Source organism: Molothrus aeneus, chromosome 3 (assembly GCF_037042795.1).
Source record: "Molothrus aeneus isolate 106 chromosome 3, BPBGC_Maene_1.0, whole genome shotgun sequence".
Lineage (NCBI taxonomy): Eukaryota > Metazoa > Chordata > Aves > Passeriformes > Icteridae > Molothrus > Molothrus aeneus.
Window position 1 is genome coordinate 56,253,891 of NC_089648.1, and position 124,768 is coordinate 56,378,658.

Below are 124,768 nucleotides of genomic sequence, written 5' to 3' on the forward strand. Positions count from 1 at the left end.
GGATATATTTCGTTCTCAAATGGTTAGGTCTTTCTCTACTAGAGAAAAGGCAGGAATAATGTTGCTGGAAAGCATGGGAAATCATGTGTCCAGGCAGGATCTGAATTTCTCTTGGCATTAGAGTCCCAATAGTAAATTCAGCCACACATGCCTGTATTGATTTATAAGGAGCAAATTCTATTTAATCTCATGGTAAGCATGATTATAAGATTCAGATATTAACTCTGTAAAATAGCTTAATTTTACTTCTTTATTAAAGAATTCCTTTTCTGCTGTCTCCTACAGAAAACTGTCTCCTACAGTTTTCTTCTTTTCTTTTTTTTTTTCTTCTATTTGGGAGTAGGACTTAATTTTAATTTCATTTAAACTTTAGATTTAAGAGGATACTCTGAACCTTAAACATTAGGTTTAAGAATCATATATAGCAATTTAGTGTTCTTCCTTACCAGCCATTTAACCTGACACTGCATGCACAAACTCACCCAGCGAGGGTGTCAGACTTTGCTCATCTGTGTGTTGTCCTGATTTCAACATCAGCTCACTCTGTATTTCCCAAGCAGCCTTTACCTTGGAAAAGTTGCACTGCAGCACCATTTCATGGCTTCTCTAGTATGTTAACTCTCTGGTGTTGCTTCCAAACAACCTACTGAATCAAATGTGCTAGTGACTCACCAGAGGCAGTCACTAGCACATTTGATGAATGAATGAATAGGATGAATATTGGATGGGGAGAACAGACTTGAATGTACACTGCTGGATCAATCTTCTGCAATTGGAGGGCAAAAGTTTACAGAATCATGACTTGCTTCTAAAAACTAATGAGGGTGTCCACTTCTACATCATCCTGCCTGCTTTAAGTAGAAGTTACACTCTACTGATGGTTTGGGATAAAGCTAGGAGTGCAGGAGTAAATATGTGAGAGAGTCAAGAACATGAGAACAACATGAGCTTATATTTTACTGATTATGTGAAAAATTTTAAGCTGATCCTGCTTGTGGTCTTATGCTGTTTTTCTCGTGTCAGGTAGTATAATACTATGCTATTTGGCTGTTTTCTGTGCTTGAATCTGTTTTAATGCAACTTGTGAACAAGAGCAAAGCAAGGGATATCTGCAGAGGCTTGGGATACCACTGATGTTAGACCAGGAAAACAAAGCAGATGGGCCAAGGAGAGGAGCCACTGGGAGCTGGACTCAGCTCAGGGAAACATTTGAAGGGTGACAGGGAGAATGGGTGGGATATAATGCAATTACATGTGGGATCAGGCTTATCAGGTTTTAGGAGCAGTTACTCATTGGGAAAGAATGGTAAAACAAAGGAGCAGAACACCAAGTAGGCTTTACTAGCAAGCAGGCTTTTGAGAGCTATTCAAGCCTGGTTTAGCTCACATTTTTAACAATCTTAACCTCATTTTCAATTCTAGCTCTAGATCCTAGTTTTCATCTCTCCTGCTCTATATCCCCTGACTCCCTGGCTACAAACAGCATCTGCTAACCAATCCCTGTGCCTCCATCCCATCAGATATTATCACATAGTGGGTCTTTTCCTTACTTCAATGCAAAATTGGTTTTCTGCTCAGCCCTGCCCTCTCCAGCATCTCTGGCACCTTCCCCAGTTTTCTGTATCTCCCATTTCCACTGAGGTAGTCACTAGGTCACTGTGTTATGGTGCACATCTGGTGGTAAAAGTCTAACAAAAAAAGCTGCATAAGTGGGTGAGTGCAGCTGTTTCTGCCGCATGGAGAGGTTTGAAAGCTGTGAGTCTTAACTGAGTTTGTAAAACTCATCAATAAACACTGTGTGTTAGACATTTTAATCAGATCAGCTTTTCCTACTGGTTTTCAAAACCAAAGAAACTAATTGTGGTAGCCAGAGGTTTGTTAACACACGTCCAGGATAGTTTGGGAAAACTTGCATGCATCAGGTCAGCAGACTCTTTTGCAAGCTTTCCTCATGTTAAAGGTCTATATATACTCCTTCAAAATCTATACTCCTTCCTTAGAGCTGTTGCCAGTTTAAGGCTTGGCTCTGGTTCTTCTCTCAATATCATTATCTCAAATTTGATTAAAATGCACCTACATTGGTGTGAATGCTCTGAAGAAAGCAAAGAACACTCATATTGCCATTTCATTCAAAGATGACAATGCAGATTTGAAGAAATCTTATTCTCTATCTAAATGGATCTGATCTTGGAAAACTGGGCTTGAGAATATTGTTAGCAATTGTTCCTGGTACAAAAACAGTCATTCTGTAAGTTTTCCACAAGAAAATGACAAAACAGAGGTGTCTTTCATCTGTCACACTGGCACTCCTCACTGTTGTCTTGTGACAAGGATGTGACTTGTCAAGGCATTATGTTTGACAGGATCCTTGTAAACTGTTGATTTATCCTTTTGTGCCTTTCCTTCTTTCCTCTTTCCCCTCACTGATGCACACAGTATCTAAATCTCTCTCCAGTTCTAATCTTGTGGTGTTTGTTCTCATTTATTTGATCACTGTGAGGATCACCCATAGGTGAAAGTTTATCAGATCTTATTTCAGAGTCAGGGTACATTGGTTAGCACAGTGGTTAAAATATAAACAACAGTAGGAGGCTTTTTAAATAGAAATTGACCCTTGAAATTGGGTTTACTGTAAGTTCAGAAAAATACCCCCACAAAAGTAATTGCAAACAATGTCAGAACACAGAGGACAATTTTTTTAATAAATTCCCTTAAACATAAATTCTCTAAATTTCAGAATCAGGAAACATCAGAAAACAGACACTGATCTGATATCACTGATATCACTTACTTGCTAAGAGGAAAGAATCAAAGGAAAGAATTTGTTATCTTTACATGTCTTCAAAGGAAGGGAAAATTTCAAAGGGCATGTCTAGAGTTATATTGCACATGCACAAGACTGGGATGAGCATGAAGTAAAGGAGTTCATGTAATTGCTCCAAAGAGTAATGCCAGGACACAGAGCCATGAGCAGCTGGGAAATAAGGAAGGTATTTTTACTTTCTTTTCAAATACCTACAGAAAAAGTAACAAAAGTGAGACTTACATAGCCCTGATGCACAGAGCCAGAGGGAACTTTGGGCAACAACCCCAGATGGATAATGTGGATGGCTTCTAACAGCAGATGCTGCTGACCGTAAGGTAGGGAGGAGTTCAGGAGAAGGAAAGGCAGCCATGTAAAAATAAATTCTGTCCTTGCTCTGCACATGAAAGAACACAGAGGGTAGAAGATCTGGTAGATAAACTCATCTCTGATTTCTGGCCATAGATGCTAATGGATCCCAGGTAAGGAAAATGACAATAAGGAGATACAGAGAGGATGTTTTTCCAGTAGTGAAAGCTTCTGTCTCTAAAATGTTCATTTGTTCTGGCTGCTGCCAAATGTAAGAAACCAACAGAATAAAGTCAGACAAATAAGAAGCTAGAAGTGAGCAAACTAAGTGTCACCTTTATAGTAGAAAGATCTAAAGAATTAATTAGTGAGGCTTCTGCATTGCTGAAAAAGTATCTGGAAATACAGGGATTGTGCAATTGCCTTTAACAGAGGTGTGGAGAGCATTAAAGCCATAGGGAATCTGACAGCCAGCACTTAGCACACAGTGTGCTACAAGTCTTTGCACATGAGGGACAACTGCATCATGTTGCTGTGAGACAAGAGGGTAAAATCAGTCTTCATCTCCTACACAGAGAACATCAGAGTAACCACAGCTAAGCTAAAGAATTATGGACAGCAGAGGGATTGTGCAGCTTTGAGCCCTGCTTGAGTATCCCTGCCTGTAACATCCAGCACTAGCAGTGCTTTGGGAGGTGGTTCAGCAAAACTGCTGTAGTGATCTGCTGTAGCCTGCTCCACATTCCTGTCAGGGGGAGCACATGTCCTGCACCCAAACTTGTCCTTCCTTGATTTTGTTATTCTACTGCTGTCACCACCCTGCCTAAAGAGTGCTACCCACTCTTTACATGTGGGGCTGCAAAACACAGACAAAGAAGCAGCACTTAATAGGGCCTGAAATGCAACCCATATGCCTGATTTTCCTTTTAGTTCTGTTCTTCTTGGAAGAGTCTGTAAGAAAGTGAGAATCTTTTTGTATTCAGGCTCCTCAAAGACTGGTGCACACCAGGTCATTGCTGCAGCTCTTTGTGTTTAGCAGTTCCTGTCTCTGCTGCTCCAAGTCACAGGACTCAGCTGTGAGCTGTGCTCTGGAGCCCATGCAGGGGGAGGGTTGTTGAACTCTTATCAGTCCTTCCTCTGACACCTAATGCTGCAACTCAACCCTTTCACCACTCTGTTCAAAATGTTTAGAGTCACTGGGGAGTCCTTGGATGAGGGTAAGGGCAATTTGGCAGCAGAATGTGAAAGAGAAAATGAAGAAAAGAAGCATAAAAATTATTCCACTTCTGGTTAGAAAAGCAGAGGACAGACTGCATGGAGAAATTTTGCGTTTTACCCAACAGTTGTTCAAGGGCTTCCAAAGACCCTTGAAATGCCTGCTATTTGTAAAGTGCTGTTCTGGTCTTTTTGTACACACTTGGGCAGTTTTATACCATGATCAGTGCTGCAGTGTTTTGCTAACTGATTCTAGTCAGCAATGAAATCAACTGTCTAGAAACGTCATTGAAATAAGATGAATGTTTATAGTTCTTTACTTTGACAGTTTCAGAAAAGAGGAATAAGCCACCTCCATTTCATTTTCCACACAAAGTTTATATTGAAATTTCCAAGTGCATTTTCTGCTTGTCACTTACATATAGGTTTATTTCCATGCTTATTCTTGGGCCATTAACTTGCATAAAGGCGGGATGTTCTAACCAGTCTAATCTTATTGAAAGTAAGTGTTAAAAGGGTAAGGCAGAAAATGCAGATAATGTTCCATTCAGGGCTGTTTAGAATGGGATCAGTTCAAGACACTTGAGTCACAGAGATTTTCAACCATATGTCAGCAAGGTGAGAATACTACCTCTAGGTTAATTTAATATTCTGACAAATTGCATTTGTGTGTGTGGGTATGCATATTGTGTGAATGTGTTTATGTGTGTGAACATAACCTACTATAACATCTTTGTTTACAAACAGTTAATAAAAGTGTTAATGGCAGTTCCAGTTTAATAGATTTTGTATAAAACTCCTCTATTCTTTCATCATTTTTATGTCCCTATGCAAAAAGATCTTGTCATTGGATTCCACAGCATGCATTTGCTGAAGACAACATTGGAAAAATTGATTGGTTCTTTTTTTCCTGACTCTCATGTAAACTCCCAAGTTGAGATCAGGAAATTTTGCATTAGAAATCATGGAAAATTTGCTGATCAGCTTTATTACTTGCTGGTATTACATTTTAATGCAAAGTAAATTTCTGAAAGATATGCCATTTACATGTCCTGTGTGTCCCAAAGACTGTCCCAATAGCATACCATATTCTATTTTTGGCATAGAAAAAATGTTTTGAGGTAACATTTCAGGTAACACATAGAAAGTGCAGAAATATGAGTCATCACAAACAGTGGGGTGGAAGGTGGATGAAAGTGGGATTAAAAAATTAAACAGATGATGCTGTCAGCAAATGGAATTATCTTAATAACTTTTTCTAAACTTGTTCTGAAAAAGTTTTAAAATTTTTAACTTTTTAAAAGTTTTTAACTTCTTGAAAAAAAAGCTTTTCTAGCACTCAGAAAATTTTGAAGTGTTGCAGTTATCTACAGGGTTAAGACCCAGGAAAATAAAAAAATCCAGTGGAACTAGATCTGAAAATGTGTTAGAATAAGGACGTACAGATCACCAAAGCAGACCCAGACAGATGAAATGAGAAGAACAGTACTTGTGTGTCAAGGATGCAGAGTCCCATCCAATGATAAAGTGCTGTAGGGTCCAAGTTCTTACATTCTATGACGATATATTGACACAGTCCTAGTAGTAATAACACTGTCCTACTATTCAACTGTAAATATGAGAAAATATTTATTATTTAGGCACATCAAAGACTGGAAAATGCACAAAATCTTGCCAGAAGTATCACCTAAAAAGGTGCCTGAATTAGGACAGATGACTGATAGTAAAATAAGGATTTCCCAGGCTGCTAGAGAACAGATAAAGCTGCAACTCAGCTGAAGAAAATAATGCAAGATATCCAGACTGTATTCTCACAAAAGCCAAAAAACTACCCCAAGTCACAGAACAACACAGAGAAAAGACTCAAATAACTGTGAAATCAAGTCAGAGAAGATTCACAGAATATTGCAAAGTGAAGGCCTGACAGTCTTTACCTCCTGAGAACATCCTATAGCAAGAGGATGGGCTGTTAATGAGTCACACAGATTTCTGGCAAGACACCTGATTTCCAAATGCGATGCTCAATAACATCAACATTGCTATTTTGACAGTCACCCCAAGTCTAACCAAAGAGCACTGAGAGGTACAGTGACAAAAGTGTCCAAGAAGGGTAGCATTTTTAAACCTTAAACTCAGGAACCTTTGGTTTACATGAAACAGCAGCAACATTTCAGTGACACGGGGGCTGTTGGGTTCCATGTCTGTCCTGCTGTGATCTGTGCCTTACAGGCAGACTGTGCAAAGCCTCTGCAGGCAGCAGCATCACCCAGGGGGACAGATCCCCAGCAGGCACAGCTCAGCATCTGCTAGCAAAAGACAGAATCAAATACCAGAAATTTCCATTAGACAGTGCCCACAGGACCTGCAGAATGTCTCACAGGAACCAAAAGAAACAGGAACAATTTTTGGGCCAGGCCATTTATTAAAGAGAATTGGTGCCAATGTTTTTTTAAAGAACAGCACTTCTGGCAGAACTTTCAAAGCCAACAGTGCATGGGGGACAGAAAGCAAGTGCCAGATGGCAGCAAGCCTTGTGTGTGCTCAACAGGTTCTGAAAGCATCCAAATTTACTGACCATGAAGCTCAAGAAAAGCCCTTGGGGCTGTAGTACAACAGGAGAACGAGGCAGAGACACACTGAGGACTATACCTGAGCAAGGGGAGCTGGTTTTGAGGTAATATTTCAGGTTTTTCTCTGATCTTATCCCACTGGTTGATTAGTGAGGGAACTAGCAACAGCAGGCTACAGAAGTGGCTGTAGGCTGAAACATGGTCCCCTGTACCAGCCTGTTCAGATGATCACACAGGAAAAAGTGAGGGAGAGCCACCACCATTTCCAGCATTCCTTGGTTAGAGTACAAGGGGTACTGTGAGAAACTCCACACTAAGGGCCACATGCTTGGAAAAGGCAGCCTGTTCTTATGGCCCTGGTGGGGATACAGAACTAAGGGCAGACTGAAGGGGAGAGCAGGAACTTGGAGAGGGCAACAATATTCAGGACTTGGAAGGAATCCAAGGAAATGTGCTGTCAAGGAAGACTCTTACAGAAGAACTATTCAAACAAAAAAAATTGATGAATGAGTCAGAATGGAAGCCATAAATCATTGATGAAAATTATTAAGGAGTAAGCAGAGAATCTGCAAATATTTTACTGCTTTTTAGCTGTAGCTTTTTTAAAAATCCCAAAATGAGTTTTTGTAGGGTTCTTTATAGCAATAATAAAATACCTAAATACTAGATATAGATACTTTCTATAAGATGTTCAACAGGAAGACTTAAAAATCTAGATGTCCTTGTTCAGATTTAGAGGTCCATTTCTATTGGACAGGGGTACATTTTTTTCATAGGTAGGTCAACACATATTCTGTTTAGAAGTGGTATGTTTTTAAATAATTCATAGTAAACTAGAACGACAGCAAAAAATTCTGGAATTAGTTTTGTTTACTGACTGGGAATCTAGGGGTCAGGTGTGTTTCTGCTGTTTTTTGTTGCTGCTGGAACATTCCCCACTCAATTTCCTTTGGTTACTGCAGTACTGCCTGAAGTATCCCAGACTTCCCTGACACTTGCAGTGGCAATCCTTTTCCACCATCCAGGCCTGATTCCATGGCTCTGGGAGGCTTGACTAACCTGTGGGTGCTCTTTCTCCATTTCCCTGCAGGAGAGTTAGCCTAGATTTACATCGATTTGAATTCTTTCAAACCTAAGGTGTTTTCCAGACAAGCAAGATTTTGTGAAACCAAGGTTGAATTTTCCCAAAATACAGTTTATTTAGATGTGGGATTCTGTCTCTGCTCCCCCTCCCACGCTGATTTTGTGACCAAGCTGCATGGCATAGCAGGGCTCTCTTTCCCACTGCTTAAATGCAAAAATGGTGTGTTGACTTTCCCATTCTAATATACCTCAGAAGAAACCTAGCCTGTAGCATTTTTTTTTTGGCTGTGATCACCAGAAGATAGGAAGTAGCTGTCACCATGTGGCAAGCTGAACAAAAAAAAGGAAAAATTGCAAGGTAAGAGAGAAGAAAAAGGTGAGAGAGAAGCCAATAATTACTGTCTATGTTAGAGAAAAACACTTCTTAATAATGCTGATGATTTACACTATTATTAGAGTGACTATTCTTATATTTATTTTCATAACATCAATTTTGTTGCTAAATGACACGGGAAAGGGAAGAAAGTACAGCAACCTCTGGAAGATTTATGGTGAAATTCAGAGACAGGAACAGGTTTTGTTCTTTTTTTCCCCCAATATTCTATGGATGAACATACAAAGAAGAATCCTTATCTTTGTTTTACAGGTGAAATATTAAAAAGGTGGGTCTGGCAAACGGGGTGGGAAGGGCAGCCCTTGCATACAGCTCAGCAAGGCCAAGTGTGCTGGTGGGAGCTGGGGCTGAATGAGGACAGACAGCAGCATCACTGCTGGGAGCTGCAGGGATGGGGAACTGCCTCCTGCTGCAGCAAAGGCCAGTCTAAGACAACTGGGCATTCTCAACCCTGAGCACAGGTGGAGTGAGAGATGGGCACCAGGACACCACTGGGTTGGTTTTTCATGCTAGACTGTGAACAAGATTTGTGAACACCATATTTGCAGCAGAACTATTAAAGTATTTTCCAAGTTAAAAAATGGGCACTTGCTTGCTGACAATAGTGATTCTCACTCAATACATCAGTGAAAGCAGGGAAAGAAATGAACCTTAATACAATACTGAAGAATAAAATATCCCAGAAATATAAACACTAATGTTTAAAAAGATAGGCTTGAAGACCTTGAAAAAAACATTTATAAGAACATGTAGAAGGACTACAAACTAAAGTCTCCAAATGGACTTGATTAAAAAACCAAGCCTTTAGAAGAAAGAAAAGATATCTGATGAACCACATCAACAATTACATTCTGAAACAAAACAAGTACATTTCAGAGAATAAGTACTTTTCTGAAAAAAAGATTGTGGGACTTAGTCTACAAATAAAGTATTGTTAACCACAGGATACAATAGGAATATTCAGGAGATGGGTTTCTCTCTATTAAAGCTTATTGTTTAGCTATTAAAAAGCACAAAAGGAAAATAATTTAATAAAAACATATGCAAAGATGTACTAACAGTACAAAGGGAACAACTGTATTTTGAAAAGTTAAAAAGCAACAATGCTGCACTGAGTTACAGACAAGTTCTAGCTCTAATATCCAACGCTTCCAAAACACTTCACAAAAATTAGATTTAATGACGTGCTGTTACACTGCCATCCTGTGGCAAATTACCTGAAGTTTCCTGAGAACACAAGGGTTTCCCAAATGATAACCTGCTATCAAAAAGCCTTAGCATTTTTGTTCTGAGGACAGGAAAACATCAGTAGAGATTTAGCTACACCTCTGGAGATGTTGCTCAAGAAACACTAATATGAAAACACAGTAAAATTTGTCTTCAGAGGGTTCATGACATCATTCACTGGACACACAATTTGAACCTGTGGCTTCTGAAACCTGGTTTTCTGACAGTGAAATAAAATGTGTTTACCTTCTTTTCCTCATGTTGCAAAGTAAATAGACATTCTAGTTCGTTAAACATATTGAAATACAAGGGACTGTTCATGTTACTCTCCTAATAACTTCAGCCAATTTAAAAGAAAAAAATACTTATTTAAAAATACTTAAAATTACTTATTAAAAATTTAGGAGTCTTGAATTCCAGTTAATACCAGATCCATAGGATTCTGCCACTTCATAATTCCAGCTTTGCTTCAAGTCTCTGCATTAATATGATAAGACTTGATTTCCTTAAAACATTTTACTGAAAACATGTTCAAGAAAGGAAGAAGAAACTAGATTTCTTTAAATGTTTTGCTGAATTTCAATGTAAGATTTTTTTTGCTTTTGGCCTACAAGTAAAAACTGTAGTAGACTGAGAAAAAACTTTTCTGTATTACAGAATTTTAGCTTTTGGAGAACTGCCACCCACAAGAAGTTGATAATACACAACAAAAATAAAATTTGTGGTCATAACTGGTCTTGTACTTATTCTGGAGAGAACTTTGAGAAGGTAAATGTGGCTCAAAAAAGTCAATGATAATAAGGAATATTCTTAAACTCTCTTCTGAGAGTGGACTGCTTACTTGCCCCCGTGAACTAAGGGCACCCTCTTCAGGATGAGGAGACAAGTCGAGGACAGAACTAACAATGAAATCTTTTCGGTTCAAAGACTTTCAGATCTCTGAGAAGCAGCCACAGAAATTCAGATTGCCAAATAAACACCTACAGGTATTTCTACTGCCAATATCCACACATTTGGGGCTTTCCAGTATAGTTAGTCCTCATGACTTGCATTCAAAGCACTAGAAATTCAGCATGCATGATGCAAGATCCTCAGGATGCAGAACATCTTGCACAGTTGTTCTCTAATTATTAAAGAAGTTGATTATTGAATTTAACCTTTTGACCCTTCTTTTTCTTATCAATATATGTAAAATTCTTCTCTCAGGTGCCCCAACTCAAGCTCCAACTTATGTCAAACAATCAGATTGTTTGCTCAGAATACCAAATACGAGAAACCTGGTTATTTTTTGCTATCAAGAGAAAATAACCCACTGATCTGTTAAACAATTAACTTCTGCCAAAATATCACTGCACCTTTAGCACTCTCTAAGTTAACCACCCCCAGATCTTGTTTCTATTTTGTGCACTCGAGTGACACCTCGAGGCTGTCCCTGCATGTGACAGATTTTACCTTCTGTTGAAAGTTAGGTTCTGACAAGAACCTTGATCCATTCTTCACCATCCTGGAATTCTTGTGAGATTTTCAGAATGCATCTGGTATCTACAAACTGTTCACCTGTAACCCGTAATATGCCACCTTAGCTCATGCCCCTTTCTACTTCCCACACATCCCAAATGTAAGATAATGGAAAGCTTTCTCTGTACAAGCACCTAAAACTGAAATATCAGGTGAACACAGGGAGCACATGCTTTTGAAGCCATTGAAAACTCCATACATAAATGTCCATATTTTTCAAAAGCCTTGCTTTTATCCTTCCAGCAGAATAGGAATTGCACACTTGTCTCTGCTTACAAACAGGATGTGTTGTGCTTGGAGTATGCTCTATTTTCTTTGGTTTGTTCCACAGGCCATCAGACAAAACTCATCCTGTTATTTTGGGGGCTGTACAGGTTCCCCTGCATTCTTTAGGTGCTGCTCCTGACTTGCATTGCTTTTGCAATAATGAGCAAAGTCCATTTTTTTTTTTTTTTAATGTCACTGTCAGGAAATGGAAAAAAAAATATTTGTGACACTGACACAGGAATACACATTGCAACATCTTTAGCTGTAATGGAAGTGTGATTAGAAGCCTCAGAAACTGCTTAATATCAGCAGGTCATGTTTTGCATTACACAAAGTGCATCAGAAGAACTGTAAGACATAGGACCTCGTAAGAAGTAACATGAGGTGAAAAAGTCTTTACATCAGCATGTCAACAGCTGATTTCCATCTGGAACATTCTTAACTCCAGAACAGTGATTTTTAACTAGTCCAGGATGAAAGGATCAAATTTAACATAGACTTATTTGTTTTATCAATCATTTATGAGTAAGAACTTCAGTATTGTCATCTGTCTCTACCCCCCCAAAACCCAACTAAACAAGTCAGCTAAAGAGGTCAGATTTATTCTCCCCTGACACGGAAAATGGCCCTGACCACTACTTGCTTATAGATCTCAGATGGCACAAATACCTAATGTGTGTCAAAGGTGTAATGGTCACAGAAATCTTAAAGACATTCTTTTGAAACAAGTGTTCCTGGAAACTTGGCACAAGCTTTTGGTAGTAATAGAAAGCCTGTCTCGTGCCAGGCTTATTTAGAAGGCTTTATAGCCCATCACTGCTGATCAATTTAGACAATATTGAATCTGCTTTCCATGTCAGGGACTAAAAATGACAGGTTTTGAGTTTGCCATAACTGAGCCTCTCAGCTGCAAGGAAGTTAGTTAGGAAGGAACATCTGGATTTCTGGTCCAATCTCTTGTTCAATGCAAGGCCAACCTGAAAGTGAGACCAGGTTGCTCAAGGCCATTATTTCATGGAGTCTGGGGTACTACGAAGGACAGAGAGATAAAAGAATGGAGATACACGAAGGACAAAGGGAAGCACAAGAATGCTGAGCAGTTGGGTTTTGTTTGTGTTATGCCAAGGCAACCCAGGACACCTGCCTAACTCAACCAGAAATATCCTCACCTATCAGCTGAGGGCATGCAAGCATTTGAGAAAGCAGAGGACAGGTGAGTACAAAAAGAGATAGTAGTGTCTGTCACTAACAACACATGAGGAACAGGGAAGCCAGGTTTCAGAAGGTACATTCTTTTGGAAGCCAGTGTAATTCATTGACAGAATTTTGAGGGATGCAATGCTTGGGATTATGTCACAAGCTCAAGTTCACAAGCATTTGCTCACCTCTAGTTTCTGCGAATTGCTGCCAACTGAAGGCTAATTTTACCCAACTGTACTTCTGAAACAAACTAACCACGTTCATCAAAAACCTTGCACTGATTTCTCAAACTTCCTAGCGTATGAGAGACCTTTGACATCTACAATTTGAATCAAATTTTACACAGAAGAAGTGAATTTACAGCTTTTCAAATATGACAAATATGCTTATTAGGTAATTATCCCTAAGAGGGAAAAAAAAATTCCTCCAAAACACTGCTTAAATCAACGACTAAGTCAGGCAACAAATAAGAGTTTCTCCATAGCTCGCTATTTGTGCTGCTATTTGCAGAAAGTTTGTGGGCATTCCAAGCCCTTGTCACTTGCCCTCCCGAGCCCAACAGAGCCCATTACCCAGGAATATATTCTTCCGCAAGCAACTTTTGTTAGTCTGAGCTCTGAGAGCCAATGTGTACTTTCGACACTCTTCTTTTACAGTGGACCCGTGGGAGGGCTCCCGTTTCTAACGCTTTTCACCGGTGTTTGTTTGTTTGTTTGTTTTGTGTTTATTTCCTTCCCCGGCGCTTCCCAGCGCCCGCCGTTTCCTTGGGAGCCGGGATTGTTTTGGGCGGAACCACCGGCGCGGCGCTGCGGAGGGGGGAGCGGGGCCGAGGAAGAGCCCACTGGCGGAGGAAAGGGGGGAGGCGGGGCGGCCGCAGCCGGGCCACGTCGCGGCCGCCACAGGAGCGGACGGGGCCGGGGTGAGCGATGGCCGGGGTGAGCGATGCCGCGCTCCGGGCCGGGGCCGCCGGGCGTATGGCGCCGCTGGTCGCAGTGCGCAGCCCCGGGGGCGGGTAGGGCTGGGTAACGCCTCCCCACCGCTGTTCCCTCCCCCGGCTTCCCTTCCCGCCCCGGGGCGGGGGGCTCAGCCTGGGGCTGGCCACGGCCGCAGCCGCTCGGGGGCCGCGCCAGGACCGCCGCCGTTGGCGCGCGCGGGCGGGGAGCGGGATCGGGGCTGGGCTGGGCAGCGGGAGCGCGAGCAGGGGCGGGAGCGCGGCCGGGCTGGGCGGCGGCCAGCGCGGGCCGGGGAGCGCGGGCGGGCTCGGCGCGCTCCGGCGGGGAGCGGGCGGCGTAGCCGGCGAGCGTGGCCGGAGTGGCCCCGGCGGGACTGTGCCGGGCCGGCGGGAGCGGCGGCCTAGGGCGGCCTGCGCGCTGCGGCTGTCTGGTGCCGGCGCGGCGGCACGGGGCAGTGCCGCGGGAAGCCCTAATCCCCAGATCGGCGTTGCTCCGCCCCCCCTCCTGCCCTTTTCACGGGCTTTGTAGTTCGCTGGGGTGACGTGCGTGGGCATTGCAGTGAACACGCTTCTCCATGTGCTTCTCCATGCCTGGCACCTTGGCTCCACAGCGGGGATGCCTCCCTCGCACGCGGAATGCCCATCTGGATGCGCATCACATCCGCGCTAAATAATTCCCACGGTTGGTCCAGTTTTGGTGTGTGGTGGGAATGTGCCTTGATATCTTTTAAATCTACCACTATTCTTCCGGGTACAGCAGAATGTCACATTGGAAATTAAAATAATGAGGCTGGTCTCTTGCTGAGAACACTTTTTCCTAATTAGCATCTAAGATAAAGCAGAAACTTAAAGCTTAATAAACAATAAAAGTTTTCTGTATTTCCTTACATAGAACTGAAGTCAGTAATTTTGCCTTCAGAGTCTGTTCGCAACTTTCTCTTGACTAAAGGTGCCAAATTTCTGGAGTAAAAACCCCAACCTCACAGTTCCTATGAAGCAAAAACTTTCTGATACATTACTACTAGAAAACCGAGGGTAACACCAGCTTTTTAAAACACTTTTAAACTCTTATTAGTATGGGTGTAAAGTTTTTACAGGCATATCTAAACTGGTAGAAAACTACTGCACTTTTATTAGTTTTTACATTGGTGTTTACCTCATCTGTCAGTTTTCTGGACTTAAATACTGAATTTTCATTAATAAAAGTAGATTGTTTTTTGATGTCAGATTTGTCAATAGTGAAGAGGAACAGATTCATCTCCATGTAATTTTGCTGTATAATTTTCTTTGACATGTCAGAGTAATGATCCCTACATGCTAGCTGAGTTAGAAGCCTACTAGTAAAACCCAAGATTTCCCTCTGTGATGCAAAAGATGAGAAGTAAAGGCCTGATGTTCTACTGGTTTTCAGCCACTGAAGTCTAGCTCACTTATTGTGACGAAAGAAAAACAAGGAATTTAGTTCAGGAAAATCCTAAGTGTGCAATTATATTTTGTCAGCTCAGTTTCCTAAATGGTTATAATTGGGTAGGAAATTTTTCAGTTCCCATTGCATAGTGCAAATTCTGTATGTTCTGCTTATTGTAGTATGGGTTTGATTTATATCTTTTATTAGTGGTCAGTAAAAGTAGGTTTTGTTTGTAGTGACCCTTGTGGCAGGTTTAGCATAAAATCCCTGTATTACAGATACAGAATACAGCAACTCAATGAATATTGTAAAATACTGTGAAAAGAGGAATAGTTTAATGTAGAATCTCTTTATAAATAAAAATAGAATGTTGGAGAAGAGCAAACTGGGTTATTTTCAGGAAAGTATAGTGATTGGAAGTTTAGGCTTTATGAATTTGTTTTGCTGTTTATTCCTGGTGGCTGGACTATGCCACTTTCAGGATATGTGTTTTTGTCAGTCTCCGATTGTCTTATGTTTATTAACATGGAAGAGATCCAATCTGATCAGACAAAAACGTGTTTTACAAAATTAATGGTAACTGAGCTTACTCAGTCTGGGGCATGGTGGTTGCTGAACTTTGATACACAGTTAAATCTCTCCTATTCTAAGGTGAGATTACACTAAGTAAACAGCCTTGTTCTTATCCTTGTTGATTAATGTTCTATATTTACACAAGCCTGATAGTTGCTTTAATGCAGCCTGTCAAAGACCATGAAGCTCTAAATTGGAAATGCCTATTGAACAATAGCACTGTCATTAGGGGATTTTATCTCTTAGTTTTATTGCCACAACAGGCTAGACACTGAATAAATAAACAATGATGCAGTCATTGGTGGATTTTTCTAATTCTTTGTTTTACAGAGAGTGCTTGTAGATGCAAGGCAACCCTAGGCTTTGGTAAGATGTTTATTCCATTATAAGAAAAAATTAACTGTAAAATTAGTATTTTAACCAACCTATTGGTTGGTTGGGTTTTTTGGTGGACTGATTTATTTAACCTTTGACCAGAAACTTAATTTCTGTATTTAGAATAGGTATGCACTTATTTAATTTTGTTTTTGTGTACTATATTGTCTCTCATATTTTTTGCTTGAATTTTAAGAGCCCTTCAGTATTTCATTTCTTGTTTCTATTTAGTTTTTGAGGGCTTCTTGAAATCATTCAGCTAATTATAAGATACTTTTTCCGTGTTTCTGTGGTTCTCAGTCATTGATTAAAGTGATAGAATCTGCTGTATTTTTTGAATTTATTTAGTCTTCTACTCTTCTAAAATAGGTGTTTTCTAGCCAATTGTGAATTGACTACTTGGAAAGCAGCACTTAGTAACTGTAGTACTTTTAAAATGCCCATTAGGTTTAACCAAGTATAAATTGCAAAAGCAGTTTTATTTTTTAATGGTGTTTTCTCTTTTAATGTATTGTAAGAAGCGTTATTTTAAAGAATTACTGGTTTAGTAGTGACAGTAAAGCTTTGCTGTAGGAGTCAGAAGATGTTTTAAATAGTGAAAATATTGCAACTTCATCGGTGTCATTTCAGGCATAGTTTGGATGAGTGTTAGGTGGCCTGGACCAAAATGGTGTGAGAATAATGCAACCAGACATCCTGGCAGTGTTTAATGCTGTTCCTTAATTTGTTAGGATCAGTGCAGTCTGGGTGTCAGGGAATGTGAGTTACTGATGTCTTGACAGGAGGTGTTTCCTAGGGAGAACTTGGAGCTGTTACTTGGTGGGCTGTGGGGGACACAGGTACCAGAGTTCTTGCATGGAAGCCTGAGGGGAACTTCCCACCTTCATAGGAACCTACATTTCATTAGTTCTGCTGTTTACAAAACAGCCCTTTGTATTAAACTTTTTTGTAGAGCAGTCTGAATTTCCTTGATGAAAAGATAAACCTGTGTGATATTTTTATTTGCCTTCAAGCTTTGTTTGGATTGCATTTGCAGGCTTTTTTCCACAACCAGGAGAGCCTAACAATTTTTTTTTTCTTTAGAGAAATGAGTTTCATGTAGTTGCTTGTCTGCTTTATAAAAATACAAATGCTTTATATAAACATAAATATTTACAGATTTGTAATAAAGTTAGATTTGCTGACAGATACTAACCTTTGCATTGAAAACTATCAGCCAGGTTCCTCAATGATACTGTCAGGAGAGGAATCTGATTAGAATGGCTTCAATATAAATGGTTTCATGGGTCATTATTATTTAAATAAACTGTTGGATTTTTTAGAAGGCTGGAGGACAACAGTCCTGAATTATTTGGCTACCACCCAGAAATAGCCAAATAGCTAATTAAATTACTGTAATGTTGTTTTTTATTTGCCCTCAAATAATAGGTATCAGAGCTGGGATTTGATAGCAGAAAATTTCTAATAATTCAGACAAGTAATTCAGACAAATACTTATTTCTAAATAAAACATAATCATCTCTAATACTAACTAGCACAGATTTAATTACTAATTTGAAGTCTATGGACCACTTATGCTAATGACAGTTGTTAAATACTTTAAATAGAATGGTGAATTCTGAGGAAGAAGCAGCTGTTATGTTGAGCCACTTCTAACTGAGGACTGAAAATGCGAGCAGGTAAGGATACTTTGTGTTTGGTTTCCTGTGTGTATTTTATAGTTAGAACTAGGTGCAAATGATAGAAGTTATTTCTGTCCCATATAAATCCTTAATGCTCCATTGTCACCTTTTAGAGTTCATGATTATAGCTGGTTTTCAAAGTGGTGTTATTTTCTTATTTTAAATTCAGGGGCTTTTACAAAAAGTTGTAATGACAGTGGTAAATATGCTGTAGCTGAATATTCAACAGCCATTTTCAATGGTGTTCCAGGCTGCATTTTGAATTCTTAGTTACAAATTAAGCATTACCTGAGGGGGGCTAGAACACCTAGTCCTTCAAGGGTTGAAATGCTGCTGATGGCAGGGTCATGATTCACAGAAAGGCAGGAGTGCCAGCTCCTGGCTCTTACAGGTCTGTCTCAGGATGGTGCTGCTCTGGTTTCCAGACCCAGTAAGAACCCAGAGCTGCTGCTTCTCCTGGAAGACAGTGTGTCACCTCTGCTCATAAACAGGGAGGGAGGGCAGAAATCTGTCCTCTGCTTTGGCTAGCCCAAGTTTTGTGCTGATTCTGTGTGTGCTCTTCAAAATGTGCTTTCTTCAGGAGACAGGGTAGATGGTGCTGACTTCAGCAACAAGTGAAAGACTGGTGTGTGTGTGTGTGTGTGTGTCTGTGCAAAGCTGCTGAATTAACCTTGCATGGGTTATGTTGCCAGTGGAAATTCTTAACAAAGTGAATTTCTTGGTGAACTTTCCCTGATAAATAATTCTCATCTTTTGCAATTTTAGAGTATGACTGTTCACCTTTTTTAGCAATGGTGATTAATGAGATAGCAAATTATACTCTTGATTTCTTTTTGCAGTTGAAAGTGAGGCGAAGGCGAAAACCAAAGTCCGCTTTGAGGAGATCTTCAGACGCCATGCTGGCCTAGCAGACACAGAGAAACCAAAGAAAAAGAAGTTTGACTCTCAAGAGAGTATTGTGGTGAGTTACAACACATGCAGGCTTTGGTAGCCTTCCTTAACAGAAAAAAGATCAGGAAAATATATTGCAGAAAGGAGATGTAAGCATTTAAAAAAAAAAAGAAGAGCAAAGTATGTTTCTGCATGTACCCATTGGTTTTGGTGTGGCTTTTATTTTCTTCTTTATGTACCAGAAAAGCATCCCTGTAACTTGGATGTATGCCAAAATGATGTAGACTATGATAGTGGTGAAAAGAAAGTGTCACATGCAGGCATGCACTTGTTTAATGTCCACCCATACTTGCTTTTCCATATTCCCTTCTCATAAAATTTTTCACAGTTTTTCCTAAATTTTTCATAAAATTTTTCAAATTCAGTACTGACTTTACTGGGAGTTAATTAGATGTTTGAGGGCTAGTAGAATTACATCTGTGAAAGTATTTAATTTTGAGAATACTACATCTGTGTAATATGGACATATCTAATACAGCTGTGAATTGAGAACTGATGAGAAAACATAATAATATTAGAGATAATAAGTAATTATTCCATTTTCTACTTTTTTAAATCTCAGTAATCAGTGAATTTCTGCATGTGCTGAGCTTTGTGTCTTGAGTGGTTCCTTGTTCACATGTTAACTTTTTTTGAAGATTTTGACCTCAGCTTGTGACTTGCAGCTTAGGAAGGATTCTATCACCCTGACTTTAGTTAGATGACATTTTTGTTTGTGGCATATCTGTCACTAAAGGAGCCTCAGAAATCCCTCTGTGTTATGGTTTATATTGTAGTCTTTTTCCTGAAGAGCAGGATAAAAGTTCAATATGAATTTGTTCTGTATATACCTGATTATTGACTCAGAAGATTTGGAATTTGGAAAGAATGTAAATTGTTTAGAAGACAAATGTTCTGTTTTTTTAATTTCCTCCTGATAGGTTTTAAATTTTTAGTCTTTTTTCTTACAATTGTGTCCATATCAGATTCTGGAAATGAATTTTCCTTCATTAATACTCATTTAAGACAAATGGGTGGTATTTCATGTAATATCATAAGTGTTAGATGTAGTTATATATGTTAAGTATATTCAGAATAGATACATTAAACTTCGGTTTTATTTGTATTTGGTCTTAGGTTGACAATTTGAAGTTGGATTTTGTATGGACTTCTAAAAAATTTATATTCCTTGATGTATATGCTATTTAGTCAATAGTCTATACAAAGCATCAACTTGATGTCTAAAAATAGTACAGAGAGTTAGAAGGTAGAGTTTTGTCCTTATTTACTGGCATATATGTAGATAAAAGACTAAGTTCTTTCTCAGTTAAGTTTACTTTTTTAAGAAATGTGAATTTTAAATTCTGTAATATATAAATATTTTTGAACACATAATTGTATGTCCATATGCTACTACATTTTACTTGTAAATAACTTAAGCTTGCTTTGGTTTTAGAATTGGTTTCCATTCCAGAAGTCTCTGATGTGAAACACTAGTGTTTTAGGGTTATGTAGAAACACTTAAACTCACAGTGACCAGAATCAAAACTCAGTGGTATGCAAGCAAATTAAAAAGCATTTTTAGGATCAGTGTGGAAGCTCAAATTTCTGGCTTTGTTGAAGCTATAAATATTACAAATTAAACCACTTAAAAATTAAGGATTTGAGGAGAGCTTGTATTGAAACATATTACTGACCACTTGGAGTATTTCCTTAAAGTGTGACAAAGTTGCAGGAGCTCAGGTTGGTATTTTCCATGCTGGTTGCATTCAAGTAGAAATTTCTGTAAAAGCTTCAGCAAATAAACAGTCATTTCTCTGTAAAAGTAAATGCGTGTGGGAGTGGAAGAGTAGATAGATGGGGGAGGTTGGCGGTTTTGTTCCCATTTTCTTCATATGATTTAACTGTGCAGAGTTTCACATATCTTGAAATAATTTTAAATTTGTCAGTGATGTTTGGCTTCATGTCATGCACTTGCCATAAATGGTCTCCCAGCTTTGATCAAAAAACAGATAATGGTTCAGAGCCTATTTCCACTTGAAGTGTTCCAGTCTGTTTCCTTCCTTCGTCTTTGCTCTAGCCTTTTCTAAAGATTAATAAGACTTTTTCCCTTATAGTCCACTGTTTCTTTGAAACCTGAGTTCTGGAACTGCAGGGGGGTGCTCTGGTTTTAGATGACAGAAGTGAGGATAAGGAGAGTGCCTGCCTGCTTGCCTGCTCTGCTTTGTGTGCCTGTTGCCTGGAGAGCCTGCCTGGACAGCAGGGAAGCAGTCTGCTTGGAGGAGGAAAGGTTGATGTCTGTAGGGCAGGATGAGTTTGAAGCCACAACTGATAGGAATGAAGAGCTTGTAATGGAGATAGAAATACACATCAGCTGTGGCCAGTGAAAGCTCTGCTTTGCTGTTCAGTAAATAGCTACAGGGGCAGTGGGTGTGAAATCTAAAGGCATTGTGGAATAAACAAGGAATTGAGACACAGTCAGAAAGTGAATTTGCTAATGTCCCTTCTAGGGTAGCCACCATATTTATTTTTTACCAATTGTGGCTCCTGTTACAACTTGTTAGAATGACGCAAGCCACAGATCAGGCAATGTCCGAGTACATTAATCTGTCTAAAGTCATCGTGAAAATGAATGGATTTATTTCATTCAGTCTAAATTCTGTGGTTGAGGAGAGGATGTTTAAAAACTTTCTACCAGATGAAAAGGTTAGATCACTGTATGGAGGCAAAAATTTCTTTCTTAGACTGTAATCTGATCAGATTACAATATTGGGATGGACAGGCATTGGTAACTTGGGTTTTGTGTTCAAGGCAGGGCTGCAGCAGATTTATCTGGCTTGTAGGCTGAAAGGCACTGAATAATTGTTGAGATTTCCACTGGATTTTACCCCTTTGTTTCTTGGTATAAAATAAAAGAATTTATAATGGTTGACTATATAACTGATCCACAAAATTTCTCAATGTTTTCTGTTAGAATTTGGTGAAAAAATTCCAAGCCCATCATCTTATCTGTAAATTAAAGTTCTTCTATCTTTGAGTGTCTGTATTTTATAGCCTTACACAAGCAATGGCAGTAAAATTGGTTTCCTAGTACATTTAGATTTTCTTAAACATCCCACCCAACAAGCTGTCATCACAAGTACATTCAGTAACAATCCTGCTGTAGGTTAATGGCCTTTTATAAGCAGTACATATCAGTGTGGGGGGATAGAATATAAGAAAATAAAGATAGTGTAGAAAGTAATTGCAGCTGGGCCAATCATCAAAGATTAGGAACAGGCCTGACTTCACCAGGCCACAGCTGTAACCAATGAGAAGAAGAGTGCTATAAAAGAGTGGGGTGGCTTGTTGAGAAGGGAACTGGAGTCATTGGCTGCTTTGTGAAGAAGAAAGAGTTAGTGTGCTGAGGAGCTGCCTTATGAGAAACACCAAGAAGGTATGAAACTTTTGTGATAAGGAGACAACAGTATGGAACCCGTGCAATATAATGACAACATATCAGCATTTCAGTGAGCTGGCAGTGTCTGTCCCAAATTTTTCAATGTGTGCCTGTGCTATTAAGGGCAGAAATTCAGGTACCTCTGTAAATCAGGTTACTCAAGTTTCAAAAACACATGAGAAACACTCTACGTTGCCAGCTTCCACTCACGTGTGTTCGAGAAGTCCTTGTGAAAAGGTGTGAGTCCTTTGAAAAGGCGTTGTCCCTGCTGACACCTGTGGGGCATGAATGGCAGTGATGTGACCTGTGATTGGCTATTTTTTAATTGTGGTGTGAGCCTTGAGTGTCAGCCCATGTGTGTGTGCCTTGGCTGGCATCCATCCCCTGCTCTTCTCAAGCCAGTAGTGCAAGCAAGGCTGTTTCCGGGGGGAGTGCTTCCTCTGCCCTGGTGTAATGTGGCCACCGAGATGTTGTGAGACAAAACCTTCTTATATGTTCTATATTTTAAGCTGAGAAAGCCAGGTTTGGGTCACCACTCTGGGGTTACTCCAGAGACAGGCCTGTCTTACTGAGCTGCTTTTCCAGCCTAACTCTTTTCTCTAATTCAGTTCGGTGTTTATGTATTGATGATTGCTCTTCGTTGATATCTCTCAGTCCTGTGTTTCAGAGAATCTATACTGGTATTCCCATCTCTGCCAGAATCCTAATCTGAAGGTTTTTATGAACCTCTTGGCTTTTACTCCATTGTTTTGTAACTTCTTTGCATCTTTCCTCTCTGTTTAATTATGTCATGTAATTACAGCATGTGGGAAAGGTGCCCTGAATTGAAATTGTACAGGCTATTTATCTGAGGAATTTGTTTGACCTGCTGAAGCAGCTTTGTGCTGCCTGCAGTATCTATTAATGTTCCTGAAATTTGCTGTAGTTTGAGATTGTGGTGTGTTTTCATTATAGGAAAATGGCCTCAAGTTGTACCAGAAGAGGTTTAGATATTAGGAAAAATTTTTCCATTGAAGGATAGTCAGACATTGATTGCCCAAGGGAATGGTGAGGGTACTATCCCTAGAGCTGTTCAAAAGGCATGTGTGTTTGGCACTTGGTTTAGTGGTGCCAGGTTAATGGTTGGACTTGATGATTTTAGAAGTCTTTTCCAACCTGAGTGATTCTATGAATCAATGATTTTTTGTTGGTAGGCAAAAATAAATAACAAGTTCTAATAAGTATTTCAAGCCAGCTTTTGCATCAGGTAGATTCCTTTAAGGAGATTATTCTTGTGTATCAGAATTATTTTAGAAACTCTTGACCAGGTCATAGATGAGGGCTTTTTGTTTAGAATGTCTCAAATAATTCTACTACTTGCACTTAGTGGATTGATGTTTTATCAAATACAAAATCAGCAAGACCTTAGTTGTGGTGGTGTTTACAGGGGTCCAGGATGAGAGAAGAGATGAGGATCTGACTCCATGTTTCAGAAGGCTTATTTATTATTTTGTGATATATATATCATATTAAAACTATACTAAAAGAAAAGAAGAAAGGATTTCATCAGAAGCTAGCAAGGAAAGAAGTGGAATGGAATGAATAACAAAAGCTTGTAACACTCAGAGTCTGAGCCAGCTGACTGTGATTGGCCATTAATTAGAAACAACCACATGAGACCAATCAAAGATGCACCAGTTGAATTCCACAGCAGCAGATAATCATTGTTTACATTTTGTTCTTGAGGCATCTCAACTTCTCAGGAGAAAAAATCCTAAGGAAAGGATTTTTCATAAAATGTGTCTGTGACAATTGGCCACTGTTGGGTTTTAATTGTCAATATGTTTTAATCTTCATTTCTCATACTCTACAGTATATTCACAGAAATAAAGATAATCTATTAGAAACATTATTCTGTTCTGGGGTTTTTCTTAGTTTAGACAAAGCTTGCTCTTTAGTTCTTTCATTTCCCTTACTCTGTTCTGTATTTAAGTTATCTCTATGAAATTTCTCCCATCCTCTTGAATCATTGACTTACAAATAAATGAAGTTAGTGGTTTCTTTATCTGCACATAAGATCAAAATGAAAGGACAATTTTTTTATACTTATTACACATAGTGTCCATTTTTACAGATGTTTGAGACAAACATGATTCTATGACTGAGAGTTGTATCCTGACTAGGAGGGAACAGTGTCTCTGTTTGAGGAAGGTGTTGGCAAATAAAACTTTGTAGGCAGATATATATTTTCTCCAAACTTTTACATTTGATGTGTTTTAAAGCCCTAATGTTTCATGTTGAATCTCTAAGAGAGATTTCTGTAAGACAACAGTGTGAATGAACCTCAGTGACTTTATAGAAGTTACATCAAAGAACAGAGATCTCTGTGTTGACCTGACAGAATCAGATCTCAGTTACTCGCTGTGATCTTTGGGATTATCATAGAATGATAGTTTGGATTGAAAGGAACTTGAAAGGTGATCTAATCAAAGTGCCCTGCCATGATTGGGAAGCTCAGAGCCCCTTCCAACCTGAGCTTGAACATATCCAAGGAGGCGGGGAAGTGGCGCTATAACCTTTAGTAACCAGAAATAGAAACTTGAAGAAGAGAGAAAAGTTTACAATGTGTTTTTTATAAAACCATCAAGATGTGCTTAAACAAATGCATCAGCTGAAATTTAGTTCTGTCAAGTGGCTTTCAGTATAAGAGACTGCAAACAACCGAGCCTGAAATCTGTCTCTAACTTGCATTTTCAGTGGATGAAAGTATTTGTTTTTGTGGTGCATGAAGTCTTCTCATCCTTCACAGTGTAAAACACTGGCGTCTGTTTATGGAGTAGACTTGTTGATTTCCTTTTTTTACTGGATGTGTGTAAAATTCATATGGAAAAGTAGTATGACATTGAGGATGAGGTGCCCAAATACCAAATGTTTTTTTTTCAGTGTGAATTTTCTGTTAACTTTCAATCTGTTGCTTGTCAGATTGAAACAACAAAATTACTAGATCTTTGATTTAATTTTACTTTGAGTAATGTTGCTGAAGGAATAACATGAAGTGCAGTGTTTATCCTTAGAACATGATTTTTAGTAAAAATATGTTTTATGTTCTTTTCATTTATAGCTTGATACCTTTAGAAATAATATTGATCTGTCTAAGGAAAGTGTGAATGATGAAGCAATTATAAACAACACATATAATCCTGAAGAAGAGAGCCCAAGATTTACAAAAAATATATTAAGAGAGAAAGCATCAATTGCAAAGAAAATAAACAATGATATTGTTAGTGGAGAAGAGAACAAGCAGTTGAGAAGAGAACAAGAGAACAAGTCGAACAGGAAGAAAAAGAAATCACTGTTACAAGAACAATTTAATGAGGAGGAAGATTTATATGAAACTAAATTGGGGAGTTTTGAAGAAAAGCCTAATGATTTTCCAAAGAAGAAAACAAAAAGTAAATCACAAACAGATGTACCTGATCAAGAAGGTGATAGAAAGATCAAAAATTCCGTGACTGAAGTGAGAAATGTAACTGAATTAGAAGAGGAAGAGCAGCTAATTCAAGCCTATCAGCTGCATGTGGCTGAGGAAGAGGCAAATGCAATTAAAATGAAAATGAGAAAGAAACTTAAAGAACAGATGTCTGAATCTACCTCCACTGTTCAAAGGCATGAAGTTGCATTGAATAATGAAGTGGGCAAAAAGAAGAAAAAGAAGAAAGAGCGAGCAGTTTTAAGTGAAGCTGAAACAAGGTAACATGACAAACTGTGAATCTTACACAAAATGTTTCATTTTAAGATAGGCAGCAGCTTTCTGGTATATTGTTCATATTTTCTAAGTGATTAACTGGATGATTCTGTTATGAAAAAATAGTACTAAATCTTTTGTCAGAAGGCTGTCATGATTAATATTTAGCTCATGGATTCTTTTTAACTTTAAAAAAAATACTCTTCATTGCTATTTGATGTTTGTTTACTATGGAACTCGCTCTTAACTAACATAAGATAGTTTTGTGCATGATTTGTTTTTAGTGATAAGTGATTGCTGTGATCCAGCAAAAAGGTATTTGTTTAACTCTTCACATAAATGGTTCTGCAATTGTCTGGAAATTAGGGGAAGGAAGAGGGGAGAGGACTGAAAAAGGCAAGACACTAATGGGGCTGGGGGCTGTTACATCTTCAAGACACACAGATGATGAGTTGGAGAGTTTCAAATGGATTAATAATGGCAGTGGGAATTGTATCAATATATGCAGTGGACTGCAGTTGCTGACAGTGATCCATTACCTTGCAGTGCAATGTCCCTTTCTGAGCTGCAGCATCATCATCCAGAAGCAGGTTGCAATGAAAGTCAGTCACCTGAAAGATTATTTACATCAGAAGGACAGAAACTGGAGGGAACCATGGAAAAGCAGAAACCTAAAGCCAAGAAAGTTAAGAAGAAAAGCAGAAAAGGTCTGCCAACAAAATGTTATAATACTGTACCTACTTAGCTGTGCTTTTTTTTTGTGCTGCTACAGAAATACTTCTAGATAATAGTAGCGCAGAAGTGATTGAGCTGTTTGAGCTACTTATATTTCTTAAGTTACTCAATTGCACCTCTGTTCTTCCAATTCTGAGGCTCATTTGTGAGGAGGTTTATTTGATAAGTCAATCTAAAATCTTGAAAATTCATTTACTGTAAGTAAATTTTGTTTTGAGTGGGGACAGAAGTTACTATGTTCCACTAGTGACAGTTTGTTTACTTTGCTCCAATTTCTAGAAGAAACCACAGAAGTTGCTGCAGAAACTGATGAGGAAATGAAGAATTCAGAAATTTCAACTCAATCTAAATTTGGTTTTGGCGATGATCTTGTTTTGGGAGTTTATATCCATCGATCGGATCAACTTAAAATTGATCACTTGGTATCTCGTCCTGTGGTCAAAATCCATATTGTTGATCAGAGAAGTGGCTTGTATGTGAAGAAGGACTATAGGTGACATTTAATAAACTGTTTCTGTTATCACTGATTACAATAAATAGGTATACTCTTCCCTACAAAATTAAATATGAAAATGAAAACAAGGGGGTATTTTAAGCTTGTGTAGTTCATTAGTTTCTACACCTATGATCGTGTGTGTGTATATATATATATATATATATATATATATATATATATATATATATATATATATACACATACCATAAATGAGGGTGATATTTTTCTTTTCCTTTTGGCACTTCCAAGTGCTCTGTGCTGCTGTATTGCTCTTCAGGCTTCCCAGGGCAGTGGTCACAGCACCAAGCCTGACAGGTCAAGAAATGTTTGGACAATGCTCTCAGGCACGTGGTGTGACTCTTGGGGATGGTGCTGTGCAGGGCAAGGAGTTGGACTTGATGATCCTTGTGGGTCCCTTCCAGCTCAACATATTCTGTGAATCTGTGATATTTCCAACATAGCTCATTCTGTATTCTTCCCAGACGTAAAATTTCTCAAGTGTCAGAAATATTTAAAAGCCAAAAACATGTAAGCAAAATTCTTGTAGTATAAATGATCTCTGCCTTTTATATTAAGAACTTCTAAAATCCTTAAATGAAATCTAGTTCTTTATAGTCTTAATTACTTCAGTTGCTTGTTTCCACTGTCATTTTCCATAATTTTCCTGAAACCAAGTTTTAATGGTGCTAAAGCAGTAGACTCCACCATGATCATCATGCATTAATTTGCTAAGAGTAACTTAATTGTTAGGATTTTCTTCAGCCTGTAGTTTTTCTATATGCATTGCAAATTGTCTTAAATTTTCTATGGGTTTAGAAAATTTTTTCTAGAATCAGACAAATAGTATCTTATATGTTTCTTAGCTTTCAGTAATTGAAAATACTGTTTTGTTCAAAGTTGTTTTCTGAATGCTCTAACAATTGTAATTCTTTGGAAATCTTCAAACAGCAAGAAGGAAGATTCATCTTATGAACCAGGAGAAAAAGAGCACATTCTTCCGATAGTGACACAACCATGTGACTTTAGAAAGTCTAAATCAACAGTTCCAGAGTGGGAAGAACAAGTAATATTTAATGAGCGTTTTACTTATTTTATTCAAAACACTGACGAAAACCCTCAGGTTATCCTGTTTTTTGAGGTAAGATGAAATATTTTGCATCCGATTTATGCGCATTCTGTGTTTGGTTTGTTTCTTCAACAGTATCTATTTGATTCAATAACTGTTTTATTTCAGTTAAATTGGGTTATTAGCATAGCTCTAAGGTACAAAGTTAAGTGGAGATACCATGAGTGGGGTTTTTTTTAGGAAAGGAGCTTGTTTTAATAGTAACAAGGAGTACAAAGCTTTTTTCCCAAATCAGCTCTTAAACTTCTGGGGAAGGCTGGTATGATACGGTGGATATCACTCTTTTTGCGTTCTTGAAATCTGAAAAGAGGTTTAAGTACAAGAAACTAAAAGGTAGAATTTGTCTGCGTGCACCTCATTGTACCAATGAGCAAACCATTGCATTGTTTCCATTAACATTTTACACATCCAGCCCTCCTGTCCCAGTTTCCATAAAGTAATTATTAATTTGTCCTCCAATACCATTATGTTTAAAGGAAAAAATTTAGGTCATATATTCAACATAATTTTTAGCTTAGGCATTTCAATATTTGTACAGAGAGATTCTGTAGAATTAACATAAAAATGGAAACCTAATGCAATAAATATTTTTCGTTCCTTGTTTTTTTTCCTATTTCAAATAGATTGAATATAATTTATTGCCATATGTTTCCTAATGTTTTGTGATGCTTGTAAATGAACATATTTATAGAATAAAGAGTCCTTAATTGCTTAACAAAAAACTAATTACATTTGTATGTAAAGATTCTTCTTGGAAATAATGTTGGAACCAAAAGTATGATTCCACTGAAAAAAGGCTATTTGAGTTCAGTGTGGTTTATGAAATACAAGTTTGAAAAAAGTATTATTCTAAGGGTTTTTTGTATATCACATAAACTTCCTGGTGTAGTGAAATATGGGAAAATTCAGGTCCCTGACAGAAAAATGAAGACTCATAGGCATCCCTGTAAGTGTTCAAGGCCAGGTTGAATGTGGCTTTGAGCAGCCTCATCTAGTAAAAGATGTCCAAGCCCATGGCTCAGAACTCTGTGATCTTTGAAGGCTCCTTCCAACCCAAATTGTTCTATGACTGATTCAATGACAAAACTGATAAAGCTAAAAAAAAAAAACTAACTTTTTGACTGCCATTTCGCATGTAGATTAATATGCAGCTGGTTTTAGTTGTCAGATTTGTGATCATAATGATTTCTGAATTATTAAGAAAATTACACTGTATTGTTTTTTATCTTTTATTGAGATGTAAGGGGAGCAAGAATAAGTTTTTTTTAAGACTAGACTTCTTTTTTAATGGAGCTTATAAATAGTCATCAGGTAAATGCATAAGGACCTGTTATTTCTAATTTCATACTTGTGTGGAAGAAACACTGGTTTTGTAATTTCTTAAAATTTAAATATGTTTAATTTAATGAATTAACCAAGAATATTTTCAGTAGTTTATTATTATTTACCATAAAGTATACATCCATTAGAAATACATTTATATTTCTGCTGATACTTCTAGGTCCTTGATTCTCCAAGTATGCATGAAGTGAGAGCCAGTTCTGATGTAAAAATTCAGGAAGGTCGCTACCGAAAAATTTGTTGGGCATTTCTAAAGGTACTGTAAATATTTAAATGAAGATAAAAAATCATAAATCTTTTTATCTGAAAATCTCTAATGGTGCTAAGGAGGAAAGCATTTTAAAATATTTTCAGCAACAGAGATGGAAGAAAAAAATCCTTGTTTGCTTGGCTGTTCTTCCATTTTCCTCATCTTCCACTCCATGAAATCAACACAGTAACAGGCTTGACATTAAAGCCTATTTTATGTCTTTTTCAAGAAAATGTAGAATGTGTAAGATTTTTTTTGTTGTTGTTCATAAAGTACAGAAGCTTGTTTTCTTTTAGGGTTTTCTTTGCATTTTTGTGAATGTGAAGAAAATGACAAATCCACTAATTTCTGTACCTCAGCTGTTCTGTATTCTAGTGGCATTTTCAGTTGTCCAGTCTTTGAAAAGACTCACTAACTTAATTATAGAATGCCTTTCATTTTCAGTTGCAGAGTTTGAAATAATGTGGCAATTGAGATACAAATGTGCCAAATGTGAGATATGGGTAATTTAGCCAGCCCATGTGTACCTTTCTACCCTTTTGAGAGAAACTTGAATGTGTCAATTACTTCTTTGAGAGCTGCCAAACTTCAGTTTCCCTGAGGAATGTTTATTTACACTCCCCCTGTGTGTGATAACCATTGACAATCATTGAGCAGTCCACAACATAGAGGAAATGGGAGAAGATAATGGACTGCAAGTGTAGGTGAAGGGATGGGCCTCCATAGCAATTCAATACAGAGATTTCTCTGAACTCTGCCCAAGAGAAATCTACTGGAACCAGGGGTCTGCTATCCTGTGTCTGTTACCAGAGCTGATAGGAACTATGCATCCAGGCATTCAGTACAGCCTACTCCTGAACAGAGGGAAGAATAAATTTTCAGCTCATAATTATGAATAAAATAGTTGCCTATTCTTCATTCTTACTACATCTGCCTGCATTATCCTTTTATCTGTATCAGCCAGAGTGGAAATGTTTCCATTCAAGACTGACCAGTGTTAATGGCAGTTATTCAGTTCTGTTATTCTTAGTTCAGTAGAGATGACTCTGTCTGCTCTGAAGTTGGAGAGGTTGCTACACTGCTGTATCTTCTGCTCTGAACCAAAGCTTACCCAATGCCCTTCATTGCAGCATTCAAAGAGGACAGATTTGGAAGAAGCTGTTTGTGGCTTTGCAGTCCTTTGAGATTTCGTTGATTTTTAGCAAGTAGTAGTTTAAAAAAAAAAAAAAAGAAAACAAGTACTGCAGAGGTCTTCCCACTTTCAAGTTATTACTGCTGTGAAGCATCTTTTGAAACTAGACTGCCATCTAAGATTTAATCCTCATTATTTGATCCTGGGAGGATTAAATGGGAAGTGATTTCAAGAGTTTATACTGTTAAGTTAGATATTAGAAATTATCAATTACTTTTGTATTCATCTTTCTTCCTCTTTTTAATCACCCTTCCAGCTTGTAGGTGCAAATGGAGTTCTAAACGTTGGTGGAAAATTTCGTCTGCAATTATATTACCCACCTTCAAGGACCAAGTCACATTCAAATGTTGTTGAGGTTTATGACTGGTGGGCAAAATGTCCTAGAAATCGTTACCCATCAACTTTATACGTAACTGTAAAAGGCCTGAAACTGCCAGATCATGTAAGTTAAATATATAAATATATTTAGAAATATGCAGACTTTTCTGTAGGAACTAGTACCTTGGTAGAGCATGTGAGTCTGTGTTTGTAGGCATGTATATAAAAGCTGTGCTTACATGCAGTATATAAAATATATAATAAGAATATTACATCTCAAGATCGGTGTTTCAAACTCAGCCTTTCATAGGTATCTTTGAAAAATAGGCATACTTTTCTACCTACTTTTCTGCCTACAGCTGAATATTTTGCCACTGTCATTCTGAAAACTTTCTTGAAGGTTAACGTTTCTTCTTCTTAGCAGAAATGCCGTTTTTAAGTCACTGAATTCACGCAGGTGTAAAAATTCTTTGAGAAAAGATGCAAGTTACTTATCTTTGCTTCCCTGCACCCTCTAGCTGTAATGAGCTGTATTTCTTTTCACAAATGAAAGCTACTTTAAGAATAGGCTTACAGTAGTACGTGCTGAGATGAGCATTCAAGATAAATATGGTGTTTTCTTTTCTGCAATGCAAGTACAATATTGTTCTGTTATGTAATTTCCCATTTGTATTTAGAGCTGTAATAATACCTTCTGCTCACTTTTGAAGGGTGGTCTGTGGAAGCCTGGTGAGATGTGCACCTTCTCAGTAGTACAATACAATACAGCAGTGGAGTAATTCTAATTTTCACTGACCTTGACAGTTACTAAGAGATAATTGAGTATTTGAATAAGAGATAATTGAGTATTTGAAGAGATAATTGAGTATTTGAAAAAATTGGGATACCATTGGATTTGACACAACTTTGGAAACTTGGATTGCTTTCTGACTCCTGGTTACTTTAAATGACATTTTGCAATGCAGTTTTCATGTATTAAGCTTTTCCAATCTCTGTATTCCAGATATAAAAATGCAAGATATTTAAATTAAAAGTACCTTTTAACCTTTCTAGAAATTACATTGTTCACTTTAAAAATATTTTTTCCCTGATACTTAGTTTTGTTTGCCTTAAGGTTGGTCCTTCTTTTCACTCTATGGCAGCTGTTCAACAGGAACAAAGTAATACAGCACTGTCTGAGCTCCAGAGAGAAAGATATGAACCTTCTTTAGAGGAGAAAAAGGAGCCATTTAAATGGTCAAGATTGCCTGGACAGGTGAAGCGTTTTTCTTTCAATTTTAAATGAAAATAATTTAAATATTTTTATAAGTATTATGAAGCAAATAATTAAAATAATTAACAAATATATTAAAAAAAATACAAAACTCTCATAGATAGTAGAGGAGGCTTAACCTTAGCAAATGTGGTTGATTTAACTGTTTTTATACCAGAACAGTCAGTTTTTTTTTGTCTGCAGAATTTGCTAAGAATTTGAAAGAGTGAGAAGTAAGTCAGGAAGCCAGTTCTCAGACTTCAGCTTGATTAGAAATATATTTTCTTGAGTTTTCTTTTTGTTTGTTGAAGACATTTTTAAACTATGAAAAGAGAAAGCGCTTATATTGAAGAACCATGTAGCTACTGTGGATATTGCCCTTCACCTTAAACTTTGAATTTAGTTTTGGAGAAAAAGCCATTGGGTCAAAAAGAGGTAATATGTTGGGAGAAAGGAAAGGGGTCTAAAATACCAGTTTAGTTTTTTGAGATGCTTCATCTCTGGTTCTGTCTTTAAAAGTCAGATATTTAAATATAGATGAGGAATGTTAAAATGGTTTGGTAGAAGACAAAAGGTTTGAGTGCCTGCGGTTGGGTGTCTGAGTTCACACTGCCGTCATTAGTCACTAAAAGGTGAGCTTAGTCTCCTTAAACAACCTTGACTTACAGTCTAATTCCACAGCTTACATCACTGATGCTAGACATTGTTAAGCATTTCTTAAGATTGAAGAATTTATTTCAATTTTTTTTCTAGTTTTTTTTAAACATGCTAGTTGTTTGCAATAATGGGGTAGAAAGAGAGACACATTCGTGGGGCCTAAGTTGTGCTGCAGAACTGTCTCTGTCTATAATATATTGAATTTTACTTTGCAATGCCATTAAGATGTTACTAGCCTTTTAGAGCTTCTGCATGTCAGGAGCTCAGAGTGTGTTCCCTGCATCGGGTAGTTAATATTCCTACCAATTGTTCCCTGAAAAGCCAGGCTTGCCGCATACCCAACAAGTCCCTGTTTTCCCTGCGAGGTGGAGACCTGGGCTGCTTCTGTGTCCGCTTCTCTCATGACGGGAGAACGCTGGCAGCAGCATGTGCAGGAAGGAACGGCTATCCCATTGCTTGTAAGTTTAAATACGTTTTGGCTTTTTGCTTATAATCCATGTATTTGGAAATAAAGATTAAGGGAAGTTAATTTTTAAATTGTGCTTTTTTTAGAGCAAATTAACCAACCTTAAGGCAAACAAATTTAATTAACTAATGTCTGGTCTGTAGTTGTGATTAGATGATTGTTCTGTGCATTAAAGAGCATTGGTGAAAATGCTGTTTCTGTGTTGATAGGGCTGGAATTGGCTTTTCCTACATGGTTACATATACACAGTTTAATGGTATGAAATGACACCATTTCTGCCCAGAGGCCTAATGGAAATAATCAATTTGCAGAAGGCACACAGTGTCTGATTATAATGTTTTAAAGGAAATAAAATTTTAAGCCTCCACCTCACACACTTTTCATGGAAGTTTTTCTCCTAACCTGTCTTTGAAAGTCAGATACTGGAATGTTAACATCTCCAGACAGAATACTGGAAGCTGCTGTCTTCCACGGTCCAGTTCAGTTGAAGTACAAACATTCCTTGTGATTCAAATTTTTGAATGCTTCATCACAGTAGCTTAACTGCATAGTTCTTAAACCTTGCATAAAAGTTTTGAGATTTAGAGAGAGCAGTATTTGTACACAAATAAGTGTTTAAATGCAAGGAACAGTAAATCTAGATTCCTTTATTACACAGGCCCATAAAATTATCTCAGTGTTAAAATTGGTCAATTAGTTGTCAAAATTTAAAGAAACCCAGCATAATCCTTATTTGGTTCTAATTATTTAATGCAAATAAGGTGTTTCTTAAGGGGTAAGACATTTGTGGCACCCGTGAACCACTAGGTGGAAGTAGATGCTTGCTATCTGTTCATATCTAGCAATTATTTTATCCTGTTGCCTCAAAATGAGAAGATAAAGAAAGTGAGTTGATGTATGCTAGCAGAAAATCAGCCTAAGATTAGACTAAACTTTGGCTCTAGTAGGTACATCTGTTTGACTGCAAATACTTACAGAACTTTTATTTTTCTATTTCTGCTTCCCTAGTGTATGAAATTCCTTCTGGACAGTTCCTGAGAGAATTTTATGGTCATCTTAACATAGTGTATGATCTTTGTTGGTCAAAAGACAATCAATACCTTCTTACTGCTTCCTCTGATGGCACTGTCAGGTCAGTATGATGAGATGTTCTGGCAGATACCATCAGAAGTTGAAAAGAAAGTGGTCCAATTCAGTGTTTTTACTACAAACTGTTCCATAATGTTTTAACTAAAGATTTGGTTACTGTGTGACTAAAATAATATAAAAATTGTGATTGGGTTAATCACTTATACTACATATAAAATTATATAGTAATTTTATATATAATATATATACTTATACTGTATATAATATAGTATAAGTAGTACACTTATACTATATATAATATTATAGTAAATTTGTATTTACTATTTCTAATGTATTTGAAACCAAAGCTTTTCCAAAAACCCTAGTGTCTAAATCTACAATGCAGTAAAAAACCAAAAGAGCTTTTATTTTGAGAAGACACTGAGACAGTTGTAATCTGTTCCTGGCAAAATTACCATACTATAAATGCAATATTAAGTTTGCAAATTTGAACAATAGGCAGGAAATTGAAAGTTTAAGATTCAAGTTATGTGTGTAAATTTACCACACTGCATATATATGTATGTTGGTGGTGTTCTTTTGGTTTTTTACACTAAGTAATTCAGCTTAAATTGCTGTAAATTAATTTTGAAACTGTTGTTTCTTAAATCAAATCCTCTACAATTACAGTGTACTTCCCTACAGTGTTAATGTTAAAATATTGATCTGCTCAGATTTAAGAATCAAAACCCTCAAACCTGTAGATACACGTGGAAATATCACTGGGACAGTGTACAATTTTATTGTGAACAACTTCATTGGTTTTCATTGAGCTTTTTAGGTTTTTTAAGCCCTTCAGACCCTATCTATTATTTCTGTTACACAGCTCAGTAATGGTACAAGCAGATGCATAATTGAAGTGTCAGAGGAATTGTTAAATGATATGTTGTATGTGTGGAACTGTTTCAGGGGTTTTTTTTCTGCTTGTATGTGGGTATAAAAAGAGTGTGTTGAGAGTTCAGCACTTGTTTTTTCATTTGGGAGTGGATTATGTAAGAATGTTTTGTATTGAGATAAATATAAATTTCAGTCATTTATGTTGCCTATAAGAAGGCTGAGCTGTTCCTCAGTTCTTGAATTTGTGGCAGCAAGTTGAAACTGCAGTGGTCTGCCTCCTTTTCTGTGTACTGCAGTCACTGTATGAGTTATTAGTTCCTGTATTTATTGTGAGTTGCCTTCAGCTCCTTGAAAAGTCTCAATACCCCACTGCTTTAAAGTCATTATCAGTTTATTATTTGGATTATCTCATACTGAGTTCTAAGGTAACATGAAGGTAAATTAATGAATTTCTGTGAATTCTTCTTTTTATAGTGTTCTATGTTATCCTCAAGCCTTCCCAGGGTTTAGTCCCACATAATTTGTGAGCAATACGTTTTTATTTTGTTAGATTAAAATCATTCTAAAAGATAGGTAAACTCCTTGTGACCTTTCTGCATCAAATTGCAGAATAATTGCTGTACTCTAAAGGGTTGCAATTCTGTAATTAAGTGACCTCTGAGTAAGCTTAGAATTCTTCAACAGCCACCAGATGTGGTTGCCTCACCAGAAGTGGGTGCCACTAAAACCATTCAATAACATTTTGTAACTGAATACTGTGTGTAATGTGCTGCTCACCTGTATTTAGTGATCTGGGTACTGTTTTATTCTTTGTGGTCTCATCTTTGGGGGAGGCTCACTTGCCATCAAATAGAAAACACTAACAAAAATCTGATTTTACATCTATGGTTGGAAAAGGATAGGAAGTAGATTAATAGTAGGAAGTGAATTTGTGTGATGTAAACATCCTTGAGATCATGATCACTGTGTGGCTGGTAATTATTATTCTAAAATTTTCTGGGATTGTATTTATATTTAGTGGCCCTATATGTTCCTTTATGGCTTTTCTTGTTGTAATATTGTTTTAAATGAATTATACCCCAGAAGAGCTTAATTTGGTTGTAACTCCTGAAAGAAATAAACCAATTCATTTCATGGAATTCTTTATGAGTATTTTAAAATGAGAAATATATCCATTAAGTGAGTAAGTAGTAATTAATTTTCTTTGAAGACCAAATACTGTGTAAAGTAGTAAATTTTTCGTAATTCATGTTAGAAGGTGCCACGTTAAAGGATTAAATAGAGGTGGAATAAATTGGTGGGATAAACAGGTATTGTTAAGCAATATTGTTATGTTTGCAAGCATTTGCCTCTAGAACCAGTAGCCTAAAATATGGGCATCAGTTACATCTGTGTGTGTGACTGCTTTGTACAGTAGAAATTCTAACTTTGTTTCCTTTTAGAATGTGGAAGATAGAAATGAAGGCAGCGTCTGCAGTGAGAGTTTTCCCTCATCCTTCATTTGTCTACACTGCCAAGTACCACCCAGTTGCTGACTCGTTGGTTGTGACAGGATGTTACGACTCAGTGATTAGAATCTGGAATGCAAATGTAAAAGAAATCCATGGGCAACTGCTACAGGAGCTTGATGGCCATAAAAGTTTCATCAACACCCTTTGTTTTGATGCAGAAGGTATGTAGTTAATATTGCTTTTACAAATAGTTGTCTTTCCAATTGAAGACCATCTTGAATGCTACTAGTTTACTTCATGGAGGCAGTGTATTCTTCTTAGGAAGAAATTATTTACTGGGAGAATGCTGAGACACCGGGGCAGGTTGTCCAGAGAAATTGTGGATGTCCCTGAAGGTGTTCAAGGCCATGTTGGTCTGGGCTTTGTTCTAATGGAAGGTGTCCCTCCCTATTTCAGGGAGGTCAGAACTAGATAATTTTTAAGGTCCCTTTCAACCCAAATCAATTGATAAAGAAAATGAGGTGGTAGTAATTAGATTGTGAGAATCTTAGCTCTAAACTGAAGTGGGAAGGGGATGAACTTTTTAATATTGACAGAGAATAGGAAACATGGAGAGAAAGGAACACAGGTTTCACCATTGTGAGTCATGTTAACTGGTGGGTTGACAGCTGAAAGTGAAGGTTGTACTGAGATCTACTAGTGGAGCACGAGTTGAAGATGTGTGTAAGTTAAAGCTTGACTTTTTCTAGTATTAGTGACATCATTAATAGTTAGGTAGTTCATTTTAGTCACTGGAGTAGGTACTACAAAGAGAAAAGCTGTATTTTTATAAAGAATAAATATTTGTGTTTAAAGAACAAGTGTTGGGAAACACTGTTCTAGTTCAAGGTTCTCTTAATAAATGCATGAGTAAGCATTGAGCTATCATGTGAAGCTTGTTGAGCTGTAAATGCTCAGCAAGCATTTTTGCTGGTTTTAGAATATTAATAAAAATGAAAAAAATTAAAAACCTGTTCTGCACCTCAGTTATTTAATGTATATGCTACATCCAGATTTATGGTAACAGGTTATGTCATGCAGTATGAGCAAAACGCATTTGCAATGAGTATATTTTAGCAAAAGAGGGAAGAATGGTATTTGCCTATTCACAAAGAGGAGAGAACAAAATATTGTTTATTTTCTGTATTATTGTTTTGTGGGTGGTATTTTACTCATAAGACATTATTTCTCAGGACACCACATGTTCTCAGGAGATAGTTCAGGACTAATAATAGTTTGGGATACACCTGTCAAAGGAAGTTCTCCACACCTTTTTCAACACTGGAAGGTCAATAAGGTAACAAAGTTCCTTAACTAGCATTGTAATTTTTATGTGAACTGGTTTTTTTTAATACATTACGTTTTGTTTAACTGCAGAGGTGTATTTTCTTTAAAAATTGGTATAGAAGAACTGATACAATGTTCAGTGATTCACTGACTTAATTTTTTTAAATTGTTTTGCAACTTAATTGGGTTGGGCACTGGAACAGGCTCCCCAGGCAAGTGATCACACTACCAAGCCTGAGAAAATTCACAAGTATTTGGACTCCCAAGGTACATGGTGTGATTCTTGGGGCTGTCCTGTGTAGGGCCAGGACTTTGTCTTTGATGTTCATAGTGGGGCCCTTGCAACTAAGGATATTCTAGAATTCTGTGATCCTGTATTTTTTTTTAATATATGTAAAACATGAAAATACTTGACACTGTGTATTAACAGGTAAATGCTTTGTTCTCTAGAGACAAAAATAAAATATACCACTGGCTTTAAAAAACACATTTGTCCATACCTTAGAGCCCTGATGTTGAGTCAGCATTTCTGTCATCAGCTTAATTTTTTTAGAAATTCAGAAATTTGAAAATTCAGTCACAACAGAATCTGCCTCATGGTTGTAAAAAGTTGATGCCTAGGATGTAATGCTTTAATATAGGAACAAACTTTTTCCTTAACCAAATAAAATGAATTGAGCAGAAAAATAGGAATGCAAGAGAAAAATGGACAATAATGTGTAAACACATGAGTTTTAAACTACAAAGTTATATAATTTTCTTAATTTTCCATCCTTCTGTAGGAAATAAAAGAAAATGATATTAAAGGAACGCCAGTAAATCACTTGGAAGTGCATCCGAATGGAAGGCGTTTATTAATCCATGCCAAAGACAGTACCCTGAGAATTATGGATCTCAGAATGTTGGTATTTTTGGTGACTAATGTGTACTTCCTTTATGTTTTAAAATTTACATGGGGAAATAAAATACCACAAAGGTATTAGTTGTGTAGCTGGGGAGAAAAAAAATGTCCTAATAATCAAGGATAGAAATGTTAGGGTTAGGAAATTATTTCAAAACACTGCTGTGTTACATTTTGGGTGATATTGAGTAAGTCTTTTGGTGGTATTGAGTAAGTCTTTTAGAATAGAATATCTAAAATTTCCTAGATTACTTGGTAGCCTAAACTGGCATGAAGAATACAATGTTAGTCTTCTAAAGATTGAAATCCCTTTTAAAATGCAATCTGGGCATGAAAAGAACTTGGAAGTGGTAATATTTGTGTGGTAGTTTTGCATTTTTAAGACTCTGGGAAGGATATTTTGATGATGAAATGGAAATGGTTATCATCATAAATGCTAAAAAATGCAGTGATGTACCTATTATGGTTTATTAAGCAGGCTGTGAGATAGTTTTGCATTTTATTATGATTTTCTCATTTTTAATTGGTATAAGCATGAATTTTTAATAACAAACGAAAATAACAAGCAAGGAGATTATAGACTTGAGGTTGATTTTGGAGAACGACCAGTTCTACCCAACAATCAAATCACAACAGCATGCTAGTCAGAGCTTTATACTATTGGATTTTTAATATCTTGAAGGATGAAAATTTTTATAGCTTCTGTGAGCAACATGTTCTAGTTGCTCACAGAAGTTGTACAGTGTGTTCATTCACCCTCAAAATAAAGTACTCTTTTCTTATTTTTAAACAGAATTATCTATATTTCAATTGATGTCCGTTCCCTCTTGTCCTTTCATTGGGTGGGAGTGAGCAGAGTCTCTCACCGATCACTTACATATGTAGATAAGATGCACTTGAACATTCTGTTCTGGAAAGTCACATTAAAGATATGAACAACTTTTCTAAAATGTTTCATCCTTAATTTCATAGGTTTCTTTCCGCCCCTCACCACACAGAAAATCCCTGGAGGTATTTAAAAGATGTGTAGATGTGGCCCTTAGGTATATGGGTTAGTAGTGGATGGGACAGTGCTGTGATAACAGTTGAAGTTAATGATCTGGAAGGTCATTTTGAAACTAAGCAGTTCTGTTATTGTACTGGATTGAATGTTTGAGCTAGCTGAGGACTCTCTGCATTATGGTGCACGTTTCTCTTTTTCTGTAATTGATAAAATATAATGACCATGCTAGAAGCTGAACTATCCACTCAAAGGATGAAATTGCTGGATTAAGAGAGGGGAACCTGTCGTTTTTTAGGTCAGTGTTCTTCTGTTGCTCCTCTTTCTAAAATGTGCAGAGTGTTTTATTTTGAGAGGGAAACATGGGCATGCATATTAATCTTTAAGAAAGGCTTTAATACGGGGTGCAATTTCACAATTATTTTAAGCAAATTTATCCATGGGACGTACAATCTCCTGCAATCTCCCACACCTTTGGCTGTGTATTCCTAGCATTTCTTTTTTATAATTTCTAGAGATCTTCTGATCTGGGGTAAGTCAGATCATTGAGCTGATCCGTCTAAATATTAGCCTACAAATACAAATGATTAATTTTCATTTTAATCAACTCTCTGATCAAATTTATCTGATAGCTGCCCAAGAGAAGAAATGAGGGAGAGCCTGGGAAAATAAGGGTGGAGAGGACACCACCAGAACTTCTACTTTGACCACAGCCCACAGTTACATTGACTTTTAAGTCTATCAATAAACCACAGGGTCAGATACCCAACAGTGATAATTTTACACGTCAGCATTAACTGTTCATTCCCTGCATGAGAAAAGAGGGGGTGGAGGTCACAGATGAACACAATTCACTTTGATTGACAGCTGGTTACTCTTAACTTTCCTCTTTCAACTTGCTTTTTTGATCTTTTTGGATAATACTGCTGTCCTGTCACTTAGGTATGTGATCAGGGATTTGGTTTTAGTTCAGCCCTCTCCTTAGGGTTTCATATGAAGGTTAGTTTTACATCTTGCAGGGCTCTTGTCATGACATCTCAGAGATACTTTCTTATTCATACAGCTAAATCTCTTATTTGGGCTAATAAGGAGCTCTTATTTGAGCTAATATTGCTGTGGGATCATCTAGGGTATATTTATTTGGAATATTGTTTGAAATAATTTTCCTGTAATATTAAATGCACTGTACTTCTCCAAGCATACTTTCATTGTTTTTGCAGTAACAAATGTGAATAATGCTATCTTCTGTCCTTGAGGGCTATGGTGGCCTATTGCTGTTTTTCTTGCCTTAAATTTTGCATTGTAGTACTGCTGCTGGGTTTGTCTCCAAAGTTGAACTTTGATATCTTTTTCCAGGCTATGCCTCTTTCAAGCTGATTTATCTTCTTTCCATCCTTTTGTGGATTCTCTCTTACTTGATGCAAACAGACTTTGACAGTAGATCATTATTACTGTGCTGACCAATAGTGTTTCACTGAAAAAAGATTAGGATACCTAAGCTGAAAAATAATATCAAACATTTATAGTGAATCAGCTTTTATGTCTGAAATTTGTTGATTCTACTGCTGGTTTCTGACCAAGGAGACTTTAGTCTGAAGAGCATGCTGCATAGGTTTAATCATTCAAGCTCAAGAAGCATAATGAAAACTTTTCTAACAGAGCTTGGTGTAATAGTGCTAATTTCCCTGGTTTTTTTGCAAAGCCCAGGATCAAGATAGTGCAAATTACTGCATCTCTATCTTTTGTCTAGATCTGAGGGTTTCCTTTTTCTACTGGAAGACAAGGATGTACATTTTTATCTATACTATATTCTTGATACTCACCTGTAAGTATTTTATTTTTAGAAGCAATTTGTTAGTATACTACGTACATTTATATCTATACTGTCAGGTGCAGTATGAAGGTTAGGGAAAATAAAGGATAAATAAATACTTCACTCTGCAAAAAGTGTGTGCTTGCATATCTATTTGGGATGCAAAGTGTACTGATTTTTCTGAGAAATAAAGGGGGAACTGAGACTTAAAAAGTTACATTGTCTGTTCTGAATATATCTTCTATATTTGCAAACTTTCCTTAGCTTGGCGACAAAGAAATATGTAGGTGCCACAAATTACAGAGAAAAGATTCACAGCACCTTAACACCATGTGGTACGTTCCTGTTTTCAGGAAGTGAAGATGGAAAGGCTTATGTTTGGAATCCAGAAACAGGTAACTAAGTATTTTACGGGCTTAAGCCAAATTGTCAAAGCTCAGGGGGAAAAGATTTTTAAAGGTTTATTGAAACACTTTTGATATGGAATAAAACTTTGGTAAGATGTTCTTAAATCCTGAAGCTTTAGCTCAACCTTCTAAATCTCTGAGATTTAATTCTCTAGAGGAAATTAGTAGGGGTAACATCCAGCATGACTGGAGCACCTGAGGCTCAGCTTTTTTTGTACTGCAGCTCTTTGCACGTGGTGAGGATCTTAAAATGGAATGCACAAAAATGTTTTAGGTCAGGTATGTTTTTCTGTTGTGTTCTTTAGATTTGAGAATGAGGCTCTTGTGCCGAACCGCTTCATCTCTGTGGTGGGTGGTCAGAGACTGAATATTTTTGGTGTGTGGTATATAAAATTTCACTGTGAATTAGTCCCCAAGCCAAGGAGTTTCAAAATAGCTACCAAAATCTTTCTGAAAAAATGTGACGAAAATGTAGGGTGGAGTTTCTTGTACAGGAGGTAAAAGAGATGAAAATAAGAGCAGAAAGTAGCAGAATACCATTTTGGATTTGATGACATTATATTCTGTCTGTAATTGTAATTTATATAGTATTTTAAAATAAAAAAAGTAAATATTTTGAAACTGGCAGATAACTAACAGTTCTGCTTTGAATTTCTTTCCATGTTTCCAACTATGTTAACTTGGATCTCTGTCGCTACATAATTTGCCTGAAAACTTTTTAAAAATTACAAAAATAAAAAGAAGGAGGAACTTTGTTATTCGTATGTTTTTATTGGATTTTGACTTGTGTTGCCACACTGTATTTGCATTTATAGTGCCATCAGCTGAAGAGCTAATTTTATTTATATTTTTAATAATTCTGTCCTCAACTTTCACTCCTGTTTTCAGTGTTATATAGCTGAGATCCACAAGTAAGATGCCTATCTTTGTACAATGCAAGCACAAACAAATACTGTGGAACGCCACCTTTCCAGAACGTGCTTATCAGAACAAGAGAACTCATCTAACCTGGTGCATCCTCCTCTGGCATTTCCTGCAGCAATTGCAACAGCACTAACTTTTCTGACTTACTGAATAACTTAAAAGCTTGCAATGTTTCCTTCGTCTTATGCCAAAATACAACTTTTCAGTCAGGAGATTGACTGAAGAACATTTATTTACAGTGGCAAACATTGTAGTAATACAAGATTTAACCAGCTGTTATTCTGCTGTATTGAAGGTTTCAAATATTTTTCCATGGCATTAATAAACTTACTTCACTTCTGCAGGAGATCAGGTGGCCATATATTCTGATCTCTCCTTCACATCTCCACTTCGTGATGTTGCCTTTCATCCACACGAACACATGGTGTCTTTCTGTGCCTTTGGTCAAAACCATCCAATACTTGTATACATTTATGATTATAAAGGTACAGTACAAATTTTCTTGATACTCACCTGTAAGTATTTTATTTTTAGAAGCAATTTGTTAGTATTTGTACTTCCTTTGAGAGGAAAAGAAAACAGTCATTTGATGTTAATGCACATCTTTTTTTCTGGGAGATACCAAAACTGAATTTAACATGATCCTGCACTACCTGTTCTTTGTGATGCTGCTTTAAGCAAGGGTTTTGGCCCAGCAAAAATCACCAGAGGTCCCTCAATTTTTTTGTGTTTCATACTGTGTGATTTTTGCAGCACTTTATCATATATAGGCAGCATTATACAAGAGCCCTTTTTGCAATATCAAGGTAGATTATGAATCCAGAAAATACAATTATTTGGAAAACCAATTAGTAGCTTAATTGGAATCTGAGTATCTTGTGCCAGCTATGTTGCAAAATAATGTTGAGGAGCTGTATAGAAATGAATGAGTGTATAGACTTCTGATAAGTAGCTGTTATAGCTGTGATGTCATTATGTCAGAGATATGTTTATTCCCCATGTTATATTGAAAAGAAGATAGTAATAAATGCTAACTTAGCATTTTTGGTATATGAAAGAAAATTCAGATTGTCCTTCACAGGCTTTTTTGATAGTTGTGTTCATAAAAGGACATTTTCATCTAGGGAGTTAATGTGTTAATACGAATTATGCAGTATTTTTTTGTATTAATTATGTTTGTAGGGGACATACATCTGTAAAATTGGTCCTGTCTTTATGTACTGGCTTTTTAAGTAACATGTAGTAATAGGATTACTCATATGAAATCTCAGTGTAGGTTATCTGTTGAATTGGTTAACTTTTACAGGAACATTAAGTGGAATGACTTTGCAATCAATATTCAGTGCTATATTCAATTAAGTAAGATATTGGTATTGTAAAAAACAATATGATTTTTGGGGGTGAAGGGTTTCTTCAGAATTTTTTGATGAGAAGTGAGTCTAAAAAACTTAACGTAGTAGTTTGAAATATGGACATACACATTTAGAGACCACTCAGCACAGTCGTAGTTATTTGTGTCTTCTGACTGCCCAACTGCTAACAATAAGACTTTGCATAGATTGTAGTCTTTTTTTTTGTATTATTGGTTCCTATCTTTATGTTCCTTTTTTGGTTAAAAGCACTCCTTTTTCTTTCAGAAAATAGTCATATTGCCACAGTGTTGAAAGAGTTAAACATATAGTAATACTAATTTTAGTCACACAATTTTTAAGACTCTGACAGCATGTGTTTTAGATACACCAACAGTTTTATTAATGTCCTGGGCAGAACTTCCATAAAGAATTCTTCTAACCTTTGTTGGCTTGAGACCATAGTACAAAAAATTGCAAAAGTCAACTTGTCAGTCATTGTGTCCTCTGCCTGGATAATATGTCTGTCAACTTATGAAGTACTGCTCAGGCATCATAAACTCACTTGAACTAGGCTGGAAAAAATGTGAAATGTCACCAGCTTGAACTCAGTGCAGGCTTTACAACTTTATTGCCTTTGAAAAATTCCTTTCTCTTCCCACTCTTTCCCCCCACCCAATCCCATATTTCTGGATGAGGAACACTATTGTTTATAAGCAATACAAAAATACTAGTTCTGTATGAGAGATTACTAAACCAAATAACTGAAAGTGTGATGTTTTGATCAGAAGAGTTAGGGGGAAAATGGGGTAGTAAGGGGAAATTTTCATGTCACTTTCAGGTTTTCCCTATAGTACTGTTGGTACAGTTTTTGATGGTATTTGACTGAAGACATGGCTGGCAAAATGACTGTGATCCTTCCATATTTTTTTTTCCTATGGTAATGTAAGGTTTCACCTGAGACATTAATATTGGTTATTTCTACAGTTGCTCAACAGGAAGCTGAACTTGTAAGAGATCTTAGTTCATCACTTACCACAGCTGCACCAAGGGGGCCACACTTCATTGGCAGTTTTTCTGAAATTCCTGTCCAAAAAAACTCAGTGATGTCTCCAGCAGATCAGTTTGTCAGTGTTGCAAGAGCATCAATGAGAATGCAGAAGGTGAAACAAAAACTTGATTCTGTTACGGTAAGTCAAATTTAATTAATTTCAGAAGTATATAGTCTTCCCATATTCTGGAACTGGTATACTTAAAAAAACACATATGTATTGTCATGGCATCTGGTCTTTAGAAATGAATACATCTGTCAATTATACTAATGCAGGTGTAAGTAGGTCTTAAGAGCAATCATAAAAAACCTAATTCCATTTTTCAAGTACTGATGACAAGGGATTTTTTTTTTTTGTGCTAGTGCCTATTGCTGTTTGTCCATTATGTAAAATCAGGGATCCATAGATCATTACGGTTGAGATTCCTATCCACCTTAAAAACTGTATGTGGCATAAATGGTAGGGGTTTTAGGGAGCTGCAGGGCAGGGAGAAGAGGATGTCCTATGCTGGGCACAGTTGTTTCAAGCCAGCTCATTGAAAGGCAGTATGGAGCAACTGCACAACTGAAACTGGAACCAGACAGAATATGGCACCTCTGAGAAAACAGACTTAAGAAAGGTCAGAACCTACTAGAGACAGGAAACGCCACAGCAGAGGAGAAATGCAAAGGAAAACATGTCAGGGGGTGCAAGTGAAGATACAGGAAGAGGGATGCGAGGAGTGATCTGAAAGAAGACACAGAAGGAGGCAGGAAGGTGATGCAAGAGACTGAAAACAATGCAGAAATGGAAATACTATGGAAATAACAGAATAGGCTTGAAGGGAAATACAGGAGATACACGAGGACATGCAAAAGAAAACACAGATGATGGTACATCTCTGACTGTGTTGCAAGCAACAGAAGAATCCATGCTGGACAGGTGCAATCCCTAAGGATGTTGGGTGGTGGAGGATCCATATTAAGCAGTTGAAAAGAGCAAGAAAAAAGAAGAGTCAAAAAGAGCAAGTCACTATGCACTAGTCTCACTCTACTGCCCCACACTTCCACTGCTTTTCCAAGGGGACTGAGTGTAATGTAATGTCAAAATTAAGGAGACTGGGGATTAGAAAGGAGAAAAAAGAGGTACCTGAAGTGGAGACAGACAAAAAGGGATGAAAAGTATTTTCTTTGGCTGGGTGTTTTACTATTTGTCTTGTTGTTTCTCAATACTCAAATTGGTAATGAAAGCTTTTGTAATTGGCAATAAATTTAATTAAGTTAAATTCCCCAACTTGAGACAATTTTGCATGCAACAAGGATGCAGAATGTTCCTGAATAGCACTGTGAAGTTATAATTACTTTTCACAATGACACGAACCACATTTGAGTTTTGTATTTACTGTTTTTCATTTTGAAGTACTGTTGAGTGCATGTAGATTTTTTTTAATGTAGTTTTAGGTTTTGTCTGCATTAATAAGTAGTGAATCACAAAAGAAGCAGATGAGTAGATGAAAGTTGTTGTTGCTGGGGGTTGCTGTAACTACTGTCATCATGCTTTAGGGGTTTTACTTTGGATTACATTTATTCTGGTTCCTTGGCTTTGGCATCCCCATTAGGCCTGAACTTTGAAACTGTCTGGAAGAAAGCTATCCCACAGACCTTCACACAGACCACAGTTTTCTGAACCGTGAACTCCCAGTGAACCCCTTCATGAAACAGCACACCATAGCTCTCAGTGATAACACTAGTATGCTGCTTCTACCTTTCAATTACATGTGGCCTGACACAAGGTAGCAAACCTTGTTTCTACTTTCTGCTCATTCTGTTCTGCTCACCTACAAAGTGAGTGCTGGTGCTGTCTAGTTGTTTATCAGAGAAAGACACAACATGGAGAGAATGGAGCATGTAGCCTTGTGTCTGGGACAAGTATTCCAGGAAGATACTCCAGGATAAATTTTTACTGTTCTGGATGTCTGGCCATATGAAGAAAATGATGGGGTTAGAGAATTTATGAGAGCCTTTATCATTGCAACTCTTTAGTCCCAGATTAACCAGTAGTTCTGGACTGTGGAAGACAAATCTGATTTAGCAAAAGCATCTACAAGTTCCATGTTCCTGTGTGACTAGATAAAATAGATAAGCCTACAACTGTGTTTGAAAGAATAACTTTCAGCCACTGGAGTTTTGTAACACTAGATTTCCATTGACTAGTTTGGGATGAGTAAGTCCACTGTGAGCAGAGTAATGATCAGTGTTTTTGACAGCATCCTCCAAGCCCTCTACCCGTGTGGGAGATGTCCAAAAGTTCATCCGAGTCTTCTCCCTGTGTGAGTTTCCAGACAGTACAGGATGGTGGTTGAAAGAATGCACATCCAGTTTGATATCTGTCACCTAGCAGTAGTGATTATGATCACTGAGAGTGCTTCCTTGCAGGACTTTATGACCCACGGAGATATGGGGGAGGAGATTTCTTTGAAAGGAGTCTTGATGCTAATCTTTTCAGTGATCCAACACGAGACTCCGATGACAGCGGTAGATACTTTTCAAGCAGGGATGGGATAATTTTTTGCATGTGGCTGCAGTATTGCCTGCCTGATTATCACATTTTGGACAGCCCCAGAGTAAAATATACAACATAAAACTTCAAATTTCTATTATTTTGTGATTGGGAATTAGTTTTTTAATGTGTATGCAATTCCCTTTCCCAAATGAAAAATGATGCATGCATATAAGTACTGGCTTTGCTGGAAGGCTTATCAGAGTTGCACACTCACGTGAATGGTTTGCTAAAGCGTTTGTCAAAGTAGAACTCTTAAAAGTTGCCACTCAGCCACATGTGTGAGAATGTGCTAATATTTCTGGGAACAGACGAGTGAAAATGGAGAAAGACAAAACCACACGTAGGGCGACTTGCTGCACTGTGGTTGAGTTGGAACATTAAAAATCCAAATGAGAACACAGGTGTGTTACCTTGTATGTATTTCACAGAATCATAGAATATGTTGAATTGGAAGGAACCTCCAGAGATCAAGTCCACCTCCTGGCACTGCACAGCACCAACCCCAAGAGTCACACCATGTGCCCAAGAACATTGTGCAAACACTTCTAGAACTCTGTCAGGCTGATGATGTGACCACTTCTCCGGGAAGCCTGTTCCTGTGCCCAACCACCCTCTGAGTGAAAAATTTTTTCCTCATATTCAACCTAAACTTCCCCTGACACAACTTGAGGCCATTCCCTTGGGCCCTATCACTGTTCACCACAGAGAAGAGATCAGTGTCTGCACCTTCTCTTCCCCTCATGAGGAGCCTGTAACTGCACTGAGGTCTCCCCTTCTCAGGCTGAACAGACCAAGTGACCTCAGCCACTCCTGGTACAGCTTCTCCTCCTGGCCCTTCACCATCTTTGTTTCTGTCCTTTGGACACTCTCTAAAAGTTTAATGTCTTTCTTAGGTTGTGGCACCCGAAACTGCACAAGGCATTCAAGGTGAGGCCACCCCAGTGCAGAGTAATCCTGGTCTTTGTGTCATGTTTGCATGCCCTTGTGACAGACGTGCGGGAAATAGCATGTTGGGACGAGCATGGTGGCAGCACACCTTGTAGACCTGGCCTAAGGTCACACCTGGAGTCGTGTTTTATGAGACAAATGTGCTGGAACAGACAAATAGCAAATCTGCCAACGTGGGTGTCTCTGGTTTTCACATGTGTCAACAGCATTCTGAATTTAAAACTTAAAAATTTAAAACTTTAGAACTTTAAAACTTAACAGCTACTGGATTTAAAGCTAACTTTAAAGTGTAGAGTTTAGAGTTCTGTGACTTAGATATGGATTTACTGTCAATACATTACGTTCAGGTTAAGCTAGATAGAGAATACTCTGATCCCATATAAGATTGGGTTCTTTGTCTTATGACCATGCCCCCTTTCCAGGTCCTGTTAGTATCAATAATTTTTTTTTATTTCTGTTTTTCTTTTTACCTAAACATGAACCTTAACAAATTATACATAAAGTTTCTTCTCTTCTGCAGCATTGCCATTCTTAGCCCAGAAATTAGAACCAAGAGTTGATTATTGTGCTAAAGCTTTAGCAGTTCACAAAAGTGAAGACATTTTGATACAAATGTAAAAATTAATTTCTGTATGAAAACAGAATGCAGAATTAGCTTCATTTCCAAATAGAAAAATTACAGAGTAGTGAATCTTTGCAGCAGTTATTTGTCTCTACCTCAAGGAACTAATACTAATGCATGATTCTGTTAATGGAAGTTTTTGATAGGAAAACATTTAATTTATCTCTGGCTCTTGGAAGTGCTTATAAGAGTTTTTCATTCAATGTTACTATTTATGTTTTTTTAGTTTCCCTTCCATCTAGCAGTAAAAAAAAAAAAAAAAACAAACCAGTTTGTAACTGTCCATAACAAGGGGATGAGATATGTTGTGTAGGTATGGAGAGAAGAGCTTTCTTTGAAGGTGTAGTATTCTAGCTCTGAAATTCACCTTTTAGATGTCTGACACCTTTGTGGCATTTACAAATAGCATCTGTAAATACTCTGTAGTACTAGTCTTGGAATCAGTTACATGTTGGCTGCTTTATCTCTCAATACATGCTTTTGCCACATTGTCAAGTCTTAGAGCATTCTATTTTTTGTCTTATGCAATTCACTTTTAACGTGAAAACTAGTTTCACTGAAAGTGTGTATTTGCATAATTTGTGTAGAGCTGCCCTAACACAGAAAAGAAAATGCAAATCATCTTTCTTTAAGCCTGGCAAAAATTACATAGGTATCTTTATTGTGATGGAAACAATAAGAATGTTTTAACTCTTAGTTTTACTCAATTTTCAGTAGTAGTAAACTGTGTCTCTGATAAAGCTGTGGTTCATGCATGAAGAAAGCAGAGCCTGTTGTGAAAAATAAGTAAATTCATGATTGTCTATCTTAGCAAGCTTTGCTCATTGTTGTGAAGATATTTAGCAATGATTTCCCACAGCCTGTATTTAAAAAAAAAAGTAATTTTGTTCTGTGAATAGTCTTATGTCTGCCTGTTGTAGGAGAATTATTTTTCATAGAACAGGGTACTTCACCTGGAAGCAGTTGTGCTTGAATCACAATTCCTCACTTATTAGCTGAGTGCTTCCCATTTCTGTTACAATGTTGTGACTTTTTTTCCTCCTTGGGCCTCTTAGAGATTTAAATAATACTTAAGAGCTAGTGGCAGAAAGGTCATTAAAACTCTGCTTTGGATGGGCAGTCTTTTATTGCTCACCTGAATTCAGCTTCACTGCCATCAAGGGGAGGTATAAATCACTTCCTGTAAGACTACTTAAAACTTAATTTTTAATATCTCTTTTATTAAAAAGGTTTTCCACTTGTTTTTAAGGCCTTGGACAGAAAGGAAGTACTCTAATGGAACTTAGGCTGCATTTTAGAAGAGGTGATTTTCTTAAATCCTCAGGACTGCACATTCAGCCCTCTCTTCTGTGTGTCTTGTTGCATTTGATTTCAAAGCACGCTATTTGGCACATATAGTGAGAGTGTTTGCGTAATACAGCAGGAAAATAAAGAGAAGTGAATTAAGTGTTGTACAGGAATAATTTACATAGAGTTCCAAATCCCTGATATAATTTGTTCAAGGACCAGAATCAAGACAAGCTTAGCTTTATAATTCTTCCTTCCAGGATGAACTGGGGAGGCATCTATTAAGTGTTAGTTTTCAATAGTTTGTTCTGTCTTGTTAAACTTGATTTCCAAAGGTCAGTATAGTCAACCTGTCTTCATTTCCTGGTGTTATCTGAAATCTAACTTTTGATAGTAAATTTGAAAGAGAGCGACTGGAAAGCCTCTCTTTGTCTTGTGGTGTAGTGTGCACTTAGCAAGAAATTCATGCAAAGGGGAGATCTTCTCATTTATCTAGGGAAAAAGGCTCTCCCTAGAGTTTACAGTGGATTAAAGAAGATGAAATACTGGAAGCTGAGATCAAAACATTTGCAGAGCAGATTATTTTTTCTGTGTTTGAGTAAATATGTAATCTAATGGCTTTCCACCATTCTTTTGTATAAGACAAAACTTTATATTAATGAAGCTTGCTTGCATATGTAAATGTAAGAAAAGCAGATTGATTTTATTGTTGCAGTTGTTCAGAAAAACAGGCCTCCATTCTGATAACATTTCCCAACTACTGCTTACTAGCATTCATTTAAATTTGTACACTGTAGTAAAATCTAGTAGGTTTAATGCTTTTTTGAAATCATGTTCAATGAATTAATCTGATTTTCTATCTTACTTTTCTTTCTGTCAGCTTTGGAGTATAGTTATTACAGTTGTGCTCTTTTGCTGCAAGATTCCTTGTTAGTCAAAGATAATTTTTGCTATAAACTTTCCACATTAGAATGAAATCCATATTCCTGCACAAAAACTAGACACATTAAGATGGTCAGGTGTAGTGGTGCAGAGGATTGGGTGGCAGATACCCTCTGGCCCAGTCAAGTAATTCAACACACATTTTTATTGCTAAATTACCTACATTTCAGGTAATTTGCCAATACCCAAATACTGTGCATTATTGAATTGAATAATAATTATTGAATTACAGAAAGAATAGTTATATAAAATAGGTCATTTTTGAGGTAGTTAAACCCAAGTGAATCGGTGATTGTCTCCTTTCTTTAAACAGAATTTACAATGCAGTAGTTTGAAAATTCGCAAGATATCACTGGCCCACCACTTATGTTTAAGGTTCTGATCTAGACTTTACTGAGGCCAGAGATAGTACTTTACTGTTTACTGAGGCCAGAGATAGTACTTTACTAACTGGGAGATTTCAGTTGGATTGAGTAACCATATGCTTTTATTCTATATGATGAAATAGGCTTGACTTTTAAAAGGGTCAAGAATTATGTTATGTAAATAACTCTCATTAATTTTAGCGTATGAATACCTTGCTTGAGGAAAGCTACAAATATTTTATTCAAGGCCTGTTTTTCTTCTGCCTTGGCTTTAGTGTATTAAGGCAGTGAAAATATATTTAACAAACAGTAAAATTCTCAGTTGGATCAACCAAAAACTTGAGATCATTAAATTTCTTTTCATAGAGTGTATTGGATAATATTACAAGAGTAAGGTTTGGGAAGGGCTTTTGTTTTGTAATAGTTGTATGTGTGTGTATATATATATATATAAAGTCCATAGGAAAATTGATTTTAACTACATTTTCTTTGTTGCTATGGAGATTAGACTGGAATTATATTATGTGTGATTTACATGTAGGAAGTGCCTGGGATGTTGGTGTTTATTGCTTTACAGAAATCAGTTCTGGGCTAGGATTGGTTTAAGATTTTTTTTTTCCTATAGTGGTGAGTATCTCTTCATGGATATAGTGTAGTTTGAGTACTCAAAAATGAGAAATTATTTTACACTTATAAGTTTATGAGCATATACACGTCTTATGTTTATACACAAAGATGCAACAAAATGCTGGTTTAGACAATTCTGTTTCATTGTTTGCACTGCTTGAGAGTTAGTATTCATATATAAACACACAATTGAGTTTGTTGCTGTGCCAGTAATTTTTCCAAGTCTGTATGTCCAAATACTAAGAAAAAATAAATATTGACGTTGTTAGTCTTCATCGACTTGAGCTTTAATTTTTTTTTCCTGGAATTTAATAGTTATTTACAGTAAACACATATTTCTCTTCTAGCTATTGCATCAGTAAGTGACCCAGGAAATTAGACTTCACTTTCTGATTTGTCTTCCTATTACAGGCAAACTCCAATCTCTTGCTTCCTGCACCATCATCTCTGTCACCGCACTCCAAGCTAAGGCTGTCGGGTGCTCTGAGTCTTCCACTGAATCCTCTGTATTCTTTCACTGCTGAAAGTGGTAAGTTTCTTTATTTCTTCACTTTTTGTACAGAAGGGGTGATAACTTCTATGAGGATTTTTTTATTTTCTGCCTTTAAAAATTTTGCTGTGCAGCTCTTTCAGGGACTAACCCAGTTTTGTTATATGTGATACTGTTTAAGTCCAGTGTGATACTGTCCAATGCTGATGCATGTTTCTTTGTAAAATTTTTCTTTATTTAAGCTGTACACCTATTTATTAGTGCTGTAAATTCATAGAAGAGGATGAGATTGCCAGCTTTTCTTAATTTAATATTTTGATAATATTTTAATGCTTACTGAAGTATCTTAAACATGGGCACTCAAAAAGAATAGAATTTAAAAGCATATATACTACTACAAAACCTTAGTGCTTGATAGTCTTTTTGCAGTTGTTTTTTAATCTATTTTTAGATTTATTTTTTCCTAAAGATATTTTATATTGAAAGATTTGGAGAAAAAGATAAGCAATGCAATTATGTACATTTGTGATGCTTACTTTGCTAATAATATCTGTTTCATTGATAATCACAGTATTTAATAACAAAATTTATAATTTCATGCCATTTTTTCTGGGCACCTGTAAATAAGACAGAAAATTGGCACCTTAATTTCAAAGTGTTTTTGTTTTGTATCCTTGAGAGGAGTAAAAAGAATTCCAGAGGGAGGGTGGAATATATAATGAAATAAAAACACGTAATAGAGATTTAAAATGTAGATAGTAAAGATAGGAATAATCTCTATAATTATATAGAATTATCTCCTAAAGGCAGACAATTTTTTTCGCAAATGAAGTTATGATTACTTTTTCTGAGCAGCTGGGGAAATGGTCCTTAGCATGGTCTAAAAGATAGACCCCTGGTCTCAGAATCACTTTTAGTCACTAATTCACAATGCAAATGGCCATACACCAATTAACTTCAGTATTTTTATTGTCTACTTAAACGAAGGAGCTTGGAGCCATAATAATATTCATCTGTTGCTAATGGATGCATGTTATTTCCACTGTGTATAAATCTCACAGAGGCAGTAGAACACATATGCTTACATATTGTGAATACTTAACGTAAGTGGACTAACCCTTTAAAGAACATTAACATATGCTTTTAAGTTGTTCTACATGGCTATTCCTAGTATTGCTCAAACCAAGAAATTTTATTTTCTTGAATTTTACTTTATGCAGAAGCACAGATAAAAGTGTTGATGGGGACTTCCTAAGTAGCATGAGGGAACATAGGTGTATGTTATAGCTGTGTATGAACACTCTCAGTGTTTTTGTTTCCAAAGCTGATTTTTACTTCCAAGATGATCCACAGGTACAGGAAAGTATTTATACCAGGGAAGCATAGTAAAATAGGAAATATAGTAAAGAAGAAGCCATGTGAACAGGAAGATTTTTAAAGGAAAGCAACCATAAAAATACTAATGGGCCACAATTAAAATAGATTTTTCTGTAAGAAAATGTTTTAAAATTGTGAATTACTTCTCTGTCGTTTTGTGGGCCTCCAGGTTGTTCTATTGTGGTAGACTTGTTTTTAGTAAAACATGAAAAACATTTACTTATCTATTTCATCATTCCCCATTGGTTATAACCTGTGAAGATAAGTGCTGCTGTTCACAGGTCCTAACTGCCAGATAAATTTTGCTTTTGAATAATAGGTAATCTGTACTTAAATGTTTCTATTGATTTATTGATTGTGCTGTGAGGACAGAACCTTTATTTTCTGTGTTGGTTTTATATACAAAATATATTTTCATTTTGTACTTATTTTAATTGGGATGTTGCATTGTTAACAATTGCCTGTACTAGAGATCCAGCAGATGGTTCCATATTCCTGAAGGTTATGTTGACAGTTCAGTTCTGTCACCTTTTACTGTGCATCTAGTGCTTCTTAAAGCAAAATGCAGAATTCCCATTTACACGTGTAAAGCTCTGTTAGCAGTATATTTAACCATGTAACTGGTGTATGTGCATGCTCTAACAGTTTGGTGAGGAGGTAGCTGATATCTTGTAGTATGGGGAGTGTAGCAGCCTGAATATATGCAGCCCTTTCTTTTTAAAAGACAGTTTAATTGTCTCAGTCTTGCCTGAGGTAGGAAGCAGTGGAAAAGCAGTGTTTCTATCTATGTGCTATATGGGCAGTAGCAGTACTACAGCAGATCTTTCCTGACATTTAAATCTTTTCATATCCAGATACATTTGCAGAATTAGCTATTTGTGACTTTGTAATATAATACTTCAAATAAAACTAATATAGCTTTTAAATATGTGTGTTCATTTTGACAAATGGGTTCTGTATACCCTGACATATCACGTGTTTTGGCTTTTCTTCAAGTGCATAATTTCAGATTTATAGATTTTAACAAAGCCCCAGCCTTATTCTGCTATTTATTCTATTTCCCCACTTCCTTCAAGAATAGTTAGCTCATGGATGCCAAGGCAGGACTGCCTTTGTTTCCAACCAGTTTGCTCTAAATGAAGTAATTAATTGTTTAATTATCTGATAGAGAGCTTCAGTATCTTTCTCAATGACAGAATATTCTTTATGTGAGATGAGTAAAGACAAGATCATGATATTATTGACCATGGAGCCCAACCCTCCTCCTTAAAGTGGACTCACCTAGAGCTCAGTGACTGTATCCATTTGGGTTTTGAATGTCTCTAAGGATGGAGACTCTAAAACATCTCTGGACAACCTATCACAATATTTGACTGTTCTCACATGAAGGGATTTTTAATTATGTTTAAATTATATTTTGTATATTTCAGTCTGCTTTGGTACATGGGATTATTTCTCCCCTAGTTCAGGACTTGGCATTTCCCATTGTTGAGCTTCCAGAGGTTCTTGTTGGCCCATTTGTGTGCATTGTCAAGGCGCCTCTGAATGGCAGCATGTTCCTCTGCTGTATCAGCTCCTCCTCCCAGATTTTTATCATCTGCAAATTCATTGAGGATGCACTCGGTCCTGTCATCCAGGTCATTAAAGGAGAAGTTCAAGTGTGGACACCAGTACTGACCTGCTGAGTGCACCACTGGTCTAAAGTCTCCAGTTAGGTTTCATGTGAGTGGTTACAAGGCTCTAAACTCTCCAACTCCGCCAACTTCCAGTCTGCTGCACTGTCTGTTTTACACAGTGCACACCTGAGCTGTTAATCTGTGGGAATGTTATGGGGGACAGTGTTGAAAGTCTTGCCAAATTCCAAGTTAACAACATCTACTGCTTTCCTATTGATTCTGTGCAGTGCTGTGCAAGAGAGAGTTTGGTCAAGAGCATGGTTAGAATTACTAGAAAAACATAATGAATTTTGTCAAATAGTAATTAGCAAATAAGAGCCACAAAGCAAGTACAACATGGATCCACTTATTTTTATGTGTTACATATAAAGCACTTCATTAGAGACATTTCATCAGATTTAACAGAATTAGTTAAAGAAAATGTGTGTTGTGTGCGTTCCTCTCACAAAGATTGTTTTAAATTTGAGGGAAAGGCATGGAACTTAGGTTTTCTTACTGTCTGTCATGACGGCCTGTTTGCTGAATTTTTTCATCAGGGTTGTGACTCATTTTACCACATCAGAATAATTTTTGTGTCTGCCTCAGTATAGTTGTACCTGTGCTCATAACAATGTCAGTAATTTTGAAAAGTCTGCTAGATGTTTGTCTTTGGAGAAAGTCATCCCCTTTGGGTTTTACATTTGTAGTTTAGATTCACAAAGTCTTATGGGTGTTTAGTACTTTAAGGAATCTGTCCCTAGAGGTATGTAATATTTAAGGTTGCTGAACTTCTTTTCTTCTTCCTTTGCTTTCCTTTTTTTTTTTTTTTTTTCTTCCTTGGTAATTTGATTGAGATCTGTCTTTGATAGTCAGAATTGAGGTTTTACCTTGCCTGTGCTGTATGGCCCTGGCTACGCTCATGCTTAGTGCCAGTTTTATCATACCTGGCCTGTAGTGCTGTTCTGCAGCACTGTATTGTAGCATTATCCAGAACTTTGTCTTAAACATTCCTGTCTGTTTCTTCTCATATCCTCCTCTTTCATAACTTCTTCCAGGATGACCCATTTCCTAGTTGTTATTTTTTTAACAAATAGAGAAGTCGCAAAAACTCCAGATTTTCAATTGCTCATTCTAGCTCACAGACATTAAAATCCCCTCTGGAAAATTTTGTTTGCCTTTCCTCCTTAAGACTGAGTATCTTTGGACAGTGAAATCACCTTCCTCTGACACACTGTTTTGGAGGTCTGTGGCATGCCATGAAAGAAATATCTGGCATCTTTGGGCTTTATTCAACACTGATTCTTCAGTAACTATCATAATGTTCAGGACATGCTTTCTAAAATAAGTTTTAGGTTTCAAGTCATTGTAATTAACAGTGACCCTAATTGTTAATTATGTGGGAGATTGAAGCTTAACTATAAATACTACACAGATCTGTTCACTGAAATTTGGACTTCAATAAAACCAGTTAATTAAACTTGCTCTTAAAAATTAATTACATATGTGCTAGAAACGTGATGGTTCTTGTATCTTTAAAGAAAATCTCAAAAACAAAAAACACAACATTTTGGCAGGGTTGAGAACAATTAGAAATTTTCTCTCCATTAACACAACTGACAGTCAAAGGTGTTTTCCACCTATATAAAGGGAAAGCTTCAAAACACTCTTTATTGCTCTCTAAAAAAATTAACAAAACTGACTTCATATTTAAGTTCTCTGTAACATTTGATAGACTATTTAAAACTGCTTCTTTCAGTCCCAAGCAGATGGTGAAATAGATTTCTACATAAAGATATCAGAAATATTAATGCATCAGTTAAATGTTGTTAAAATACATTTTTTATTCTTGGGTTTTTTCTTGGAATCAGAAAAAGGAGGTACAATTTTGCTGCACCAAGAAGCAAAATTCACATTGTGCAGAGATGCTGCAGAAATACATGTCAAAAGTTGCAGTCTCATAAGTATGTTAAATCATTGATCCCCTCCCCCCCAATATTTCATACTTTCTCCCCAACTCTGTAACATCTCTCCTTCAGTACTGCAACAGCCCTGAAGGATTTGGATGGGCTTGTTTGGGTTTTTTTGGTGGCTATATGCCTTTCACATAATTTTTTGCCACTCAAGGAAGAATGTCTGCAGAAAGCTTGTTCAGTGTAGCCTTATTCTTTTCATCTCTTACTGAGAAACTCTTAGGGGAAATAAGGCTTACACAAGGTGTAATTGAACATGTATCAAATGAACAATTCAATTCAATTTTGTTAGTCTAATAACTTATTTTTTTCTAATTTTAGAATAATCATCAACAAAATATTCCAAACAGATACTAAAAAACAAGAGTATATATTAATATAAGAGTGCATGTATGTGAACTCTATAGTCCAAGTATAAGATGAAGTACAGTATTTGTAGTACCTCATGAAAGAGGTGATTGAAAGACAGAAGATGACTAAGAGAAGCCATGTGGTACAGGTGGCACCATTGCCATCTTCCCTGCACTACTGTGCTGAAAATATGTAATTTTAGGGTGGGGGAATGTTTTTGTTTAGAGGGAGTGCCCTTTGGAGAAATCTGTTACTGGGATCCAGTCCATGCAGGCAAATTGAATGGCACATGGATCACTGAAAACATACTTTTTTTGTTCCTAGCATATTAGTGTTAATATACTGTATTTTAACATAGGAGTGAAATATCTTCCTATCCAGTTTTTAAGAGAAATATCTTGAGTATGTGTAAAAGACTTCTTGCCAAGAATATAAACACAAGAAAAGAACTCAACTTTGTTTTGAAAGAATAGTGGGTATATCTGTTCCTTGTTGAATTGTAATGTATGCTGCTCATTAGCTTGCCCAGCAGCTTCATTTAGATTTTCTGTGATGGTGAAAGCAATTAAGCTAGCAGGGCTGCACAGATCAGAGCTATGGAAATGCTGTAGCAATTTGTCATAATGTCTAAGTTCCATTGACATCTTTCTTTTTATCCCCACATCTTCTTAAAATTGGGGCAGAAACGTTATGGTGAAGAGAACCAAATACACACCTAAAAATGGTTCAGAACCCACACTATTAATTGAAAGTGGTGTGAGTGTAGTCCAATCTGCTATAGGTCATTATAGGGAACTAATTTTACTTTATTTTTTATTTATGAAAAAACTTACAAAAGGGAAGTAGGTAATGTATAATAATTTCACAAAGTTTCTCAATTTCATTAGCGTTGGTGAGTCTGCAGGCCTTTTTTTGTGTTATTGATTGAGAAAATAATGAAGTGATGTTATGAGGCTTGTGCAAAATTGTTTAGTAGCCTTTATAATATTATATATATATATAATATCTGTTACAATAAACAGATTGTTTGCCTAATCTGTTTATCTTTTCCGTTTATTCTTACTAATATTACTCCCTCCTTCTTCTACAGAGGAAGAAATTCAAGTTCCCCCTTCACTAAGGGATATTCCTAGTGGCCTTGATCAGACAGTCCAGTGGGCAAAATATGTTTTGATAGCACTCTGCTACCCATGGAGTCTGGGGCTGAACAGAAGTGCAGAACACTTTCAGTGTGTGCTATAGAGGTGCTGCCAACATAGGAAGCGATGAGAATAAATGCTTGTGGAGTGGTTAGCTTCCTGCAAGCTGAAATCTGCTGCTAGTAGATTGTGTCATGTGTTTGAAAAAGGGGAATGTGCATCAAGATGAAAGAAATAAGTGCCTGGTTCTTGTCTCTCACTTTGCAGTTATATTTCTATGGTCTTACGCAGTTTGTTGTCTTCCTGCTCTGTCATATATCTGAAGAACTAATTCTGCCTGACACACTTTCCAGAAATTAAAAAATTCTCAAGAGAACTGTTCTTATATTTTTATGGGGGTGGATTTTTTAAAAATGTGATCCTTTTCATTTAATTATTCTAATGGGCTACTGATGCCAAAAAATTAACAATTTTACCTAGTATTTTCTTTTACATTCTTAAATGTAGAAATGTGAGTTGCTTTCTGTTATTGCAATAAATATGTTATTGCTACTTTGAAGAATTCTCATGTTTTCTGTGATTTGTAGGATGTAATTGATTTTAACTCTGTGGCTGGATCAAGTATGTATGTTTTCTTTCTTTTGGAAACTGAATTATTTAAACAGCCCCACCACCACTTCATCTGTAATAACAGATAGCAATAATGCAGAATACTGGCACTTTCTAAGTGGGTAAACTTGACTTATTTTAGTCCCTTGGTTTTTGAGTATATTATTCTGTTGTGGGATTTTTTCCTCCTATTAACCAAAGATAAACATACCTTTACAGTCATTACAAGCCTTTGTTTTAACTAAAGATTACTGCATAGTCACTGAGTATTACAATGACTTAAGTTTAAGATCCAGTTAACAGATTTTCTCTTTTCTTTTTAAATGGTAGGAGGACTCAGTAGAGAGAAATCACCAGCTCAACACCACAGATCAGCTCTCAGCAAGTGTCACCTGATGTAATTACACTGATGTTTGCTTAAAGTATTTTTACCATAAGCAGAAGAGCATTAAGTCTAAAGTGCTTTTTTATATATGTCTGTTAATTTGAATGGGAACTCCCCCGGGGAAGATGATCATTCATTTTAAGATATTTATACCTCTCACTTTGACTTAAAGGAAATGTGTAAGAGAAGGGAGAAAGAAAGAAGATAAAAACTTTTTTCATTATTATTTGCTTCTAATGCTATGGAAGAACTGAAAAATAGAGCTTACAGATATTTTTCTCAAAGCAAGTTTTCTTTTAAAACAATAGGAATATCTATCACAAGATGTTATTTTTTTATACCTCCTTCTTTTATAACCTATTTGGCTATACCATTTACATTTTGAAGTAGCTGTGACTCAGTTTCTTCAGTGCAAATAGATTACAAAGGCTCATGATGTTCCAGCTTACAGCTGACTTTGGCAGTAAATAAAAATCAAGAGTATCAGGACATGCCTGTTGCTTTTATCATGGCTTACAGGCAGCTCAGGCCATTCTGCAGGAGAAGGAGCTTCCTCAGAGCTCTGTGACCCTGCTGTGCTGCCCACATCATTGGACAATGTCAGAGTTCTGGCTCAAGGTGCAAATACAGGATCTTGTCTTACGATAGAAGAGTTGGGTGTTTACGTTTAAAAAATGAATAGTAAAAATGATTTTTTAATTTGAAAACATAAGTTGTATAAATAGATTCATCTAACCACAAAAATGTTCCAATAGAATAGTAATGACACAGAGACATAACCATTAACAGTAATGACAATCTAGTTCTTCTATTGTAAAAGGTTGCTTATCCAGTTTCTTCTATCTGATTGATAAGATGTTATAAATGTCATAAGAGTTTGTATTTTCTAGTTAAACTTGCTAGAATTGTTTATACTGAGATCAAAGATACACATGTTCCTTTTTATATGTTCTTTCTCATATTTCTTCTAGGTAAGTTAATTAAAACATTTCTCTAAAAATTACACTAAATACCATGCACAATAACAGCAATCTTTGAAGATTCCAAAAACTTTATCTAAAGAACACCATTTATATTTACTTGAAATTGGTGTATGTTAGGGTAATTACTGCTGAGCCTTCAGGCTAAAGGAAGTATTCTCAGCCAAATTATACAAGGGTGTGGATTAAATGAAGCATTACTCTCTGCTTGGCAGCAATGGATATAGATTGCAAAATCAGGGTGTGACGTAGTACTGTGGTGAGTCTCTGCCAAAAGAGATTTGGCCTAAGTGTGCCCTTACTTTCTCAGTTATGTGGATCCTAAAACAACTGAATCTAATTAATTCCTAAGTAGAGAGGTCCTGTTAACTGTTTTTACTCTGAACTTGTCTGTAATTTTGGGCTGTTGAGCCACAAGACGACAACATGCTTGAATAAAATTTCAGTTGGTCATGGGGAGGGAAACAATCCTTCTGCAAAGGACTGTGCAGTAAAGTATCAGTCTTCTTGTCCAGCAGAAAGCTCACATCAGCAAGGATGCTGTCTGTACAGCAGTACAGGAGTGAATAAAATAGGGAAATTGATCCCTGCTTGTATTGCTCCAATCCTTCTGTTCCCGTCATTTCCAGAGGAGCTGGGAGGAGAATGCAAAAACCCCAGTAGCAGCCATGGTGCACAGGAGGGAGAAAGCTCCATCTCCCAAGAGGAGACCAAAGTACTTTGATTTCATTGCTGGTTTTGACAAATTAGCAAATCCAAAGTGCATTTAAAAAAAAAAAAATTATGTTTTAAACATACATTATCCATCCCATTTTGGTACACATGCATACTTTTTCAACTGCTTTAAAAAAGCCTTTGCTAATTTTGTTGATAGATTTTTATGTGTGAAGCAGTTAAACTTCTATGGATTCATATGCCCCTTGTTACTCTTGTTATTGAAGCCCCGATTTCAGTGAGAACAAACCTCCCTGACACGATTAATTCTATTACCATAACACCTTTTAAGTTAACTCTGGGTGTATGTGGTGTGTAGTATGCTCTGCAGTAGATTGTGGTACTGATGCAGTTTGGTCATTGTAGTTTGATGTGGATCATGTTGATCCTGTAGAAAGTAATGATAGAGGATGGTGGTTTGGGAAAGCGTTAAGGCAGAGGGCAGGTGCAGAGAAGTGAGGGCTTCTATAGGTGTGTAACTCAGACATTGCTGTTGTCACACAGTAGTTTGCTGTTATATACAGAGCTGGATTGTGCTGCCTTGATCCAGATGAAATGAGAGCTTCATGGAGCCTGCATGCTCATTGTTAGCTTGCTTTCTTGCTCACTGGAGGCTGTAAGGAGCAGTGACTTGTTCCTTGTTGGCCTCAAATGAAGTCTTAGAATTCTCTTAAAACTCTGCTTCTGAAAACTTGTATTTGGGTGTTTTTTGCATTCTTATGGCATGCATTGAAGGATTGCAGAGGTTCCTTTCTCATGTTTTCCTCTCACAATTAAGATTTAGTTTCTTCAGTTTTTACTTCCTCAGGCAAAGAAAAAGATTGAAGTGACAAACAGGCAAATTCAAAAAAACTCTTTTAGTGTCTCCCCTGCTCACTTGACCCAGGGCTCTGTTCTGGCTTGCTGGACAGTCCCTTTGCAGAAGGCTCTTATTCGACCATGTAACACTCTATCTCATCTAAAGATTGACTCCAGCATACTGCATCCCCATATGATTCAAGATTGCACATCCCCTTTTCCTGTCCTGTCAATCTCTACTCCAGCTGTCCATCTATGCTAGCTTCTGGTGCCTCATTGATTGGGGTTTTTTACAGACTAGCTGAAGGCTGTTGCAGTGGCATATGTTGATACAGGTCTTTCTGCAATCCTTTCAGAGCCTGACTGGTCAAAGGAAGCAGACTGCTGCAGCTAATATGCCAAATAATAACATACAGAAAATTGGAGCTTCTTTCAAAATACGTGTTTAGCATCTTTCAGTGTGACAAATTGCCTAGTGGCAATTTGAAATGTCGTGAGAATTTGTTCACCAACTTCTGGTTGTCACTATGCACCTACAGAGCATAATAAGATTCACTTTGTGAGGTGTTGGATTTTTCAGGTGAAGACCTTGAATAGGTTTCATTTTCCTACTCCTTGCATCTTTGAGTTTTCATTAATGGATAATCACATTTAAGCAGAGTTCACCTCTGTAGTAAAAAAGCAGGAGCCTATCCTTAAAGGTGGGGGGCGGGGGGGGAGTTGTGACTGTCTCTATACAGAGGAGGTATCCATGAGGTGTGTCAACTCTTCTGCTTGTTCTGGGAGAATGTTGTAACAGTTATGCATGCTGCTAGTTGAAGAACTTCTGTTGTGAGCTGGGCCCTGGCTAAAACCAAGCAGGTGTTTCTTTCCTATAAAGAGTCCAAGCATATTCTTGGAATTTTTCATTTTTGAAATAATTTAAAACACAAGTTCTGAATATATATGTTGATTAATTGGTGGCAACTTTTCACATTTTGTGTCCAGCAGATCAATCTAATATAATGTATGTTCTGCCAAATTGTATTTGCTTCTAATTTGGCTGCTTCTGCATAAAAACAGCAACAAGAGAAGAAGAAATATAGTTGTTCTACTGTTACTTGCAAGATTTGGGGTGTAGTGCCTACCTAATGCACATCTATAACATACCACATCAAGTGTACCTTGATAACAGTACTTGATTGGAAAATTGTTTTCCTTCTGGTACAGAACATAAAGGAAACTTCCATCTTTGTTTACTACACACACATGTAAAGGATCTTCAGCAGTTGAAAATGTGGTTTCAATTAAGACTCTTCCTGCAAATCAGCTTTTCTTACCAAAACAATTTTCAGAGTAAGTTCCAGTAATCACTCAGAGAGAACAAGGTGTGTCCAGGGTTGTCTGTATCACCATTCTTGAGTTAATAATTGGCACGTAAACGTGTGCAAAAACCATCTAGGAAGGTTTACTGAATAAGGCTATTAAAGGATGCACTTTGAGATTTCCAAACTTAAGAGTGTTGCTAGACAATTTTCTGTGTTTTTCAGTTGTTTGGTCCTTTTGAAGAAGCAAATGTTGGTAGCAGTTGGCAATGAAGTCAGTTTTAAAGAAACTCAGATATCATTCATAATGCATAGAAATGGGTGGTTCCTTTTAGAAAAGGCTATGGAGAAGAATTTCCTGTCCTTGAATATTCAGACCTTAATCACCTCCCTCTTACTGATGACTATGAAAACTTAGCACTTACTGGTTTTGTGCGGCTTTTGGCTTATTGGAGATGCTTTATGAGCATAGTCAGTAGGGATTTTAGCTGCAACTGGTAGTCAAACCAGAGAGGGTGAGTCATAAAATTAGGCTTAAGTGTTAAAGTACTGGAGTTTTTAACAGTTTGGCACTACCTATGTGATGATGTGAAAAAAGCTAGTATGGTATTGTATTAAGCACTTATATTGTATTTTATAATGCTGTAAAAAATATTTAGTCAAATGCTACTTCTTCATTCAGAATTTAATTTTCAATATTATTTGTGTTTACATCTTTAGATTTGCTGTGTAAATAGTCTTGCTTGCAAAATTCCTATACAAACAAGGTACTAATGTACTGGATAGGACTGTTACTTCTACTTTCTCACTTGCCACTGAGATAGTGAAAAGTTTTACTGTCTTCTAATCCCAGCTGTAGTATTTTGTGTTCCTGATTGAACCTTGTAGAGAATTCTGTTCCCTCCAGGATAATCCAGAGTTTTAGAAATGTGGTCTTAGCTTAAAGCTGGGCACAGCTCTATCAATCTTTATGAATCTGCCTGTCTTGATTTGCCTTCTTTTGCCTCTCCTCAGATCAGGTGGTGCTGTTGTAAATTAAAGGGAGTATTGCTGCCTACTTATATTCAATGCAAACATTTGCCATGGTTGTTTTTTTTTTTGCACATCCCCATCTAAGACCCAAACATTCTAAAAATCCACTGCTGTAAAAGCAGTAACAGGTTGCTGTTGCATTCTAAAAAAAACTTTGCAAACCTTGTAGGTAAAGGAAACTGAAAAATCAATATATTAAAAATCTATGCCCAGCTGGATCTCCAATGTGTTGCTTTAATGTTGGGCATAACATTTCAGTATATTTTCCTCTGCAACAGATTATATCAATATTAGTCTCAAGTGCTTTTTTATATGTTGTTTACAAGGAAGTATATTCAGATTTTTGTTACTAAAGTAGTAAGAGGCCATTATTTTATTTTCCTATTCAATTGGATACCAATTAGAAAGGGCTTACTTATTCATACATGTTCTATTCACTGATATGTAGAAAAACCTTCTAAAAGTAGTTTGTTCATAAATTTTCTGAAAACTCAAAAAGTGTGCATGTGGGAAAATTCTCATGGAGTAGCTTGGTTTCACCACACACTTATTTCCAAGAAATATCTGACCAGTCTAATTTCTGAGCTACAAAATAGAAAGTAAACTTGGGGGTGTATTTTAAAGAGATGATCTATTTCTGAACATAGAAGTATGTTTGCTGTGAACTTTTTTCCTTACTCTTGATTTGAGGCAAAATTAAAAATCTTACATAATGGTTTCCTGATACAGTGTTTGCCAATGGTCATGCATTTTTCAGGTTTGATAATGTGTGAATTGTTTGGCCATTTCGTAGAATTTTCTGGTAATACTTTGTCAGAATTAATACTCAGTAGTGGCTGAAAGTGCTAATGTCATAGAGAAAGTAGTGGCTATTCTGGTCATAATAAAGACTTGAAATATCAAGCTGACTTATTTTTTCCAGCATATTGCACATGATGTTGGTGATACTATTTTACCTTGAATGCAAATGTTAGGAAAATGCTACATAAGCATTTAGAGGATTTGAAATTTTTTTTAGATTTTTTTCCAGTCAAGATGTGATTTGACATTGTGAGGCTTACTGGGTAATATAGAAATTCAGTAGTTTATGCAGTAACTGGTTGTTTTTACTTAGCTGACAAGACTTTGCATTGCAAAAATGTGTTAATGGTTAATTTTGAAAGATATTTGTGGTATCCTAAGCATATTTTCTTATGGCTTTCCACTTGTAGAATGGCAAACTAATTTGATTTAAGTAACTCTCAGTAACTAGGCATTGCTGAATTCCTGTTGTGGGAAGAGCCATGTGAAAAAATTACTTTGTTTGCCTTCCTTGCATAATTTTCATTCTTTGTCTTTTATCTGTAGTTAAGTATGTTTTTTTAAAGACACAAGTAGAGTTATGAGGTGGTAAGATACTTTGATAGTTGCAGATAGAGTTAAATTCTATTTAACTGTATGCAGATAGATTTAAATTCTTTTTAACTGTATTAATAAATTAAATTTAACTGTTCTACATATTTTTAGAAAACAATAATAATAATAATAAAGCCTGCTTAAGAGCTTAATTTCCTCTGATTCAGGGAGGGTAATTTAAAGTAGAGGCAAAAATATTATTAAGCCCAAAAGTGAAGGTTGCTACTTCAGTGTTGGGCATCTACAACTCCAAGGGACTGCAGTTTTTATATTTTGTGAAGTATTTTTTGATAGGGAGCACCACAAACTGCATGTAATAGAATGCAAAATAAGTTTCTTTTCTATTTTGTTATAGTTTGTTTGCTTTTAAATAGTCCAGGTGGGCTTAGCAAAACTAATAATGACTTTCTCAGGATATCTGCAGCACTAGAAGAAAAATAACTCTTATTAATACAAAGAATGCGTCATAGTCTGCATTTTCCTTACATCTTTTTTATCTGCTATCTAAAGCTTGTAAATTATGCTGCCAATCTGATTTCACGAAGCTGATGTTATCTCTGGAGGCTTATTGATGTTTGCTGTAGAATCACCTTCTGTTCTCCAAGTTGTAGAAAGAAACAACTGGATACTATAACTTGTGCTCATTTTCAGTGATATCCACTGCTATTGTGATGTAATGTTAGAAGTTGTCGTAAATTAGCACGTTCCTGATTAGCATGAATTCAGTAAATGTTCTTTACTTCAAAAGAGTGCTTGCGACACGTGCTACTACTTGCATTGTTTATATATGGTACTGTAGAAACTTAACATTTGCAAGAAAAATGTAAGATGATGGTTTGATAAGATTACTCAGAAATAATTAGGTGGGTGTGGAGGCTGCTAAATGTATTTGATTTTAATCTCTAATTAAAAAGTTGGATTTTTTAATTGTTTTTGTGATGCAATAGTTTTTACTTCATTATGCTTTTTGTAAATAGGGGCCAAATTCTACCTCTTCATTGTGCCTAAGTACAGAATAAATGTTTTCAAATGAAACCCAAAGCCAGTGACAAACAGATTATCTCTATAGTCCTCCTCATGGAGGATTATTCTCAGAGCAAACACGTGTATATGCCCTTGTGTACCTTGAACCAGGAATGAAAATGATGGCTAACCTTGAATGAATATCTCTATGCATTCTTTTGGCTGATGGGAGATATAATTATATGTTGTGGGATCTGGCACTGCCAGAAGCACAGTGTTTTCATGTTAGTGCTGTCTGATTTTGAGGTCTCTTATATGAGGATTGGAATTGGTTGATGTTACAGCAAAGGTATCTCTCTGTGAATCTACAGGTGTGAATTTAAGCCTTGCCTTGTTCCTCTGCTCCAGTGTTTACTTAACTCTGCTGCAAGGACAAACTACCTGGTCACTTGAGGTGTGGAATCAAACAACCAGATGCATTAGTTAGAGATAACTGCCTCAATCCTTAGATAAGGAAGTTACTGTGTTAAAGCACACTAGAGCAGTTGTGTCTCTCACTTCAGGAAAACTGTGACTTGCTCATGGTTTGGGAACCCAGAGTTCTCCTAGTAGCTGCAGCTAAGGCATCCACTGGGAAATTACATGCTGTGTTAAAGAAGCTGCAGCACAATGTATGGAGCTGCATGGTCCTGAATTGTGTAACTCCCTAGAGGTTTTTTCTAGATAACTCTTCATACCACTTTTCCTTTTCAACTCTTTACCTTTTCAACCAACTGTTAGTAAACAGTTGGTTGAAAAGGTAAACATTACTTATTTTTTCATTGAAAGCATATCCTTCTGTACATTCTTTTCTATACAGTGTAGATTTTGAATGGCAAACAAAGCCTGATCTATTGACATAATTTCCCATTATTTTGTTTATTTTCAAGTTTTCATTGTATTATTAGGGATGGGGAAGGGAAACAAAAATAAGTCATCCTTTTCCACCTATCAGCACAGCTGTTTCAGCTGAATGTGGAGAGGGTAAGGTGGGGTGGATTTGGGTTTTTTTTATGCCTGCCATCTAGATCAGTCTCCACTAACTGGAGGAGTGACGTCTGGCAGCAATAGAGTTGCCAGAGCTTTTTTGTCTCTCATTTTAGTGTATATAGTATGTAAACAGCTCTCATATCCCATGGGCAAAATAAATAAACAGATGTTTCTCTATATAACTTATAAAAAGTGTGACAGTAAACAGAGAGGGATTCTATTTGCCCTATAGATTTTGGGTTTTGGTTTTAAGTGAAGAGATTTAGTTTAATAAATTGGAACCTCACTTAAAAAATGAGAATGACAGTTAGGAGATAGTTCAACATTTTCTGGATGCTTTAATAGAAGAAAAAGGTGGGGAAGAGGCAAGGAGAGTGCTAATAATGGCATGGGGTGACACTGGGTAGACTTCTGCCAGTGCAGAATACTCTGCAAGGATCTTATTGGTGTTCATAGAAGACCTTTGCATTCAGTAATGTTGCCATCACAACACCTTTGTATATACAGCACGTGAGAGCTGCCTGTTTTAAGCACATGCATTTTAAGTGGCTTGCAAGATCACAGAATCACAGCATTGTTTAGGTTGGAAAAGGCCTACAAGATCACTGAGTTGAAGCTTTACCAAGGGTCACCTTATCAACTAGACCATGGCACTAAGTGTCACATCCAGTAGTTTCTTGAACACTTCTGGGGATGGTGACTCCACGACCTCCCTGGACAGCCCATTCTAATACTAAACAGCCCCTTTCATGAGGAAATTCTTCCTGATGTCTAGCCTGAGCCTCCCCTTATGAAGTTTGAGACCATTTCTTCTTGTCCTGTCACTATGATACAGATTAAACTTCACTAAAACAGTTTTCAATGCACTTTGGTCCTATCAATTCTGCGTTGAGTCTGTAATATCTTCAAAATCATAGGTGCTAGACAAAGTTATGTAGAACAGAGTTGGAAGTGGGTTTTCACCTAAAGCAATGGATATTGGTGAAACATCAGCTTTGCTGGTAAAATGAAAAGGTATGCTTGTGTTAAGTAGGTGCCTCCACTTCTTTCATTTTGTGTGAACTGCATCTGAAAATGTTTGTGGTGGGTTTTAAATGTATTTGTGATCATGTGTTTAAATAAAGGAAAACAGGTCCTTACCCAGTATATAAACAATCTTTTTATATAATGAATTCTGTATTATTTAATGTTCTATATATTTAATTCTATATTTATATAATGTTTGATCTATTAGAGTGTAATTGGTTTGAGGATAAAGTCTTTGAGGGAAGATTAATATATATTTAGGTCATTACAAAATTATCTTCATTCCCATACATTATACATAGTTTGAAAAATGAAATTTCAGAAATAGCTGAAAGCTTTTACTTTGAAAACCTCAAAACTTTCCTTTGAAACCTTTGGAACCTAAAGTAGAGATTATATTGCATGCTAAAAGATCCTTTCATCGCAAAGGCCATACTTTTGGTCATACTGCACTAGGTGACTGTGCTGAAAACATGTTTCTCGTGACTGGAAACAGTTTTAAAGTCTCAGAAGATGAGTAGGAAGAGGAATGAGCTGATCTACACGTATTCATCTCATTTCTGGCTTGACTTTTTTCCCAGTGTTTGTTATTTAATTGGATGTATTTTAACTACACTGTGTTGCAAGAGACCATGATATAATTCATAAGAATGTCTGCAATAAGAAATACCATTTCCTAGAGGCATTGTTTATTTTCATGTCTTCCAGGATTTTTTGTGGGTTTTGAGACATTAGCAATTAGTATAAACCTGAATAAAACTCAGTTAAAAACAGAATAGTATGTGACTAGAGTAGGTAAGATTTTTTTTTCCTCTCTCTGCATGCTTTAGAGGTGTTTGTCACAGAAATGTCTGAATATTAACATATTTCAGTTTTCTTAGATATATATTTGTCCTTTGCTCTGGGATTTTCTGGGAATTTTCCAGGGTGAACTTTTGGATTATTTCATTAGCTATAGATCCTGTGTGACTGGAAGCCTTAGAGATTTATTATGCTCAAATACCTTTAGTAATTACAAAATTAATTTATTAAGAACATTTCAGAAAGCGAGAAAAAGCCTTCTTTTGAAAAGTTCATTTAAATAGGAGTTCTTTTGTAACAAATGTTCTCCTGGCCTTTTTTAAAACAGCATTTTTTCTCAAAAACCTTTCACATTGGGTGATTACAGACAGTCCAGTAGGATAATAGTGGAATTATGTGGTTGCTTAGAAAGACTTCTTTCCCTTCTCTGCTTCTCATGCTATTAGTTTAAAACAAAATCACTAAAGATGCCGTTATTTTAAAGGAAGTGTTCTTAATTATTACAAGTTCTATTCAGGGGCACTGTTGCTGCTGTCATATCAATTTCTATATAAGTCAAGTCTATTTAGTAGTGAACTCATCTACTTTGTGCATTTCAGTCCAAGTACTTAGAATTTGATCACCTCACACTGATGTGAGGTGATCTAGAGCAGAGGGTAACTTTTCAGTGAAAGCATGCAATAAGACTGAGATTTGGTGTTACAGACACATTTTGGACCGGATAACTTCTGTCTTCTTTCCTCTTAGGCTGCAGTTATACTGGCAAAGAATAAATTGCCAGAAGTGACTGAGGGGAGCTGAGGGTACACTTTCAATTCTCTGTTCAAATTGTATAGGAAACTAGCATGGCTTCAGACTCCTCTCAAGGCAGGCAGATACACTTGTTTTCAAACCAGTTCTTTGATAGGCTCACGCCATAATTGTAACAATAGGCTTATGTGGACCCTAAAGAAGAGCTGTCCTGCTGTTTAATTGTGTTGATGTGAAAATTCTGATCATTTGAGGTAAAGGATTAGCATCTGTTGTTTTGAGATGCCTGATTTGCAGCTAGACATTAGCAGTAAGTTCTTCTAGAAGTAGTATGATCTTCTCATGTAAAATTCCATGTAAAGGAAACCACTGAAGAATCAATGCAGAGTAATAGGGAATGCAGTTATTCAAATATTGATACTTTCATTGGGAAGATTAGCATCTCAAGATGTGTATGTTTTAAATAGGAAGACAGCAGATAAGAAAAAAGATTGTTGGAGAGAACAGGTAAAGCATCTGCATCAATTAAAATGCTTCCCCATTAGTGATTCTGAGGCAACCTTAAGACAGGACAGTCCAGATTACCCTAGGTGTTGGGGCTGTTTTGGGCTTGACCTTACACAGGATTAAATGACCTTTCCATGAGCTCAGACTAAGCGAGAGTCCCAGCTGGTCACGGTGTCCTGTAAACTTAATTTTTAGATCAAGAGGAAATGTCCTTCTGGAATGCAGACCTCAGTTTCAATATAGTAGTTAAAAACCGTGTGCAGCGTGGATGGGAGAGAACCAAAGCAAGCACTCTGAGGCTGTTAGTCACACCTGCTTGATGTCATTTACATGCTTCATCAAGCATGGAACCATATCAAGCCCAGAGCTGTGGAACATTGCTTTAAAATTCTCCTGCTTCACTTGGGAAAGAAGGGATGGATATTCCCTTACCTGCTGAATGAAGCTCGTTTTGTTCACATCTGTTTTGAAGACTGTTGCTGCTGTTTTGAAGATGTGAACAGGATTTTTTTCTTGGTTTGGATTTGTTTTGTTTGCTTGGCAGTTTTTAATATGACCGTTTTGAATGTAGGGGCTACAAAAATTGATGCTTGATAATTAAAAACAAGTAACAGATAGCCCTAAATCTACTTTGGAGTAAGCAATAGGCATGATCATAGAATATTTGTGACCAGATGTGCTGTGATCTGTTTATACCTCAAGCAAAGTAATAAGAATTTTCTATTTGTTTTGTCTCTAGTAATGGAAAACACTGAGTCTGAACCAGTGCCAGCTTCTAGAATTCCATACAGCGCTCCTTATATCTTTGAGTAACACATCTGTCTGTCCTACACTTGCAGCATAGCAGGTCTGTGCTGCCCTTTATTGGGGCTGAATTGGGAATAGCAGTCTAACCATACAGTTTTCACCTGATGAACAACTGAATATAGAGGCTGCACAGGAGTACTGATGTGCATAAACATACAGTCCAGGAGCACTTGGAAGTAATGCATGTTTTCCTTAGAAAAATATGAAGGTCAATGATGTTACAGATAAAAATGCAGATTAATGTTGCTTTTAATTAAAACTTGAATATTTTTCCAGACAAACAGTTGTTTTTATCAAATATTTTATATATCTTTTATCTTAATATGGGTTTGTGTGAGTTGGCACAACACTCCCATGCTTGGATTGTCTGTCTAAAAGAAAAATTTATCATGCAGACATTTTATTGGTTTTGAGTTTGTTTGTTTTTTGTTCAAAGACTTGATACAACATGTGTATGTGATAGTATATCCATATGTAGTATCATCTCTGTAGCATCTAGTTTTCTGACTTAGAGAGTGTGTAGATAACAATATTAATAGGAGTAATATCCCCACTGAGTTTTGGTTAGTGCTGAACAAATGTTTTAGCAAATAGCTTGTTTGAATAAACGCTGCCTTCAGGACTACTGTCTTTAAGTATGGGTTAAATTCAGAAAATGGTCTACATTCTCATCTCATTCTTCTTCTTAAAAGAGATGGGAAAAAGTAATAAAAGCAAAGTAAGCCTTTCAAAATAAAGTATTTCAGAATTTATACAAGATTTTCCAAAATTATTAAGATCAAGATGTTTTTAATTCATACATGAAGCTGAATAATCCATTATTGCATGTATTTAGGATTTCTCACAAGTAGATTAGTCACATGCAGATTTGCAGGAGCATGGTTTGACTATCATTATTTGAGCTTGCAGCTTTTATTCTAGTTAGAAGTATCTAAATATCTTAATGATTAAACATTTATGAGTAAATCTCCTGTGAAAGTCAAAACCACTAGGCTTTAGAAAATATACTGTAGGTGGAGTTGTGCAAGTTTCCTTGTGGAGCTCTGCCAGTACATGGGAATGTGAATCTGAAAAGTCCTCTTTATTCAGATACTAGACTCCTCAAAAGCAGGTTTTTGGTGTGGCAAATGAAAATGAGTTTTCAGAACTTATTTTTCTTTAAAAACAAAATTTGTTTCAAAGCTAGTGTCTCACAGAGAAAATCCAGTGAGCTTAACTCTGTGTTGCCTGGCATTTCTGTACTTGAGAAACTGTTCTCCAGTGAAGCGGTAGCATTTTTCACTGTCATGTTCAACGATTTTCCGATTTTTTTGTATCATTTCTTTTTAAGATGTTTTCTTAAGTATACAGCCGAGGAGACCAATAAAAAAAAAGATAAATCCATAGATGATGAAAGGATTTTCCTGAGCTTAGTAGTTAACATAATAGTCTGAAAAGAAAAGAATTTACAAGTACTTGTTCAAGTGTGCTATGTAGAGAGTGAATAAAATAAACAGCAAGATGTGTTGTGATAGGAACTCAGATGATCAAAGGGAAACACTGAATAGGAATAGTTATTCTTTCAGATAAAATAAGGAAGTAATTCCTTTGTGAGTTTTTGTGATCATTTCTGTTGGAAAACTTTGTATGCATTACTTGGAATTTCAATGAAGAGAAAAGCAATACAGCCTAGATAATAGTGTCAGCTTTGAGCACGAGGTGGCATGTGGACATAGCTTGAGCTACTTCTCCAAATCATTTGAATGGAAATATTGGATTAGTTAACCTTGTGTCAGGTCTGTTAGTTAAATAAACCCTCCAACTGTTCCTGACTGAAGGATGCATAGTTGTGACTGAAAGATGCTGCTGCTTTTCATTAGAATTTTGTCAAACACACCCTGCTAACATAATGATTTTAAAATAAAATGGTTTATTCGATGGAAAAGGATAACAAGCAGAAAATTCACAGCCTTTTCTTTTCACAGGGTGCTTCAGCCCAGTAGGAAATCCTCTTAATCGAACACTATTGGGTAGACTACAGAAGGTAAGGAATTCTCTCTTTGCATTTTTTTTAAATTGATGTTTAACTATCAAATGTCACTATTCACAAGTTCTCTCTTGTAGAGAGTTGTTTTTTTATCCTGTCTTTATTCAAAAAAGAGATGTCTTCAAATCAATTGTCTACATGGCCAAATTAGCTTATGCTGTGACCAGCTGGTAGTGAGATCAGATATCTGCAAATCAAAAGCTTTATATTTTTTCATTACTTAATTTTTGTTGTTTAGAAATAAATAAATAAGATCACACTCATATGTTTTTTGTTTTTCTACTAAAAAAACAGGGGTTGATGAGTAGCTGAGAGAAAAGCAAAGACAATAACTTGGAATTAAATTCTCATTGCAGCACCATGTTTTCATTGTTTACTCATACATCATCTTTTTGTAACAAGTTAAATCACAGCTATCCTCTGTATACTTCATTGCTTATCTCTTAAATATTGACAGTAAGCTTCTCCTAACTATATTCGTTATTTCATTTATTTCTGGTTTCCTGATCACCATAATAAAAATCCAACAGAGTCTGTAAATGTCAATAATTGCAACTATACATTTGATGAACCTGTATTAAACACAAAATGTATGGAGAAACTAGTGAAGAAAGAAGCAGTGGTGCTTCTGAATACTGAGTGCATTTGTGTCTCCATGAAGCTGGGCCTGTTGTACTGGAGACGTTAATCCTCCTACTCCCATGGACAGAATGGCATGGTTTAATATTCTGTTGTAATTGCACTAATTTTAATTCTTGAGAGAAATGCAATAAGTGGACATAAATTACCTTGGGTCATTTATATCTGTTTTACAATTTCAGTTAGGGGTTTGGTTTGGATTGCTTTAGTATTTTTTGGACGTACCTATTTTAAGAGAATCTGTTGAGATAGTTGTGGAAAGCTTAGATACGTAGGATTCACCCAGAAATTTTGAAAGCATGGTTTTATGTTGGTGTTATGTTAGTTGCTAAATGGTTCCTGTTTTCCTGTTTTCAAATATTTAGCCATCATATGTAATTTTTAGGGAAAAATATATATTGTTCAACCAGTACTGTAGTGTTCTCCATCACAGCAGGCTTGATAAACTTTTGCAGGACCAACTGTTTTGTGAAATGCTAGGTAGCAGCTAATCTAAAATAGTTTTTTTTGGGAGGGCTAAATTAAGGTTTTGAATATATTTTTTACTTCTTCTATTATAAACACATTAAAATATATAAATGCAGGTTAACTGAGTAATTAAAATAAAAAACTAGCATTTTTAGAAATGGTGAAATAGTTGAGGAGGTTTTGAATAATTTTAGGAGTTGGAGTATTTAACATGTTTTTGAATTGGTCTTTTTCTGTTTTTTCTGTCTTTTTTTTGTAATCCTTGTAAGTTTTTCTGCAGCAGCTGTGTTTGCATTTCTGATTTCTGTTTGTACATTGCAGGTATTAATAAAGTGCAGCCTGGTGCAGTTTTGGTCCTTTCTTCCTCTAGGCAGATTATAAATTCCCATGCTTATTAAATATTAAAGGGTGGTAATCAAATCAGGACTGTAGTTATCTGAAGCCTAAGAAAGTAACTTTACAGTGTCTATGGACACATTAATTATGACTGAAGAAGAGTTTATCATTCTTGCCAGTTGATACTTCTAGCATAATTTTAATTTAGCTACTAATACTAGTATTTGTATTTCTGTTTCCCATAGACTAAATTTGTAGTTAGTTGCCCTGAGCTAGGACCAGAGAGTGAGAACAAAATACAAAAGTGCTAACAGTATCCAGCTGTTTTCTTCTAAGTCTCATCTTACATAGCATTTAATTTAAAACTTCACTTAGTAAAGAGATTGCATAGTGTTCTTAGGGGAGGAGACAATTAAGTAAATCTGTAACTTTTAGCATATTAAGGAAGAAGACAATGGAGCAACAGTAAAATCTCAGATTTATTCTGTAGAATTTTTAAATGTTTTGCATATTAACTTTTAAGCCAACCAAGGGTTTTCAATCAGGCTCTAGAAGTTAATTTCTTATTCTTTCTCCTTTAAAAAAAAAAAAAAAACTAATCAAGAAACCACCAAAACCCAAAAGCAGCAACAAAAGAAATCTGCTAAAGGTAACAGCCTCAGAAGGTTGGCTATTACACGCTGAGGCTCAGATTTACTGAACACACAAGAGAAGCTGTAACACACATTCCTTACGTCTTTTCTGGAGTGTTTGCATGAGTAATATTCCCAGTTTCTCTTAGACTGTGTTGGCAGCTGTGGGGGGGTGGAGTGGATGGAAGCAGTGCTACTGGGAAGCATCCAGGCAATAGATGTTTGTCCTTCTTCATGTCCCTGAGTCTGTCACTGATGGGAAAAGGAGGGTGCATGACTTTGGCCATGTCTGCATAGTGAGGTTCACCCCAGTGTGTGTCGGGTCTGCCTAAAATTAATCTTAGAAAAGCTTATTTTCCATGTGCTACAATTAAGAGTTAATGGCTAATTAGAGGTTGAATTTAGTCTGTATGTTTATTCTGTTACAGTGACGAATATGTTTACCTATAAGGAAGAAGCATATGAAACTATATGAATAATTCTTTTTTCTTTAAATTTTGATATTGTGATAATTGAAGTATATTGGTTCAGTACTCGAAATGAAATCCTGACGTTTTTACAGAAAAGGCAGCAATAAGATATCACTTGTCCTTTCTCAGTGCTCCTTCTCCTAAGGGAATGAGCACTATCTAATGCTCAAATTCTGTATGCATGCCACTATACATCTGCATCAAAAAGCAAAACCTCCATTTGAGCAATCACTGAAACTGACCCATTAAAAAGTAGTCATAAACATTTTAATTAGGGCTATTATCAGGAATCTATAAAACTTGGTAAAACAATGTATCAGGTTGCTCTCATATGCAATGGTCTCTTTTGTATCAGCATGTTGAAACATCTTTGTTTAGTTTTGAGTTAGAAATGTCAAGGGTATCTAAGAGGGTTAGTCGGGGGTAACCAGTGTGACACTCCATGGTGTAGAACTCTGCATCAACTGATGGGTCTATTTGTCTTCCTCTGAGGATGTTCCTTAATGCTGAAAGCTCCTAATAGCTTTGTTCAGCCACAATCAGTGTGACATGGCGCACTTTTTTAGCAAGCATTTTGTTTCTGTTTCTCACAGATGGTCTGCCTCCCAAAAAGACCTACTCCACAAAGCTATAGGCTAGGACAAAGCTATAGCCCCACATCTGTTCCAGTGCAAGAAAAGGATTAGCTAGTTTCCATCCTGCAGGAAAAAAGGAGACATTAATATTGTATTAAGAATGATGTATTCATACCATTCAATACGCCTGTTGCTTTTTTCAAAATCCTGAAAATGTTCCCTAATCTTGTGACCCAGCATTTAAAAAATGTTATTTCTAAGCTGAAAGGGCACTAGTTTTTGTTGGATGTTCCTTGTGGTGTACCTGGTACTTGGCACTACTGGAGGGATGGCAGGGCCCAGCAGAGGCAGCCTTGCAGTTGCTGTGTGTGTGGTAGCAGCCATGGCAATTGCCCTTGACAGCTGGAGGTAGAGGTGTGTGCAGCCAGTGACGTACCCAGAGCACCTCTTCAGGAGGCACCTCTTTGCATTGTTGTTGCCTTAAAAGTTTAAGGCAGTGTCTGAGAACATTCAGCATAGTCTCAGGGTGACTCATAGATGTTAGCTTGTTATTTCCACACAGCTTGCTCTCTTCAAGCTGTTCTCCAGTGTTTGAGAGCCACATAAATACTTTATTAAAAAATGAGAGAGAGACAGATTGAGACACAATAATGGGGCAATATGAGTACCCGAGCTAGATACCTAAATAATACTGCTAATAATTCTGATGAATCATTTTTGAGCAACAGGAGGCACTCCCATCCCACAGGCTAAGCACATTGCCTGCACAGTTCTCTTAACCTTGAAAATGAGAATTAACTGAAACCTGTACAACAGTGCTGACTACTAATAGACCACTGAACAAGCAGTGTACTCTGAACTGCAGCTCCACCAGTCTTTGTTCAAAATTTGTTTATCAAATCAGGCAGTTACACTTTTTTTTTTTTCCTTCTGTGCATGTAGATAATTATTCAGAACTCTTTAGGTGGTAGGCTTAGATGTTCTGGTAGATGATAAGAGCTGAGTGCAACTGCTTTTGTACTGAGTTCATCTGTAACAGGTGTGTGTGTCTGTAACTAGTGTGGCAGTACCAAAACAATCTGGAGACTGGATGGAGTTCAGGATAGTCAGTGATTTCTTTCCCATATGGGATAAGCCCAGCTAAATTATGGAAACCACATTGAGGACAAGAATCCATTCTCAGGAATGGCATTTATTCTACTGAGGATTTGCAAGGATTTTCCCTGTAATTTGTAATGATGTTCCTTGGACCACCATAATAAAAATTTTTTAAAAAACTACAAACACTGAAAATAAAAAGAACAATACATTATAGATAGATTTTTTAAAAGCAGAAGAAGAGAAAGAAGTTCATGCAAAAGATATATGTAGGAGTGGCTGTAAAATATGAAAGAGATAAAATATGTTGGATTAAAATTTTCAGATTTAAATGGTTATAATGCAATATATCTGTTAGAGGTGGAAATGTTTACTTCACAAAGCACACATTTACCACTTCTAAAATATTTTAATTGCTGTGTAATATTCTATACTGTATGGTAGTGTGTGTACTGTGATGCACACAAAACAAAGGGGAAATTGGTTTCCCCTTTGTTTAAAAGACCATTGAAAAAAAATTAAGTAACACCAGCAAAGGATTTCCACCTCTTCCTTTTTTTCCCCTAGTCTGTTGCTCCTCTGCTAATTTTCATAATTTTTCTACTCTAAATCTTTTAGCTTAAGCATTCGATTATTTTCAGAAATCAAATTGTTTTAAGGTACAGGCTATCCTGATTATTGCAATATATACCTACTATTCTTTTGAATTCATTGAAAGTCTGAAGAGCAAGTGGTGAGGATAGAACAATTAGAATTAAAGTACTGTTTATTAAGACCAACCTAAAATTCTCCATTATATGGAAGTGACATTTTTGCATACTGGTTCAGAGGTAAAGTCCACTGCAACAACTTCTTAAATATCTGCTGTAGTGTTTGCAATGCAAACAAGCTTGGACTGCACAGTCTTCAGTCCAGCTGTGTCTTTAGTGCAGTGTACATACTTGAAAAATTTAATATCTTTTTCTAAACATCTACCAGCCAATAGCCAATATTACTCAGTTTTGCTTAACATCACTGCTGCTTTTTCATTTTTGAAAAAAGCATTTTGTTGTAGATAATTCTTACTGTCTTACAGGAAAAATGAAAATACAATCATAGTTTAGCAAAATGCTTCATATTAAAATTTAAAACAACTTATTCTTCTAGAGTGAGGACAGCCTGGCTGCACTGGGAGTGGGAGGAGGAAACAGTTGTCCACCCGGGCAAGAGACAGTAAGTATTATGTAATTTTTTGCAATATCTTTTGTACCTGTTATATTGTATCCGCTTTCAAAAGCATGTCTTTCTTTTAGCATGATCCCGAGGACTTTTTTTTCTACTATAGATTTTTTAATTCTTACAAAGATGTTCATAACTACATTACTACATTACTTCTGGGTTAATCAGTCTTGAAAAACAATATAATAAAATTTTGTTGAATATAGATTTTTTTTTTTTTACTTTTTGCTTGGACATTGACCCAAATAGAACTTGACAAATCTTTACATTTGTCCAGAAATTTAAAGAAAAAAGTCCAGAAAAAAGACCACTGCTTTAGGTATAATTGTTTGTGGTATAAATTCTTCTTTAGTTCTGAGGTGCATTTCTTATATCCTGTTATGGTCATTTTTCTGATCATATTTTGACAGAGAATATAATGGCAATTTCACAATTTATTTCAATTGCCAGACTTACTAAGCCAGTTGTATTACAGGACACATTGATATATTAATTTCTTATTTCTGAGAGACAGACTTGATTGGTTTGAACTGTTTGTGGCAGTTTCCATGTGTGACTGAATTTTTGTAATTTTTTTTTTAAAAAATACAGCATTTGCACCAGAAGTATCTTGCAAAAGACCCGGCAAAAAAAAGTAGTTCTTGCTCTGCCTTTCATTGTTTTTCATGCTGCCAAGTAATTAGTGTTGCATTCCTACATTCCATTTTGAGTTTTGGGTTTTTTTCCCTTAAGTGACCTCATGGTTTTTATGAGGTTGTCACTTAACTGAAGTGGGCACTGTTAGAGCACCTCTTACTGGACATGGTCATGGTGCTCATTAGTGTGGTTTAGCTTGGTTCTGTTCTACAGTTCATATTTCTGCCAATATCACTCAAAATTACTGTTAGCTTTCCTAATGCAGGGAGGAGAGTTAAGATAAAACACATTCTGTAGTTTAGCTTCTTTATGTAAATTCAAGACTACTGAATGCATATTTAGGTAAATTTCCAGTCTACTGAAAACTATGCTGATACTAATTCTTTAGTGCTGACCAGCTCACAAATTTCCACATAAAATTTACAATGGTAGAATCACTTCCATCTTTTCCCATTCATAACTGATTTAATCTCTTTAATTGGTGACATGGAATTATGGAAATACAAGTGACATTGGCTATATTTCTACACATGCAACTCACAGGTGATCCTGCTCAAAGCAGAAATACAAGTATAAATAGCACTGTGGAATTCAGCAGTCTTAACTCAGCAGTCATTACTCTGCATGCATGAGTAATAAAAAAATAAGGGCTTTTTCCTATCTGTATCATCATAACTTTGCTGTCTCCTTCAATCCCATTACCCCTCCTATTGCTCCTAATGATCCCTGTTTATGACCTCTACTTACAATTTATTAGAGGAATATGAGGTGAAGATTGTAGGTAGGGAAGCAGCATTCTGTGTGTAAAATAGGTCATAATTTTGCTCTTCACTTACGATGAGGGAAGTGAGCAATTCCGTTATTCTTTCAGTTCATTTGTTTTCCTTTCATGCTTCTCTGCTCAGAGTTCACTAGGACAGATTTTTCTTCATAAGGCATAGGAAATAAATAAGAAATTGTACTTGATATTTTCATATTCAGCGTAGAAAGCAGGCTTCTAGTAGTTTATTATATGTAGTATCCATGGTCCTGATGACTGTTAGTACTTTTTTTCATAAAAGTATAGCTGCAGTGAATTTCACTGTCAAATAGATTTATTATGTGAAATGGAATATAAATGTATTTTTTGCAGATATTTATAAAATTGTATATCCAAATGCTTATTGCTAAACAAAACAAATGAAAAATAGAAAAGCAAAAATAAAAAATGGAGTGATCAAAGCAAAACTTTGCAATGTCTTTTTGTATTAAATTTTTCCTTGGATAAAGCTGTCATACTGTTGAAGTATTTATTCAAACACATATGCTTCATGAGCACACAGAGAATGGGATCTGAAGGTGGTGTAACAATTCTGAGAAAGTGACTGTATGAAGTTTTTTTTTCCCTTTTGCTTCACAAGCAAATTGCTTATAAAACTAACAGCTGCTGTTTTGAAGCTAATCTTAGTGAATTGAATGTTCTTAACCATTTCTGCAATCCCACAGTCCTTTATCTTGCCTCTCCTGCTGCTTTCCCACCACCCCTGATCCCATTAGCAAAACTTGAGGCAGCCTCAGCTTTTACCAAAGTGCAGCTTTGGTTTCAGCTGCTTTTCTGCAAGAGGAAGTGGATGTTGCGCTTTTTTCTCTGTGGCATGGTTGTGATAAAGCTGTGGTGTTCTTATCTCTCTTTTAGGTAGTGGCTCTTTATGACTACACAGCGCATCGATCAGATGAGCTAACCATCCATCGCAGTGACATTATCCAAGTGTTATACAAAGATAATGATAACTGGTGGTTTGGCAGCCTAGCAAATGGACAGCAAGGCTATTTTCCAGCTAATTATGTGGCTGGTGAAAGTAAGTTTACTGCTGTCTTCCTGGTATACCGGTGTGGGTTTAACTGATGCTCCAAGATTTTACCGTGCTGTTCTGCTTATTGTTCCGAAGATAGGAATTTATGTAGTACACACGTGGCATAATGATGACTTATTGTGGTGCAAAAATTGTATTAAGTTAGCTAACCATTGCACTTTCAGTTTATGGAATAAGTCAGCTTATTACTGACTTAATTATCTGTCAGCTGGATTGATCCCTTGTCTCCTCTAACACAGAGCCACCTCTTTCAGGCCCCAGCTTGACAATGTTTTAGAACACATCAGAACATTTTGCAAACGTCTTGGGGTTTTTTCTTAGGCAATTTCCATTAAATCTAGCTTTTGTACAAACTCTTAATTTTCCTCCTGCTCTAATGGAGAATGTTCAGTTCCCAAATATCTGGATTTCAGTATGAAGTTTTAAAAGAACAGTAATGGTTAAATCTCACATTTGAGCATTGAAGTTGCTACCAGGTCCTTTTCATTAAAACAGTTTTGATTAAACTGATACAGACAAACCTAGATGAATTTGAACAAATAATATAGGAAGCATCCTACTTAGTCCACTGCTGTAAAGATGCTCATTGTGCTGGTTTAAATATTCAGCTTGTGGACACAGCTTGTGGTTGCACACTACAAAAAATTCATTTGCCTTCCTAAATTATCAAACTATCAGTTATACTGGTATTTAGAAATCTTTTAACCCAACATTTCTCAAGATGGTTTTCCCCATTTTTTAGTTCCTCCCTATGTCTTTAAAGTGAAATCTAGTATTTAAGCCTCTTTCCTAAAAAACACTTGCACATAACACTGTGCTCACTTGATGGGGTCAATTAAAGTTAGATTTACTATGCACTTCCCTATTGTCTTCTCCTTCTACATCCTGTGCACTTTGCCCTGCCTTTCCTCCTTGTAAGATAACCCAGAGAGAAGCGTGAAGGAAGAGTCTTCAGTGAGGGCCTTTAAAAAGTGTTCTGAAAAACAAAGAAAGACAAAACCTAAACAAAATATTTGAGGCAGCTGTACAATTGTGAAAAAAAAATCTCTGGTAAATAATTAGCTATTGCAGTTGATGATCATCTTATTGAATCAAAAGAAATATGTAAGATACTTTTGTTAAGTATTCACTGCTTCTTAACAGTATGGACTTTGTTCTTAGGTAAATGTTTGAATGGCTTTATACAGTAACCAATATATACATCACATTTAAATCTAAACTTGCTAGTATAAATAAAGGTTTATGGGATAAATTCTCATACATTTGCCTTCAGACATTTTTCACCTGGTTTTGTTCACATCCTGGTTTTGGCTAGATTGTAATGTCATGGTGGTTCACAAATTCTTTCATAGCTCTAATAATGGTGAATTATGGTTCCTCTTTTCAGAAGAATATGAAGAACAGCCTTCAGGATTAATACCAGATTCTGCTCCTCTCCTACCAGAAGGATCAACAGAAGCAGAGGAAGGTTTTCTGACACTAGATAAGGTAATAATTTGAGAAGTAAGGATTCTGTAACTAGAGGTAGTTTGTATTTTGTGTGCCATATGGACTGTATTAATTTTTGATCTTTTATGTAAAAAATTCTTATGTTTAGATCTCATTCCAGGCAAGTAGGTGTACTTCCAATAGTAGTTTAATATTTATCTTGTGTGGAATCAGCTGTTCCATTGTGTGGCAATTAAATATCCTGCTTACTTCCACTGTTCTAATGGGTGGCAAATCTCCCATTGACTCCAGATTTACAGAGGTTATGTGTGCATAAGCATTCTCTTTCTGTGATTTTTTGTTAGTCAGAATATACAATATGGACAGAAGAAAAAGAAACAGGACCCGGGTTTTAGTCCAGGAAAAGAAATGGACATTTGATTTTTATGGACTGGGCTTTTTTTTCCCTGAATTTTAGAGATTTCACTATATGCAAAGCAGGCCAATTAACTCTCTCTTCTTCAGAGCATTAGAAACTTTTCATGCTTATGTTTCTCCTCTGTGAAATAAAACTAATGATTGTCTTAAAACATGGGATATCTTCTAAGAAAAAAAGTAATTAAAAATTAGTTCACCAACTGTTAGAATTTAAGAAATTTTTATATCAAAATGTTTGTATCCTTAATAAGTGTACTTTCCACAACTTTCATTTTCATTTACTGACATGGTACTAACACAACTACTTTAAAAGTATTGCTCAGATTTCTTTCAAATTATTTGAACATGTACTTTCCTAAAATTGAATCTAATATTTTGTATCTGATTTGCAAGACTCCAAGCATATTCAGTGTTGCTTAGTTTACGACTTTTGGGGACTTCTCAAATGATTCATCTAATCTTTGCTCCATGGTGTATACAATCATAGAATTATTTAGGCTGGAAAAGGCATTGCAGTGTTCAAGGTTAAAACATTCAAGACTATTTCTGTTGACCTTTTTTGTGCAGCTTCTGTTTTTAGGTAGGTGAATATAGAGATAGCATTTAAGAAGTTATTGAGATTACTCACTTGGCAATCTTGTTGAAGCTGGCTGTCTTCTTGGAGCCAGCTGCTATAAATTGAATTACTCGGTGTTTTGTTCCTAACTATACTTGAAAAATCACTAGTAGTAGTAGTAATTAATCTGAAGTATCCTTTACATCTCTGTACCTGAGAAATTCCTAGGTAAACCATTATCCAGCAAGGGTGCTCTACTTCCAGATACTTCTGTAAAGGTAGACTGGAATTAGAAGAGAGAGAGAAGCGTTGTTATACCTATTTTTATTAGACTTGGTCATTGTTATCCACATACGTTTTTCTGTTTTAATCTGGTAGAAATTTAGTCAATTTACTGTATCACAATACTTTTATGTACACCAGCTACTGTTACTAACATTTGCAACCCATATTTGTTATTCAGCTTTGTGAGAAGCAACATTTGATTAGTTTCGATTGCTTAGAATTTCTCAAGTGTCTATGGCTGACATTTTTTTCTAACACTAGTTTTTTTATTACTGGTAGTACTTGTTTTAATAATGCTGAGTTTTAACATTATTTAATTAAAATGCTCTTAAATTGAATTCTGCTTGTACCTTGAGTTAAATTAACTACATATTTAATAATTAGTTGGAATTTTGTAGTAGTCTACAAGAAAGACATAATGAATCAAATGTACAGTATCAGTCCAAAACCAAGCAAATACATTGCTTTTATCTTGCACAGCAGCCAATGGTAGTACAAAATCATACAGAGTCTAGAGGGAAATTGTGAAACAGGTCCTAGAAAAAATTATATAAGGGGATATACATATGAGATTAAACTAGCAAAGAATGAACACTGGAGAGGGCATACAAAGTAATACCTGATGTGAAGTCAGTGCACTCTTCTTTCTTTCACTTTTCTTTCCTTCTGCTGTTAAACAAGATCAGGGAGCATTAAGCTGGAATGGAACACATCTACTATTGGTAGAAGGAAATTTTTGTTTATGCCATACTTAGTTACCCTGCTGAACTCAACTACTACAAGACACTTAAATGTGTGTGCTTAGGGATTAATCGCTTTAATAACACATTTTAGGCTGAGGTAATGGCTGAGATTTCAAAAGCATTGGAATGGCTGGGAAAAACGATTTGGTGGATTTTTTTAAATTTCAAGTCACATCGGCACTGTATAAACCATCAAGAGGATAGTGACTTTAACCAATGATGAATCAAATCTCTGTAATACTTTCGATGCCTTGAAATGTAATAGGTTTACAAAAGCTGCAGAATTCTGCACGGAAGAAACAACTTCTCATTCAGCTGTTTGCCAGAATGAATGAAAGTTTTACAGGGCTTTGGCTTTAGGCAATACCAGAGACTTCTGAGACAAAACTGCTAAGATGACCACTGAGGGGGCTCATCAGTTATGGCAGTTCCTGTCTTGCAGCAGTGACACAGCAACTTTTCTTCCTAATCCTTTCACTTTTTTTCAGTATAAGACCTGATGAAGGGAAATGCCAATTTCCTTTATATGGGAGATAAGAAAAATTTAGTAAAACCCTGCATTTTGTTGGGGTTTTGTTTGGTTTGGGTTTTTTTTTTCCTTGCTTTGGCAGAAAAGCTTTTATTTTTTTAATCCAAAAACATTTATTGAGTATAATTAGGTTGTTGCTTAAGTTGTTGACACAAGCAGTAAAATATAAATTAATATTTTAGTTGGGTTTTTTTGGGACACAAGCATGTTTTCCCAAATACTTAGTTATACCTAGGTCTGTTATATCTATTGTTCTTTCTGGGTTTTTTTGAGGATTACTCAAATGTTTTACACTGTTAAGACTGCAAAACAGTTACTGTGAAAATCATCCTAGCAATTACTTGTGAGATTTTGGTACTGTTCAAGACTAAATAAGGCACTTAAAATATTGACTATGACTATGGTTTTAACTACTAAGAATACCTGATAGTCTAATTAAGAATAGTTTTTAAAACTGCAGATATTGCACATGCATATCTAGCGAATCGTCAGGGCTTTATGAGTGAATAAAGTGGAATTATTAACATTAGAAGAGGGTGTAATACTTAAAATCCAATATTAAGCTTTGCAAATAATTTCTAGAAAAGCTTTAGTTCAAAGAACTTTCTTTCAAAATACTTTCTACCATCAGTTTTGCATTCATAACAATAATTTTATGCAAACCTTGTTTTCCTGCCTTAGGAGTTACTTAACTCCTGAGCCACAAAATTAGGTCATAATGATCTTTAATTACAACATGCATGTAAACTGCCAATTGAAATTTCATGGAGTGAAGTTCTCACTGCACTGATGAAGAATTCCAAGAAATAGAGATGGATTTATCAACTGGCTGCTCCAGTTAGTGTCTTGTTTTTGGGTTCATTAAGATGAAGGTGGAAAGGACAGCAATTCAGATAGGGTTCTATTAGAAACCATAGTGTGGGTTTTGCAAAATTTTGGCCAATCAGAAACATTTCAGAGTCTATAGAGTATTTTTTTTTCCCCAGAAGTTTTCTGCTGGCTGTAAGATCTTGTGAACATGTTTTATAATTCAGTGGCCACTCACTACATGAAATACATGTAGCTGGATTCTGAATATTAAATATGCAATGCCATGTTACATGAGAATAGTAGGAAGTAGTAATAGACAAAATAGTAAATTCAAAGCTTCCATTAAAAGTGTAATAAAGTATTTTTTCTGGTATATTTATCTTTGGAAAATGATGTGAAGATGTAAATAGAAAAAAAAGAAAAGGCTTACTGGCAAGAACCACATTATTATTGCACAATTTGAATAATCTACCCAAAGGTCATCAAAACTTGATTCCATGTACATTTAAACAAAGTTAGGGATTATCACTGTTCACATAAATAATTCATGGTCTCACTCTTCTTCCCCTAGAGGAGGTCCTTGTCAGACTTTGTGAATACTTAGCCCAGTGTGTCTGAAACTAAACTGCCAAGCAATTGATGCTTTTCCTCTGGGCTTGAGCTGTTTACATGAAGGTGATTTTGTGGGCTTAACATTTATTTATTGAATCTAAAAATTTAGAAAGCATGAAAAGCTTGTTCCATATTTCAAAAATAATAGCTAGAAGTTTTTCTGTTAGTTTCATAAACACTTTTATTGTTTGTATTGTTTCTATTTTCTCCATTAATGTTACCTTTCTTCAGGTTACTGAGGAACACTTCAGAGACTGATTATCTTTTAGGAAGAGGAGGGGGAAATAGGAAGATGTGATTATGCTAATGAGGGAAATACTAAGGAATTAATACAACTAAACTCTTGCAGTGAATAGAGCTGAAGACTTTTGACGCATCATGAAGTCTGTTCATTTTCAAGGTTCAGGGAGATAGCAGAAAAAAAGTGATTTTCAATTGAAGTACAATGTATTGTAGTGAAGTTCATAATTCTGGGCTTCATTCCTAGCTAATATGATTACAGATCTCTCTTTCTGCAGGTATTGACATCTGGTCTGAAAGAAACTGCTTTTCTAGAATCAATCTGCAAAGCTACTGTGTAGTCTTCCACATATATTGTTTAATGGCATTATAAAATAGATATTTCTTTATAAATCCTATTTTTGAAGTAATAATTACTTTGATTATTCTTTAAGAAATCATTCATCTGAAGGAAATGTTGCTGTGGCACCATCTATAAGGAATGGGCCATTTTTTAAATCTTGACCCAATATTAACATATTTTAGCTTTTGAGTTCTTTAGTTTCCTATTTCTTAGTACTCTGTTTTTCCTTTAAAATGTAGTTTGTACTGTTTGAGATAGAATCATAGAATGTGAAGGGATTGGAATGGACCTTAAGGATCATCCAGTCCCAACCCCCTCTGTCATGGGCATGGACACCTCCCACCAGACCAAGTTGCTCAAGGCTTTATCTGACCTGGCTTTGAACACTTGCAGGGTTGGGGCATCCACAGCTTTTTTGGGCAACCTGTTCCAGTGTTTCTCCACCCTCACAGTAAAAAATTTCTTCCTAATATGTAACCTAAACTTCCCCTCTCTCCATGTATACCCACTATTCCTTGTCCTGTCATTACAGGCTGTTGTGAGGCTTTCTGAGGCTTTCCCAATCCACACAGCAGTCTCTTGCTCCCGCTTCCTTCCCCCTTTCCACTGCACCAGAATGAAGTTGAGAATTGGAAGCACAAAAGGTGAAGATCATGGGTTGCGATAAGAAGAATTTACTGTAAACAGCAATGAGATAAGAAAATGAACAGTAACATCAGCAATGTTAATAACAAAAGTGTACAAAAGAGAGAGTGATTCACATCCAAAGATGCTCTCTGTGGAGCCTGCTACAATAAATTAGTGCCAGATGGCTTCTGCTCACCAAGTTTCGGACTGGAAGGAACAAGCTTCTCCAAGAGAGTCCTTTTTCCCCCACGCCTGGCAATGATATGAGGTCTTATCACATCTGGGTCCTGGCAGTGCCCCTCTCAGCTATTGCACAAAATTTAACCCTGCCCTGGCTGAAATCAGGACACAGAAAAAGAGTCCCTCTCCAGGTTCTCTGTAGGCCTTGAGACACTGAAAGGTTATGAGGTCTCCACACATTCTCCACACAACCTTCTCTTCTCCAGGCTGAACAGCCCAAACTTTCTCAGGCTGTCTTTGTAGTGATGGTGCTCCAGTTCTCTAATCAACTTTGTGACCTTCCTCTGGACTTACTCCACCAGTTCCATGTCCAGAACTGGGCACAGCACTCCTGGTGGGGTCTCACAAGAGCAGGGTAGAGAATCCAGATCACCTCCTGTGACCTGCTGACCACACTCCTTTGGATACAGCCCAGGATTTGTTTGGCCTTCTGGGCTGTGAGCACACATGGCTGGCTCATGTTGAGTTTGTCATCAGGCATCGCCCCCAAATCCTTCTGCACAAGGCTGCGCTCAGTCACTTCTCTGCCCAGCCTGTAGGTGTTTCTGGGATTGCCACAACCCAGGTATAGGTCTTTGTACTTTGTTCAACTTCATGAGGTTTGCATAGAGCCAGCTCTCAAGGTGCCTCTGGATGGCATCCCTTCCCTCCAGCATATCAGCTGCATGTGCAAGTTGAATTACTCTCTCTTAAGTGTGGTGCTACTTTATTTGTAAGCTGGTAGCTATGTGTTCTGTCTCAAAAAATACTTACACCTGTGCCTATAGTACTACTGGAGTCATTGAAGGAGAAGGTATCTGGTTTATAAGCAAATCAATACCTGTTGGGGGAAAAAAGAGAAGGGGGAACTTCGTGCATAGATGTTTACTGTAGGTGACCAGTCTGTTTAAAGATAGGAAGAATCAGGCTGAGCCACTGAGTTGGTCAAGTGGAACCAAAAATGCTGTTAAGTGACGCATATCTCAGGAGCAACCTGACTTCTCCCTTACCATTTTTCTCCTTGGGTCCTCTTAGGCCCTTGCTGAAGAGAATTGAACTTTTTAATGCAAATGTTAATGCAAAGCTGTGAATATAAATTCCCATAAAAATTCCCAGAGGCCAGATTATTAAAACTGAAAACAGGTGTTCTAAACCATACTGCTTCAATCTGAAGGATCTTGTCTCCACTCTTCCTCCTCCTCCTTTTGTTGTCCCTCAAAAACTCATGTAGTAGATTTGATTTCTGAGATGCAGTATTTGTTGGCGTTAAGCCATGACTACTGAAAACTCTGGTTTTCACCCAACAGACTTTTCCTTTTATGCAAAAAAAAGAAATTCATGCCAATGTCTGTCTTGTATACTGAGCCATGGTTCTTCTAGATTCTCACAAGTAAGCTAATATTGTTAGATATAAGGGCCAGAATATTGTCAGTCTTATTTACAAAGGCTTGTGCTTTAAAAACACTAAAGGGGGGGGGAAGTAATTGTAAGTTAATTGTATTTTAAATAGGAAGGTCATGGCAAAAGAAATATATGTAATTCTGGTAGCAAAGGTCTCTGCCAGTTGTTCATTTAATGGGGAAATGTGGGGATGGATGCATAATAGCAGGGAAGAAAATGATGGGTGAGGTGTGGTGTCACATTTCTCCTGAACTTGACTTGTTAGAACAGTTTTGACAGCAGGCATTGGCATAGTTTTGGGTAGTTAAATACATGGCTGTGAATCTTTTATCCACGGACTGCATCATAGAAAACAAGATACAGGATTAGTACTGAGTGTAGCGTCCTAAAGGCGAGCATGAAAAGGCACAGAGACATGTTCATTCTTGCCATCTGTGATCCAATGAGTTTTTAATTAGATGAAGTTCTGTAGAAACAGCTTCTATGGGAGAGTTCCTCTGTAGGCTGTAGAGCAAATTCATTTACTGTCATGGCTTGAGTCATCTGAATAGATTCCCTGCTGCACCACTCTATTCTGTCCATCTACCTCCTAGTCTGCCAGAGAATCTCTGCAGACCAATCTTAGGGACAGCTCTGCACAGCCTAGAGGAAAGCACCACCAAAAACATAGATTTGGGATGGGACTATGTCCTTAGTATTTCCTTTAGATGCCCTCTGCTTCAGGCTCTTTTAGAAAGTGTGTTCTGAAATACCTGATTGCTCCCACAAGTTGCAGAGGAAGGATTTAGTGCTTGATTTACTGCTGTGGATTCTATTGGAGGGATCAGGAACTTGATATGCTTTTGTGTATTTTGCCTTTATTTATATTGCTTTGGTTGCTTCTTATGTGGCAGCAAGAGAGAATGTTAAGTATGAAATGAAAGAGCTGTAAAGCAAGCAAGCCCTTTAGAAAAGGAAAATATGTACTTTTTTACAAATTCCACTTCTATGATCATAAAGCAAAAAAACCCTTTGGAAAAGCCAAGCTTCTACAATTGACATGAACTAATGTTCTCTTCTTCTGGTGGGCTATATCTCACAAATGGGGGGAGAATTAGAGCATGGCAACAAAATTGAACACCATTAGTGACACTGTACAAATAAGCTCATTTTTTGTTCAGCATTTGTTCTTGTGAACAGAAAAATATTCAGAAGTGTCTGAAACATTAGGATGTTTTTCTTTAGAGCAAACACTGTCCTAATAATGCTATATTAATATTTAAGCTCTGTGATCTGGAGGAGTGTCTGGCTCACACCATGCCTGTTCAAGCACCAGCTTTACTGCATCTTAGTACAGAGGCAGTGACGACAGTGCAGAGCTCTTTGGAGCTTCCTGGGAGATCTGCCCATGCATAACAAGTGGTTGAGAGGTTTAGAAATGGACAACGATGAGATCAACAGCCTCCTCAACTCCTCCATATTCCAGCCTTCCCTGGCTTGCTCCTGACATTGACATGTCCTTAGTGAGTTCCCAGTGTGTGTTACCACACATCCTTTGCCAAAGATCTGCGTGTTTTCCCAGCCTCCACTTCTTCCTCCTGATGCTTCATCCCCTTGTTTCACCAGCTCCTGCACTGCCTCCTTGCATCTGCCACTGATCCCCTTGTTTCTTCAGTACTACTATTTCTTACATCACTAGGATGGGAAAAGAAGGTCAAGGAGTAGACTGAGAGGGACACAAAGGTGTGTGGGACAGACAAAAGGAGGTAGTGGCAGAGATATCTGGTTGATTCATAAACATCTAGTATCTAGTTCCTCCTTTGTTACATGCTTGAAAGTTTGTAGGAACGAAGTAAAAAAACAGTCATAAACAGTACTGTGGAGTGTTGGGAGTCTGTCTCCACAGACCTAGGAATTCTCATGAGTTGCCATGTGAGATGAACAGCTATCTGAAAGCCTCCAATTGTGTGCTCTTCTTTCCTTGGTACTCATACTAAAAAGCTGTGCTTTAATATATGAAAGGCTTTGTGATGAGTTCTTTTTAAAACAGATCATAAGAATTTTCAGTTAAGCAGCTTAATTTAGTGGATACTTTAAGCTTCTAACTGTAAAACAAGGATAATTTTCTGTGTTCAGGTGTCTGAAAGTATTAAAAATCTTAGTGTATTTTTTATAAGAGGTCACTCTTCTGTAGCAGCACTTCAGGAAATTCTACAGTTCTTTGGAATGGTTCATGTTTGATTATAGTAATTGTATAGTGAGAAGATTCTGTAATATTTGCTCCAAAATGTGGGTAAAATGGTTCAGCATCATTCACACAGGATTTTCTGGAAAATATTTTGTTTTCACTGCGAGCAGAATGAACTAATGATTGTATGTATGGCAAGGAACCACAAGGTTATAAATGCTGAAGGAAGTATTAATTACTTGGAGTCATTCCCTTTTCAACGCTCCCTTGTATTTTTCATATCAGTGGTATTATATTTCCTTCTTTTGTGTTTACTTTTACCATTGACTTAGTCTCAAGTTTATTACTGTATTAAGAAGGATTTTGTGTGTGAAGTAGATGATTTTTCTTCCTAGCCCTGCCAGTGCTACATTACTGTATTCTAATAGGCTGACTTTTGTCTAAACTAATCCAGCAATCTGTGTTTTTACAGCAGACTAATTCTAATGACTAATGTTTGAACATGGTTGTTGTGTGCTGTGTAAATCTATGAATTCAGTGAGTCAATGGGAGCTTGATCCTGTTTATTCTAAGTCAGCAGAAAAATAATATTAAACTAATAAAATAATCTGTCCCTGAAGACTCAGGAAGGGCATTCACATTTCCTTATGGGAATTCTTCCATTAGGTTTGAGACCTGTTAGAATTAGGTTTATTTGTTGAGGGAGCAAGTTGTACAGAGACCCTCTAACTACTTTGGAAGTGAGAGAATCTACTTTTCCAGATTTGGGGAATCTTTTTAGCCTTGAACTACAAAGTAACCTGGAGCGATTTGAATTCCTTCTGAATGAAACTTGCAGGATTAAAAAATACAGATTTTTTTTTTGTGAAAACTATGCAATAAGAAAGCTTTATAGCATTCTGCTCTTTTACTTGTAGAAGGACAAATAACAATTCTTTTAAAACAATGTGTGTTTTAAGCTGGCTTCAAGCAGATTCATAACCTCTTGTTTCTACACATAGCTGAAAACTGTCTTTTATTTGCAAGCAGCCTTTTTTTTCTGTAGCAGGGCACTGTTTCCTTGTTTGTAACCACACAGGAGTTAACATTTTATGGCTGATAGACATTCTTTTTCAAACGAGGTATATTCTCTCCTTATTCAGGAAGCTGGTGGGTTTTCTATGCACATGTTGGCCCTGTTGTCTGTCGTCTTTTTACCTTCCTGCTTTTATTGTCTCTTTTACAGATGTCACCAGTCACCAGTAAGTCAGGGGACCTGAAATTTGCCTCCAAACATGACACAGATAGAGACTCACCTGCAACACAGTAAGCAAGAAATGCTTGGAAGGGTTGATTTTTTTTTTCAAGCAAAATAAGAAGTTAACTTTAGGGTGAACAGTGGGAGAGTGCTTCACACCCGAAATAACAGTTCACATCCATATGCACATCCCCAGAAGAGCAAGGACTATAATGTACATGGCAATCAAAACTCAGGGATATAGGGTTGCTCACTGGCATCCCTTAGCTATGTATTAGGATTTATTGCTGCAGACTGAAAGCTATTTTTACACCTTCTAAAAGTTAATTAATGTAGATTCCAAAAGGTTTTCACATTCTAAAAAGATGCCAGCAGCACCTTTGATGATGACACTTGCATTTCTTAAAAATCGTAGCTCTTTGTTGTGGGAAAGCTGTAAGCAGATAAGATCTCAGCATTTTGAATGGGAGCTTCCACAATATCTTTAGCTTTTGCAACCATTTTTGCTTCAAAAATTGATATCTGAAAATACTTCCCATGTTTGCCATTGTATCTGTCACCTAAGCAAAGTTATTTCACTGATCATTTTCCAGACTGGTTCCCTCGTCATATAAATAATCTACATAATTCTGTAAATGCAGATACATACCTCATTTGAACCTGCCTTTTCAGGTATGTATCTGCATTTACAGAATTATGTAGATTATTTAGATTATGTAGATTATTAGTAGATACAAAATCTGAATTGTGTATCTCTAGCTGTATCTTGATTTGAAAATAAATTGTGAGTGGAAAGTTTAACCTTCAAGCACAATGAGGAGTGAGCTGTGCAACTACACATTGACAGAATTCAGTGTTGAATTTTGGACACAACTATTCTAGTAGTATATTCATTAAGGAAGGAAATGCCTTAAAAGCACAGTTACTGTGACGGTTGACACAGACTGTTAGAAGTCAGTATCAAAAATTTGGTATAACTCAACTCCATTGGTAGGACTTCAGGAAAAAATTATTTTGAGTGACCTCCTTTCCAGAGCATCCACTGAAAAATGTGGGACCACAGATTTAAAATGTGGAATCACAAATAATTTAAGAAGATTCAAGAATTTTGGGTCGTACCAAATACACATTTTCATTTTAATGGAAACTAGGGCTATCCTGAGAAGATATCACACCTAAGGAATAGAGCCCAAATGTAACTTCAGTTACATTTCAAAAAGGTAAGAGAAGACACATACGTGCTTTAATCACTGGAATATGCTCCCTCATTCTGAACCATAGGGAGCAGGAGCATCATGGAGATCCCAGTCTGAAATCATGCATGCTCCATGACATAGCACTTCACAGCAGTGACCACATGGACCAGGTTTTTCTCAGAAAAGACTACAAGCTGATGCCTTATTTTGAAGCTAGAAAAGAATCCTCTGACACTGCTGATGCCACTAGTGTGAAAAACTGTCAGTATTTCTGTTTATAGGTATTTATACAGCACACATCAGATAATAAAACAGCTCAGAAACAGGGCTGCCTATTTTTCATAAAAACTCTCACTTTACTTTTACCGAAAACATGACCTGCCAGGACTCTAGTTTTCTTGGTCGCTGCAGTCCATGTGTCTTGAAATATCCCTAAAAGTTTACATACATGCAGGTGTTGCCATCCTAACTGGAAAAAGTTTATATTTCAGCATCCAACAGCAATATCAACGGGACTTGAGATCCAGTCCAATCTGTACTTAAATAGTTGCTACACCTAAAACATGCTGTTATTTTCCTGTTTTCTGTGAAAATACACTTAAGATTCATGTCACCTTGATATATATGATATGAAATTTATTTACTGCATAATTCCTAAGAATCAAGAGGTTGTCAAGTACACACTTGAAGTATGGAGAATTGAAACTTTATTACATGCACAAGTTGCTAAGCCAAATGAATGTTTACTGGTTTGCTTATGAGAACAGTATCCTTATGAAATGTCTGTTTTTTGAGAATTTCTGGGTGGAAAATAAGGTTTTGCAATAGTCAAACAAATTTTATACAAGATGGTAGTAGACCTTTATCTTAGCAAGCAGTTCATGTGTCTTCTGCAAGCTCTAGAAGAAATAGTGAAATTATGCTAAGTGATTTTAATCTAAGTTTTGATACATCATCACATCTGATGTTCAAATAATAAAAAGATGAGAACCGCTTCTCAAAATTAGAGTAGCTTTATATTGGAAATAGCATAGCAACCTACCCTTTGAATAGTAATGATTAGCTGCTACTTGTCAGCACAGCCAGTATGTCCTTAGGTGTGTTCCCATTGTATGGTTTCCTTGAGCTGCACTAGGTAGTGCTCTGCATAAATTTACACAAGACCCAGCTGAACACTGGCTTTGGTACATTGGCACTTACAACACTGGATAATTATGACTCTGTACCCTAGTTTCCTCATGCAGCAGTATTTCCTCAAATTGTTCTAGGAATCCTGACACAGAGGTTCTTAGACACTCAAACCTTTTCCTTAGGATGTTCCAGTACTAGAGCTGCAGCAATCCACATATTCATGAGTATACAGTTCAGCGTTAAAAAAAGTTCCAACTACAGGCAGATATTCATCAGTTCATTAGCAAGGCTGATGTGTAAACATTTTCATCTATAAAATCTGATACGTTAGGACAGTATCATTAACAGTGCAGCACTTGCAGCACCATTTTTGTGAAAAAGACACACATTCTTCAGTCTTGATTCATCCCTTTGCTTATGTGTTTCAGCAGCATTAAACAGTTCAGGTCATAAACCAAGACCCTTTTGTGCTAGGCACAATACAAATCTTGAGCAAAGACAGTACCTTCCTTTGAAAGGTCAGTCAACCTAAATACGTAACGTATTTATAGTTAAAGTTACAACTTCTGCCAAGAGTGGGAATTTGTGATAAAAGTGGTGTAACATCTGCATAATCCCTGCCATCATGTGCAAGACCAGTCAGAGGCATCAACTGGAATACAGGAGCTTGACCAATCCTTTTGGCACTGTATGAAGGCTGATAAGCAGAAATAGACATTAAAGCCATTTCTGACTCTGTCCTTGTTCAGGTATATTAAAATGGAAAAACTAATCTTAGGCACTTTGACTACGTGTCTTATTCTTGTTGCATAAATAAAGCAGGAATCTCTATTTAATTGTAAGTATTTTGGTGTCTGAGCTTAGGAAAGTGGAAAAAAAACAAGTGCAATTGCTTTTATGAGAGGAGGAGACTGGTAATTTGTATTTTTTAATTACATCTCTTGTCTGTTGATCAAGATGAGCTGATTTTTAAGATCATGAGCAGTTCTTTTCAAAGCAATGCTATGATAAAAAGTAGACTAGTGGAGTGGTCTCATATTTTATCTTCATGTTTTTTCTGTCTTTGTTCTGCTGTGGAACAGTAGTTTTTGTAGTTGTTTCAGCATTGTGCTCAAGAGGACAGGCAGACAATTGCTGTAACACATCAGCTGTAGGTGGAAAAAGCTCTAAATTTGGGCTAACTTTGTGTTTCTTTTACTCTTTTTATATTCACCTTCCTCTAGAGGTACAAAGAAAAAGAAAAAAAGGATACAAAGGAATGAGAGAGAAAATCAGCACAACTTAATGAGCGTCGATACTCCTCTGTCATCAGTTACAACTAATGGTGTTGAAAACGCACCTGCATCCCGTGGGGTGGAATTGAAGAAGAAGAAGAAAAAGGCAGCAAGAGGCTCAAACTTAAGCACGAGTGGAAGGACAAATATTGCCTTTGAGCTGGAGCACCATGAAGCAGAGGCATAATTTATTTCTGAATGCTGGGCCGATGTTCATTACACGCGTTGAAGGCTGCAATTATGATCTCTCTTCCAGGATTAACAACAAACAAATAAATTAAAATACTTAAATATGCAAAATGGTACCAGTTGTGACTTATCAATAGTGCAAACCTGTTTCGGATGACTTTTGCCCTGGCTTCCTTGAACTCAACAGAACTTGAAGGTTCAGCTCCTCACTGGACTGGAAAAGAACTGAAACTGTCAAATACAATGTTTCCTAATTTGATATCTGATTAAACTTAGGCGTTTGTGTAGGCTGTAGATCAATCCATGGCAAGCAAAGAATCAAGTGAAAAAGTGTGATCTAGAGCAAAACATGCCCAATCACTACATAAGTTATTAAAGTAGCATTTTAAAGTGTGCTGTAAGTTAAATAGAAGAGTGTTCAGAATGGTAAAATACCAAAGGAGTGCTGACATTAAGGTGTACCTGAAAACACAAGCTTTCAAAAAATATTTTCCTGACATCAAATACATGTTTGGACTGCATTTTGCAGCTCTGAAGGGAGTTATGGAGTAACTACCTATGCAACTACACTGTCTTCAGTAGGACTACTTGTTCTTATAAAAATTAATTAGTGTTGCAAATTCCAGGCAGTTTTATTTTTCAAATGAGGTGTGCTGCACATAGTAAAGATTCATTGCAGTTTTGTCAGAGTTCCTGGCTGCTTTGGCAGCAGTCATGCCAAATACACTTTCTTCTGTCTGAATGAAATATTTCATATCCAACTGTGTTGTTTGTTTTACTTGTAGTCCTTATTCACTTGTAAGCATCATTACTCTATTTTTTTACTTGAGTATTATTTTGTGAACTTTTACTAATGACTTCACTAATTATCTACGATGTTAAATAATTTATGTTTTATATTAAACAAAACACTTTCTATCAGTTAGTGTTGGTATTTTTTCTGGCTGATGATGTCCAGTTTATTTTTACTCTGCTAGGAAATTCTTTCTCCTCCCCCTCTGAAGCAATAAATAACATAAAATTAGAAAGCCCTTATTTAGTAGACAGGGCACTTGATTCCATTAAAAAAAGAAGTGAAAATAACAATGCTGGGCACTGATGTGTGAAATGCACCCAGATGCAGAGGACTAGTTGCTGTATATTGTAATATCTTCGTTACACATGTTTTGAAGCCAGAAAAATCTGTAAACTTTTTTCTTTTGAGTAAAGCACAGCAGCAAATCCTCTCTTTTCGCCCCACTGGTAGTTGCTATTTGCCAGCAGTCCTAACTTTCCTCTGCCTGGAGTGTGTGCATGGATCCTTGCCCTAAATGGGGCTTGCGTGTGTGTACTGGAAACTTAGTAATGTCTCTTCCCCCAGTCAGAGGTGGTGTAAAATTACCTCACTCCTGGGGCTGCCTGATTCTGTCCAGGCTCCCCACCTCTTATGTCCCTGCAGTGTGTTCCAGCTCATCATCCTGTGTGACATGTGGCATTTAGAGATTTTATAATGGGGAAAAATCTCCACATCTTACATTTCTTAAAATGTCCTAGGTCACATTTAAAACAAGGGCAGAGCGTGACATCAGGCTCCACATCAGGGAGAGCTGAGCAGTAGCCAAGATCTGGGAGCTCATTGGAAAGCATTGTAAAATGTTAATTTGCCATTGTCGACACTGAAGACAGAAATAACACTTCAGATAAACACCACGGAGAGATGGTAGTTCTAATCAAAGGCACAGCACCTCCTTTCATGCTTGCGAACTAGGGCTCCAATTATGTTCACTGCTCTGAAGCTGAATAGAGCTGCTTTGCCACACTTTCCAAATTGAGAGGAGAGGCAGCAGTAGTGTCTTCCAAGGCACAGTTCCAAATAACAATTAAGCAGAAGGAATCAGATAAGAGCCAAACATGAAAATGCAGGAGTTGAAAATAAACTTTTCATGATGTTTTCTTGTAATTGCAGTAGCTTTTGTTTTGCTTCTATAATTTTTTTTTTCTTCCCTGCCACATGGTTGGTTAGAGACTGCTTTTCCTTTATACACAGTGTCACTGTGGTGCTAGTTTTCTGCATTCATTTCACAGAAAAGGAACAAAAATATCTGAAATTTAAAAAGGTTTATGATCCTTCAGTATTAAAATTAGAGCCTTCACCCTAAAATCTCTTTAACAAATTATGAGCGTGGCACAATGGCAAAGACAGCTTTTAGCTTTTGTTCAAAAATATGGTTGATGCATTCCTTTTTAGAAGAACTGCTTTTTGGTATTAGTAGAGTTTTTATGCTTCAGACATTGCTGTTGGGATTTCAAATTTACAAAAAAAGGATAAAACTTTTAAACTCTTTAAGGGTTTAAAAGGAAGTTTTTTATTAAAAAACTTTATATAATGCTTCTTGTTTCTGTGTTAATGCAATCTACATATTTTCTAAAATCACTTTACAGTGAATATCATGTATATTTGCTGAATATTGCTTAAGCACTTAGAGGACTTAAATTTCAGTGGAAGAAGAGAATTCCAGAAGGATTCATATTTCCTACTGAAAATTTTCCTTTTTTTATTAGATGAAGCATTACGGTGTCCTGCAAAATTGTTCCCTGAGCCATGATGTGTGAATTAAAATGCAAGAGTTATAAAAGTCTCTGTGAGACTTCCTTAGAGGGTGACAAGAGTTCACTGCTGGAAGAAACTAGATAAAATGTTGCTTTAAAAAGTGTGAATACTAGACATTCATAGCTGCCTGGCAATAGCAGCATCATGGGTTTTTCATTGTTCTGGTGTTTGTAGGTTTTGTGTGTGTGGTTACACCGTAGAGTGGCTATTATGTTTTTATGATAGGGCAGAGATACTGAGAACTGTGTGTAAATCAGCAACACAGAAGAAAATGTGCAGCCGTGTTTTTCCTGTGTTTCCCAATAGTCATCAAATTGCATTTAGTTTTTTCCTTAAAATAATTTGAGGAGCAGACATCATAAAACATAATAAGTGTATTTGTAGCATCACTTAATTCAGAAGGCAGTAGGGGATGGATCACAGTCAAACAAGGGCTAATGAGAACACAGAGGAACATGACAACCGAAAGTCTCTGTTGACTAGTGAACTAAATCTGCCGGCTGGACGCAATTGTCTGATGGAGAATTGAATGTCAGGATCATTTAGGGTTAACAATGGCCCACTGCAAGCAAAAGCAGACAGCTATGAAAAATAGCCGGCATGGCAGTCATTCTGCAGGGACCGTGGATGCAAACTTGATAATGAGGCACTTCATTCACTACATCCTTCTGCTCTAATTACTCAGGTGAATAGGAAATACTTCGTTGAAGGCGGGAACAGACTAGAGCAAAAACACTTGTTTGGTAAACACAAAGAGTGATGGGGTTTTTTAATGATCCTGTTCCAGCATGTATGAAATTAGTATGTATGCAGTGCAACCTATTTTATGGATGTGGAAATTGGGAGGGGATAGAAATATTTTCTGACTAGTGGAGGGATTCATGTAAAGATTGGTACTCCAGGGTTTTCCCCTTAGCATTCTGTCCAGTGCCTATACAGAATATTGCAAACAAATTGACTTATTTTAAGTACACCTGCACTTGTAAAAATATACTGTGTTAGTTCAGTCAAAGAGGTTTATTGCTTGGAGTTTAGCATACATGCTTTAGGAACAAAACTGCTGCATGTAGGGAATAGAAACAAGAGGAGGTCTGAGAGGGGGAAATAAGCAACTTCAGAAGAAAGCTGCTGCTTGGGGGAGACTTGCAAAAATGTGGCAATTAGAAATTGCAACTTCAGAAGAAGGAAGAGAAGATAGCATGTAGGTGTGTTAGAGCAGAGCTTTGGTTACTTCAGTCATGTTTTTTAGACTTTAGAAATTCAGATATTTAACCACTTCACTTTTTAAAACATTTGTTTCGTGCCATTTACAGAAACTTTCAGGATGAACTCTCGGGACCCATGAACAACATCCTGTGTCCCCCTAGTAACTCTTAGCTCTCTGGTGTTCCAACTCTGAGCTGCAACCTACAGAGTTCCACGTAGTCTATGACTTGCAGAGCTGTTAGGAGAGATGAAGCTTTTATTCCCTGATTTCTGGTACAGGTTTTCAGGAGGCACCTTTATAGTTGTCTGTTGTGATAGGCGCCTCTGCCTTAATTCAGTCCTCTCCAGCCTCTTCATCTGGTGCAGAACAGCTGCAGCAGAGATTGGAACTTCAAGAATCAAGCTGCTCTTTCAAACATTTAATGCCATAGGATCCCTTTCTTACATGTAGATGTGTTCTGCTCATAGTGGTTTTGACAAGAGTTTTGTCTTTTGTTCATTTGTTGTGTGCAGGTTGCTCGCTGCCCTTCCCTCCAGAAGGGTTTGTTTACCAGCACTGGGATGTTTATGTAGAGTCCCAATCCTGCAAGCTGCTCAGAGTAGATGGACCCCTATATTCAAAGCTCCAGCAAAATCAGTAAGGAACAGGATTTGAGCCACAACATCATGGCTGCAACTTGCGTATACTAGCTTTAGAGGCTGGAAAACATTTTCTCTCTTGCAGTCATAGATGAAGACGTCAGCTCTGTATTTCATACAAAATGTCGTCCACCTGATTGTTTGTGAGGACTTTGTCAAGCCAAATGAATTTTTGCTGTGTTTGGCTGTGACAAGCAAGTTTACAAGTCCTGTGTAATGCTCAAATGCAAACAATCAGCAGAAGCTGCAGATGCCACTTTTAGCGGAAAAAATGTTTCCACACCGGTAAAGCAATATCAGTAAAATCTATGCTCTGAGCAGACTTCAAATTTTTCTTGCATTTATATCTCCTGCAAAGGCAGGGAGTATAATAAACTAGTGTGTAGCAGCTGTAAATTTTCTGAGGATTTATCTAACCACAAATACATTGAAATGGGGAAATAGGTCTATATTAAACTGTGCAAGATGCTGCTGGAACTCAGCCACTTCTGCAACATCCTGTAATTAATTTATTATGACAGGTCTGGCAAACTGAAACACCCAATACACTTGCGACAGACTGTTATGATATAGCTGTTTGAAAACTCTGTAGTCACATAAAATGCAGGTATTAAAGGAAAAAAGAAGAAAAGGTAGCCCAGTGTTACCATTATTTTTCTGTTTTGTAGAAATTTTTCACCAGATTCACATTCACCAGCATCCTGGAGTGCACATGGCAGACTCAGTACCTCTGCCTGCACTAGCTGGGAAGGAAATTGTTGCAGAATATATTGGCTTGGATCCTACTGTTCTGGGATCAGAAGGAGAGTTAATGAAGTTCCATGGACGTGTTCAACTGAGGGACCTCTTTTCACACATTTTCTGAGTCAGCTCAGGCCTAGCCATGTCTTTTGGTGATGAAGTTAATAAGAGGAGCTGAGACACTCAGTGCTGGTTTAACTTTCTTCTTGGTCAGTCCATATTTGTTTTACTGCCCATGTTTAAGACTCTTGGTTTCATTAAATAACAGTGAAAGAGTTCCAATGAAATTGTCTGTGAGTTGCAAAGAGAAATAGTACAGATTTCAGTTTTTTAATGTCTGTAGTTCCTACAGAGGTGACTAGAACAGGTTGTCCTTGCATTCAGCTGCTTATCCTAAGTTCATTGCCTCAGTTCTCAGGTAAAATAAATACTGAATTTCATATTTTTCTGGAGGTTATCTTCAATGTTGAACATCCTGCTATTAATCCACGGCTAAACATAGCTAATTCAGCCCTGTGCAACTGTATAATTTGAAGAAAATTCTCTTTCTCCCCTCCCACATATTTGGTAAGTAGAATAGGCTGGTTTGCTCCCTTGCTTGCACTGCATGTTTCAAAGTGCACAAGTTAAGCCTATGCATATCCATTGCTGCAGGTGAGCTGTGCAGAGTACATGCAAGTAGTTATCATCACCAAGTCTTGCTCACTTGGCAGTGCTGGTTTTTTATGGACCATAATTATTCCTTTAGTTTCATCTCAACGTTTTTATTTTGCCATTGCATCATCAGCCTGCTTTTTTTTCAGTGTATGTCATCAGGATTTTGACATCTTTGTATAGACACTGTATAAAGCAACTTCATGTTATGTTCTGCATTCATTTTAGAGCTTGATGGGGATATACAATCATGGGTGTAGTAGTGACATCAGCCTGAGGTTCATTAAAATAAATGCCATCCAAAGCCAAGCTTTAGCAGGCTGCATAAGCCTATAATAAGCTTATACGGGGTTGGTTAATCCCCATTGTTGTTTAGTATAATGTCATAATAAAAAAGTGACATCAGGGAAAGGGCAGAAGGGGCAGTAAATGTGCTCTGCAGTGTGGCCAAGCGCTCCTGACATCCCTGCTCCTTAAGCAACAGCATGAGCAGATCTGAGCAGGTCCAGGTTGCATTGGAGGGGGACTGAAAGTGGCTCTTCTGTCAACTGAGACAGAGCAACAGAGCCAGGAGCATCCCAGGGTGGCTTTCCTTGGTGCTGCACTGTGGGTGTGCTCCACAGAAGGTGTGGAGCAACACGTGGCCCTGCACTGGCTTGCTTCCCAAAGATACAGCTTCATTGGACCTTGCAGGCCCTGTTCTCCATGGGAAATATCCCGGAATCAGGACTCCCAGTTTAGACCCCAAAGGTTCTAATTTGTTGCCTATTTCCCAAGGCTTGGATGAGAAGGAGGTGGGCTGCCCTTAGAGTCAGCAAGGGCACCCAGGGCACTCTGCTCAGGGGCTGGTACTGAGCAGAGCCAGGGCTGGGACTGCCTGCTCCCCAGGGATGAGTGCCAGTCACCGAGCCAGCACTGGGAAGGAGGGTGGAGGCTCTAGGCAGCACTTTTGCCTCACACTTGGTTGAAGTGGTAGCTGCAGTTGTCTTTCCTTGCTGTTCTTTCAGTCAGGGCTAGATTTTCTCTGAAAGCAGAAAAAGCCCTCAATGCAGCTCTTTGAGTTCAGTGTCTCTGGCATTTTGCCCTTTGTACTCTTTGTCACCACAGTAGGATGGGTTTTCTAGTCATGTTTGGGAACCTGGGCACCTGGCTCTTGCTGACACTTACTTGAGGCAGTGTTTTTGATATCAGTTTGTGGGACAAGAGTTAGAGACTTGGCTGCCTCCAGTGAGTAGTATCCTGAATTCACAAGGAAAAAGATTGTCTGATAATTCTGAGGTTCTGCTCATTGGTCAGGTCCTGTGTTGGAGGAAGAAACCTGTGTAGATATGGTCTAAGATACAATTTCCTGATGGTTTGTGCTATCATCTAGCAACAGCTGGATTCAGTTTGCTTCATCAGGAGAGTTGATACTTTTAACTATGCTTAGCATTGATTGTTTTTTCATGCCAGTGAAACGGAAGGTGATACAGAACAAGTAATGCTGACAGCCATTACCAGCATCACTATCAACAAAGATTTCTCCTGAGCCATGGTAACTAGAAGAGGAAAGCTGTAAGACTCAAATATCTTCCAGCCTAAATCTCCATACAAGGCCTGCCACCAAAGGTGATAAACCTAGTATTTAGCTCAGGTTGTTTTTTCTAAGGACACGTGTTGCAAGGAGAAGAAAGAGTGACTGGTTCAGCACATTGGGGCTGACATTGGTCAAACGCTGTCAAGGTTTGGTCTTTTTGGAGGCTGAGGTTTCTTCATTGAGTCGTTTGAACTCCACCGGTTTCCCACACTAAGATCAGTGCTGTAACATCTGTGAGTGTTTTGGGTTATCTTTTTTTTTCTTTTTTTCTTTTTTTTTTAAGTGGTTTTGTTCCTTCTTTTTTTTTTTTTTTTTTGAATGTATGGTAAAACATTGGAAATTTGTATAATTGAAGAAATCATATTCCTAGTTCATTTGAAACATTAGTGTTTTTCCAGAGTGTTGCCATACTTTCCTAGAGCTAGAATTAGCTAAATTTAGATACTTGCTTTCTTAGGACCCAGCAACAGACCAGCACAGCTTCCAAATTGAAGATGCATGTGTTTGTGCCTGCAACAGTAGCTGAATGCTGGTTAACCTCACTTGCAGAGTTCTGGTGTGAATTGGAGTTTCTTGTCATGAATACATCTCACAGGGTCAGATTGAATCCTGTAAATTGAGTAAGAACTCAGCCAGAGAGAGGAAAAGAGAATTTGCTGCCATTTGAACCTGTGCAATACCAGCAGAGAAGTGCTTGAGCAAGGCACTGGCAGTCTCTCTGCCCAGTGCAGCAGTGTGGAAAACAGGCCTGGCTCTGTGCAGATTTGTGAGCAGTGGCACATGTCACACGGGATTAAGGACTCCTGGAAGGACATGCAATTTGTGGTGCTGCTCCCATTCTCCCTCCCAGCCGCCCTCAGTTCCCTGCTGGCCTCCTGCCTCCTGTGTAAAACTGCAGCTGAAATGGAGAAATGGGATGGGTGGCAGTGTGCCAGCCGCCCGGGCATCCAGCGCCGCTTATCTCTCTGACGGACACCCTGCCGTCCATCCCTGGGGTGACTCACTTCTTGTGCCTCCTGTGGCTCAAAGAACTTACTCACTCCTGGAAAAATCTGTGCAAATATTGATATAGCTGCCTTGTTTTACATCGGCCCTTTTGAAGGTTGGCTTCTTTGTGTAGGCAGGTTGGCTGCCGATTCGCCGCTATCGTTACAACTTTTTTGACTAGAAAGGTGTAAGTAGAGGTAGTTTTTGCTTCCTCTGTCCTAAGGTGCTAAAGTGTCTGCTCTAGGAAGAAAAGCATTTGGAAATGCTTTGGAAAGTTAAATTAAAAGCTGTGGTCTGGGTTCTTAGTGCTGTCTGAAAACCAAGAAAGCACTATCAAAAGATGTTGAAATGATTCTTTGTTTCCACCTTGCTGAGTTTAATTTACAGCTGGTTTTGGGAATTTCAACTGAAATCAGATTAGTTAACTTTAATCTGAAACTTGTGTGTAAACACTCAAAGACATAATTCATTAGCCATATTTTATCAATATTTACTAAAAAGTACCAGCAGTGATTTTACAAATTTTGAAAAGGATTACATTGTCATAGGAAATATTGAAAACGTTGACAGTTTTTCACAAAAAAATTCTGTGCTTATTTAAAGACCATTTTGGGGAAAAATCTTTCTATGAAAAATACTGATGTTGGATATTCAAATCAACTCACTCATTGGGCAGTAAAAGTGGTCTAAGTGAATAAGAGTGCAGGATAAGTAACATGACTTTTGATTTCAGTAAGATTTTTGATAATGTCTTATATGAAGTTTTTTATTACCAAAAATATATGTGGGGGAGAATATATGGTCAACTATCACAAGGAGTTGATGCATAACTAATTAAAAAAGAAAAGCTGCATTCAAAAAAGAGTTATCCAAGTTTAGTTACCATACCAGGGAGATATTGCAAGTGAGGTCCCTGAGGTCAGTTCTCTGTCACTTCTATTCACTATTTCCATTAATGAGCTGGATGATGTAGTTGTATTTATAAAATGTGTGCGTGACACCAGCAGTTTGCAGGCTGTTTGTAGGATATGATCAGAACTAGAAATCATGTTGGAAAATGGAAGTAATGGTGCAAATCAGTAAAATTGGAGCCAGTAAGATTTGTGTTAGAGGAAGAAGGAACCAAAGACAAAAATAGCAAGTGGCTTTTCAATTTAATTGCAGAAAAATGTGAAAGGTGACAGGTTCAAAGGCAAGCTAAGTGAATCATCAACACACTATGTCTGTTTGGAAGAAAGGGTCACCTGAGTGATATTAGCAGAAGGGAAGTGTGGAAGATCAGATTATTACTTCTTCCCAAGTTATGCTGGTGAATCTTCAGCAGGAATAGTTTGCTTTAGTTTTGGGCACTGCATACTGGAGCTGGCAGACAAGCTGAATATGGTTCAGACAACAGCAGTGGCATGACGAGAGATTTAGAAATCTACCAAAATGAGCAAGGGATTGGAATTTTTTAGTGTAGAAGAGGTAAGGATTGGGAGACACAATAGGGATGCTTAAGGTTTTTACAGAAAGCAAGAAATGAGGCAGCTCTGTTTGGTACAATCTATGCTCATGCAACTTCATTAAAAAGATCATCTATTATTTTTTCTCTTTCATGGAAAAGTTTAGTTTTATTTTACAGCAGGGTGATGGAGAAAAAAAAAAGTATTTCTGGGTCCATTTAAAATATATGATCACATATTTCCTTTCGTTCTTTTTGTTATGTGTACTATTATTAGTTGTCTTTTTCTTCCTCTAAAATAGCATCTGTATGACTCACTTAGATCAGCGTTGGTGCATAACAACCATTCTTTGAGAAGAAAACTGTGGTGAAAATTTTTTATTCATTATCTCCTCTGTCATAAATCTCTTGCTGGAGCAAAAATCCTGACCCTGAATCTTTCTCTAGAACTCATAAGCCCATGGCTATTCAGTTTTTATTGTGCTTCTTCAGTGATTTATGGCATGACCTTGAGTAAAGTGAAGCCCCACCTCAATTTCCCTGTCTTTTACTGAAGATACTAATATTTCTCCTGTGGACAGCCTGAGAGTTATTCTGTGTAAGACTGTCTTGACAATGTCCAGTCCTCAAGCAGAGCCTTAAAAGTTTAGCTGTCACATACCTATGACTCAGTAGTTGAAAAGTAGTCTGTATTTATGGTGGGACTAAGTTTTGAGGGTTTGGGGATTTTTAAAGTACTTATGTAAAATCATGTTTTTTCAATCTTATGGCTTGGAAGGGCAATTTAGATTATTTCCTTTTGGGGCTGGCACCATCAGGCACGAGAGCAAAAAGCTCTGGAAAAGGCCTTTGTAAAAGTGGATTACTCAGCTGTAGTTGGACACTATAACTTATCACCATACACTCTGCTGGCAGCTATAATAGCAGAGCAAGATCCACTGGAGCTCCAAAAATCTGGGATGGGAGTCTGGCCAGAAAAACTGAAAGCCTTGAAGTATGTTCCATGGCAAGGAAAGAGAGGTTACTTCTCCCCTCAGGTTTCTTGCATTCAAAAGTGATAAAACAGAGATGAAAGATAAATGCTGGATAAGCTGGCAAGGAAAGGACGCAAGATTCTGTCCTCTACAAACAGGAATGCCTGCCCAGCAAATATAATGCCCTTTTGATTTGATAACAAACCAGAAATATATTAAAAAGTAGTTGAGGAGACCCTGCTTATTTTACAGAACATGAGATAATAATGTCCGATCCATAGATAGGAGGGTTTATCCAGTATTTATCTCAATTGTAAGCACTCTCTCATTAAGAAGTGGAAGTATCTTTACTTTGAAATGAGACTAATAAAAGCTGTGACCACTTAGGCTTTTGAAAAATATGCAGACTTATATGACAACTGTAGGTAGAGGTAGTTCTGGTGGGTCCTGACCTCTGCACCTTCATTTCACTAATTCACTGAGCCATATGTTTAAACTAAAGTCAGTACTGTAGTACAGTTAGAAATGTCTCACTGCTGAAGAACTTGGCCTTTTCCCCGTTCATTTCTCTTCTTTTGTGATCTCAGTTGGTGAATGGTCTGTAATGTCCTCACATTTTTTCTTTCTGGGGTCTTTTTCTCCACAATACAGAATTAACAAGATTTCTGTTCAGGAAATCAGGTAGTCTGAAATGCAACCATTTGGTGGACAAGAGGGAAATAATAGTCAGGAAATTAACTACACCATGTTACCATGTTTTGGTTTTGTTGTTTTCCCTACATTTTCCCATTCCCACAAACTCCCTGAAAGCACAAGATCTACTCCAAGTCTGAGAAATCACTTTTTGGTTGCTGGTAAAATGTATTTTCTCCATCAGTGTTTTGGTTTCATGCTACATAGTACATGTGGATTTTATGGCACATACATTGAATAATCCCACTAGCCATTCAAATAATTTGGGGTTTGGTGTCAAATGACGGAAGCTGGACAATTTTTCTAAAGGAGTTGCTGATGCACAGCTGAGTGCACACAATCAGTGCATTTAATTGTCCACAGTGGGCTGCACACTTGTCCCTGAGAAGGCTCCAAAGTGCTGGAGGGGCAACTTTCATCTCACGCCCCTTACCCAGACCAAGCCCCTGCCAACTTTAAAATGTGGACCTTCTGCAAACAGATATTTTTGAGCTTCACTGCTGGGCAAGTCTTGCTGGATTCCATGGGAGCTGCTGGGCCTCCCTGCTCTGGAATACCCTGACAAGGACTCCAGTTTACCTCCTCCTGAGTTCTGGCAGCTGGACTTCAGAGGATCTAAAGCAGCAGGAGCCCCAGGAGCTGGGCCCGAGCAGCGCTGGCCCCTTGCCCAGCTCTGTGCAGGCACAGCCCTGCCAGGGTGCCCTGGGGCGCTGCCCTTGCGCTGCCAGGGCTGCAGAGTTAAAGCGCAACTTCAGAGCCTGGCTCCTCAGCCGCTGGTGCCTCGTGCAGGTCATGCTGGCAGCACCCATTGTTCTGGAGCATTTGAAGGGCATCCAAGTTTTGGCATCATTAGATTATTGCCATGGTGCTGGGGTTGCAGATCCTGTACAATAAAAGGGGTTTTACTTTATGTTCAATCACTATTAGCTGTTATCTGCAGCTTTCATCTAGTCTCCGTTAATGAAAGAACAAATAATTCCAGGGACTAAATAGATGTTTGACCATTCAAATATATGCAAAGTGATACCATTTATAAATGGGAGGAAGTTGTTTTGCGAGCCTAGAATTCCATTTGCTGTGGAATTTCCATTTAACAGTGTGAATCCAGTTAAATCCTGAAATTCTACACTTAAGGTTTTGTCACACTTCATCTCCCTTTCAGCTGAAGGTTCCTAATGGCTGATATTTCTAAACCCCATTCCATTTCATTAGAGGGTAATTATCTGTTGATACTATTAACATTGCTACAAAGAAGAAAACATCAAGCTATTCTCCATGATCTTGCTGACTGAAAAAGAAGGAATAGGCTTGAACCGCAGCGAGGAAGATTCAGGTAAGACTTTGAGAAAACATTTTGTGAGGAACTGAGAGGTCTGAAGAAACTGGGCATCACCATCACCATCACCAGTTTTCTATTTTTACGGCCAACAGAATATGCAAGACTTGCTGCTGCAGTCTCCTGGCAAGGGAAATGTTTTCCCTTTCACTGAGTCTGCACACAGCATTCATTCTCCAAAACGAGGGCTATAGAAGGCACAGCCAGGCAAGTGTTGCTGCAGCGCAGCCGGCGATTGCCAAAGGATTGCATCACAGCCCGGCTTTCCAGCAGCTCCAGCCCCGGGGCAGCCCTGGAGCTCTCGGGTCTGCAGGCATCGCTTTCCTGGCGCTGCTCCTCGGGGCAGAGTGGGCGGTTTCGCTGAGGGCCAGGAATGTGACTGCAGCTCAAATCCCCAACTCCTGGTGAGGTGTTTTGAGCCGGCCTGTTTGAGGTGGATCAGGAATGGCTCAGTAGCTCCGACACCGGCGCTGAACTCCTGCTGTACAAGCACAACTGAGCATTTGTCCCCCATTTTCCCCTCTTTCCTCCCAGACCTCTGCATTATTCTCTGTTTACCAAGACTGCCTTATTTACAGCTACAGAGGCTTTGGCAGAGCTAACTCTGGGTTTTGTCACAGCTGAAGAGCAGCTGCAGAGCATCCTTACCAACTCTCCACCCGGAAAGCTGAGGCACCAAGACTGAAGGTAAAAACAAGCCCAGATGTTGCCCGAGTGTTTAACTTCTCTGTCCTGCCATCACTCAGCTTTCAGTGGTGGGTAGGCAGCTGTCAGAATTTGTGACAAATCAGAGGGACAGTTAGTTCTAATTCAAGTCACTATGGAAAAACTGATGGTGGGGGAAAAAGTAACCTGGATCAAATAAACTTTCTCCAAGGTGAGAAACTGCATTGCTAGTGAGGTTAGACATGCACTCAGCATGTGATTGGAGAAGGGAAAAAAAGAAAAGCCCAGTGCATTTTGAGAGGGGCATTTTAAGGTATCAGGTGATGGAAGGAAGAAACAAGGACCTTTCCCTCTCTGCACCTTTCCCTCATGCACTGGTCCTGGAGGGCTGGACAGACCCTTCACTGACAGGTGGATTCCCCAGAGGCTGTCAGAGAAGTAAATTCACCCTTGTTAATGACAGCTGCTTAGCTAGAGAGTGAAAAGGAGGCCAATATGTATAATAATGGTAACGATGGACATTTTCTTTTTAATGGAAGGAGGTATAAATAGCAGGAATGAGATGAAAATGAGAAGCAAAACTTGGGCTACATGTAAATGGAAAAATCTTAACATTGAGATTATGGGATCATCACCTCAGGGTAGCAGTGGAAGCCTGTAGTTTAGGACTTGAACAACCAGCCAGAGAAGGAGCACGAGGCACCACAGTGCAGGGAACACTCCTGCCTTTCGCACTTGAATTTGCTCACAAGGCTCCTTTGCCACTTCTCCTTGAGGATCTGAAGGAATGTTTAATGTGGACGGCTCAGCCAAACTGCAGCTTTGGGAATTCTTATCTACCCTCAAAGTCTTATCTTTTATTTCAGTTGTTTAGATTTGCTGACTTCCCGTCTACAGTGCTTATCCAAGTTTATTGTTCAGTTTTACTATTCCTTGCTTAACAATTGCTCCTTTACTCTTGACGGTGCTTCTTGAGTGATTTCTCTGTTTATCTTTACCACCAGGTTCAGGTGTTAGAAGTAATATGCTAACCTTGGAGCTGTCTCAGCAATCCAAAGATGCAAATTTTCCCCACAGATTTGCTGGGGTTTTTTTACTTGCATATCAGCCTTTTTATTTGTGGTATAGTTCTGAACTAGATATGATTCTTGCTTTTCTCTACTCATGTAATTTTGTTCTAGTTCGGATAGCTTTTGGAGTTTTTTTGTTGGTTGTTTTCTTTCTCTGATCCTTTCTAGGCAAAAAGGGGTTAATTAGCCTCAGTAAAACATTGACAGTCACAGGGGACTGCTGCAACTGAGATGAAAAACAAGACTGCACCTGTATGCTGGCAATTTCAGATAGATTCTGGTCAACTATTTTTCTCTCCTGCTTTGTTCTGCCAGCTGCCTCGATGCTTTGGATGCAGGTGGAAGGATGGACTTTGCTATCTATAAAAAAATTAAATGGTGAAGACCAACTTCCGTCTCACCTCCCCAGGGATCAAAGTGATTGCCACAGAACATGGCAAAGCAGGAAGCAGGCTGCACGTGGTCTCCATGTGAAAGAAACAGGCTGAGAATTTTCCCCCTTTTTGCCTCTCTCCTATCTCTCTCACCCCCTTTATTTTTCTTTTTTTTTTTTCTTTTTTTTTTTTTATTTGGAAGAGACAGTGAAAGCATGGAAGGAATCTCAAACTGATTGACCATAGCTGGGGGAACGAGCCACCACTGTATAGTACACACCCTGCAATATCACTACTGCAGTTCCTCGATAGAGGAGATATTGCAGCTCCTCCAATGAGCAAAAGAAAGGCAAAAGATTGCTTGGGAGCTCTAGCTGTGTGTCTTGATGTGTGCCTATGAAAGAAGTTCTCACAGAAACCGTGTAGATTTATGTCATAATATTACCTTGTATGATGAAAATGAGTCGTCCCACCTGCCTGTGAAGGTGCCTTCACTGCAGAGCAACAGAAAACACACGGACTCTTAGAAGGTCCGAGATCTTTTCTTACAACAATATTTTACTATTAAATAATTCTCCTAGCAGCAAATTTTGCTTGACACAACAGGAACTTTCTGGGGTTGTGCTACACGGTGTCTTACAGTCAGGCTCTCCTCAACATTTCTGATTGGTGCTGTGATAGAAACAAACAACAGGTAAAGAGCAGTAGTAAGATCTGAGATATTTAAATGTGAGTGGAACATAAAACTTGCATGATAACAGTTCCATGAAAGGGCTTTGTGCGGGGGGAAACCCCCAAAATATCCATTGGAAAAGTTAAAGAGTTACGCACTGTTTGTGTGGGTTTTGAAAATACTATCAGAAGGAAAAGACATCTCATTTTCCCCCTCTTTTTCAGTGATATGAACAGATGTGTAATTTAGGTTGTTTTCCTGGGTTGTTGTTTTACATCACTTCTCTACAAGCCCACGCCTTCAAAGTGCCTTAAAAAAAAAGAAAAAAAAGGAAAAAAACAGAAGTTGCTAAATGGAGATCAGTGAGTTACAGCAGCTGAACTTAACCCACATGCATAATGCAATGAAGTGTATGGGGACTTTGGAGGAGGTAGCTGGGTCGGGTTTGTGTAATTTTATTTTGAGCTGCCTATGACCTTCTAATGCTAATCTGTCTTTAAACAGTGTATATTTATGTGTATAGCATGGGTAGCTGGTTACAAAATAACACTTGGTATTAAGAAAGATTAACTAAATCTCACATGTCAGGGCATGCAGTACCCCAAAAAGAACACCTTGGCCTCTTCTCCACCAGTGCAGAAAATACTAACCTGGTTTGCAGGTAGTTCTCGCCTGTCTTACAGCACCAGGCACCACCACTGTGGTGTGTGTGAGGCACAGGAGGACAGTGGCTGGATGAAGGACCTTACCTGCTTTGGTACAGGCACAGTGTGCTCCTGTGCCCCTGTGCTGTTTGGCCTTTCTGATGTGTGGTGGCAGTGCCACCCTGACTTGGCGTGGGAGCTCTTGCCAGCGCTGGTGGTGCACCACCACTTCCACATGCAGTCATGGGACAACAATTTGTCCCATGTGTGTCATGCAATTTGGGAATGATCCTGTACCTGTGCTTGCCCAAGGGTGCAAGTGAGGTTATGCCTTCTGCTGCAGAGAAAATCAAAGCCTGTAATATCTTTGCGTTAGCTCAGCCATTGATCTAAGAAGCTGTATCAGGTAGTTTAATAAAAATATTGCTCTCCTTGTAAACCTTGTCTGACTCTGTAGTAAATGAGTTACTTTTCCTGATAGCTGATGAGAATTTGCTTGGTGCTTGAATGAGTTTCTGAACTTTCTATCTACGCTGTGAAGTTTTATCATATGTGTGGCAGAATATTGGCATCATTAAGATAAATGATTCACTGCTTCTCTTTCATAGGGACAGTTACGATCCTATTCATATTCCTCATTTTACATCCAGATGCATTAGTAATAGTTAATTTTGTCTTACAGAGGATGACTTTAAGGTTATGTTTAGAGTCTGCATTTTTTACCAGCTGTGCTATTTGTAAATAGGCAATTTTATGCTGTTGTGAGTTCACATTTGACATAACTTTCAAGTTATTTCCAATTGTTCTCCAATGCGGACATGGTGGAACTGAAACCTGAAGTACTCTAATCTGTCAGCAAACAGTAGTAACAGGAAAGTGAATGCTCATTGCTTGAACAAATGAACACATTCTTACCTCAAATGTAAATGAGCTTGAAAGGCAAGTTGATTTTCTGAAGAGAACTTTTTTCTTCCTTTTTGGATGCACAAACTTTGGATGGTCCCAGTCAGTGGAGAAGGCCTGTGTTGGATACTATGTTGATTTGCTGTTAGCCTTTCCCCTGGCAAAGTTTTGGGTTTAGCCCATGTTGACTGGGCTTGCATGTGGGGAGGGGCTGGGAATGGCATCCAAAGGCACGTGTTTGTAGTGTGAATGCAGATATGTTCTTGGCAGGCAGGTGGTACTGGACGTGTCTGATGATGAGGAGGGTTTTGATACTCCACCTACTGAGCACATTAATGGATTCCCTAGTTCAGTCCTTTGTGCTTTACACATTTCAGTCTCTCCTATGAAATATCCTTGCCACACTGAGAAATGAAACCTGATCATTCAGTCTTGGATCCCTGCAGAAACTTACACAAGACTTTTTGTGTAATGAAATGCCTAGTTACTATACTGCAACAAACCTGTGTTCAAGTAATAACCAAATCCATAGGAATTTACAAATGCCACAATGCTCATTTTCAAAAGTGGAAATTACATAATAAATCTTGACATTGACTTAACATAAAGGGACTGCCATAGCTTTTTGAATCCTAAAATAAGATCAAATGAAGGTGTCATATCACTTTCCCTGTGAAAGGTTTGTTTTGACTATCAGAAGACAGTAGTGCACAACCATTACTTTTTTTCGTTAACAGTACTCACCTCTGAGGTTTTCCTTTGTGTGGAAAAGGTATGTGTGTCTAAGTGATACGAAGCTGAATTTTCTTTCAGTCCCAAAGCACTCAAGTTTCTGAAGTGCTGAAACAGTATAGAAGTGCTGAAACAGCATAGGTATTTCTGAAGAGGTTTCAGAGATCTCATTCCTATCTATGGTCTAGGTGTTGTTCTCTTGCAATGCTATTGAACTATTCCAGTGGCCTTGATATGATCAGATATGAATATGAGGAATAAATGCTGATCTTCATGATGAAGTAATTGCCTAAAATATAAATAAGTGTGGTTACTGAAGCTTTGCCTATATTAATATGCTTGTTCACTTTACCTGTGCTTAACACAGAAGGACATTCTGCATATCTGTTCAGTGAAGGCATTTGCATCTTTTCAATTACTTTTCTTAAATGTAAACTATTGGTGTCAAATGTTGCCCATCTTCTGAATAATCAAAAGGTAAAAATTATCATTTAAAGTATAAATTAAAAGATCATTAAGGCTTGGGAGTGCAGTACTTCAAAGCTAGGGGAGTCAGAACTGAGGTTTGACATGCAATTAATTCACCCTCCCCTCACTCCCCACTTTTCTGTATATTCATTACAATACTAACCTTAATTACACAGTCACATTTATGTGTGTGCACACACTCATGCACATATTTACATCTGGCTCCTAGCCAGTAATTCCCATTGCTCCCAGCTTGCCTTTACACCCACCTTGCCAAGCTCTGCGCTGCGCTGGTGTTGGGCAGCCTCGTCCTTGCCGTGCAGCAGGCTGAGCAGCAGGAGGGACCAAGGCAGCTCAGCTGAGCCCAGTGTGACATTGCATCCTCCCCTGCAGCACAGAGCAGGGTGGTGGATGGCCAAGTGCAGCCCCTCACCCTCAGAGAGGTGGTGTGTCCTGCCCAGAAGGGGAGCTGCTAAAAGGAGGTGAGCCCCTGGTGCTCCTGTGCTGAATGAAAGACTCAGAGGGCAAGACTTGGTCAAGTTTATATGAATCCTCATAGGCAGAAGAGTCACAAATTACGCTCCTGCCTAAAATTTTGAGTCCCTGATCCACAGTGTAAAGCCAGGAGAGTTTCTTAATTGAAACCAATATAAGAATATTTAAACTGGTTATTATGGTTTGAGACCAAATGACAGTGGGGGGCCTAAATGGGTTTTTAATCACAGTATATGCAATGCAAAACAAAAAGTCAGTTAAAGTTCACAGACTCATGCTATGCTAACTAGGCCTACCAGGGCAAGGAAAAACGAGTTTTCCTCAACCTCATTCTCAGAAAGGGCTGAACTGTTTTTGCTACAACTTTTTTTTTTTTTCTTCGACATTTCTCTTTATTTGTTTTCCATTCTAGAGTGTGCGCTCTAGTCATTCTCCTACCTGTGGTTAGTGTTATTCAAAGAAGACACACTGTAACTGAAACTCTGAGTTCCTCCCGCTAGTCCAGTACCACCTCCATTGTCTGAGAATCCTGAAAATAGTTTAAAATAAACATGTTTTTCAAAGTGGACAAGGCTGCCTTTCTAAAATCAGAACAAAAAAAATCTTAGCTAAGAAGAGTAGAGGTTTTCATCAGAACCATGTACATGACCAACTACCCTGAAATGTGGTCATAATGTATGTAAATATTTTTCTACTGAAGAACATTCACTAGGTACATTTTTGGCTGAATATCAGCAATTTTGTGGTGGGGGCTGATTGTGAAAGGTGTATGAAGATGCAAATGGTTCAGTCTTCCCTGTATGTAGAAGAAACACCTGACTGAAGTGTCATGTCTGGAGTACAAGTCCTGATTTTTTAACAATCTTAAGCAGTAACTCGCTCAAGCCTAAAATAATCAGGGCTCAGGCTACTCATGTTTTGCAATATTTTTAGCAGCCAATAAGTAATCGGTGTGTCTTTTCCCACACAACCTTGATGAACAATTCTGAAAAATAAAGCTGTGTCATAGATTACACCAGACCCAATGAGAATGCAGCGGTTGTGCAGCCCTGAGAGCTGTGGATTCTCTGATACTCGAACCACGGTGGGAGGCCAGACATTCACAGGATGTCCTGGAGCCTCTGATTTTTTCAGTCAAACTTTTTAAGTCCTCCTGAAGAAGATGGCTGCGACACAAGTTGACCAAGCATGTTGTCCGATCAGCATGGACAGCTGTGGCTTTAAACAATGGCAGCCATTGTTAGGTCAATTTTAAAGTAGGTCCTTAAAGTTAATGTGATTATGCAAATGTTGCCCTACCATGGCTGTCTTATATCCTTCACAAATGAGTGCATTGTCACTTTTCATTATGTGCATACAGCCCTGGTGGTTTGGTGGTATCATTGTATCTCTTGGAAAGGGACCATGTAAAGGCCATTCACTGTTGGCACTGCATTGTGCTTTTCCCCAAGCAGACCAACCTTGACCCACAAATGAGGGTGGCAGAGATTTTCAGGCCAAAACCTGCGTGTGTTATTCACATGATTACTCCCATTGACTTGGCTGGAAACTCTTGCAGCAGGCGTGGAAGAATTAGGTTAAAATATAGTTGTGAAATTAAGTCCAGTCCAGTCTAAACAATGATGTATCTGAACCAACCTCAATGTATCTGACAACCTTACTTTTAAGATAAAAAGTTTTGTATTAAATCACTTGCAGCATAAATTGAAAAATTAACACATTATTCACTGGGGGGAAAAACCCCAAACATGTCAGACAACTTCTGTGTATGATTTTTTTCATAGTGCCTATATGATTACTATTATTAATTTGATTTTAATCATGAAATACCCTTTTGCAGAAATCTGTGATCACAAATGAGGAAGCTGAGAAATCTCAGGATCTGTGTGATCTGGAAGATGGTGGATTTCAGACGACTCATCAGTTGGGGGACATGACTGATTTCAGACTCTTGGTTGCATTGCTTTCAATGAAAACCAGTGACTTGCAGTTTCAGTTCTCATCACAGAAGATGTTCTCACAGCAATCTCTTGTTTGGATGGTTTTCTCTTTTTCTGAGTGTGGAGTCTGATGTTTGTCTGAGTTCCGTCCTTTGTGAGTTTTTGTTCTGGTGAACAAGTCTCCATAAAGCAAGCACATGATACATAGGTTCAGACTGCCTGTTGGGATTTGCGCCTGCTCAGTAAAATATCCTTCTTTTATTTCTAAAAAAATACACTATATATATATATATATATATATATATATATATATATATATATATATATATATAATAGATACAATAGTGACAGAGATTTGCATGCACTTACCCAACATGAGTAAAGGTAAGGGAAAGTCATCACCTCCCAGGGAAGTCCTTTGCTGACTTGCAGCAGCTGTCTTATGAACACAAACTTCCTCAGCTGATTCAAGGGTATGGAAACTGCACAGGTGGCACACTCTGTTGCTTGCTTCTCAAAACATCCTCATCACTGCAACACTTCAACACTGCTCCAGAACTTCGGTGTCCTTGGCCAGCCTGTGTATTCACTCCAGAGAAATCTGGTCAGTCCAAACCTACACATGTAGCAGCTGGGCTCTTCTTTCACAGTGCCTGGTTTTACTGCAAAGCTTGGATTAGGGTGTGGACACCTGCTTTGGTGGAGCAAGGCTGAGGCTGTAGCACCCTCAGCATGGTCTTCAAGAGAGTACAGGGCTGCCTCTGGGACACTGAGCCTTCTGGAAAAGTTCCTGTGCTCTAGACAAAAGTGGATTTCTGCTATTGGCAATCCTTTGGAAAACATTAGTTATGGATGTTAAAAACTAAAGAAGAGCTTGTATCACTAACAGGAAGGCAAAGGAAGGTATCAAATAAATTTGCACATTCACAGTGCTCAGTCTGTCACATAAAAACCAAATTGCTCCATTGATGAACTGCTAGAGAGGATGGTAATAAGTATTTTTTGGATGTCAGACAGGCAGCACAGCAAAACTTGGTAGTGACAAAAAGGAGGGGGGACTGCTGGAATAATCAGCATCTTATTTTAATCATCATGCTTGCTGCTTTGTGATTTCTGTGGCAAATCATGGGTAGGTGTGTGTCAGGTTCAGTCCCCCCTGACCATGCTGGGTCTGGCTCTGAGATCCCAACAGTAGCTACTCCAGCTGGCTGCAGTGAAGGTTTGCAGGTTTAGAGAGCCCTGGGTTTCAGAGCAGTGATGGAGGAGGCACTGTCCCATCAGTTCTGCAGCTTATCACCATACAAATTGCATTTCTATTTGTTATGGGTTTTCTGTTAAAAGATGTGGCCACAAATCAGAGGTTGACAAGAAAAGGATTACTGCAACCTCTTTGATTAAAGAAAGTAAAGGGTGTTTCTGTGTTGGTGACAGCTCAGGAGGGGAACCTGTGAGTTTCTGCTCCTGGACTGCCACTGTGGGAACTTCATGGGGCAGCAGGAGAACCCATCCCCTTCCTGGGCAGGTGGGAAGCTGCTGAGAGGGTGACAAAGCTGAGTGTAACATGGCCTGGTGAGCCCTATTCCTGGTGGGCTTCCAGCCAGGAGCATATCACCTCCAGTGAAAGGCTTTTGTGTACCTCCCTGACTGGAGGATGTTACTTGAGATACAGTCAAAGTTCGCTTTTCAGTGGAGATGATCCTGAACCTGGGGATACCAAGAGAACCACTGTGAGTGTGTGGGGCCTCTGCTGAGTGGGAGTGGCAGGAGCACATCAGCCATGGACAGGGAAATGATCCATGTCTTTAGTCCTGACCAAGTATGGGCTTGGGTTCTCTGCTGTTGTGGAGATCAGAAACTTTTATCAATCCTTTTGGATCAGTGTTTGGACCTGAACCCCATCAGGGGTATGTGCCTTGATGAAACAGAGATGAAGTGGGCAGTGGTGCAGAGGGGACGGCCAGTATGAGCAGAGCAGAAAAGAAAAGCAAAGTATAATCTCTTTTATTTATTATTTAACTGAAAGGTATTTTTTGCCTATGACTACAGCAAACCACATTTCTTTGGTGCAAGAAGCCTTAGCTGAGCAGGTAGGAGCTCTAACCTCTTGCAGATTTCCCTTTCCCAGCCAGAAGCACAGGCTAGAAGCACCTTTATCTGTACAGGAAGGCTGAGCCAGCACCTCAAAGGTCTCTGCCTTGAGCTGGTAGGAACACAGATATCAAAAACCCACCACTGAAAAAGTGATAGCCTCCCTGCACCTTCAGATAAGTCCTGTGCTGATGTACACTGATGAGAGAGTTACTGAAACACGAGGGAGGCAGCGGGCAGGAAAGCACACCTGCAGGCACCCTTTCAAGGCTCTCTGGGGGCTCTCTGTGTCAGGAGGGCCACGGCAGGCTTGCAGCTGGGCTGGCAGGAACTGGGAGATGCAGAGGTGGTCGCTATGGTTAGTGTAGAAACCTGTCTGGGGAGAGCTTCCTGAAACTTTCTTCTTCATCTTCTTCGCTTCTCTGACAGATGTGTGCACAGAGCGTGTCTTGGAGCTGTGGTGATGGGTAGGGATTGAATCAAGGGGTAAAAGTTGTTTTCTCCATGAAATGCAATTTCCTTGGCTGTGAGTCGAGCTATGCTGTAAGTGTGGATTTGAGCAGTCTGAGAAGTGGAGGCTGTTTTACAAAACAGTTAAAAATTCAGCAATCATTCTGATACTCAAATGGATTGGAAAAATGCCTTCTAGAAATGTCATGTATCAAGAGGGATTATAAAAAACAAAAACAAACTCAACAACCTGATCACCAATAATTTATGGAAAAACAATAGCAGAGTGGATACATTTTGCAGCCCTTAACAATGAGCTGTTTAACCACTGCCAGCTTGCAAACACAGCTGAAGGCAGAATCTGGACCTCTCTGGTATATCTTCATTATCTCACGTCCAGCAGTCACTGAAAGCAAAAAAAGTTACAAACAAGTTTGTGCTGGTAGCAGGGTCTTCAGTGAAAACCGCTGAGACATCAAAGTCAAGTTCAAAGAAAAGAGGCAAACAAAGGGAACAAGTGCATTTGGTCAGGAAGCATGACTTCCTTTTGAATTAAGACATTAGACTGGAGATTGAAGGATGTGACCAGTGTCTTTCCTTGGCCACCCAGGCAGAACTCCACCATTGCTCCTGAGCAATGTCTGCTCTCATGACTGACTCCACCCATGCTAGGAAACAAGGACACAGGCAAAATGCAGACCAGCGCCTCAAAACAATTCTTTCCTGAACTGAAGCATTTTTAACATGCTCATTAAACACAAAACAAATCAACAACCGAAAAAAAAAACCCACCAAAAAACTCAAACCAAAAAATTACCAAAACAAAACAATAAACAAACCTCCAACACATTTTTAATGGATTTCTAGGAACAAGCCTTTTGTTTTGTGCTTCGCCACCACACCTGTCTCAGATCAGGAATGAGGTAGAAATACAATTAAATGTGGCAGGAGTAAGAGGAGGTTATGATTATGATGTTCCCATCACAATGTTACAGAAACAAAAATGTTACAGAAACATCCTTTGCCTATGTGCCTGCCTGTGTGGGCTTGAGGGAGGGCTGATTGTCATTGACTTAGCTGGCATGGATAAGGATCAAGATTACAAATACAGAGAAAAAAAAACCTGACTTTTTTGAAGGATCACTCTATGCTATGGAATATTCAGTTCTGTGCTTGCTCTCTGCTTTACCTTCAGCAGATTTATTTTGGCTCCTAACTACAAAGTCTGGCTCTTTCATTCAAGCTCTAATATTTTTTTCCTAAACCAATTCAAGCTCTGGCCGTTTTTCAGTTTAGGCTTACAGCTGTCACATGGGTCAGACCTGTGGGAGTTGAAGCCCCAGGATTCCCTGCATAGAAGGCTGAAGAATGACAAGGAATTAACTGGGAAACACCTCACACTCAGATACTTTTGTTTTTGCCCTGGCTCCTTTGCCTCTTCATTTTTAATTAGTGGCACATGCTGAAATGATAATTTAAATTCTTTTCAGAAATGAAAAGAATTCCCACTGACAACATTATTAAGTTATAATTACAGAGGATGAAAAGGTTAATAGGAATTTGAGCCAAATGTCTACTCTCCATTAAATGAGAACTTGACTGAACCTGCTTTCCTTTCACTTAGGTAGGTTACTCTGGGTTTGAATGTGTCCAGGATGGCCACACTCCCGTGCAAAGGGCCACTGCTAGGACAGGCAGCTGTCACCAAGACCATTTACACAGACTTGTCTCAGGACAGCTCTTCTCTGACTGGCTCAAGATGGAATTTGCCAGAGAGGTGGAACTCCTCTTGGGCCTCTGGAAGATGTGTGCTTCAGACAGTGAGGAGAGCAGGGTCACAGAGGGACATTTGTGTGAGAAAGGTGTGTAGGAGGTGGCACTTGGCTGCAAGGGAAATGCAGCCACTATTGATGGAGGGAAAATCATCAGCTTCCTGAGTCTAGCATCCAAAGAAAGCCTCTTCCTTCACCCATGCTGGGCACCACGTGCATGCAGAAACAAACTGGCCTGAATCTACTGAGTCTTCTGCATTTCCAGTGAAATGAGAAACAGGGAAAAGAAACATTTTCCTCCATATTAGCTCTAAGTGTGCCCATCAAGAAGATAACTATTGTAATAGTTATACATGTTTAAAATAGATTTTAAAGCAAGTGAGGGTGTAGGGGAAAAAAAGCCCACTCCTTTTTCTGGGCATCTGCAGGCTGAGCTTCCATGGGATAATGGACTGTTTAAACTCAGTCACGATCTGTGCAATACCACTGGAGCCATACAAGGCAGGAGTGTTGCCTTGAAGTCCTGTTGTAAGCCTGGCCTTTCTTTTCCCCTTTTTCTCTTTAGCAGCTGTAACACATTGCCTAAGCAGTGTGGCATGCCTCAAGGCAGGCCTGTCCCTCTTCCCAGGTCGCAGGCTGGGTCCCGCAGGGCTCTGGCATCTTGCACAAGCAGTTTGAGGCGGCAGCCCTGGCACAGGCAGGGGCTCCCGCAGACTTCCCCTTCCCCATGATCCCTGCCCGGCCCCGGGGTCCTGCCCAGGGGAACCGCTCAGAAACGGCCCCTGGGCCGGCTCTCCTGGCCCCCAAACCGCACAGGAGGCATGGATGTGAGCACACAAAACAACTGGGAGGGAGGGGGCTGCTGCAAGCACTGCTCCCTTCTCGCACCGAAAGCCAAAAGCACAAGAGCAGGGACCTGTGCAGAGGGTGGAAAAGGCCTTTTTGCTCCTCTCCTTTTCTGTGCACTGCATGGTTTGAGGGCTGGTGTGTGGCTTCAGCTGGGAGGAGTAGGCTGGTGCTGGGTAAGGAGCTAAAAGGGCTGGAAGGCACCTTTGGGGGTCAGCACACACATGGCTACTCTTTCATCATGGAGACAAGTCTGCACTCATGAATATCAGCATGTCTTTGAAGCACTTGCATCAACTTACATTTCTGGAATTTATTTTCAAGCTA

The 124,768-nt window shown here is 37.8% G+C and overlaps 2 protein-coding genes across 2 annotated transcripts; one reads left to right on the top strand and one right to left on the bottom strand.

The window, feature by feature from the left end:
• Positions 1–13,310: 13,310 nt before the first annotated feature.
• LOC136554272 (uncharacterized) lies at positions 13,311–14,093 on the bottom strand. Its single transcript, XM_066546115.1, has one exon. The coding sequence runs from the start codon at positions 14,091–14,093 to the stop codon at positions 13,311–13,313; it is 783 nt and encodes a 260-aa protein (XP_066402212.1).
• AHI1 (Abelson helper integration site 1) lies at positions 13,459–99,401 on the top strand. Its single transcript, XM_066546986.1, has 25 exons — positions 13,459–13,521; positions 17,502–17,573; positions 18,416–18,537; positions 25,046–25,674; positions 26,216–26,376; positions 26,684–26,897; positions 27,849–28,038; positions 29,528–29,623; positions 31,066–31,251; positions 32,242–32,382; positions 33,362–33,494; positions 34,511–34,634; positions 36,910–37,139; positions 38,151–38,254; positions 39,027–39,145; positions 42,223–42,353; positions 43,634–43,774; positions 45,626–45,828; positions 53,434–53,551; positions 75,069–75,127; positions 80,495–80,560; positions 82,878–83,040; positions 84,443–84,543; positions 94,679–94,758; positions 98,241–99,401. Exons 2-25 carry the CDS (start codon positions 17,564–17,566, stop codon positions 98,476–98,478), a joined length of 3,759 nt encoding a protein of 1,252 aa, XP_066403083.1. The 5' UTR covers positions 13,459–13,521; positions 17,502–17,563; the 3' UTR covers positions 98,479–99,401.
• Positions 99,402–124,768: the final 25,367 nt, after the last annotated feature.

Excerpts from the sequence above, each read along its gene's own strand:
- AHI1 (XM_066546986.1), top strand. Across the intron at positions 31,252-32,241 it reads GCCTGAAACTGCCAGATCAT|GTTGGTCCTTCTTTTCACTC; the intron begins GTAAGTTAAATA and ends GTTTGCCTTAAG. Across the intron at positions 43,775-45,625 it reads ATACATTTATGATTATAAAG|TTGCTCAACAGGAAGCTGAA; the intron begins GTACAGTACAAA and ends TTATTTCTACAG.
- LOC136554272 (XM_066546115.1), bottom strand. The coding sequence starts at position 14,093 with ATGCCCACGCACGTCACCCCAGCGAACTACAAAGCCCGTGAAAAGGGC.